This window comes from Lactuca sativa, chromosome 6 (assembly GCF_002870075.4).
Source record: "Lactuca sativa cultivar Salinas chromosome 6, Lsat_Salinas_v11, whole genome shotgun sequence".
In the NCBI taxonomy this organism is placed as follows: Eukaryota; Viridiplantae; Streptophyta; class Magnoliopsida; order Asterales; family Asteraceae; genus Lactuca; species Lactuca sativa.
The window spans coordinates 202,140,291-202,284,469 of record NC_056628.2 but is presented as its reverse complement, the minus strand read 5'-3'; the positions used below and the strand labels follow the sequence as shown (position 1 = coordinate 202,284,469).

The following is a 144,179-nucleotide window of genomic DNA, read 5'->3' as shown; positions in this document are numbered from 1 at the left end:
ACTGGCCTATAATCCAAAAATCCCTCATTGTCCTCCGACTATGCTCGGGGTCCACTACCTGTAACATAAAAGGCTGAGTGGGTCAGGCTTGGAAGCCTGGTGAGCATATAGGGTTTTCAACCCACAATACATAAATTTATTATGTTTAAACATCAATCAATCAACCGAATTATCCCAAACCCCATTATTTTATTTATTTCTTAAGGGTTTACCCTAAGAATCAACTATCACTCCTTCCTAAGGATTCATCCTAAGGAATAGACACAAAGTCACCTCATGACCGGGGTTTATACAATGGGCACTAATTCCATAGCTGCCAAGGTTTATTCAACATGTGCTAAGTCCATAGCTCTCATTTGTCGACAGTATTATTTACATGTATTCTCTCCTGCAATACATGTCGATGGGTTTTTAGAGTACAACAAATGAACATATAGTTCATTACACCTACAGGTTGCGGGCCTGCTAGTGTTCCATAGACTGTCTAGAATAGTCCATGGTTGTCATCCATACTCTACTGAATGACGGGGGCCAACAATTTGGGTAAGTGATTCTCTCAAATTTCACCACTCACCCTCAACTCATGATCAATATTATTGATCATCTCCTTTATCCAACTCACCTTTCATCATACCCACTATTTCATCTATCCATGTTTTACCCAACATTTTTCGTAGATAAAAATACATATATAGTTTAAATTATTTAAAAACATGTATAAATCATTCCTTCAGCACCCATCTCAAATAAATAAACAATATATATTCACACAACACGTATTTTATGTAAAATACTTCATATCTATGTGTAAGGTGAAAGTAACTACACACTCACCTGATTTAATGAAAACCGGACCGCAGTTCGTTTCCTAAAACGATCGTTTCTAATAAAACCGGGAGTTTTATTGAGAAACCGGGCTCTGCAAAGGTCGGGCTTTGAAACCGAAAAGATAAATTTGTCGGGCTTCTCGGGCACTTCGTGGAGTATTCTGGGCTTTGAAATAAGTATCGGGGCTTCGGGGGATGTGAAAATAGCCAAAATAGTGAAAAAGGGGTTAAAAGTGGCAATTTCTAAATTCTAGGCGGGAGGGTTCACACCCTTCTATTTATAGGGGAAGAAGACCGAAGGCTCGGATCCAAACCAAGGAGGGGATGGCACGCGTTTGCGAGGCTCAGACCAGGTGGCTGCTTCGGTGAGGCTCGGACTGGTCAGCTGCGAGCTTCGGATTGGTCAGCAGCCTCGGTCCAATGAGAAGAGTCCACGTATGCGAAGGGGTGTCCGAGGAGCATCCGCGGGGTGTCTCCTGCGAGGCTGTCCGAATGCGAGTGGACCGCGGACTTGGTCCAATCAGAAGACGACACGCGAAGCTCGGTCCTATCAGGAGGTGCCACGTGGAGGCCTCATGCGAGGGATGACGTGTCCGAGGTGACTCAGCGAAATTTCTCGGTTTTGGGGATTTTTCTCGTTTTTCGCGCCAAAACTTCTAAAATCCATAACTTTCGCATACAAGCTCTGTTTTTTTATGTTCTTTATATGCACGCGTAGGTAAAAATTACGCTATACAACTTTCGTTTAGACTCCGTCGGCTAATTTTGACTTTAATTTATTATTATTATTTTTAACAGACCGGGACAGGAAATCCGTTAAAAAATCATAACTTCTTCATCCGACGTCCGTTTTCGTCAGACTTTTTACTATTGTGCTACTAATGACGAGACCTTCAATTCTCATTTAGGTTGTGTCGGCTAAAAATCTCTCGATCTAAAATTCGAGTTTTTAGCTGTCTACTGCTAAGCTGAAACTTCGAAAAAACATAACTTCTTCATACGAAGTCAGATTTTGGCGTTCTTTTTATCGAACTTCTCGGTTTAGCGAATACTACGACTTTCGTTTAGATCACTAAGGCTAAAAAGTAGTTTATCAAAAACTCACTTTTTACGACATTCGGCACCGTGCCGGTTTTGTCGCGAAACTTCGACAGGTCATAACTTCTTCGTTATAACTCGGATTTCGGCATTTTTTATATCCTCGAAATCCTTGTTTCGACCACTACAACTTTATGTAAAGATATCGGGTTTATATCACACGTTAATTTTGACGCTTATTTTTATTCTTAATTAATTAAACCCTAATAATTAAGCATAAAACACATAATTCCTTTTCATTTCTTCAAAATGAGTTACAAAGGTTAACCTAGACTATCACCTCAATATAAATGCCTAGGCTAGAAACACGAGTGTTACAGAAAGTAGGGTAGAAAGTGTAAAAGCAATTAAATTCCAAACACCACAATTAAGAAAAACACTTTTAGAATTATCCAAAAATTATGGAGATCCAAAAAATTAAAAGTGAGACTAAATGTTTAGCTACATATGAACTTGAAAACTATGAGTTTTATTAGGAATGATTATTTGCTATGATGTTTTGTTTGCTATTAACATTGTTAGTAAAAGCTTGCAATCAAATGATATGTGTATCGATGATGCTATAGATCAACTAAATGGACTTTTGTGTTTCTTTGTAGAATATAGAGAAAACGGATTTGAAAAGGCTTTAGATTATGCAAAAGAATTGACTTTAGAAATGAACGTAAAACCTGAATTTCGTGAAAAACGTATCATTCAAAGAAATAGACGATATGATAAAAAAATGTTGCAAATGAAACTATTAAAACTCCTCTTCGGTTATCTAAAACTGATTACTTTTTATATATAGTAGATAAAGTCATTACTTCACTTAAAAATAAATTTGAGCAATTTAATGAGTTCAAAAATATTTTTGGTTTTCTATTTAGTATAGAAAAATTAAAATCATTTGATGAAAATATTTTAAAAGAACATTGTTTAAATCTTGAAAAATCTTTAAAGCATGATGATAGCTTAGATATTGATGGTTTAGATTTATTTCATGAAGTAAAACTTTTAAGATATATTTTACATTTAGAACGTGATACAGTTATTAATATAGTTAATTACATTAAAAAGTTTAGTTTTTTTTTCCAAATGCATATGTTGCCTATAGGATTATGTTAACTATTCCTGTAACCGTTGGCTCTACAAAAATAAGTTTTTCTAAATTAAAACTGTTAAAAAATTATTTAAGATCTACAATGTCACGAGAAAGATTAAATAGATTACTTATTTTGTAAATTGAAAAACAATTAGTTAAAGAACTTGATTATGAAATTTCATTAAAGAATTTGCATCTAAAAATGCTAAAAAAAATTAACTTCATGTCATAAAATATATTCACAAAAAACATATACATAAAAAAAATTAACTCCGCCATTTGTAAACTTTTTAGTTTATTATTGTCGGTCCCAAGCCCGGATAAATGAGGAGGGTTTATAAAATTAAGTATAATAAATGTCAAAAGGCCCCATATTTTTGGTTCGCGTAGAGCCCTCAAACTCGCTGACCCGACCCTGGTCTATATCTCCCTCATGAAGAATCCCACGAAATCACTCAAAGATACCTGAATAATTTTGAAAACAGAGAATTTAATATTTTAAATAATGTCAACAATGACAAATGGAAAGATGCTCATAAATGTCACACCCCAAAACTGGAACGGCGGAAACGTTATGGGGCAGAGGATGTCATGTACAGTATCACAACACGGAATAATAGTAAACAAGTAAACAACATCATCCATTTCATTAATAATGTATCTTAATACAAGTGTGTTCCGTATAGTTTATAAGACACCAAAATATGAATCAAAATAAAAGATGAGTCTTGAATGTGCTCCATCTTCTCAAAAGCTGGCCTCGATACCTATCTACTGATGACCTGAGAATACAAGTTATTTTGAAAGAGTTTATCAGCTTTAAAGCTGGTGAGTTCATAAGTATTTTAGTGTTGTATGAAAATGTCTGTAAGTGTTTGAATGTATAAGTTTGTAGTAAATGTTTGTATCTCCTAGAAAATCCTATATTTCCTTCTAATAGTAGCCTTCTACCAAGGCATCAAAAGTATTGTATGTTTGTTCATTGTAAAAGTGAGTATTCCTCCCAAAGGTGACTATCATTAATAAAATATAGTTTTTACATTACTGTTTATGTGAAATGATCACCAAGTAGATGTAATGGGGAAAATAATGAAGTACTTGTAGTATTGTGTTATAGTAACTACTGCTGCACTAACTACCTTAAACCAATTGTTTAATTAAGGTATAATGTGATATAATTGTAACCGTACTAAGTGACTAGTATAATCATGACGTTGTAATACGTCGAACAGTAATGACATTTGTCGCCCGAAGACCTGCAGATCCCACTGTAGTTAGCAGCAAAGTGTAGGATTGTCAATCCAATATAGATCTATATACAAATTCACGCTCTCCCTCCACGAGATTCTGGATACTAATCGAGCCATGGAAGGTGATGCCATGCCCCAAAACAGTGGTTCACATTTATGCTATAGTATACATGTATATGTATTGTATGTACTAGAGTATTGTATGTTCTCTCTGCTTCTCATCCTAGTATGTTCTTTTGTATAGTGTATAGTGTGTGTGTGTGTGTATTGTATGTACTAGTGTAAGTTCTCTCTGTATATTGTATAGTATGTATTGACTCATGTATGAACTGGATTTTTGTATGTTTCATTGTACAAGAAAGTAGTAAGTAGTACATCTCTAAACTATACCTTTTATAGTTTAATAGAAATGTTGTTTGAATTACTTAGTAAGTTTATACACCTTTGCTACCCAAAGGTGATGGGACTAAGGTTAAACCTTTATATCTATACATATATACATAGTATATAACTAAGGATTAAACGACACTCGGACAAACAACAGGGTACTCTAAGTCCACAACCAAACAACGAACAGGAATTAAAGTGAGTTATACGTCCTAAGTCCTTCAAACCTTACTTATATAACTAAATATGTATTAGACATGATTTTGACAATATATAAGTTTAAAGAATTGAAAGTAAAGATTTGGTAACTAAGATCAAGTTTTATAAAGAGTTTAACATGTAAAAGAGTTTGATAATCATTTTGAAGTAGTTTTGTTGACAAAACAGTTAAAAGTATAGTAAATCCATTTGTTTGGTAGTTATAAATCACATGTGATTGATATTATAACTATAATGATTCAAATTTTATCCCCCCCCATAAAAGCATTTAAAAACATTTAAAAGGTTAATTAATGGGTATGAACTCACCTGTAGTGAGTAGATTGGATGAACAAGTGGTATTGGATCCTAGGTGTCAAGTGAAGACTTGAGCACACACACGGATCCTAGTTAACATATAATGACACATATATGTATCTAATTAGTGATTAAACAACTAATTAAGCAAGTATAGACACCCTATAACATGGAAAATACTTTGATTCAAGTGTTATAAGTACAAAAGGGTTGCATCTAAGGGTTGTAGGGCTTCACCTTGGAGTTTACGACCCAAGAGTAAACTCCCCATGAGTTCACGGCCAATGGTTTGCGGCCCTAACGAGTTTAGGGTCGTAAACTCATGGCAAGTTGTACCATTTTGAAGTTTAAGGTCCTTAACTCACTTTGGAGGTGTTCTAGACTTAGTTTTAAGGCTAAGGAAGGAAATTAGGGCTCATATGCACCCATCAATAGAGTTTACGGCCCAAGGAGATTGCCTTGGCCGTAAACTCCCTTTTGATCTTGATTTTTGCGTTGTTTTCAAGGAGTAAACTAAGTGATTTAGTCATATAACAAGCTAGTGTAAGAGTACTTACAATATAGAAGCTTGTAAGGGTGTTTAAAGTCCAAGAACACTAGTGTGTGTTCTTGGTGAAATGAAGAACACTTGAAGATCTATGAAAATGAAAGGATTTCATGGATGAAATCATGAGTGAATCAAGAAGAAGTGATGTATAACACATAGATGAAGTGATTTACTTACATTTTTGGAAGATTCGGAAGCAAAAGTCTCAAGATCCTTGAGAGAGAATTCCGAGTTCTTGGGTTTGAAGGGTGAAAAGTGATTAAAATGACTAAGGATCATATATATATACTAAGGGGTTTACGGCCACCTTGATTTTACAGCCGTAAACTCTAAGTTTTTGGCCGTAAACTCCTCTTTTGCGGGCTTAGGGCTTGCTTGACAGTTTACAAGTTCAACTGACACTCCCTTTCACTTATTCCTTTGATGTATTTAAGATTAAAAACACCCAAACGGACTCCAAAAGTACTAAAAGTTAGAAGAAGTAAGTTTGACTTTGATTGAATGTAGGGTTTGTACAAGATAGAAATTTCGGGTTGTCACAATAAATGTCGAGATCATTAAATGTTGCTGTAACTTTGATCTTAAAACACCTTGTTTTCCCTTTTTCAGTAAATGACGAATCAAATTTTTTTTCTTTTGATAACAACTATTGTCACTATCTCCTTCTTTTTGTGTATAGACACGCATGATTACACATTTTCTGATATGTTGGAAGTAAAAAAAACTCTTTTTCCGTTGTAACTCTCGATTTCTGCAGTACAAGAACCAAACAAATTACTGTTGTACTGTTCACTCGAATTCATGCTAACATCACATCGATTATTTGTTGTCCCCTTCCTTCTTCACAGCGACAAATCAAATTAGTTGTTGCTTTTAACTTTCTATCCAAGGTTTTCTCTAATCAACAACAAAAGAAACATCTTTTCTGGTTATTCTGATGTGACAACTCAAGATCATTAATTATATTGCAGCCTTTGACATGTTCTTTGACAGCAGGTGAACTCGAATCTTTCTTGTCTTACATATTCTGATCATACAGCTTTTATAAGAATCTTGACCCTTGTGAAATCTAGTAACAATAATAGCCATCCCATCACCATTTAATGCTTATACAAATTGTTGCCTTTTCATTTCAGTAATATAGTATTGCTGTTTCGATTGTAAATTTTATTTGACATCGAAAATATTATCTATCCATTGATAATCAAATGCAAATATTTAATGCGATCTCAAAGCTGCCTTCTTTACTTTGACTTTTAACTTTATGATCATTTTATTCACCAAATGTGATTAACCAAAGAACATGAAGACAAATAATTCCCCATAAATCAATTCAATTTTTTAGGAATCCACTTGAGCTTAATAACATGAGAAAAATGCCTTGAAAATTCATTTCCCTTCAGAAAAACACGAATTGAGTATAGAATCACCATTTTCATGAATCTGAGAATAAGTCGAACTTCTTGGCTCTTTGGTAGGAACTGAAAAATTACAAGCATCACATTGTACCAACCATGAGATTTTTTCTCATTTCTCTGATATCGAAAATTGTTATTATGTCGAATTTGATAACTTTTGACATATATGGATTTGAAATTCGACACCATAGTAACATTTGACGATTTTTTTCTTAGGCACCCAAATTTTATTGACTTTACTCTTCCTCTTCTTCTTTTTTGTCGACTTTTTCAACTTTTTCGACTTTGATGATTCGTAATAAAAAGATACAACATCTTTCTTCACAAGTTCGACATTTCGCTTTTGAATCGCATTCTTTGGAGTTTGATACATTTGAACATCTTGAATTTTGGGCTTTTTGTAAGGCACCATTCCTTTAAATGAATCACAAGGAAATGAACAATCTTTAGTTTGATTTCCAATCGAACCAAACACCTTCACAATTTTTGGAGAATCACTTTTCGATTCACCATTTGAAACACTTGACCCCCCCCCCCCCTCGACAAAAGCATCTAGAGTCACATTTATCTCTGAAATGTGAAGAACATCATGATCATCATCATGAATATCAAGAACACCAAGAACAGTTTTTTTTCTTTTTCTTTTCTTTCCACCTCTAAATTCCGTTGTTTATTTCCCAATCTAAATGATATTTGATAATACGAAATTGCTCCATCAATCTCTTATTATCTCATAAAGATCACAAGATGTGTCATCAAATATGTTTCTATCAACAAAAAGATTATACATCTTAGTAAATAAGGTGCACCAAAAAGTTCCCAATAATGTCCCTTATCAACATTATAAATCGGAGTTGTAACTTTTAATCCAAGTGCTTTAATGGATGATAACAACAAATATGTAGAATCCATTAAATCTTCAACACAAAATCGAAATTTGAAGAGAGAGAGAGAGAGAGAGAGAGAGAGAAAACGAATCTGAAACGAAGTCTAGAGAGCGAAAGTAGTTTTGAACAATGTTATATAGAGGGAAAATCGAATTTGAATGAATCAAAGAATAAAATTCAATTTCTTGAACAAGAATTCCTTCCAAAACAAAATACTCACAACAATTCAAGAATGATGTAAGATTCATGAGATTAAATTGTCATTTAGGATCATTTTATTGAAAAAGTTGTTAAACCTTCAAGATTAGTCGTTGATACCACATGTAGGATCCCATGGAAAATGACATTGTGGAATTAAAAACAATCAACATGAATCAAACGGTAATAGTAAGAACACAAGATGGAAATAATTTTGTGTAAGCGCCATTAATGTCTGGAAGGTAATCAAAGTGTACAAAATAGGAGGGTTAAGAACACTCTCTCTCCCTTACACTTAAGACTACAACACTATTGATAGTAGTGTTCTCATAGACTCCAAAATGTACATTGTGACTAAGCTATCAAGGTACAACTCGAAAATGCACACTGAAATACATAGATATATCGAAAGTCATTCATTTCGATATAGAGAAAATCTATGGCATACATTAAAGAAGCTGGGTCTTCTCAATCATAAATGCTACATCATCATATTCAATATTTCTTTACTCAACAACAACATAAGAAACTTCTTGGATGAAAAAAATTCATTAAGGGTCTAATGGTTGTTCCTTCCCTTCAGGATCCCCTATAGATATTTTGTGACAAAGAGGGTGCCATTGTGTTAGCCAAGGAACCCATGTTACATCAAAAGACCATGCATATTCACCGAAGATTCAACTACATTCCGGATGAAGTTGGATAAGGTGATATATGTATTCACAAAGTTCATACTGATCAAAACATAACAGATCGATTCACAAAGCCCCTTCCACAAGCTAAACATGAAGAGTTATGGGTTGAAAAATGGTTTTAGGTTGTTTACTTGTATTTTAAAAATAAAAAAATTGATTGAAAATTTTGAACATTACAAAAAAACCTAATTATGTCGGTAGTGGATACCGAGTATAAAGTACCCATTCTTGGCTAAATCAAGTCCCAAGTATTGAATTGTTGTAACACTCCAAATCAGGTATTACCTTTGAAGCCCTTGAAATTTTAAATGTTGCATAATAAGTCCCTTAAGTACGCTGGCCGTACTTCATGGGTACGCTTAGCATACTATGCATGGATGATCGTGGAGGGACAACATGTACGCTGGGCATACCAAAGAGTATGCGGGACATAAGTGACGATGTTCAAACCCTAATTTCTGGATTTGAGACCTATATAAGTATCCTTATCTCCTTTGAACTTCACCCTAATCAGCCTCTTTCACCTTCAAACGTCCCTGGAAACCCTAAAATCATTAGAGAGTGTGTTTTGAGATTAAGGAGTGCATTTGTGGCCATTTTAGTGTCTATTCAAGAAGAAGGAGTTGCTAAGCAAGCTTGGAGTGGCATTGGGCTTCAAGAATCAGCATCTAGTTCACCTTGAGAAGCTTCTGGAGGTATATAGCTTTGACCTTGTCATCTTATTCATTAGATCTAGCTAGGGGTTTCTATTTGGTCCCTTTAGTTGGTTTTAGACCTCCTCTTGAGACTTGAGCAACTCCAGAGGCTGAAATGGTTAGATATGAGCTTTGTGAGCATGCTAGATGCATAAAGGTGCTAGCTTGGGAAGTATCTTGACTCCATGCATGAGTTTGAAGCCTTATATGAAGTCCTAATGTGAGGAGTGAAGTTTTTAAGGTCCATATAGCATGCAAGGGCATAAAGTTGCCAACTTTATGCCCTAGGATGTCTTAATGAGCTCATATTTGATATTGGACGTTAGAACACCGAGTATTAAGCACTTAATGGAATAAAGTGATTAATATGTTTGTACGTCGGGCGCAACTTAGATTACGTAGCGCGTACGGCCTAGGGACTCAATATGTTGCGCGTACCAGGGTGGTACACAAGGCGTACACACAATAGATGGACTCGGACTTGTTTTGGGCTTGTAAGCTTTTGGGCCTTAATTAGTCATTGGGCCTGATCACATTTTGGAGTTAGTGGGCCAACCGATTTGTTTTGGGCCATGGATGCCTTGTTGGGACTTATTGGGCCATGAGGCCCATTATTGATTTTGGACATGGACTTTAGGCCCATTATCAAAGGAAGAATTTTTGGGCCATTGTGAAAGGACTTGGGGGTTTGGGGTCTTCAATTGGATAGTGTTCAGTCCTAACCTTGGGTAATGATATGATTGTTCAACACAGGTGGTTGCAGACTGTTAGGAGAGCAACTTTCAGATTCAGCAGACGGAGGTGAATCTTCTCACCATACCAATGGGTCTAAGGCACCAAGGCTGGCCCATTTAATGTTATATGGATTGATAGTTAGTTATGTGATATGTCGCTAGGACATTTGTATGAAAGTCCACGAGGGGTTCCCGTGTCAGTATATTAAGACCATGAGGAGGTTCCCATGACATTCAGTATAAGTCCTTGGAGGGTTTCCACAACTTTTTAGTATGTTTACTTGTTTAGCTTGTATGATATTTTCATGATTAGTGTAGACCATGTGGAGGTTCCCGCGGCATGTAGACAAGACCACGTGGGGGTTCTAGTGGCGGCCGGTAAAGACCATGTGGAGGTTTCCCGTGGCACTTGGTGCAAGACCTTGGGAGGTTTCCACGACATCCCTATTTGTCTATATGCATGACTTATGTGATATATGTAGCTTTATAGCTAATATGATATGTTTTATGTAGATTATACGTGGGGTATGCTTTGGGGGACTCACTAAGCATTAGCTTATAGTTTGCTTATTTGTTTCAGGTACTTCTGAGCCTAATGGCAATGACAAGGCTTGATGGTGCAACATGCACTCTCCGACATTTGTTTTGATGGGACACTCTGATGTTTTGAATAAAATGTTAATTCTATGAATTTTGAAAAAAAGTGGTTAATGTTACTTCACATTTTATGAGAATGCTTGGTTAATTAAAAAAATGAAAATTTTAATTGAAAAAAATTTGGGTCGTTACAATTGTCTCACATGTATAAACTCGGTACAGATTGGTATCAACTACTCATCCTATTACACATTCCTTGAAAATTATTTTCACTGCTTTTTTTATAGAAATGGTTATAACTGTTATACATCTATAATAATACTTAGAACTTAGATTAATAAAAGTTAGTTATCAACGTACAACGAATGAGAAGACAAACGGGCAACAAGTTGTGCCGCTAAGCCTTTTTGTATGGTAAAGCCAATTCTTTTGAAGACTATATCCACAGATCTAGGGGATATAACATTGCTATGCATGATCTGTTGTACTCTACTAAGAAGCTCCACCGCAAGGAAACAAAACGTATTAAATGGAAATGGTATGAACACGTGTTGATTTTCCATGCATGATTTCTCATGTTTTGTTACCTTGCATGTAGCAACTTTTAATGTAGCATGTATCGCTGTGAAACCCCTCGCCCTCAAGTCTACGAGTGGGGATACCCCTGTAAGGTCTACACATGCATGTTTCCCTCCAACCCATCAAAAAATCAAAATGTCATCAGGTCTAAGGGTTGACCTTCCTTCTGCCGGGGCAATCAAGAAATTCACAGGAGCCTCTTTCTTAGCATAAACCCCAACACACTTAAATATGTCGACCAAAACATCCCTAACCACATTGTGCCTGTATTTGAAACTCGATAGTTCTTTGCAACGAACTGCATGCTCTCCAAAAAAGTCCAAACATGCCTTGTGGCACACATGACATATCTCGTCAACTGGGAATTTTGGAATCATGAGTCAATATTTGAGGATGGTACGATACTCCACAGGAGACATATGTTACCTAAGCCCATTTATAGGGATAGCTTAGAAGAAAATCTTTAGCATGTGGTGCATGTAAACATTGGAAAACTACTTTATGCCAAGTCATCATGTTGAAATTCACTTCCATATCTTGGACAATTTTACTAAAAAAGGCACTCGCCAGTGTATCTTGGGATTTAGGGGGGGTGTCCTTAGTAATAAAATGCTAAGGTCAATGTCTGGAAGCTTGTTACAAAGAGAAGCTAAGGCACAAACATAATTAGAATCCATACCATATATGATGTTATCCCATAAGATGTAGTCTTGCAATACCCAAGATTGGGCCCTTGAGGCAACAAAAGCATATGAGGTAGCCTCTACTGCCGAGTGTAAACCCAAACCACCAAACCTAATGCGTATGGAATAAATTCGCCACTGTATGTTGTCAAAGAAAGGACCACCACAAACCACAAAGTCCTCAATCTCCACACGCAACCCATTGTCAAAGAATAACGCCGCATCCTCCATGTGAATGGGTTGTCACGTCCTCAACCCAAAGAAAAGTTTAGCAATACCCATACAATACCAAAGTAGAAGGAGCTCACTCTATGGATCAGACAATTACGGAAGAAGGCACATCAAATTCATAATGTTTTCAGCTCTCTTTATGGTTAAATTGCTAATGAAACTAGCATCTCTACTAACAACTCCCCCGAGAAGTTTCACTCCGAATGGCGGCCTCCCGATGCCAACCGGGAATATCCCCTCACGCAGCTTCCTTATAACATCCCAAAATTCAAGACCAAAAATTTCATTTAGATTAATTAAAAACCTCTAAATAAAATTTTCTCAATCATTTAATAACATTCTCAATAAGACATTTATCAGAGTTTTAAATCCCAAAGATCATCTAGTGCGGAAAACATGGTGTGATACGCTGCGATCGCCCCGAGCTCCTTCCTCGGAAAAACATTAATACCTGAAACAAATAGCTAAAAACCGTAAGCACGAAGCTTAGTGAGTTCCCCAGATACCACATACCATACATATCAACTGATACATACATGCCATACGTAACCATGAGCCATACATAATAAACATATCCATAATTAAGTAAGGTGTTATGTGCCAAACATAGTCTTGCTGTTATGCCACAGGCCGCACGTGGTCTTCCTTGTTAAGCATGGGGCCACTCCCTGGGTCTTACAGATAAGTGCCAAGGGTCACCCCTGGTCTTCCATGCAAGCATCACAAAGATAACTATACATACTACTCTACTAGGCTACTCAGCATACGGTGTTCCAGGAGCCACCTTCTGGTCTTTCATACATAACAACATAAAGTGTGCCAAGAGCCATCTCCTGGTCTTTCATACATATTGCCTAGGGCTAATCCCTGGGTCTTCCTACCATACATAAACAAATATAGTGTGCCAAGAACCACCTCCTGGTCTTTCATACATAATGCCTAGGACTAACCCCCGAGTCTTCCTACCATACATAATAGCATACTGTATGCCAGGAGCCTCCTCCTGGTCTTTCATGCATAATGCCTAGGTCTAACCCCTAGGTCTTCCTACCATACATAAACTAAATGGGCCGATATTGTGGCCATATACCCATAGAAACAGTGAGGAGACTCACCTCACACTGCTGAAGACTTGCTGAACACTTCTGACTGCTAACTGACATTTTTGAACTGCTGACCCTTCGACTTCCCTAACTATCAATACCCAAAACAACATTTAGACCATAATAATCCAAAATTCAACCATGGTCAAACTTGGTAAGTCAACCTCCAGTTGACTTGACTCGCCGAGTTGATCTACCAACTCGTCGAGTCCATACTCCTCCAACCCCATACAACCTCGAATCCACTCTTTGAGTCTAGCAATAGCTTGACGGGTTCTCTTTCAACCATACAATCGGGACCAACTTCATCCGACTCGCCGAGTTCGACCTTGAACTCGTCGAGTTCATCATCCACATATGAATGTGTCTAGGATGTGACTCGTCGAGTTGTATGAACAACTCGTTGAGTCCATCTTCATAACTAAAGAGATTGCCTTAGACTCGTCGAGTTCTTCCTTGAACTCGTTGACTACGATGAACTTCATGACCATTATGGACTCGGGCAGACTGAGTCCCTTTCCAAGCTCACTCATACCCTTAACAGAAGGGTTTTGGGGCAAGAACTGGCCTGACTCGCCGAGTCTCTCTATGTCCAACACTATTTAGACGATTTCAGACAAGCTTAAGGCATCCAAGACCCAGATCTGGCCTTCTAGGGTCGTGATATCACACAAAGCCACTACCATTGCACCCATGCATGGCCCTTTTTGCTCAAAAGGTCAAAACAACTCCTTAAACTTTGCATGGAGAGGTATAATGGCATAAATCTTCCATCTTTATGCCTCTACTACTCTGAACACCTCTAAATCTAGAAGGACCTAGCTTGGGGACGTCCAAATCCCACAAGACATCCTTCTTGGACCATAAACTCCATAAAAAGGGACATAAAGAGATCTATCAATCTAGAAGTCAAGGTGAGAACTTGATTACTAGCAAATGAAGAAGATGAAGCAAAATTTCTGGATCCACAACCTTCTCCTTGGACATCCAACCTCCTTCTTCTTCTTCTAGACTTTAAGGACACTCTAAATCCTTCAATAAAGGCTCACACACTCAAAGAGAACACTAGAGTTTCATGGGAAATGTTCTAGACAACGGAGGCTACAAATGAGGCTGATAGACTGAGAATAAGATGTGTAAATAGGGCACCAACTCCCGATTTAGGATTTTCCCAAAACCTGCCAATTCGCTGAGTCAGTCCTCTGACTCGTCGAGTAGGTCACTTAACCCGCGACCAAAATCGCGTTCCTACTCGTCGAGTCACCCATCTACTCGAAGAGTTACTCCCTTATTTGAGGTTTCCTTTCCTTTTCTAGGCCTCCTGAACTTAGGGTGTTACAACTCTCCCCCACTTAAACTAGACTTCGTCCTCGAAGCCCGCCACAGTTCACTACCTTACAATCCACTTACCACTTACCACTAGTTACACTCTTCGTCCAACCGTTCCAATCCTTGGAAATCTCGTCTTCAGAATAATCCGATCTCTACTACCTTCGAGTACAATACTTTTACCCAACCGGTACTCCCAGTGCACTTACACTGATACACAAGGGGTCCACCCGTTTTCCTTGTATTGCCACCTGCCCTTCCAAGGCATCTTCCTAACAACAACCTTACTAATCTCCTTTGAGGACCAATCCTCTGCTGAAACCACAATCCCGGCCACTCCCGGTGCCGGAATAATCCCATAACGATGCTCCAATACTGAAAACTCCACTCATCGTGAGAATTCAGACAATCCTTCAAGTAGCAAATCCCTCTCTGCTACGTTTAAGGCTCAGACGAGAAAACATCACCGAGCCAAATCATCTACTATGAGATCATTTGATTCTGCAGTGAGCAACTCAGCACCACCCGATCAGATCACGACTTCTTACACCAAATCCCTTACCATCATTCCTACCTGAAGTTCCGCCTATCGGATGAACCGAGACCGCCCTGGTCCCAACTGATCTACCATTACCCGAAATATCGGTCCCCCACCGGTTACTGAATGTAAGAACATTCCCTCGGTCGCTCTCAGCGACTTAAGAAGATACAACGACTACCTGAATTGCTCTATCAACCCAGCCACTCTAGCTCTAGAAAATCTAGGATCCCCGATCCCCTACCTTACCCTAAGGTCTCTACCAGGTATCACCTGTTGCTAAAAGAACACGGGCCTTGCCCACGAGTCTCACCCATCTAAACTTCGGAGCGACCTCTCCCACAGGTCTCACCTATCCAGGGCTATGCAGACCCACTCATCCTCTAATCTCATCTAGCTAAACTTTCCTGATTCTTATCATGCTAGCTCGGAGATACGGGCCCCCGCCCACTCACATCCGAGTGGCTGCTCCACCCTATCTTAAACTATCTGAAAAACACTGCCAGCAAATTATGCATGTGATACATTCGTACTGTCGAATAGGGACCGACGAATGCTACGGGCCACCCCGTAGTCTTACTATACTTGTTCTGCCAACTAGTGAATGCTACGGGCCACCCCCATAGTCTTACAACACTTCTGCGCTACCAACCAATTGATGTTACGGGCCACCCCACAGTCTCACCACACTTCTACGCTATCTGCCAACTAATGCTATGGGCCACCCTACAATCTTACTATACTAATGCTAAAGGCCACACCGCAGTCTAACTATACTAATATACGATTGTTACAGGCCACACCGCAGTCTTACAACTCCCTTACTATATCTGCTAACTAGTGAACGCTACAGGTCACCCCATAGTCTTCTAACACTCCCACACTATCTGCTAACCATTGCTACGGACCACCCCGCAGTCTTACCACACTTCTCATACTATCTGACCACTGGTGAATGCTACGACTATCCGGTAGTCTGACAACACCTTCCACACCAACTGGCTGCTAGTGGATGCTACGACTAACCCATAGTCTTACAACACCTTCCACACTGACTCGACCGCTAATCATGGTCTTTCGCTCACTACTAATCCGTATATACCCATAATTGAGCATACAAGCACAATCTAGTACCCCAAACTGTACTCATGTCCTAACTGAAACTCCCAACTGATTCTTCTGAAACCTTCTATTAGACATCCCGAGAATGCGATCTCACAATTGGCAAGTTTTCCAAACTTCTAATTCACTCTATCCTCAATTCATACAGCCGCCTGGGCCGTCTTTCTCCCTAACAGGAGAGCGAAACTTATCCCAGTTTCAAAACTGCTTCTGCTCCCGTAACATGATTGTTTCTCCCCCACTTAGCTTCGGCTAAGTCTTTACGGCACGCGAAAGTCCAAGGATTTCCATTCCTTCATCCCTTACACAATAGGCATGCTAACTACCATCGCCTTAATCTTGCTAGCAATCTGTCACTAACCCACTCCAAATACCGTACGATTACTGAATACTAGATGAACACTTCCTGCATCCTCGGTACTGATAATCCCCTAAGCTCAAACTGATGTCCTTAAGGTATGAATAACTAATGCTCAGAGCAACCTCTTCAGTGATAGACCACTTCCCTTGATGCTTCCAAAAGTTATCCCAAACACCAAGACTAGAACCACCAAACCCTGATGATGGTGGATGAATACTCCATGGACCCTGCCCATCGACCTCCACGTAACGCTCCTGAACTGTTTTCAGTCGCAACCGAGATAATATTGGACACTTCGAACCCGAAGTGAGAGATGACCTTACACTAGCTACTAATAGTTCCTGGTATGCAATTGGCATATGACAATTCTAAAAATACAATCTGAATACAAGCAGAGAGACAACTCATACATACTATCACCTGAGACTGAGGTAAGAACAATCCTGATACATATAAAATCGAAAATAGCTATCGATACATACCTGAAACATTCCCTGTTGTAATCCAGATCTCCCTCATCTGTCACTACAAGGCCCTACCCTCTCACCCATCTGTAATCCTCAAAGTTGTCGGGGCAGACACACTCCCTGCTCCTCCCCTCATATTCAGGCAGTTAGCCTTCTTGTGGCCCACCTGATTGCAGTGAAAACATATTGGGCTTGCCCCCTGTGGGCAGTCCCTGCTGACGTGACCATCACTGCCACACTTGTAGCAGCCTGAACCCCCGGAACGACAAACTTCCTCATGCAGTTTCCCGCACGTGCTGCACTGACTTCAGCCTTGCCGACCTACTAATTGCTAATCTAAAGACTTGGGTCTCTTCCCGGGACCCTCCAAAGTATACATCTGAACCGACCTCCTCTTCGCAATGTGCTCCAAATCAATCTCCCTTTCCCGTGCCCTAGAAATCATAGAGTCCAAGGTCGGGCATGCCGAGAAGCTAACATGCTCCCGAATACTAGCTCTCAACATGTCATGATAGCGGGTCCTTTGTATCTCCTCATCCCCTGCATACTGAGGCACAAATAAGGCCCTCTCCCAGAACTTGGCGGTAATCTCCGCCACCGACTTCGTCGTCTGTCTCATGTCTAGGAACTCCCTGGCCAGCTGCTGAAGCTCCACAGCCAGCGCAAACTCCTCCCTAAACCTGGTCACAAATTCGGACCAGGTCATAACCTCAATTGTTGAGGCTCCCAAGGAATCACTAACTGACTCCCACCAATCTCTAGCTCTGTCCCTCAAGCATCCTGCAGCAAATCGAACCTTCGACCCCTCGGGACAGAAGCTCGTCAACTGTGCAGACTCAATGTCTGCAATCCATCTCATGGCAACAATGGGGTCCTTCACCCCTTGGAAGTCTGGCGCGCCACTCCCCCTGAAGTCCTTGAAGGACAATGTGCGTGATTCTGATTGGTCGGATGCCATATCACTTCGGAACGCTCTGAGGTGATCCTCCATCAGCTCAATAATCCCTTCCTTGATCGACCCGAAAATCACCGAGGTTGACTCAAGGATACCTCTCGTGATCTCAGACGCGATGAACTCGCGTAGTCCCTCATCCATTGGCTCGGAACATGCACCCGAACCTGATCCTAAACCGGATCCTGATCCTCTTGCTCCATGTCGCGTAATCATCACCATTCTGAAACAAAACACATAATTGTCAGGGTCGTATGTCACCTCAGAAGGTCTCACATACTACAAGTTTCCTGGTTCTATCTCGACGCTCTTTGACTCGAGTACGGATCCTCTGCTTTCAGTAGTACGGGCCCATACTACCTTCCACATCTATCCGTACTTTCTCAAGGATTGCTTCGACTTTACCAAGTCCCTCTACTACTGCTGCTTTCTGCTACTCTCCTTCTAGGCTTACCTTAGGGAAATCTCCAATCCCAAACCCAATCCTTAGCTGTTGAAAGACTCTTCATAATGCCAATTAACCACAACATGAATACCATCACATGTGACGAGGCTTGGATAATCCTTCGAGTAAAAGACTCATCCCTACAACGGTTAGACTAAGACAAGCGTTGTGCAATAGGGTTAAGTCCAGCACTCTAAGATTATTCAACCCTGATCACATGTGACTTAACACATTCATCTTGTAGCTAACTCCCATTACTTAAAGTCCCACAAAGCACAAAGCAAGCAACATTCAGACAAGCGGAAAATCTAACCAAACAATTCGTTCTATCCTCTTATTAGGAATCTACACTAGCATGCAATTCTAGGGCTCATACAATCAGGCATAACCTAAACATGCCATCCTACTACTGGCTGATCAGTTCTAGAATTCAATTCTATAAGTTCACATAAGCATACAAGGTATGTCTCTTAGATCCTTAGCCATAATCTAGCATGCAATTCATATAATCATATCATGTCACATATCAAACATGTATTGGTATTTTGGGAACCACTTACTTGAGCTCGGTCGATTGCACGCATCACACACCTTGTTCTTTTCAAAGTTCTTTTCTCCTTTCAAATACTTTTCAAGTTCCTTTTGAAAATTTTCATATCAAGCCATCAATTTGAGTCCAGACACACCCGAGAGTGTGCCCAAATCCCTCAAACCAAGGCTATGATACCAACATGTAACATCCCAAAATTCAAGACCAAAAATTTCGTTTTGATCAATTAAAAACCGCTAAATAAATTTTTCTCAATCATTTAATAACATTCTCAATAAGACATTTATCAGATTTTTAAATCCCAAAGATAATCTAGTGCGGAAAACATGGTGTGATACGCTGCGATCGCCCAGAGCTCCTTCCTCGGAAAAACATTAATACCTGAAACAAATAGCTAAAAACCGTAAGCACGAAGCTTAGTGAGTTCCCCAGATACCACATACCATACATATCAACTGATCCATACATGCCATATGTAACCATGAGCCATACATAACAAACATATCCATAATCAAGTAAGGTGCTATGTGCCAAACATAGTCTTGCTGTTATGCCACGGGCCGCACGTGGTCTTCCTTGTCAAGCCTGGGCCACTCCCTAGGTCTTACAGACAAGTGCCAAGGGCCACCCCCTGGTCTTCCATGCAATCATCACAAAGATAACTATACATACTACTTTACTAGGCTACTCAGCATACGGTGTGCCAGGAACCACCTCCTGGTCTTTCATACATAACAACATATAGTGTGCCAAGAGCCATCTCCTGGTCTTTCATACATATTGCTTGGGGCTAACCCTTGGGTCTTCCTACCATACATAAACAAATACAGTGTGCCAGGAGCCACCTCCTGGTCTTTCATACATACTGCCTAGGGCTAACCCCTGGGTCTTCCTACCATACATAATAGCATATTGTGTGCCAGGAGCCTCCTCCTGGTCTTTCATGCATAATGCCTAGGGCTAACCCCCGGGTCTTTCTACCATACATAAACTAAATGGGCCGACATTGTGGCCATAGACCCATACAAACAGTGAGGAGACTCACCTCACACTGTTGAAGACTTGCTGAACACTTCTGACTGCTAACTGGCATTTTCTGAACTGCTGACCCTTCGACTTCCCAAACTATCAATACCCAAAACAACATTTAGACCATAATAATCCAAAATTTAACCATGGTCAAACTTGGTCAAAGTCAACCTCCAGTTGACTTGACTCGCCGAGTTGATCTACCAACTCGTCGAGTCCATACTCCTCCAACCCCATACAACCATAAATCCACTCGTCGAGTCTAGCAATAGCTCGACGGGTTCTCTTTCAACCATACGATCGGGACCAACTTCATCCGACTCGCCGACTTCATCATCCACATATGAATGTGTCTAGGATGTGACTCGTCGAGTTATATGAACAACTCGTCGAGTCAATCTTCATAACTAAAGAGATTGCCTTAGACTCGCCGAGTTCTTGAACTCGTCGAGTATGATGAACTTCATGACCATTATGGACTCGGGCCGACTGAGTCCCTTTCCAAGCTCACTCATACCCTTAACAGAAGGGTTTTGGGGCAAGAACTGGCCTGACTCGCCGAGTCTCTCTATGTCCAACACTATTCAGACGATTTCAGACAAGCTTAATGATGGGTTTTGGTCATAAGACATCCTATGTGCTCATATAAACCCTAATGCTTGGATCTAGGTTTCTCTATTATACATGCTTTGAATCCAAGACTATAAACCCTAATTCTAGCATATGGAAATCAATATTAACATATAATTAGGTTTATGATATTACCTTGATTGTTATGTAGCAATAACAATCCCAATTCCTCCTTGAATTGACTTTGGAAGGCTTAGAGTCACAAGTGTCACTCCTCTAATGGTTTACAAACACCATAAGCAAGAGGATGAAGAGGAGAGAGGATGGAGGCTGTCCAAAACGTGTACTAACCCTAGAAAAGAAGTTCCCCACGTTTTTGAGCCTTAAGGGTTCTTTATATAGTGAGGCTATTAGGGTTATCTAACAAGGAAACCCTAATTTGGTTGCTTAAGCCCTAAGCAACCCATAGACTCCTTTAATCAAGCCCTTGGACGATTTCCTTATGGGCTTCCCATAAGAATTCGTCCACCTCTTGATTTAAGACAATACATGGCCCAAATTGCAATTATCTTATAATTACAATTCCAGTCCCTTAAGTTCAATTAATCTCTTTTAGTCACAAAACTAATTACTAATTAATTCTTGACTAATATTAATTAAACAATATGATTTCTCCTTTAATATATTATTCTCATAATATATTAATAAATCATATTTAATCCTTTCTCTCCATAATTCATCCTATCAAGTTGTTTTGGTGAAGGCAACCCAAAAGGACCATGCACTATCGGGTCAAGTACATACCAAAATAGTTATGGACTTAGACACTAATCCAACAGTCTCCCACTTGGATAAGTCTAACAACTATTTTGCGTATGACTTCGGATCCCGATCTGCAATCGTAGCTTTCCAAAGTGTAACGACCGAAATATACAACCAATTTTAAATTTTTCAAAAACAGCTCGATTCCATTAAATCTTTACAAAAAGGTTTTCAATACAAAACATTTAACGTATTCCCAGAATCACATTACTACAAAATCATGAGGAGCGGTATGATCACGCCTTCGCCTTGCCACGGTCTCCTAAAGAACCTGAAAAACATAAAACCACAACTGTAAGCCCGACTTAGTGAGATATCCCCAAAATACCAACCACATACACCATACGCATAACATGCCACAACATATCTGATCACAGAACAGCCATGCACTTCGGGTCTACTGTGTGACTGGTCCGCCGCACCGGCCTACAATCCACCTGGTCCACCCTCTGAGTCTAGCCATAAACCTCGAGTCTACAATGTGATTGGTCCGCCCGTACCGGGCCTTCAATCCACCTGGTCCACTCTCCACATACATCGAGTCTGCAGTGTGATTGGTCCGCCCGCACCGGGCCTTCAATCCACCTGGTCCACTCTCTGAGTCTACAGTATGACTGGTCCGCCCACACTGGGCCTTCAGTCTGCCTGGTCCGCTCTCCGAGCCTCGGCACGTCTGGTCCGCCCTCTTGGGGCCTACAGCCTATCCGGACCGCTCGCTGGGCCTTCGGAACAACCGGTCCGCCCTGGGTATCTTGGCCTACAGCACAAAGCAGGACCCGCCTCAACCCAACTCCAGTCCAAACAACCATGTGCACATATATATACAATCATATAGCAATTCACAGTCAACAAGCAGATCAAACAGATCACATAACATATCATCATCCTATCCAGGATACCGACCTAACAGGTCACTAGCATAGCATCTCCCTATCTCTCAGGATACCGATCTCAATCAGGTCTCAAACATATACCATCCTAGCTCTCAGGATGCAAACATATCACAACAACAACATAACAACAACTACCCGGATCTCAATCCGATAAGGGCCGGCCTTGGTGCCTTAGACCCTATTGATATAGTGAGGATAACTCACCTCGAAACTGCCGGCTGAAAGGATAAGATCCCGCTGCTCCAAGATCCGACACGAACTCCTCCACTGAACACCAACACACTCAACTCAATAAATACCCTTAATTACCAAAATACCCCTGAAAGACAACTGGTCAACCTTTGGACAAGGTCAAAGTCAACCCCTGACTGACTCTACTCGCCGAGTCAACCCGATGACTCGCCGAGTCCCCATACTCAAAACTTCCCTCAATCCGCGACCTAACTCGCCGAGTCACCCCGAGACTCGTCGAGTCCAACAACTATGAGTCCACTCGCCCACAACTCACCGAGTCATCCCTTGACTCGCCGATTCTCAACTCAACCAAAAAATATTGGGACTCTTCGACAAGACTCGCCGAGTCTAAGGCTATCTTCAACCTACTCGCCGAGTTGTTCATACAACTCGCCGAGTTCCAGGCCATCTTCATCCAACTCGCCGAGTTGTTCTTCCAACTCGTCGAGTTCCGGCTCATCTTCAAGCAACTCGTCGAGTCCACCCATGTGACTCGCCGAGTACCACCGGTCTGAATCCATACAGAAGCATTCCAGGCCATGCAATTGATCCAAAACATAGATCTAGCCTCCTACAACCCATCCATCACGTAAAGTGGCAAACTTTACGTGAATCCAAAGAGATCTATGCATTTTGCACATTAGGGCTAAGGTTTGGGACATGATAGCTTCACTACACACTCAAACACAGGGACTTTCAGGCATTCCAACCCTTCTCCATTCCAGATCTGAGGTAGCAACCTCAGATCTAACCTCTAAACTCCAAAACACCAAAAGATAAGCTCCCTACAAACCCTAAAATGATGAATCCAAAAGAGTAACAGCCCAAGGACGAGATATTACCTCAAAAGAACGCCCCAACTACAATGGAACTCGAATCCAAGCAAAGCCCCTTGCTCCAAGCCTCTTCTTCTTCAAGATTTCCTCAACAATTGCTTCTCCAAGCTCCCAAATGCAACTTGATCCACTCACGTACGAAGGTTAGGGTTTCTAGACTTGAGGATGAGTAAAGAGGCTGGGGGAATGGATGTTATGTTCTTTATATAGGGCTCAACCCCGAGAATTAGGGTTTTCTCCACTCAGCGCCTACTCGCCGAGTCCATCTTTTTGACTCGCCGAGTCGACTACTTAACACGCGACCAAGTCGCGACTCTACTCGCCGAGTCCACCCATGGACTCGCCGAGTCGCTCTTTCCCAATTTACTCTTATAGCCCTTCAACTCTACTCTTGATATCTCGGGATGTTACAATTCTCCCCCACTTAAATTAGGCTTCGTCCTCGAAGCCTACGGCAACACAACTCTTAGAAATACTCCTGTCATGCACCACCTGGCATTAATCCAACCAGGTTTCTCAAAACACAACCATAGAACCAGAAACTCGTTTTCTCCTTCCTTACGGTGTCCTGACCACCGTCTCGAGCCGGGCACCGGCTGTACCCTCTGATAATCACTCTCAACAACCGAGAATTACCCATGATGCATCACTGCTCCAAATCTCAACAATCACTCGACCAATATGGGCTAGAAAACCATGAACCATCGGATCCCCGATCCGAATCCCACTCTATCCATTCCATGCTGACGGAAAGACCCATTCTTCAATCTCAGAGCAACTTCCACGGGTTCTCCTCTTGCGATCACATACATATGCTGAACTAGCTCTAGCACCCTCAGGTTGGGAAAACCCGATACACTGATGATATCCTCAAACATCCCCCAGGATGAACCACTAATACATACCCAATACCCTGATCAGAATCACACTGAGAGCCCAAGACTCTCTCCCTGCATCCCTTCCGAGCCTCTTGGCTCTACACCTGCGGAATTCCCTCCGCGACCTCAACAGACATCCCAAACCGGATGAACTTCCATTCCACTGCCGCAAACACGCTGCTCAATAACCATACTCGAAATACTCCAATCATAACTCTGCTCTGCCGCTTTCACTTCCGTGAACTTGCACTCCCTCTCGGAGTTATACACCTCTCTCTTTTCCTTTACCAAGGAATCCACTTGGCCATATTGTCACTCCGACAAGTGTCACGGTGCTCGCCCAACGCTACACCACCCTTTTATAGCGTATCCGCTATCCATCCAACACACATACTCTGACTCTCATCGCAGGGACTCTCAAGCCCATGCACTATCTCAACTAATCAAGATCACTACCCGGGGCCAGACCTTCTAATGCAATCACACAGCAACATACACAATCCATATCCTCGAACCGATCCAACAATACCTGCAGAGTCTTCAGCATGATTGGACCGCCTCACCAGGCCTCCAGCCAATTCGGACCACTCCCAGAACCTTCAGCCAATCTGGACCACTCTCAGTGCCTTCAGTTTGGCTGGACCGTTCTCTGAGCCTTCGGCCTGACTGGTACGCCTACCGGCCTTCAGTCTATCCGGACCGCTCAACTAGCATTCATCATTCCGAGCTATCACTCCCGGAAATCCTCCTATGCGCACTGTTCTAGCCCTTTAAGGGTTCCGAACTCTGTCTCAATCGCACATGCTCGATCCCGGCCTGCTCCCAGGCCCTCCACAATTAAATGCCCTAGGTCTGTATCCCGCCCCGCATGCCCGACACTTGCTCCTATCAGCCTATACTCTGGGCTGACAGAACACTGCTGAATCCCAACAGCTAAGCACCCTCAAATACTCATCGATCTCCCGGAGGATTCTCCAATTCTCCCCCACTTGTAGCACTGATTAACAACCACCGGTCGCCATCACCGACCTCCCAGAACAACTCTGCACAAAGAAAACACTTACACGCGGACTGCTTCCCACAAGCATAAACAACCTTAAAGAGATCTCACCTCAACACCGATTAACCCGCTCGAAAGAAACTCAATCTGCATCTAACCACTCCTCAGAAAGTAGATGCTACCTGGCCTTCAAACCAATGCCATGTTCCCTCTAATAACTCTTATGGATGATAACCAATGAAATTCCCAAAACAATAACCCATACCCAAACCACAACCCTCAAAACGACGAATACCGCATCGAAAACCACACAAAGATACCAGCACATATAAACAATACACCACAATAATCACAAGATAACAAGATATCAAGAAAGAAACATACCCGCAACTGCATCCGGCACTGCTCTGACCTCCTCTACCGCAAGTTGATACGCACGACCCTGAGCCCTTGGGGTCTCTGCTCCACCCTGACCTCCACCTGTAATCCTCAAAGTGGCCGGTGCTGGAGCCTGCACCGGTCCCGCAGCAAACTGTGGACAGTTGACCCTCAAATGTCCAACCTGATGACAATGATAACAAATCCTCAAATCCCGAACCGGCGCTGACTGCCGACAATCCCTCGCATGGTGCCCCTCCTTTCCGCACTTGCGGCATGCACCACCAGACCTACAAACTCCGGTGTGACCCCTCCCACACTTCCCACAAGTGTGGCTTCTCAGATCCCCCATTCTAACATCAACGGTCTTTGACCGTTTTGGCACCGGCTGCGACTGCACCGGAGCCTGCCTCAGCTCACGCAACTGCAACTCAATCTCTAACTCACGCCGCCTAGCGGCCTCCTGCAACTCCAACAAGGTCTCGCACCTCTGGGTAGACATAAACTGTCTGATATCCCTCTTTAGCATGCTCAGATATCGAGACATCTGAGCCTGCTCCGAAGCGAACTCTAGGCAAAACATTGCCCTCTCAGTGAACATCCTAGTGATCTCAGTCACCGACTCCGAACCCTGCTTCAGCTCAAGGAACTCCTGAGCCAATCTCTCCCTCTCAACTTGCGGAACATAAGGAGTGTTGAACATTTCACTGAACTGATCCCATGAAACCGCAGCCCTCTGCGCATCCGAATATGACCCCGTAGTCAATCTCCACCAATCCTTCGCCCCGAGCCTCAACAGGTTCAGAGCACACCTCACCCTCTGATCAGCAGGGCATGGACACGTGAAGAAACACCCCTCCACGTCCGATAACCACCTCATAGCAACAATCGGGTCCTGAACTCCATCGAAGGTGGGAGGCTTCGTATTATCGAAGTCCCGATACTGAAAGCCCCGACCAGCTCCTCCCCCTGTCGCCGCTACAGCCACTGTAGCCGCCGCGGCAGCCGTCTCTGTGAGAGCCGCATAGCGCTCATCAAAATACTCAACCATGGCGGTCTTGATCGACCCAAACAGCTCCGACAACTCATCCCGGAACAAATCAACAATCTCATCACGCAGGATCTCACGAATCCGCGCATCCAACTCGCACGTGCTCATCTGAGCGATAACCTCGGGCGGTACCGATCCGCCCGGAACTCTCTCTCCTGCTCCCGGTCCTGATCCGGATCCACTCTCATCATGCCTCAGAATCTCCATACTGAAAAACACCACACAAAATCTCAAACTCTTCCCACTATCCTGGGATCCAACTCCCTCAACCCAACCCTAGAGATCATGGTTTCCCTGATACGCGTATGGGTCCTGTGCTTTCAGTAGTACCGGCCCATACTACCTTCCACATCTACCCATATTTGTATGAAGTGCTACCACAACACCCCAGAGAAACATGCATAAAAACGCTCAACCCTCACCACTAGAGGAACACTGAAAATCTCCCATAAGGAACCCTAGGCTACAAGCATCACAAATCAGGCAACATTATCATGAAATCGTGAAGATCCCTAGCCTATCACTAGCATGTTGTTCTATCAAAGCTCAAAAAAAAAACAAATAACATGCATGGTATTTTGGGGTTACTTACTGGCTCTGGCTGATCGTACCTCCGCGTCCTCCCTTACTCATTTTGAAAACCATTTTAAATACTCTTTTGAAAACTCTCCTCGATTTGAGACTGGAGTCACACGAATGTTCCTCCAATTCACTCAAACCAAGGCTCTGATACCAACTTGTAACGACCGAAAAATACAACCAATTTTAAATTTTTCAAAAACAGCTCGATTCCATTAAATCTTTACAAAAAGGTTTTCAATACAAAACATTTAACGTATTCCCAGAATCACATTACTACAAAATCATGAGGAGCGGTACGATCACGCCTTCGCCTTGCCACGGTCTCCTAAAGAACCTGAAAAACATAAAACCACAACTGTAAGCCCGACTTAGTGAGATATCCCCAAAATACCAACCATATACACCATACGCATAACATGCCACAACATATCTGATCACAGAACAGCCATGCACTTCGGGTCTACTGTGTGACTGGTCCACCGCACCGGCCTACAGTCCACCTGGTCCACCCTCTGAGTCTAGCCATAAACCTCGAGTCTACAGTGTGATTGGTCCGCCCGCACCGGGCCTTCAATCCACCTGGTCCACTCTCCACATACATCGAGTCTGTAGTGTGAGTGGTCCGCCCGCACCGGGCCTTCAATCCACCTGGTCCACTCTCTGAGTCTACAGTATGACTGGTCCGCCCACACTGGGCCTTCAGTCTGCCTGGTCCGCTCTCCGAGCCTCGGCACGTCTGGTCCGCCCTCTTGGGGCCTACAGCCTATCCGGACCGCTCGCTGGGCCTTCGGAACAACCGGTCCGCCCTGGGTATCTTGGCCTACAGCACAAAGCAGGACCCGCCTCAACCCAACTCCAGTCCAAACAACCATGTGCACATATATATACAATCATATAGCAATTCACAGTCAACAAGCAGATCAAACAGATCACATAACATATCATCATCCTATCCAGGATACCGACCTAACAGGTCACTAGCATAGCATCTCCCTATCTCTCAGGATACCGATCTCAATCAGGTCTCAAACATATACCATCCTAGCTCTCAGGATGCAAACATATCACAACAACAACATAACAACAACTACCCGGATCTCAATCCGATAAGGGCCGGCCTTGGTGCCTTAGACCCTATTGATATAGTGAGGATAACTCACCTCGAAACTGCCGGCTGAAAGGATAAGATCCCGCTGCTCCAAGATCCGACACGAACTCCTCCACTGAACACCAACACACTCAACTCAATAAATACCCTTAATTACCAAAATACCCCTGAAAGACAACTGGTCAACCTTTGGACAAGGTCAAAGTCAACCCCTGACTGACTCTACTCGCCGAGTCAACCCGATGACTCGCCGAGTCCCCATACTCAAAACTTCCCTCAATCCGCGACCTAACTCGCCGAGTCACCCCGAGACTCGTCGAGTCCAACAACTATGAGTCCACTCGCCCACAACTCACCGAGTCATCCCTTGAATCGCCGATTCTCGACTCAACCAAAAAATATTGGGACTCTTCGACAAGACTCGCCGAGTCTAAGGCTATCTTCAACCTACTCGCTGAGTTGTTCATACAACTCGCCGAGTTCCAGGCCATCTTCATCTAACTCGCCGAGTTGTTCTTCCAACTCGTCGAGTTCCGGCTCATCTTCAAGCAACTCGTCGAGTCCACCCATGTGACTCGCCGAGTACCACCGGTCTGAATCCATACAGAAGCATTCCAGGGCGTGCAATTGATCCAAAACATAGATCTAGCCTCCTACAACCCATCCATCACGTAAAGTGGCAAACTTTACGTGAATCCAAAGAGATCTATGCATTTTGCACATTAGGGCTAAGGTTTGGGACATGATAGCTTCACTACACACTCAAACACAGGGACTTTCAGGCATTCCAACCCTTCTCCATTCCAGATCTGAGGTAGCAACCTCAGATCTAACCTCTAAACTCCAAAACACCAAAAGATAAGCTCCCCACAAACCCTAAAATGATGAATCCAAAAGAGTAACAGCCCAAGGACGAGATATTACCTCAAAAGAACGCCCCAACTACAATGGAACTCGAATCCAAGCAAAGCCCCTTGCTCCAAGCCTCTTCTTCTTCAAGATTTCCTCAACAATTGCTTCTCCAAGCTCCCAAATGCAACTTGATCCACTCACGTACGAAGGTTAGGGTTTCTAGACTTGAGGATGAGTAAAGAGGCTGGGGGAATGGATGTTATGTTCTTTATATAGGGCTCAACCCCGAGAATTAGGGTTTTCTCCACTCAGCGCCTACTCGCCGAGTCCATCTTTTTTACTCGCCGAGTCGGCTACTTAACACGCGACCAAGTCGCGACTCTACTCGCCGAGTCCACCCATGGACTCGCCGAGTCGCTCTTTCCCAATTTACTCTTATAGCCCTTCAACTCTACTCTTGATATCTCGGGATGTTACACAAAGCCGCTGTCAACTCTGATCATATCAGATACGCGTGTCCTTAGATAAGGGATCATATATTCCTCCGTTCTAGATATCATATGAGATATGATTTCAAATCATTCTCTTTGTACTACTTCTCGATTTCTGATTTATGACGACTGACTAATTGAACAAATCAAATTAGCCCTAGCCCGGCCGAGCATTTACGTTTGTCATCACTAAACCATTGAGGGGCCCAAAGATATCGCCTTTATCCTACTTTGAATAAAAGGAATGGATAAACTTTGATACAATGCTTGCTTGCACTCACGCACCGAATCACACACAACAATATGTTTTATAACACCAAGTTACTAGTGTGTTTACATATTATCAATGTGCAACCGATTCGCAAGATACAACTCACACATCTTGGTTTCAAGAATATAAGATGTTATCATCTCACCAATCACTCGTGATACAATTCATGGAGTGATCCAAGTGAGCATGGGTTTAATCCAATGCTCAAATCATATTCATAAGCACTCATGAACGTTGCAACAAACATTTGCTTATGTCTAATGCTCTTTAGACAATCCACACACCAATTCACGATAGTCTTCATTCATATCTACTTCCAACATATGAACAACTGTGGCCCGTTCGAATAATTCGATTATTCTTAATAAACTCGATTATTCTGGAAGTCAAAACATGCAAATGTGAAACACAAGAATAATACTAATCCCATATGGCCTCAAACATTTGAGTATAAATAAAACGCCTTTTATTTATCACCATATTGATTACTCATTATTTGTCGTTTCGGGTAATCAACTTCTTACTTGAATTCCAACACTTGTCCCATGCTCCTAGCATGCACACAATGTTTACCTGTGGTTCTTACTTTGTGAAATAGATCACATTGAACACATTTCCAATCCTTCTCATTTCACAACTCCAAATCCGTTTTTCATAAGTTAAAGAATATCAAATTCTTGTTACTTATAGAATATGCTAGATTCTAACATTCTATGCAACTATCCTTTCGTAATGTCACTGCACCAAAGTCACAAAGGCTATTGCCAATGATATTACAAAGTCCTCTATCGGAGATTGTTACAAGACAATTCCTTAGATATGATGTCTCTTACTCAAAGTACATTCCTTTGAACATCCTTTTGCATAAAAGTTTCTAATCTAGACATAGATTTTCAATATTCAATTCCCAATATGGACACGCTTCCATATTTTCCATATGACAACTCATTCTTAATAGAATCTTTTCTATTCATAATAATGTCGATATGGTCCATCCAATACCATGCTTCCAACTACTCACAAGCGACCAATCCTCGTCGAACTTTGGATTGTCCTTTGATAGTTGTTTAATTATTTTAGTCAAAACCGATTCTAGTCCTTTTTCCCTCTAACTGCGCTAGACATTTGGAAAATTTTAGAATGGTCAAACATTAAAGCATTTGCAATCGATCCTATACCCGAAGCGTATGGGACACGACGTATAATGTTTTATTTGCTATGTTCTCAAAATTCGAATTGTGAAGAGGAATGCCGTAATCATAATCGAAATTTTAAGAACACACTATGTACCTTTGACTAAGTTTATTAACATTTCTCAACCTAATCCTTTAGATTTGAAATGAAGCATAATATTCTCTCCCTTAATTATAGCAAAACAACCTTTCAACTCTTACAACTTTGCAAAGTATGACTCTTGTTTTCTATAATTAATATTGCTAACCTTGCAATACTTTCCTTAATAATCATACAATCATAACTTTTATGCTCCCACTATCATGATGATTATTATAAAACATAACACTTATGCTCCCACTAGCTTCGACATATATTTATGAACATCTTAACTTTCAGAAAAGCAATACCTATTGAATTTCTTAAGTCCATGTTTCTAATACTTAATGCTTTGATAATCTTTTATCAAGGCCTCTTAAACTTATACACCTTTGCCTTAGATAGTTCATATGTGTGTCTAAACAATTAAGACTAATTGCCAAACCTCACAATTCAATTATGGAAAGGGATACCGTAACCATAATCGAATTTAAGAATGCAATTTTACAATCACTATCTTCTTAAAATCTTTCTTAGTGAAAGCATTTCCTCACAATCATTTTCATGAAGGAGGAAATCTTATGACACTTAGATTTGAGCGGCGTATGTGTTCCTATCCATGTGAATTTGTTAAAAACAAACTTTACGACAAATTCAAACTCATATGGACCGAACTTTCTTAATCTTGATTTCTTGCCTTATGGTAACACAGCTGCCCACCATGTCTTCCAAGTAGTTAAGCATCTCACCCTTTCCTATCAATGTACCTTTCATTGATTAAGGTGCTTTGCCTTTTATGCGTTCAAAATGAGAACTCATAGAACTCACATGCATAATTAACTCGATTGGATTGGCACAGAAACAAAATAATGTCAACACGATAGGTTGTAAACCTCAGCTCGTGTGCTAGTGATGATCGTTAAGGTCTATTTGATTTGTTCTTGAAACCTTTCAAGACCAATAAGACTCCCACTGACTCCTTGACATATAAGATTCTTTTGTCAATAATCATTTCTTGACAACAAATATTCAAGAGTTAGTGTAGCTTTTATCAAAACACTTCATAAATTGGTCCTAGTCGGTCTTTGTCTTATTCAAGACATCACAACTTTCCACATTTGATGAATGTTATAAACCTTTAATACTTTTCACTCATTGTCACAATCTTAACTTTAAGACTTGTTATTGGACGAAGTATGATTGACTTTTTGATTTAACCATTTCTTCAATTCTTGATTCCTCTTCTTAGACATACAATTGTACTAAGACTCACTTAGAGGATCAATTGAGATATGGTTCTTAATCATTAAGACCTATCATAAAGCATAATAGTTACTCTCCCTTCTTCTTAGAATGGAGAAACTTTTATCTTTCTGCCTACTTGATTGTTCTTATTCGTTCTGCTTATTGATTTAAACATTTTCAATCAATTCATAATCACACTCAATCTTGTAAGTATAATCATATTTACTAAACCTTTAGCAAATCATGACGAATATCATTGTTACTCTTATGGTGGACTTGATCAACACACAACTTTGTGTACTCGATCTCCTAGTCCTTCACTTGACACTTTGTCAATAAATTAGTCTAATTATCAAATATGAGATTTCTCATTCATCGTGCAACCAAGTTGCGTGATTCCAAATTTCTGTCCAATTGAAACTTGGGCGATGAGAAACTCTCCCTATTTGGTAAATTCTCGACTTTCCATAAATAACATAATAAGAACCAAATCCATTATTGCTAATATTAGAAACATTCAAACATCAATTTTTCATATACGCCATTGCAAGGATAAACAAATAATATAAAATCAAAATTTATTTTATTGCGGAAAAATTTGTCCTTACAATGCAATTCATTGAAAAACTGTGCTAATACATCAATCTTAGCAATCTAATTCTAACTCTAAGTAGTAGCTCAAGAATCTAATCTTCGAGAAATGCGATCGAAATCCATTCCTTCACGGTTAGATTTTGCTCACTTCTTCCCTTAAGCTTCCTTTCTTTTCTTCGATCCTACAAAACATCAATTGTAATCTTATCACATTATGTATTAAGAATCTAGAATAGAAGCTTAAAAGAGTTAGTCAATGGATTTTACCTAAAGCAAAGCCATACAGATTGACTCTCCCATCTCTTAGATCTCTTAGGTAAATAGGGCAACTTCGTCTCCAATGCCCCTTCTCTTGGCAATAAAAGCAAATTGACTCTTTTGGAACAACACATGGAACTACTTCAGACATCGCCTTTCTCTTATGATCAACCTTTTCGATCATTGCATGTCTTTCATTGCCATTGTCTATATCCATAGAGGTCTTGAAGGCAGATTCACCAATCAACTTTTCTTTTTCTATTACGCCAAACCATTACTGATTCAGCAGCAATAAGCATATAGGTGAGATCTATAAGGGTCACGTCGTAGTTCATCATATAGTACTCTCTTACGAACTCACTATATGAGTTGGGAAGTGACTGAAGAACCCAATCAACAGCCATTTCCTCACAGACAACGGATCCCAACATTCTCAGTCTATCAATGTGCGACTTCATCCCTAGGACGTGTGCACACACCGACTTTCCTTCTTTATGTTTACTTGCCAAAAGGGCTTGAGTGATCTTGAACTTTTCAAGCCTTTGAACTTGTGGGTTAGGGAGAATAATTGGAGGAGGAGGGGGAAGTGAAGCATAATTTCTTGTTCCTCGATCGAATCGTGGAATATCATCTTCATGTGGAAAGCTTGTTCCATGGGATTTGGGAAGACCATAGTTGTCGAACTTTGACATCTACAAAACGGGAGAAAAACGAATTCAAGTTAGTTGATAGATTGAGTCCTTAGTAAATCACCCAAATGAAATACTAAGGCTAGGACCCAACACAATATTCTACAACTCGGGAGAGGGATGTCGTAACCCTAATTGCAGAATATTTGAAGGTAAGTGAATGACGATTCACTAATTTCCACCATGAAAAACGAAAAAGAAATTTAAGTTTTAAATATATGAAAACTCCTATATCCTTTGAGATTCATTGAACTTTCAATGGCATGTTTAAATCTCGATATGCCCCTCTAGTTTGTGACTGGGATGTCGAGGATCACAAAGCGGGTGTGAATAACCATGCAAACTTACATGGTGCCCTCACATGTTACAGTCACCTATTCGATGTGCCGGTAAACCACACACGCTCCACCAAACTATGACAAACATTGAGTCACCCTTTGCTACCTTTGCTTAGAACCATTTAGTGTGTCGGTAAACCACACACGCTCCACTAACGTCTTCGCAAGGGCACAAAGTGTAATTTCATGGAATTGCATCAATTCACTTTTGCCTAAGTAACTAAGATTGGGAATTTTATGAAAACATTTAGTTACTTTTATACTTCATTATACTTATAATGGAAGGTTTTGTCCTATCCTACCCGTTTGGCTAACGACCCTCCACTAGTCAAGAGTGCGGTGGGTAAGAGTGGATACCCATTCAATCGCCATTTTATAGGCAATTTCCTTAAACACCCCTTATAGACCAACTTCGTGAATGAGGCCTACTAACGGTAAGACTGACTTTTACTCATACATATATAATGTTATACCTTTAATGTTATATATATAGTATAGGGTGTATTTTATACTTTTAAAATACTAGGCGGTCTAATTTAACAATTATACTTTTAATTCAATTAAATTGTAAACCTAAACTTTTATGGATTTATTAAACTTCTTTTAATTATACACCTTAATTAATTAATAAAACCATAAGGGTGTGATTTGAATTTTTTCAAAACGTACTAGAGTTTTAGAATTTAACATTCCTAATTAAACTTTTATTCAACTTTTAAATTCCAAAACTTGAGGGCAAGTTTTGAAACATTTCAAAACATTAGGGTTTAGAATTTAAATATACATCAAAATTAAACTATTTAATCAAAATTTAAATTCCAAAACTTGAGGGCAAGTTTTGAAACTTTTTTCAAAAACATTAGGGTTTTAACTATTTAAATTTCAAAACAACAAAACTTTTGGGGTTCAAATTTAAACTATAAAACCTAAAGGGCAAAATATGAAACTTTTCATAACAACAAGGATCAAATAACAAATAATTCAAATTAACATTTAATCACATAATTATCCATATTTGATTTATTTAATGATTTCTTGCAAAACAATTTATCAATTTACTCAAAATAATTAATCAATTATCTTATAAGGAAACAATTATCTTATTAATTGATAAATATCTTCAATTAGATCAAAAATATAGTCAGATATATCATATAATCGGATCCATCTGACGAGTTAACTCGGCGAGTTCAGCCATGGACTCGGCGAGTCCAGCCTCCAGAAACCCAAAAAACGAATTTTCCAGTTATACAATGCATCAATACAATTGAAACCAAGCTAGGCTCTGATACCACTGATGGGTTTTGGTCATAAGACATCCTATGTGCTCATACAAACCCTAATGCTTGGATCTAGGTTTCTCTATTGTACATGCTTTGAATCCAAGACTATAAACCCTAATTCTAGCATATGGAAATCAATATTAACATATAATTAGGTTTATGATATTACCTTGATTGTTATGTAGCAATAACAATCCCAATTCCTCCTTGAATTGACTTTGGAAGGCTTAGAGTCACAAGTGTCACTCCTCTAATGGTTTACAAACACCATAAGCAAGAGGATGAAGAGGAGAGAGGATGGAGGCTGCCCAAAACGTGTACTAACCCTAGAAAAGAAGTTCCCCACGTTTTTGAGCCTTAAAGGTTCTTTATATAGTGAGGCTATTAGGGTTATCTAACAAGGAAACCCTAATTTGGTTGCTTAAGCCCTAAGCAACCCATAGACTCCTTTAATCAAGCCCTTGGACGATTTCCTTATGGGCTTCCCATAAGAATTCGTCCACCTCTTGATTTAAGACAATCCATGGCCCAAATTGCAATTATCTTATAATTAAAATTCCAGTCCCTTAAGTTCAATTAATCTCTTTTAGTCACAAAACTAATTACTAATTAATTCTTGACTAATATTAATTAAACAATATGATTTCTCCTTCAATATATTATTCTCATAATATATTAATAAATCATATTTAATCCTTTCTCTCCATAATTCATCCTATCAAGTTGCTTTGGTGAAGGCAACCCAAAAGGACCATGCACCATCGGGTCAAGTACATACCAAAATAGTTATGGACTTAGACACTAATCCAACACTTAAGGCATCCAAGACCTAGATCTGGCTTCCTAGGGTCGTAATATCACACAAAACCACTACCTTTGCACCCATGCATGACCCTTTTTGCTCAAAAGGCCCAAACAACTCCTTAAACTTTGCATGGAGAGGTATAATGGCATAAAGCTTCCATATTTATGCCTCTACTACTCTGAACACCTCTAAATCTAGAAGGATCTAGCTTGGGGACGTCCAAATCCCACAAGACATCCTTCTTGGACCATAAACTCCATAAAAAGGAACATAAAGAGATCTATAAAACTAGAAGTCAAGGTGAGAACTTGATTACCAAAAAACAAAGAAGATGAAGCAAACTTCCTGGATCTACAACCTTCTCCTTGGACCTCCAACCTCATTCTTCTTCTTCTTCTTCTAGACTTCAAGAACACTTTAAATCCTTCAATAAAGGCTCACACACTCAAAGAGAACACCAAGGTTTCGTGGGACATGTTCTGGACAATGGAGGCTACAAATGAGGTTGATAGAATGAGAATAAGATGCTTAAATAGGGCACCAACTCCTGATTTAGGGTTTTCCCAAAACCTGGCTAACTTGTCGAGTCAGTCCTCTGACTCGTCGAGTAGGTCACTTAACCCGTGACCAAAATCGCGCTCCTACTCGTCGAGTCACCCATCTACTCGACGAGTCACTCCCTTATCTGAGGTTTCCTTTCCTTTTTAGGCCTCCTGAATTCAGGGTGTTACGTTCCTACCATCACATGAGAGCCAAAAGAGCTTGGTTTTCTTGATATTCAACTGAAGGCCTAATTTTGGGTCAATAACCTTAATGATGTCTAGCGTTTTGGCTACCTCCTCCAAATCTCCAATAAATATGGCATCATCAATGTACAATGCATGTAGAAGGAGTTTGTAATTGTCTCTAATATTATGCAAAAGCGGATGCAACACAAAGGCAAAAAGAAGTGGTCCCAAGGGGTCTCCTTGATCAACTCCGGTAGTAGACCAAATATGCATGTCTCCTAGATTTGTTGCTCTACCCACAAGAATATAGAATGACACCTCAAAATAATGCGGATCTATAACTGTTTTTATTTTTTCAAAATATCTATGTTTAGGTAAAAAAGTAAAAAAAAAAAAAAAAAAAACTCTTGACGAAGAGGAGTAACCGCAAAGCAAATAGTTGAGGGGTTGAGGGACAGAATTTAAAAAAGGCGATGATATTATGTATTTCTACTTTCTCACCTCAAGAAATCTCTTGTTTCCATTTGAGTCTCAAGATTTGTTTAAAACGCATCCTTTCTCTCTTTCTCTCTCTTCCTCTCTTTGCTTTCTCTCACCGAAGGCTTCGTCTTTGTTTCTCTCTCCTCCGCCCTCTGCCTAAGCGTTTTCTTTCTCTCTTTTCCCAAAAGAAAAATAAACATTCGGCTACAATAGTAGAAGAAGAGCTCCCATCATCACTCTAATTGATTCCCCAACTTATCTTTCTGTTTTGATTTTTCTTACATAATATTTGAACTCCAATTCTTCTTCTGTCGATATTTTATCCAAATTCTTCCTCTTCCGGATCCACATTTAAGATTTCTTGCGCCACTTTCACTCAACCCGCAAAAATCTCATCGTTCATAGCGAAAAAACGAGGTAATTCTTTTCATTAAATCTTGTATAATTTATCAGCGTGATAAGGGTTATTGCATGTTTAATTAGATCTCAATTGGGTTTTGTTTGTTCGTTTTATTGTATTATCCGCAGGAAAATTGGATAATTTGAAGTTGGTGGCGGTGTATTAATCTGGAGTGAAATGCTAGGGTATGGTGGATTGTCAGGGTTTTACAACCTATTTTGGGTTTCTTGTGATTACCCATCTGGTTAACCTATTGAAACTGTGAGTTTTCCCTCTACTCCTTTGTTTCTTCCCATAGAGTTCCATATTCTTTGATGTTTTTTAGGGCTCGATCGTTTAATTGACCGAGTATCTAGTTTCCTGACGTGGGCCCCGTAATTTAAATATCTGTTATATGCGAGATTCTGCCTTTTGCTGTTCAAAAGTTTGCTTCTTAACTAGAATTGTTTATGGCATCGAGGTGCATGAAAAAGTCTTTCTACTGTTGACATTAGACACATAGGAGAGGGATTGATCTGCTATATGATATAAAAGGATATATTAAGCTGATAGTTTTACTGTGGTGTTTTCTAATCTAAGAAAATAAAATTTTGATATTATGAAGCATCCCCTAAAAAGATGTTATGAAGTGATGTTACATTGTTACCAATAGGACAAAATTTGCATTTTCATGTCCCACCCCAAAAAGGTGGGACATGGATTCTCATGTCTGTGTAAAAGACATATATGCCCTCATCATCCTCACAATCGAAAGTAGCCCTAGAAATCCAGTTGGAATGCATTGGATTCACTCTCGATCCCACATCTATGCAAAAGACATGAATACCCTCCAAAACAAAACAAAATTCTTGATTTGCATTAAGCATATATATAGTGTTGTTATACATAAGATTAACATGTTTTGCATATTTTTAAGGATTGAAAAGAGGATATGGCTCTTCACAAGAATGTTCCTCCCAATGAACCAGCTAGTGGGAGTTTAAAGTCGTTGACTTTTTCTGGAAAGGTGAAGGAGAGAGGTCAACTTGTTGAGATGGATAATAAAAGAGGAAATGAAGGTGAAGCAGATATTGACCTTCGAGAGGTTTATTTTTTGATTATGCATTTCTTGTCAGCTGGGCCATGTCATCGGACATATGGTCAGTTTTGGAATGAGCTTCTTGAGCATCAGTTGTTGCCTAGAAGATATCATGCTTGGTATTCAAGAACTGGTGCTACAAGTGGAGATGAAGATGATGATGGCAAGTCTTTCCCTTTGAGCTACAATAAGTTGGTGGAAAGGTATCCTATCCATCTTCTATTTCTTTTAATTCAACTTCATTTTGTATATTAAGTCATCGGGCTAAAACCTAGAAAAAATAATGTACTTCCATTTGTTTGTTTATGATTTGGGTTTCCTTCTATTATACCAAAGTATAGCTATTTTTTGCATTTAACTCTTCAATCATCATCAGCTATAATTGCATACAATAGTTCTTTTCAAACATTATTGTGATGGGTGATCCGAGTCTTGTTTAATTTGTGTTTGGTTAGGTATCCTCACATAGAGAAGGATCACTTAGTGAAGCTGTTGAAGCAACTGTTAAGTGGTGCAGCTTCATCATCATCATCATCATCACAGGGCATCATTGTAAATACTCCATTGAATGCTGCTGCTGTCCCTACTCTTTTGGGCACTGGCTCCTTTTCACTTTTGAATGGTATTATCTGACCAAATATGATCACAAAAAACTATAAATTTAAACCTTTTTTATTTTTTTTGTTTTTCAAGATTCTCCTATCTGGATATTTGATTGATAGTGAAAGAAACAATGAATGATTATTCAGGTGATGTGAAGAATAAGGAAGTGAAACGGGGCCCACCAGGGTTCATGAGGTGGCCTCATATGCAAGCGGATCAAGTGCGTGGGCTTGGGCTGAGGGAAATTGGTGGAGGCTTTGCAAGGCATCACCGGGCCCCATCCATCAGGGCAGCTTCTTATGCCATTGTCAAGCCATCCACCATGGTTCAAAAGATGGAGAATCTTAAGAAGCTTAGAGGCCATAGAAATGCTGTCTATTGTGGTAACTCAGCTTTTCAAAATCTTTATATATTTTGTAAAGTCAGTTATGAGTTTTATGTGTGATGTTTTATTTTTTTTCAGCAATATTTGATCGATTAGGGAGATATGTGATTACTGGTTCGGATGATCGGCTTGTAAAAATCTGGTCAATGGAAACTGCATATTGCTTAGCCAGTTGTCGTGGACACGAAGTGAGTAGTACTTAAAATTCCTTTTTTAACCCTTAATTTTAATAATTAGAAGTTGATTTATCATTTTTATGTTTCAAAATCAAATAGGGTGACATTACAGACCTTGCTGTGAGCTTCAACAATGCACTGGTTGCTTCTGCTTCAAATGACTGCATTATTCGAGTTGTAAGATCTCATTAAAAGTATATATATATTCATAATTTCATTTTGGTTTAGTTAACTTTTTTTTTTTTTTTTTTTTTTTGACAGTGGAGGCTAGCAGATGGGCTTCCGATTTCAGTCTTACGAGGTCACACAGGGGCAGTTACAGCAATTGCCTTTAGTCCTAGGCTGGGCTCCGTTTATCAGCTATTGTCGTAAGTTTATTCTCAAAAATTACATATTTACCCTTGTTTTGTTAGACTTAGATACGACAAAAAAAAAAGGATTATCAAAATTCAAAAGGTGGAGTAAAATTACTTCTTTGCCCATATTTCATAACATTAATCAGATGTCAAAGAAACCCATAAAGATTCACATCCAAACAAACACCCCTTAGTTACTGACTGATTCCCCTATGATTTGAACAGAATGGATATTATCTGTAGCTTTATATGATGTTATTCTATTTTGATTTTGAATTTTGATTTTTTGTTTAGGTCGTCTGATGATGGATCATGTAGGATTTGGGATGCTAGGCATTCTCAATTCAGTCCAAGAATATACATTCCTAAGCCTCCTGAACCTCAACCTGGTTAGTAAATATTTATTTTTTATGATTAAATATTTATAAATGAGTTATGTATGTATGTATACCTTTGTTTTGGTAGGGAAAAGCAATGGCCCATCAACATCAAATTTTGTTCCTCAAAGTCATCAGATATTTTGCTGTGCATTCAATGCTAGTGGAACTGTTTTTGTCACTGGAAGCTCAGACACTTTTGCAAGGGTATAATCGGGATTTTCAACTTCCTTTGTTGACTTAGATTCTGTTTGTTTATGTTGTTTTCATTTTGTGCATTTTGTTTGTAGGTTTGGAATGCGTGTAAACCTAGCAATGATGATCCGGAGCAACCCAATCATGAGATGGATATTTTAGCTGGGCATGAAAATGATGTTAATTATGTACAATTTAGGTACAAATAAAATTTTCTAAACTTTTTTTTTTTTTTTTTTTTTTTTTTTTTTTTTCATGGCTAAAAAAGTACAAATCCTTCTGTCTTTTGATGCAGTGGCTGTGCTGTGGCTTCTAGATTTTCTCTATCTGATGCTTCTAAAGAAGAAAACCTTCCGAAATTCAAGAATACATGGTACTCTTTTATTTTTTCTTTATAAAAATTGGGTTAAATACAAGAAAATAGCAATGTATGTGTATTGCTTTGTTTATTACAGAATTCTACTTACCTAAGTATAACAATATCATCCAAATAGAATGTAATATTCAGTGCTATATTTGGATAGAATATATCAAGTAGTATGTCCTAACAAGGAAAAAGTTTATTGATTTGTTTATTATAGCATTCTACTTGACCCAATTATTGCAATTTCATCCAAATAAATGGAAGTGATTTGCCATTTCTTCCATTTAGCTCTAAAAGATTTATCCCATTCCACACACTTTTGTTTGAGTATTCTTCAGGTTTACCCATGACAACATTGTGACTTGTTCCCGAGATGGAAGTGCAATTATTTGGGTTCCAAAATCACGTAGATCTCATGTGAGTGTGTGCTATTTTAAGCCTTCCAATTTTTTTTTTTTATACCTTGTCATTTATGTGTTAAATTAAATGAAAGTACATTGGCATTTGTTGGAATTGTAGGGAAGAGTTGGAAGGTGGACACGAGCGTATCACCTGAAAGTTCCTCCACCACCAATGCCACCACAACCACCACGAGGAGGTCCCCGGCAAAGGATTCTGCCGACACCACGTGGTGTTAATATGATTGTCTGGAGCCTTGACAACCGTTTTGTCCTTGCTGCCATCATGGGTAGGTTTAATGTATCTTAAAAGTTTCACCTTTGCTTTTTCCCAACAAACTGTTTTTTTTTTTTTTTCCTTTAATATATAAAATATGCAAACAATGTTTTACCCTTTTCCATATTTTAACCAATTACCAGTAAAACATTGCATTTTATGATCCTAATGAAACTCTGGTTCATATTTTTGCATAAAAAACCGCTTTTTTTTGCATAGGTTGGGAAAAAATTAAATCTTGTTACATAAATGCACATTTAACCTTTAAAAAAGGGAAAATGCTAGAAATCCAGTTGAGTATTGTAAGCTTTCCATGGAAGCCATTTCATAATATTTAACTTTCTTGAACTATTCAGTATTAAGACAACTATTTGATCTCCTTTACAGAAAAGCCTGTAAAGAGGCATAAAATATAAGGTTTCTATCATTTACCCAAATATTAAATGGCTTTTATGAAAGTTCTACAGTTCTCAAATAATTTGGCTCTAATAAAAAACATTTTTTTTTCATATTGGTTCTCTTACAAAATAGTAAAAACCATCTTTCTTAACATTTTGCTCAATTAGCTTCTATTCTAAGGTGGATCTATCTAGTATTTTTATTTCTTTGTATGCTGCATAATTCCTTGCTGAAGTTGTAAATTTTATGGAATAAAGAAGTCCCACTCCCACCCAAATGAGTTGTTGTTCATTTCTAATGGATGCAGATTGCAGAATATGTGTCTGGAATGCTGTTGATGGTAGCTTAGTCCATTCTTTAACTGGTCACAGTGAATCTGTAAGTCCTTTGCACTTTGGAGTCAGCTTTATGAAAACATGGTAATATTATTGAAGGGTAGTATCGTAAAATAATAGAATAAATCAATAAATATAAACTGTAGTGCTTAAATGGGAACATAAATAAGGTGTAATGAGTTTTTTTTTTGCCTAAAAAGGTGTAACATTTGATACTGATAACATAAGTCCCTTAAAAAGAAACATACATACATATATATATATATATATATATATATATATATATATATATATATATATATATATATATATTGTATAGAGAAACATATAAAAAGGGGCATAAAGTATGTTACTTTTCACGCAAGAAGTATTCCTAATTCAATAAGATAAACGTGTCTAATTGTTTTGTAATGATTGTGATATTAATTGTAGACTTATGTTTTGGATGTTCATCCTTTTAATCCACGAATAGCTATGAGTGCTGGATATGATGGAAAAACAATAGTGTGGGATGTGAGTACTTACTTACATCTTTAAAACTTTATTTATTTTTCATTTGATCTGTTTTACTAAATGATTTCATTTTGCTTATAAATTATTTATATATAGATTTGGGAAGGATTGCCTATTCGTATATTTGAAATCGGACGCTTCAAGCTAGTTGATGGAAAATTCTCTCCGTAAGTTGACAGCATAATCTGTGTCATGCATTCAGACATTTTTATAAAAGTGTACTTTGAAAAATCGACCCAATTATAATTTATAGCAATGTCATCCAAATCCAAAGCAATTTCCATTTGTTTTTTCAAAAAAAAAATGAAAGTTGGGTGGATAAGATTTTCCAAAGTACAATGCCTTAATAAAAAGAAAGTTGAAAGTACATTGCTATTTCTTGCATTTAGCCCTAAAATAATGATCTATCTATATAAACGACTTAGCTGTTGTTTTCTTGTGAATTATTATTGTATATCACCAGGGATGGGACATCCATTATACTGTCTGATGAGGTTGGTCAGTTATATATATTAAGCACTGGCCAAGGAGAGGCACAAAATGATGCAAAGTATGATCAGGTATAAATAAATATTTTTTTTTATATAAAATATAAATAAAAAGTCAGTTTTTATACTGACACTATATGAGGGTGGCAACCAGTTTTTTCTTGGAGATTACAGGCCACTTGTCCAAGACGCACATGGAAATGTTCTTGACCAAGTTAGTTTTCTTTTTTAGAAATACTTAATTCTTTTCTTTAATAAAACCATGTAACTATCAAAAACCTTATAAAAACCACCCAACTTTCTAATTCTGTTATAAAAACCCTCCATCTCCATCTCCATCTCCATCTCCATCTCCATCTTCATCTTCATCTGCATCTGCATCTGCATGTTACATGTTTTTTTGGTCAAAATCATTAATTTTGACAAGTAGAATGGAATTGGTAGAACTACTTTTGAACTCCACATGCTAAGTTAGGACAAGTATATGGTATGCTTTGAAAAGTATTCAATGTAAACTTTTTTTTTGAAAATAATATTCAATGTATGGTTAATTCTAAAAAATTACATAGTTATTCAAGATAATAATGTAACCAACCGTGGGTTTTATAAATTTGTTGTTTTTGGATCTTAAATCTTTTATGCTTTTTGGTCCTAATATCCAGGAAACACAACTTGCTCCCTATCGAAGGAATATGCAAGATCTCCTTTGTGATTCAGGTTTGTTCAAAAGAGATTTGAATTGGTTATAATTTTATCTGCAACTTGTCAAATTGGTCAAATGGTTTGAAAGTCAACCAAATTTTATTCAAGTTTGTACAACGGTGGCTTTATTTAAAAGTTACTAATAAGTTAGATGATTAATGCAAGAAATGAAATTTCTAAAATTTGAGAGTTACCCTTTTTCCATTTCTAACATTTAATAATTTCTAAAATTCAAATTTTGTTTTTAGGCATGATTCCATACCCGGAGCCTTACCAAAGCACATACCAACAAAGGCGGTTAGGAGCTCTAGGGTTTGAATGGAGGCCATCCTCTGTGAGGTTTGCTGTAGGAACCGACATCAGTCTTGACCAAGAGTACCAGGTCCCACCAATTGCTGACCTGGATATCTTAATGGACCCACTTCCAGAATTTCTTGATGCCATGGATTGGGAACCAGAGATAGAAGTACAAAGTGATGAAAATGATTCTGAGTATAATGTGACCGAGGAGTATCGGTCAGGAGGAGAACAAGGAAGTTTGAGTTCAAATGCTTCGGGCAGCTTGGAATGCAGTGGTGGAGATACAGAGGATCAAAGCGACACTACTAGTATCCGTAGGTCTAAAAAGAAAAAGATCAAGGCAGAAGTAAGTCTCCATCTCACTTCCACATAGTAGCATAGCATCCTTTTCCTGACATTTTTTTGCACTTTTTTCAGGTTGAGTTCATGACATCTTCAGGGAGACGTGTGAAAAGGAGGAATTTAGATGGTGAAGAGACTGCAATCAGAAACAATCGAAGCAGAAAGTCAAGATTCGGTCAAAAAGCTTCTAAAAAGAAGTCGTCTCAGTCCAAATCTTCAAGGCCAAGAAGGGTAGCTGCCCGAAATGCCCTAAGTTTTCTTTCCCGAATAAGCGGAAAAGCCTCCGAGGGAGAAGAAGAAGATGAAGAAGAGGAAGAAGAAGAAGAAGGCGGCGATTCATACGAAAGCTATTCAAGTCAGCAAGAAACCGAAGCCGGAAGTGAAGAAACTGAAATGTCGTTCGAAAATGACCAAAACGGACATTCAAAAGGTAAAGAAATCGCATCCGAAGACACGGGTATTCCCCAAGAAAGTCCGGAACCGCGTATTCCGACTGGAAAAAGACGATTGGTGTTCAAACTTCCGAGAAAGCGGTTGGTTTTAGAGAACAAGATAGATGATGTTGCGGGCCCGTCTTCGATAGATGAATTGAGTAAGGATTTTATAGGAAATGGCGAATTTGAAAGTAATGAAAACGGTTTATCGATGCAAAACATGAATCATTTAAGCCTTCTTGAAGGATATAAAGATGGAGATATTAAATGGGGAGGGGCAAAATCCCGTTCATCAAAACGTTCAAGAATCTCTGAACCAATTGCTAAATCATCGCCATGCCCCGAGGGCAATTTCGTCAATGAAGAACCGACATTCGAAAACAAGGAGGAGTTCACGGTTCCCACAAGTCCTTTCGATGTCCAAATTGAAAAGGGCAAAATGGTCAAGTCCGAGCAGGATAATGAGACCCATATCCTGATGCCGACAAAGTTTAGAATAAAGTCAAGTGTGCTTTTAAAAGACCAAGATTCTCCAACAAAACTAACGATTAGATCATCGGTACAAGAATCAAGAAACGGAGGAGAAGGTACAATGTTGTCTGACGACTCAACCTCGGATCTTCCGGAAACAAAGTTAACAAATTCAGAGGATATTCAAGAGACCCAAAAGCCCGATTCGCGGGATAAGATGTTTAAAGAAGTTTACAGACGGTCAAAGTCAACCAGGACAAGGGCAAATTCGTCAATTAACGGTGAAGCAAGTACATCTAACACAGACAATCAAAACGAAAGAATCGAGCCCCGAATCCATGGGACACGTAGGAATGTGAATTTGAGGGTTGTAGATGATGTGGATGTTTCTGAAGACACTTCAAGTAAAGAAAAGTATTCCACGGATGGAGGTGATGAGGGTAGGTTGAATTCAAGACATACCGTTGGATTAAGATCGACACGAACGAGAAGAAGCGTTGATTATAATCGGAAAAATAGGTCACCAGAGAAAAAGAAAACACATCAGTTAACAAGAAGCTCATGGTTGATGCTTTCGACTCATGAGGAGGGGTCCCGCTATATTCCTCAGCTTGGGGATGAAGTAGTATACTTCAGACAGGGTCATAAAGAATACATTGAGGGTAGCAATTCAAGAGAGATGGTTCCATGGAGATCACTGAAGGGAAACATAAGAGACGTGGAGTTTTGTAAAGTCAAAGATCTGGAATACTCAACACGTCCTGGATCCGGTGAAGGCTGCTGCAAAATGACCCTGCAGTTTGAGGACCAGTCTTCCAATGTTGCTGGAAAATCCTTCAAGCTGACTCTTCCGGAAGTTACCGGATTCCCTGACTTTCTAGTTGAAAGAAGCAGGTATGATGCTGCAATGGAGAGGGACTGGAGGTGTCGCGACAAATGCCAGGTGTGGTGGAAAAACGAAGGGGACGAAAACACTGGGGAGTGGTGGAATGGGAGGATTGTGGGGGTGAAGGCTAAAGATGCTGAGTTTCCTGATAGTCCATGGGAGAGGTTTTCTGTTCAGTATAAAGGCGACACTGAAATCCTTCTGCATAGTCCTTGGGAGCTTTATGATGCTGCTGCTAATGTGTTGGAGGAGCCACGTATTGATGATCATGTTAGAAATAAGCTTATCCGTGCTTTGGCTAAACTCGAACAATCAGGAAACAAATCTTCTGAGGTGTGTGCTGAGGGCATTTTCGTCTTTTGAATTCCTACTAACAATAATGTTAGACTGATTGGGTTTTTTCAACCTATTGCAGGATCATTATGGTGTTCAGAAATTGAGACAAGTATCTCAGTCATCAACATTTATCAACAGGTATGTTATGTATATATCTTTTCTAGTACACAAAAACAAGTCAAGTTGGTTAGGAAATGTTACAATTTGAAATTTGAATTTGTTGGTAGGTTTCCGGTGCCTTTGACACTTGATGTAATCCAATCGAGACTAGAGAACAATTACTACAGAAGATTTGCAGCAATGAAACATGATGTGGAGGTGTTGTTAGAGAACGCCGAGATTTACTTTGGGAGAAATAAAGATAACTCAATGAAGATGAGACGTTTATCAGACTGGTTTACAAGGACACTTTCGTCTTTGTAGCTTTCAATTTTCTTTTCTTTTTTTTTTTTTTTTAAAAAGCACAGTTTTGTAGGGGGAAAAAAGCCAGAGTGTTGCGAAATTGGTTGGTGGTTTTTACTTGTAGATAAATTATCATGACTTGTGAACCTCTAGGTTTTTTTTTTTCTAAAGGGCATTTGGCATTTGGCATTATGAAGATTGCTTTGGTTTCTTGGATTTTAGTAGTAGGAGATGATAATTGTATAGACCATAGACAGACAAACAAACAGACAGATTCTTAAAGCAATCTAACAGAAAGTCGAAACATTTCAGTCCATGTTACGGTTGTCATTGCTTTGCTTTGTGTGTTTAATTATTATTATTATTATTATACATATGACCATTTCATCCTTTGTATATTTTAGTAAACAGAAAAAGCGAAGAATATTTAGATTCTTATTAGTTATATAATTTTTGCTTTGATAAAATCAGATCTCACGGATTTAATTATCAGTAGAGCTTGTCTTCAAGTGATTTTTATTTTATATTATTATTATTATTATTATGGGGTGGAGGGGTTGAAGAGCATTTTTGATCTGTATTTAGATGGTTTTTTAATACGTCGAAAGAATAATCTTATTTGCAAAAATAGATCTTATTAGAGGCTTATATAATATTCTTGGTAATATGTCTATCATTATATTATGAAAAAGCTCCATGTATAGAAGTAAATTGAAAAAACACATCAACAATAGCTTGTTTGACTTTGAAAAGTTTATTTGATTCAATAAGGTGGTATTGTGGATGATGTTAGTTTGTGTTATGTTCACCATTGTTGCTTTTTGGTTGATAGGTATTTATAATGGGTGGTTATGGTTCTTGTATTGACAACTGCTACTGTTAGAGTGTTAGTGTACGATTTGGCAATTGTTATGATACAGCATAGCATGGTTATTCTTTGGTGGTTAGTGTATGTGTATTGCCAATTAGATTGAACATAGAAGATAAACAAACATATTCCAACTCCTAACAACCAAAACATTGAATAGTGAATATAAAAGATGAAACAATAATGCAAGGTAAGGTCCATTTTCATACTTACAAACCGTTGCCAATGCAGTGCAATGTTCATATTAATACTACTAAATAATACACCATTAATGGTGGTCATGCTTATGGTTACTTAGTATTATTGTCAACAATACACATTGGTTTGTTGATTATACAATCCGAATATGATGTATGTATGTATGTTCCCATCACAAACAAAATGCAAACATTACACAAAATACAGTTAGATAGATGAACAAAATCCAACTTCCAACCTTCACCAATACAAAATATTAAGGGAGCTTCTAACCAGAAGAACACAACCCAACTTACTTATAACCTTCAATCTATCTTCTTTCTAGGCTCACCACTTATCAACTAACCTCCTTTAGGTTCTTCTTAGACCTTAACCGACTAGACTAGACTGGGAACATTACCAACTATAAATGTTGCTATTATTTTTGAGGAAATACAGTTACATTTTTACTATTACTATTATTATACATAAAAAGTATACAGCATATTGCAATGTTTAAGTTTTAATGCGCATCATATGATTTAGCTGAAAAAACCCCAAAAATAAACGTTGTTTAGTGATTTTTGTCTATAGTGCACTCACATTTCATTTTCCTCACACAATCTGGTTAAAGTGATTCAAACTCTACTAAAGCAAGTTATGATTAAAACAAACTAACTTTAACTTTTCGACACCATTTCATAGATGAAGTGATTCAAACTCACATTCCTCCTAATCATACATTAGTCATCATTAGGATTAGGATCACACTTAAAAATGTCACAAATTTTCATCCACATTTTCCAATCAATCATAAGTTTGGTTTGTTCCAAAAAAACCTTTAAAATTCATACTGATTTCTTGTCTCTCAATCCCTCCACCTATGGCCACAGTTGGGATTGCAGCACACGAAAAACAATGTCATACCTTCTTCCCCTCTTGCAGTTGCCTGACATATAAATAATAAACAAAAAAACACTATTAGCTATTTGTAAATAGTTTTTCTCTATCAAGATTTAAGTTATGCTCACATTAAGTCTTTCTATTGAATCAAAAAGAAACAACACCTTAGTAAGAAAGGAAGCATAGCATAGAGCATATACTGTGTGAGTTTAAAAAAAAAAAAAGAAAAAAAGTGTTTGTTAATGTTAATACCTGGAAGAAAACAGCCTCTCCATGACCACATTGAGCACATCTAACTGCTTTAGTGCGGGGAAGAGTTGGATCAGCAGCAACATCCTGCAAGACTTGAGTTCTCTCCCCAACTGTATGGTGTACCTCATTTCTGTACACACAGTTGTTATCTGCAACCTCCTGTTTTTAATTTTTAATTAGTGATCTGAATGAACTTTCAAGAGATTAGAAAGGGGCATCCTTGCCACTTTTGTGTTTATCTTGTACTAGTCACACAGTTTAATGTCTTGGGGTTTCATAACTCGCTATAAGTTTTGATTATGCAAAGGAAACAGTTTCAGCTCGAAAATTCAACGTCTTTCTGAAACGCCTTTCAAGACTGATACACATTTTTAGGGTTTCTAACAAAAAGCTTTTTTCGACTTGTTTAAGTTACAAAAGATACAACGTTTACGACATACGCGAAAAATATTAGGGTTTGCAAAAGGTAGTTGCATGTCACCTGATGATCGCAGTTGCGGCAAGCATAGAGGAGGATCTTTTGGTCTTTATCTTCTCTAGGGTAGAGAATGTTGTTGCTGCGAGTTCAAATTGTTAAAAAAACAAACTCAGACATTTACACAAACAGTTGGTGCTCATGTGTGGGAACGAATATTGCGACTTGACTTTAGGATCAATGACAAAATGATCATAGAAGAACTATAGTTACCATTCTCGGCAAAACTTCATGGTACTCATCTTGGCTAGATTTGTGGTAAAAAGAGGTGATCTTCGAAATTTATCTCCTCTCGCTCTGAAGCAGCACCTGGTTGAAGTTGGGGTGAGTGAATGATTTCAAAATGGGAACCGGAGAATGAGACGATGTAATTTGGGGAACCGGTGAATTTCGAAATACAATTTTATTTTATTTTATTTTTTTCTAAAAGAATAATGTAACTGGTGATGTGTTTTGGGTTTTAACCCATATTTTAGCAACTCTAAATAAGATAAACAAATTCAGCCGAATTTAATACCAAACAAAAACACTAAAAACTAGTCTAAACAACCTCATAAAATTTCAATAGATTCAACATATTAAGCAACACATAATAGATAAAACTTTAACATAAAAGATTAAACAAATTTCAACAGAAAACCAACTTCATCAGATTAAACAAGTTTCAATAAAGTAAACAAAATCCAAATTTCAAATTCATCATTCATGGCTTGTATAAAATCATAATGAGCAAACATAACAATACAATACAAATCAAATTTCAGCATAAGTTGTAAGTTGCAAATAGATTTCAGCTTCATAGGTTGTAAGTTGCAAACAAAAATCACTCAAATCAGATTTCTGATTCAGGGGTTCAAGAGAGAGGTCGAGAGCCTGAGAAGGCGAGGACTTACTAATGCGTCGGGATTCGAGAGCCTGGCCGATCTTCCTTATGAAATTGAGAGAAGATAGGTTAGGTTAGCGATTCTTTGTGCCGTCTTCACGGATCGACTGGCGGTAGGTTAGCGATTTAAGTGCATGCGGCGTGCTTGAAAGGTTGAGAGAGTGAAAAAAAGAGGAGCGTTGTTCCTCCAAAATACCACATACCAAACGTACAATAAACATATATTGGGCCCCGCCCGGTTTCGGACCCCGTCCGACATTGAGTTGAGCTCGGTAAAATGGGCCGCACCCAATCATATAATAACATATATCAAAATAACACTTACACATGCAATAATCACAGAGATACATAGCATATAGATATCCATCAGGTCCCGCCCGCCATCGGGCCTAAGCCCGGAATACATAATAACACAAGCACATGCAAGAGTCACAAAGACAACTAGCATACTAACAACATAATATAAACATGGGCCGACCTTGGTGCCTTAGACCCGCTAAACCCGATAAGGAAACTCACCTTGAATACAGAAAGGTGGTTGAATGGATCCCGACTCCGAATATTGACTCAACTCAACCCCTGAACATAAAAGATTTCCTTAAGGTGGTTGACTTTGGTCAACGACCAAAGTCAAAGTCAAAGTCAACAATCCGAGTTGACTCAACCCGCCGAGTTCATCCATGAACTTGCCGAGTTTATCTATCAGTCTGCAGAGTCGGGGGAAATCGGTCCAACTCGCCGAGTTCCTCCATCAACTCATCGAGTTCACCAAAAATTCAACATCTTAATACATTAAGCCGTCCTTAATGAAACTAAGAGCTTCATGACTTAGATCTTAACTGAAATAGCCTCAAGAAGGGTAAAGTTTCCATCTTTACCCCTAAGAACCACCAAAATGGGTTTAAAACCCAAACCTAGGCTTAAAAAGGGTAAGGACTTAATCATTAAGCACTAAATCACCAAAGGCTTAACCCCAAACTATAAATCTGGCCCTAAGAGCTTAAATACCACATAAAGTTTCCAACTTTACCTTCAAGTATACAAAGAAGAAGCTCAAATGCTCAAAAGAAGCTATAAGATGGACTCAATGAATGCATGGAGCCCTTAAGACCATAAAGTTGGCACCTTTATGCCAAAATAGCTCAAGAGGACCATAGATATGGAAGAATAGCACTTGGGACGTCCTTCAACCCCATCAACCACCTAAACAAGGCTAAAAGCATCAAAACTAACCCAAAAAGAGATCTAATCAAATATTGAGCAAGGTTAGAACTTTTTACCCGAAATATGCTGGAAATGATGCAAAGAATCAAGATCTTGAAGGTTCTTACTTGAATTACCACCTTGCACCAAGCTTCTCTTTCTTACAAGGTCTTCAAACACACCAAAACACACTCACAAAGAGCTCACAACACTCAAAAAAGGCTTTATGTAGCACCTGGTTCCTGGTACGTAAATCTTATTTGAGTATTTTCCATTTTTTTTGCCTTGGACTCGACGAGTCATAGGTCCGAATCGTCGAGTAGAGACGGGACCCCGGGACGCGTTTAAGTTGGTGACTCGACGAGTCCATATTCCGGACTCGACGAGTCGCCGCTGTTGGATGAAACCCTAAGTTTCAGGGGTTTGCACCCTATTTAAACAACATATCCACCCCAAGCCAGCCCCCATTCCCCCCCCCCCCCCCCCCCAGAGCTTCCAACCCTCGTTCTAAGTTGTTCATTGAGAGTTTGAAGCAATTGTTGTGTGTTCTTGAAGGTTTTGAGGCAAAAGGGAAGTAGATCAAGAGGAAGGGAAGGAATCCAAGCATCTTTGTGCTCTCTCAGCAGTTCCTTTGAGGTATAACCCGTTTTCCCCCTGTTTCTATGCTTATTACTTCATTTAAGTCATTCTTGAGCCAATCCCCAAGCTTGTAAGTGCAATATAAGTCGTAATAGGTTGATTGGCCTTTAGATCTAGGCAAGATTGAGCTCCAGGAGCTCAGATCTGTTACCTTTATGGACCCATGTTGCTTGTTCACCCTAGATCTACCCTTTTGAGGCATTTTGAGCCCTAAATCCCTCATTGGTGAGTATCTACACGTAAAGTTACGTGTCATTCATGCTCTAGGAACCCAAATCTGTAAATGGCATGGACTGGAATCGAGCAAAATCGCGTATATAGTGATTGCATGGCGACGACTCGGCGATTCGTTCATCAGACTCGGTGAGTCTGCTCGCGAGTCTTCGAGTTGTCCCCTTTTCGTAGAGTCGAGTGTGAGCAGTGAGTCACGGGGTGTGACTCAATGAGTTGGAAGCTGAACTCATCCATGGAGGAACTCGGCGAGTCAATGCCCTGACTCGGCGAGTTCAAGGCAATCTCCTTAGATCAAGAACAGACTCGGCGAGTTGTTCATACAACTCGATGAGTCGCAGCATAAGTGTTCATCGGATGAAGATGAACTCGACGAGTTGTTCATACAACTCGGCGAGTAGGATGAAGGACTTGAATATCAGCTTAGAAGGAGAACTCGTCGAGTCATCGCCTAACTCGACGAGTAGAAACGGGATTCGGGACAATCGTCTGGGTAGGGACTCGGCGAGTTGGAGAGCCAACTCGGCGAGTCGGGTCAACTGAAAGTTGAATCTGACTTTGACTTAGGGCATGATCAGGGGTAAAATGGTCATTTTACCCAAAGGACAATTAGCAGTGTTTGATTGATTATGTTGTGGGATTTGCAGCCGGAGGATTTCCGGAGCAGCAGCAGTAGCAGTAGACAGTCAGTTCCCGATCAGATCAGCAACTACTTTGAGGTGAGTTTGTAACGACCCAATTTTCACGACCAAAAATTTTGTTTTAAAAACATTACTTTAGCAAATATTAATAACTAAAAACATTGTCTGATCAAATCATAACACAAAGTGAACCATGTCTAAAAGCCAATTCATACATTCAATCAAAATATCAGAGTACAAATCCCAGTGAAGCTCGTAAATGCGGAAACCGGAGAGTGTGTGTGTAACATGCTGCTACCGCGCCGGCTCCTTTCCCCTAGCTGAGGAGGTACCTGAAACCAAAACTGAAAACTGTAAGCACAAAGCTTAGTGAGTTCCCCCATCGTACCACATACCATACAAACACGTAACATACATACTACTAGGCTATTCTGGGGTGCCTGACTACCCGGTACGGCCGTTCTGGGGTGCCGTCCTACCCGTGTCAAGCCATTCTGGGGTGCTGACTACCCATGTCAAGCCATTCTGGGGTGCTGACTACCCATGTCCAGCCATTCTGGGGTGCTGACTACCCGTCGGTCCTAACAACCGACCACAGGGACTAGTCCCCTCATACTACCTTTATCGCATATAACATAACAAGCCAGCATGCAAACATATCATCATATACTGTCAGATGTATCTGGGGTGTCTGACTACCCTTCGGTCCTAACAACCGAACTCGACTACTATCACATACAACATATCATGCTAGCATATAACATATTAGGTAGTAGTAAACCTAGATGATATCACAAAGACAATCATCTATCATACGTCTCCTACTGGTGGGTCGGCGTTGTGGCCTTAGACCCACCGCTACTGGAAGGTAACTCACCTCGAAGTAGCTGCTGATCTGATCGGAAACTGACTGCCTACTACTGCTGCTGCTGCTGCTCCGGAAATCCTCCGGCTGTAATTCCCACAACATACTCAATCAAACACTGCTCACTGACCTTTGGGTAAAATGACCATTTTACCCCTGACCATGCCCTAAGTCAAAGTCAGAGTCAACTTTCAGTTGACCCGACTCGCCGAGTTGGCTTTCCAACTCGTCGAGTCCCTATCCAAACGACTGCCCTGAATCCCGATCCTACCCGTCGAGTTAGGCGACGACTCGACGGGTTCACCTTCTTAACCAATATTCAAGTCCTTTATCCTACTCGCCGAGTTGTATGAACAACTCGTCGAGTTCATCTTCATCCGATGAACACTTATGCTAAGACTCGCCGAGTTGTATGAACAACTCGTCGAGTCCATCTTCATCCGAAGAACACTTATGCCGCGACTCGCCGAGCTGTATGAACAACTCGCCGAGTCTGTTTTTGATCTAAGGAGATTGCCTTGAACTCGCCGAGTCAGGGCATTGACTCGCCGAGTACCTCCATAGATGAGTTTAGCTTCCGACTCACTGAGTCACACCCCGTGACTCACTGCTCACTCGACACTACGAAAAGGGGACAAACTCGGAGACTCGCGAACAGACTCGCCGAGTCATATGAACGACTCGCCGAGTCGTTGCCATGCACCCACTAAATACATAGATTTGCTCGATTCCAGTCCATGCCATTCACAGATCTGGACTTCTAGAACACAAATCACACGTAAAGTTTCCAACTTTACGTGTGGATATTCACCAATATGGATTTTAGGGCTCAAAATGTCTCAAAAGGGTAGATCTAGGGTGAACAAGAAACATGGGGCCATAAAGCTAACAGATCTGAGCTCCTGGAGCTCAATCTTGCCTAGATCTAAGGGCCAATCAGCTTATTACGAAATAATTTGCACATACAAACTTGGGGTTTGGCTCAAGAATGATTCACATGAAGTAATAAGCATAGAAACAGGGGAAAAACGGATTATACCTCAAAGGAACTGCTGAAAGAGTGCAAAGATGCCTGGATTCCTTTCCTTCCTCTTGCTCTACTTCCCCTTCTTCCTCAAAACCTTCAAGAACACACACAATAGCCTCAAACTCTCAAGGAACAAGCTTAGAACGTGGGTTGGGAGCTCTGGGGAGAGAATGGGGGCTGGCCTGGGCGGATAAGTCCTTTAAATAGGGTGCAAACCCCTGAAACTTAGGGTTTCATCCAACAACTGTGACTCGCCGAGTCCAGGATATCGACTCGCCGAGTCGCCAACTTAAACGTGTCCCGGGTCCCGCATCCACTCGGCGAGTCGGACCTATGACTCGCCGAGTCCAAGGCTAAAAGAAAGGAAATACTCAAATAACATTTACGTACCAGGAACCGGGTGCTACAGAGTTACCTTCCAGTAGCGGTGGGTCTACGGCCACAATGCCGGCCCACCAGTAGGAGTCGTATGTTAGATGATTGTCTTTGTGATATCATCTAGGTTTGCTACTACCTGATATGTTATATGATAGCATGATATGTTATATGAGATAGAAGTAGAGATCGGTTGATAGGACCGAAGGGTAGTTCAGACACCCCAGAAATGTCCGACAGTACGTGATGATATGTTTACATGCTGGCTTGTTATGTTATATGCGATAGAGGTAGTAGGAGGGGACTAGTCCCCAAGGATCGGTTGTTAGGACCGATGGGTAGTCAGCACCCCAGAATGGCTTGACACGGGTAGTCAGCACCCCAGAATGGCTTGACACGGGTAGGACGGCACCCCAGAATGGCCGCACGGGTAGTCGACACCCCAGAATGGCCGTACCGGGTAGTCAGGCACCCCGGATAGCCTGGCAGTATGTTATGTTATGAGATTATATGGTATGTGGTACAGTGGGGGAACTCACTAAGCTTCGTGCTTACGATTTTCAGTTTTGGCTTCAGGTACCTCCTCAGCTAGGGGAAAGGAGCCGGCACGGTAGTAGCATGTCACACACACACTCTCTTGTTTCCGCAGTTACGAGTTTATTCTGGGATTGATACTCTGATATTTTGATTAACCGAATGTTGTGGTTTTTAATTTGGTTTTCGATGTGAAGTAGTTCAACTAAACAATGTTTTAATTGTTAATGTTTTCTATGTAATGTTTTATAAACGAAATTTTTGGACGTGAAATTTTGGGTCGTTACACTTTAGGGTTTTGAGATTAGGGTTAGGGACTATGGAGGCTAGAAATGAGGCCAACACCTGGGACTTAAGGTGTTTAAATAGGGTGCGAAACCCTAATATTATGGTTTCCCCCTGAGCGGCCAACTTGCCAAGTTGAGGCACCTCAACTCGTTGAGTTGCCTCATAAAACCCCGCGGTCAAGACAATTTCTACTCGACAAGTTGAGGCTTCCAACTCGCCGAGTTCTCCAAGGAGAATATAACAATTGCAAAGATAAATTCATACCGAGAACTAGGCGTAACAAAACCACATCTTGTATCAATGATGCATGAATTTCAAATATTAGTGTTGCTGATTTCAATAGAGTACATACTAGATGTAGAGCTAGACACCTTGCCTTTAGCTTCTCTCACTTCTTGTAGGTACTCGTGGCAACTTCTCATATAATGTCCCTTTTGGCCACAATGAAAGCACACAACTTCTTTCAGATCACTGACAGGAGGAGCATCAAAGTTGACTTGTCCCTTTGACTCACCACTAGACTCTTCAATGTGGGATTTCCCTTTCCACATGTGTTGAGAATAAGCCTTCCTTTTCTTCCCTTTTCCTTGTTGAATATTCATGACTGGGGCACTTGCATAACTGTTTGAATGAGACTTTTTCATTCCAACTTCAACAATTTGCAATAGACTATGGAGCTGAATTAATGTGGTTTCAGTATTGTTCAAATGATAAGTTAAGATAAAATGATCATAACTACTTGGCAAGGAGTTGAGAACCATATCAATGGCATGATCCTTGTCGAAATTCACATTAAGCTTCTTTACTCTCTCCATGTGTCTCTGCATCTTTTACACATAAACACACATAGACTCTCCTTCTTTTAATTGACATGCCATTAGGGTCTTGACGACTTCATAACACTCTTCCCTTGCTTTCTTGTGGAACATTTGAGCAAGATCCAAGTTCATTGAATAGGGCTAATAGTCCTTATAGGACTTCTGTAGATCAGGTGCCATGGTTGCAATCATAATGCAAGCAACCTTCGTGACATCGTCAGTGTGTTGTTTATGTTCAACTATTTCCTCAGGAGTATCAGTTGCTTCATCAATTTTAGGAATAAGATTTGTGAGAACATAGTCTTTGTTCTCATAGCAAAGTTTCATCTTAAATTACACATCCAATCTATGTAGTTTGGACCAGTAAGCTTGTCTTTTGACAAAATTGACAACATAGTGAAATTATGAGTGGGTGGAGGAGGAGGAGGAAGATCACCATTCCTAGGAATCTAAAATAAGAGATAAAGATTTTAGTTAGTTGATTCAATCCTTAATATTTTAACCCAATTTAATATCTAAGGCTAAGATTCAAAAATACAATTTGAAATAATAAGAAGGATGTCGTAATCAAATTGCGAATTTATTAGGTAAAGCACTTCACCAATTCCACTCTATATGAAATTCCTAGATCTTTTGAGATTCATTGAACTATTCAATGACATGTTTAATCTCAGATTATGCTCTTAGATTTGTGACTGGGATGTTGAGAATCACAAATAATGTGAATAATCATGCGAACCTACTTGACACCCTCAATGTCGTTTATGATCTCACGTTGACGTGTCGGTTAACCACAAAAGCTCCATCAACAACCATAAACTTTGAGTTTGTTCCATAATTTCGTCTTTGTAGTCTCAAATTAGTGTGTTGGTTAACCACACATACTCCACTAATGACATAAAAAAAGAAACAATATGCATTTTCATGGATTAGAAAACAATTTCACAATTTCCCAAAGTAACTAGAGTAGGATTGTGTAGAATGCTCTAGTACTTATACATTATACTTTTAATGTGATTATTGTCATATCAAAACCTTTTGGCTAACGACCATACATCACAAAAAGAAGCGATGGGTGAAAGGCAAACCCATTCAACGATCAATTTATATGTCATTTCCTTATATCTCTCTTATAGTGCGGCTTCGTGAATGAGGCATATTCTTGATTTGATTGACTTTATGTGTGTGTGTGTGCGGGTATATTTTAAAACCTTTAAAAAAATAGAAAGTTTAAATTTAATTATCTTAATTAACCTTTAATTAATTAATCTTTTAAACCAATTGAGATTTAATATTTATCTTTTAGTTAAACAATTAATTAATTGTATTAAATCTTTTAAGGGTTAATCCATTATCTTTCCTATCTTATAATTAAATAATATTAGTTTCATTTTATTACTTCCTTCATTTTTGAATTGGGGTTTCATGATTATAGCTAGTCTTAAAGTTCAGATTTTAATCAGATAAAACAACAATTAATGACTAATATATATCCTAGAGTTCGGAAAAGGCAAGTAAATCATGAAACCCTACTACATCTTAACACGTGTCACACCCTATGATTGACAGGTTTCTTCAGGTATCGATTTCCAATTTCATAATATGCACTCATAACATAAAATCCTAGGTTCTGACACCACTGATGAGTTTTCTAGGTTACAAAAAAAAAGATTTTCACAAAGGATTTTAATCATAAACACTTATGAGTACACGCAACCTAGAACACTATGACATTTTAGCTATTTATAGCAACATACTTTATGAAACAACGTCTAACCTATTAAAATCAAAATTTACTAGGGTTAGAATCATACGTTTAACAAAAAAATGATGCAAGAAACTCTCTTGTAGATCTCCTTGGAAAGACTAGCTCTACTAATGTGGTAGCCTCTAATGTGACACACCCAAAACTCTAGGATCGATATTTATGAGAAAGGGAAAGGAAGAAATCCGATTCTTGGTTTTGTAGGGGTAAATGATCAGTTTTTCAAAGGGTTATGACCCTTTATATAGTTGCTAGATAACTCTGAAACCCTAAATTCGAATATTAAAATAATAGTATTTTAATCTGATTCAAATAAAGTTTCCTTATTTGATTCAGGAGGCTTCTAGAACTCTTTTGGACACTCCTTGAAACCGTCCATAGCAAAGAAGAATCTAGAATTGCCTTCCTTGCACAACTATTGAACAATTGAAAATTTTAACCCTTACACCCTTTAATTAATCTAATTAACACAAAATTAATTCCAATTAATTCTTTATTTATCAGAAACTATTTCTAACTAATATATTAATCATATAATATATTAATAAACCATTTATCTCTCTCTCTCTCTCTCTCTCTCTCTCTCTCTTTCATAATATAAATCCAAACCATTTTCTGGTTTTAAGGGAAACTCAAAAAAGACTTTACTTTGATTCACTAAGATGATGCCAATTTAATTAAGACTTTAGACAAATCCATCATAAATAACATTTGGAGTCGATTGAAGTGTAGAGTCTTCATAAGCTAGCGACGAAGATGTGTTTTTCATGGATATTGTAGACGAAGAGGTGATTGATTGGATGATGCCAACCGGCTAAAATGAGGAAATTGATGAACAAGTAGAGCTGCAGAAGTTAATGGATGACGAAATACAGGAGTTGAGTGAACAATACAAAAAGTCAGAAATCAACACAACAAGCCAAAAGTGCACTACTGCCCGCATTATTGTACATGTCATTTTGGAATGTCAAGTTTTCAAATTTACTAAGCCTAAATTTGAAACTCTAGAACTGAGGGAAGACCAAGATTCAAAAGATGAATATGAGAAGTTTGTCAACAACGAAATGGAAATTGAAAAGGCAGTTGAAGATGCGAAAGAGGACATGAATATGAAGGATAAAGAGAGTACGGGTGCAGTTGGAACTAGTCAAGGAGTAAAAGGAAAATATGAAGAGGTAAAAGTTCAAAGAAAAGGAAAACATGAAAAAAGAGTTTCAACTTAAAAGAAATGATTGAATTGAAGCTGAACAAGGAAGTATCCCTCTCAACCCACCACGTAGACCGGAAGGAGTCCAACTAACGAATCCTCAAAAAGAAGCGTTTCTGGGAGGCATTCCGTGGTTTGGTTTATCACTTTACTTTTATGTTTTCTCTTTATTTTTAATTTTTTGTATTTCTATTGGTATTTATCTCATTTATATTTTTTTGGTTAATTTTTCAGCCTGATCATTTGTGCAGTAAAAATACTCACCACAACGTGGTAATCCCATTACTGAACCCTAAAAACACATTCACTTTTTACCATTCCTCCAAAAAAAACACCACGGAGCTGCGCATCTCCGAATCCTAAAGATCTTGCTTTCAAGTTTCCATTTTTCTTGTGTTAATGTTTAATCAACTTCGAAGGTACAATGACATGTAGAGGAGCTCGTAACCAGCAACATAGGAGAAACAAGATGACCCAAATGCGCCTCCATTGCACCCATTTTACCGATTCTGAATAAATATATCTGAACAATTGACACAATACAATAACCTTTTTGGATGGCTACAAAGGAAATAAATTTTGGTTTCACCAACAAATGAATGGGCACAGTTGACTGGAATGGGAATCATAGATCGAGTAAGACCTTATCCTTAGAAGATTTTTGTTGGAGACGGGTTTACATTTTCATGCAAAGGGTGGTGGAACCTATTTCACATCTGTGAACCGTTGTACAAGGAGTTGTGTATTGAGTTCTTTTCGACAATTATCTTTGATGAGAATTACGAAGATGTCATAAACCGGAGAGCGTTTTCATTCCGGCTTAGGGGCAAATCCATCAGTGTAGCATCGAGGAGCTTGGAGTCCGAATTGATATTTATAGTAATGATATTGAATTAAATACTCTCGTATACAATTTAACTAAAACTTATGATTTAAAGTTTTTGGGACCAAATTCCGCACTCATAATTTCAAAATAATGTAAAGGTTTAAAAATGAATTTTAAAGGATAACCTAATTTATACTAGAAAGTATGATAGGTATTTCAATTCATGTCACCCTTCACGAAAGGATGAGGCTATTTGGATTCGAGGAGTTGGGAGGGTCTTAAGCATTTAACCCAACACATAAACAGTGGGGGATAATAACCTTAAGGATAGTTATATAATCAAGTCTTTGTTTTTAGTTTTTCGAAATTCATTTTTTCTGCTTTCTATACCTATGTTTCAAAAAAAATTATTCTTCAACAACATAAACATACCCATTTCTTTCTCAAAATGGATACACACTAAAGGTGTTCATTATCCTACTTGTGAATAGATTTTTTCTGTATAAAATCAATGTGTCTGACTCAGCGCCATATATGACCTATAAAAGAATTTTAAATAAGTTTTAAGCAAGTATTTGATTACTTACTAGTCTGTTCTATTTTTAGAACCTCCTGTAATCTTTATTTGATTATTGAAATTATATTGAAAAAGAATCATGTGTGTTTAGTTTACAAAGATAACGTTCCATTCATTTTCAATCAATTCACTAAAATACAGTTATGTGCTTCATTCAATCTCGGACCAACAGGTTCATAATATTGGTTTTGATAAGGTTTATTTTGAGAATATTGGATTCACATTAGGTAAAAACAGAAGAAATTTGTTGCACTTTCTTTTTCACTAAAAGAAAATAATCTAAAAATAGTGACCAAATACTCATCGCAAAATTCCATTCTAAAAATGAAGTATCAATGATGGAAATGCATATTGTAACATTATTTGAGGTTACGATTTAATCACCATATTAGCTGTGAAATAAAGTAAAAAACGAGATGCTTTCTATTAGAAGAAAACAAATGACAATACATGGAGGGATCTAAAATTCTTCCAACACAAAATATGGATTTTAAAAAGGTCGAAACTCAATACCTTGCACAATGATCTCTGGCATATTGAAATCACAATGTCTGAGGCCTCTCCAGTTCATATCTATGTTAATCAGTGGGTCACAATCAAGGCATAAAGAAGCGAATTTGGTTGCAACATAATCTTCCCCGTCACGTGTGAGGTCGGACACACACGGAAGACAAGGTAGGCACGTAGATATCCTGAAAAGAATAATATATCTACTGTTTAAACAAAATAAAACTATAAATAGATTATTCTTTTTTTTTTTTTGAAAAAAATCTTCTAGCTAGCGGACTAATCATTCGGAAAAAATCATACCGTGGAAGAAAATTTGGGACCCACTTTTCATTATCACCAGCATCAACAAATGTAATAAATTCTCCTAACTTCACCTCCCACCAACCATCACTCCTCCTTCTTGGATATGCTATCATGTTGGTTTTGTTCATTGTGCTATGAGATTCTTTATAACTATCCAGTTCTCCTATTACATGGCTCTGAGGTGTACTCAAATACACAATATTTTGCTGATTATACCATCGTTTGTTTTCATTGCGTGGTTTTCTGGACATGCGTTGTGTAATTCCCACAATAATTGGATTCTCCACATGTCCTTGTATCTTATAAACGAGGTAACACGAATAACTAGTATTTGTTGACAAAAAAGAATCTATGATCTTCAATGATATGCGGGATGTATATGAAGGTGAAGATTTTAATATCAATACATATCTGAATCTGTATTGGACAACAACGATTAGTGTATGCCGTATAAGATATTGAGATTTTCTAATATGTGCCCTAAGGGCACATATAAGAAGCATTAATTGATGATATATATTACCATAATTAATTATAAAATACATTAATTATAAGAAATATTAATGCATTAATAATTTCCATAATAAATGTATTTCGAATTTAATTATGGTAATATTTTTCATAATTAATATTTTTTATGTGTGCCCTTAAAGCACATATTAGAAAATCCCTAAGATATTACAATCTACTTATCACTAATATTTAAACAATGTGATCCACCTATTTGTTCGGTTCATTATAATTTGTTAACTATAACGCTATTTAATTAGTATATACTTAAATGAACCAATTTTATATATCCTCTTTAATAAATGAAAATCTTTTTGCTACATGTCATACTTACATTGATTTTTGCCATATGTCATTTCGTGGTTAATTTCAATTAAATTTTCTCCACATGACATTTTATGTTTTTTTTTTCATTTTATTAAATCCACATAATATTAAATGTAATCCTCTCTAATAAATGAAAATCTTTTTGCTACATGTCATACTTACATTGATTTTTGCCACATGTCATTTTGTGGTTAATTTCAATTAAATTTTCTCCACATGACATTTTATGTTTTTGTTTTTTCATTTTATTAAATCCACATAATATTAAATGTAATAATTGTAATAATTGACTTTCCTTCTAATTCCATCCTTTCTAAATTAAAGCTTCATTAGTTTCCTTTGTTTATTTATCTATTTTTTTTAATTCACAAGAAAAAAACACTTTAATTTTAATAATTTAATATTTTTCTAACTTTTTATTATAAATTTAAATTTTTTCAAATGTTTAGAATTTTTGTATTTAATTTTTTTAAATGAAGCCATGTAATACATGGGTCTTACACCTATTATACTCTTTTAAATAATGCAATCCAGTGAGGAAAAATCATTTAGTTTAGTTCAAATGAGAGAGAGAGAGAGAGAGAGAGAGAGAGAGAGAGAGAGAGAGAGAGAGAACCGTGATTTAAATAGATATTTAAGTTTGAGCTCGTCTGATGAGGAAGATTGAATCAACTCTGGTGATAACATACAACATTTCTTTCCATTTGAATCGTTTATCCAAAACCACTGCAAATAAATATTTTTAAGCATTTTATTAGTCATTACAACAATGTATTTGATAGTTTGATAATTACATATCTTATGTTTTCACTTGTTTTGGCATCACATCACCTTAACGTTTATATATATGAAATGTAAGTAAGCTAAAAGGTGAAGGATCAGAGGTAAATTTTGTGAAGGTTACCAAGTTAAAATTAGAGACTCACCACATCAATATCTTTAGAACCTGTCACTTTAATGTAAACACCCTTGGAAAGAACGGAGTATGCATGCCATTTGGTTTTGATAGGAACATGATTTTGAGGGTTTTCCCCAATCTTTCTACGTGCACCATCTAGGAGTTGTTGGTAGTCGGTTGGTAATAAATTTTCCCATGTTGGAGGATTCATAACATCTTGTTTGCTGATTTTTTTACCATCAAACTGTAAAGAACATATATAGTAAAGTGTAAAAGTAATATCCATAGCCAAAATGTATTTAAAAATATCACAATGAATGGGTAGAATAAAATTTATGTTCTAACGTACCTTCTTTTCTGGCAAAAACAGGATACCTTCAACAACCACTTCATCTTTTCGTGAATAAGAATCCACGTAAATTTGTTCTAGAAAAATTTTGATTTCAACATCTCTTCTTTTACAATTGGTTCGAAAGAGTTCGATCATCACCCATCCATTTTCCATATAATCTCGAATATATGAAATGTAAGATTTTTTTTGGTTGTTCAGTTTGTACTTTAGACCCGCAAGTTTCGGTGATTCAAATAAATGGGATACTTGTTTGCATACGAGGTAAGCTGCATATATGACATTGGATGATAAAAAATTTGTCTTGACCTCCACTTGCATATCAACCTTGGAGACATTCAAAATCTTTGCTACCTTCCCGAATCTACATGTAGACCATATACATACAACTACATTAGTTCCTTCATGAATATATAAATAAGTCATTCTATCGTTTCATGGTGAACTCATTAAATAATATATGGAATTTGTGCATATGTGACTAGATAAAGTTTTATACAAAAATGAGAAATAACCGAGATTCAAGGTAAGAGATGGCTTTAAATTTGCTTGGATCTGGATTCATGAACTTCATTGCAGATATCATTTCTTGATTCTTTCCATTACCATCTATAGAAAACCACTGCAAAAGAAAAGAAATCATTAATATATCCATGTCGGAGTAAATCAAGCTTTGTGGTAATAGATCTTATAAAACCATGTCGGAGTAAATCAAGCTAGGATTTAGATAACCACAAACCCATAAAACTAAATTGGAAAAGATACATTGATGTTGATAGGAAGAAATGTGTCCATTGTTGGGCGTGACATGCCCTCTACGATTGATACCGGGGAAACCATAAATTTCCCCACAAATTCTCTCACTTGTCATGCAAGAAACAAATCTGATAGATTTTGAAATTTGGATATTCCATCTTTATTTAAATACTAGGTGTAAGACCCGTATGTTATACAGGTTTGATAAAACAAAGAATTCAATATGCAAGTTTAAACAAAATTTTATTTAAATTTGAAATTTTAGATTTGAAATTTGAATTTAAAAGGAAACATATTAAATACTATATGAATACTAATATTGTAATTGATTGGTTATTTTCAATTAAGGCAATTATTAATTGTGGTGTAAATATGACGTGTTAATTAAAAAAATAGAAAAAAAAATGAGAAAATGACAAATGGAAAAAAACAATTATTTACCAAGAAATGACATGTGTCCAAGTTAATAAGAGAGTGACATGTGGCAAAATTATTTTCATTTATTAGGGAGGATTATTTAGATAGTGATTTAAATTTTAATATTTAATTTATTTATATATTGTTTATAACTTTAATTAATAAATTATAATATTGAAATTAAATTAATGTTAACTACAACTTGGGTCCTCGTATGTTCAATTAAAATAATTAAAGACACCTAAATTTAAATTTTATAAATTTCTTATATATATATATATATATATATATATATATATATATATATATATATATATATATATATATATATATATATATATAAAAGAGAGGTTTAAGGTAGTCACTCTCATTCGTAATGAGATCGGTTTTTAAAAGCTCAAAGCTTACCACCCTCACATCCTCTTTACATTTTGAGAGTGAAGTTACCGAAAGGGTTTGATTCAATAAGTGTTCAAGTTAAAGTATTAACTTAAAAATATAAAACAAATCCCATTTTATTAAAAAATATGAATCTTATGTTAACCATGAAATATGCGCATTTTTCTTTAATATGTTAATGGACCTCGTGTGGTTAACGACACATCAATCTGAGAGTATAGTTGAGAATTGTTGCTATGTGGTCGCCTGGATGCATGTGTGGTTACCCATGTGCGAGCTCCTTCCAATGATCACTCCCGGCAACACACTGCATGAAGTTGGCAAATCTAGGTTAGAAAGCCAAGTGTTGGACCCCAATATTGCTCTCATATGCCTAAGTTAGAAGTCATATCTAAGGCATGGATGTTGAACTTGCTAGAATTACGAAGAGTTAAGGCTTACCTCCTTTGGGTTGGACATGGCCTTGCTTTATAATCAAGGCTCATACTGGTTCATGATCCCTTCTTTTGGGTTTTTCATTGGTCCTTAGGCCGCAAGGGTAAAGCTCTTTTTTATTAAAATAATCTTCCATTTTCTGTGTTTCCTTGGGACGCTTCATAAGGTGTGTACTAGAGTAGGGTGATTCATGTCCTACGTGCTTAGTATCATTCATGCACTATTTAACCGGGTCGGGTACATTGGTTGGCCTAGTGCTATATGGGTTGAAACCCATACCCCATTAAACCCCCGACCTAATTTTTATAAAGCATCACTGCTTTATAATAATTTGGCTAAAATAGTTATTGCCTTTCCAATTCCTTCAAGTTTTAGTGATTGCATGATGTATTTTCTCACACGACTAAATCTCCATGGGGCCCATAGGCACTTGATCGTTTTTGTAGCAGTTGGCTTTCCCACTTCTCTTCTCATAAATGATTGTCAGATCTTTAACAACTTTGATTCTTCCTTCCTTTTTTTTATTATTCTCTTTGGTCTTTATCTTCCTTGATACCTCGTTTCTTTTGTAAGGAAATGTCTCGATAAGTTATGTTCATTCTTCCCTTAACCGCGAATGCCTTAAACAAGTTTCGGCTAAGTATCATCTTGTTAAAGGGGATGGTGTTGCTCTTCCTGGTCCAGATGTTGTGATCGATCGTCCTCCTCTGGGTAAAGTTTGTTTTTATCTCTATTATTTTGAGGTTGGTCTTCATGTGCCTCCCTCCCCGTTCTATGGATCGATTATTGAAGCGTATAATATTCATACTTGTTAATTAAAACCTAATTCCATTTCGAATGTTATATGCTTTGAGTTGCTTTTTCATGCGTCTTTGGTTATACCCACAATTTCTTTATTCGAGTACTTTTTTAGTATTTGTAGTAATAGGGCCTGGTATTATTTTCGGCCTATGGGATGGAGTTTTATTGAGGGTCTTCCGGATTCCATAAAAATTGGAAAAATGAGTTTATCTAGTTGAATACTTCTTGCTTCCCTTATCGGAATGAATTTCATCTTCATTGTACGATTGATGATCAAAAGCCTGACAATACTAGTGATTTGGGCCAAGATATAGATAAGATTTCTCGTTTCAATGTGATGATGAAGAAGTTTCCTGAAGCCGTGTTGGGTTAGGTTGGCATCATTCTATACTGGTTCCACCTTGTAGTTGTTCTCACTTTGTTCGTCCATGGTCCATGTATTTTTCTTTCACAAATATTACTCCCCTTGCTTTCCTTATGTGTACTCATCTTATTTGAATTTTTTTAGATGGAGATCGGTTGCCATTCCTTTTGTCTGACTTTGTAGAGGGTAAGATTGTGGCACGTGATCTTGGCTCTGTTGACTTTGACCTTCCTATTATCGATGATAGTTTTACTTATAGCGGTAGTACCGGTAGTAACACACAAGAGGAGGAGGACTCTGAATTGTCAATTAGGGTTCATGACTCCTACAATGATACGATTGGTAATCATACTCCACATGTTTTAACTGGTCTTGTGGCTGTTTTCGATGATGATGGGAGTGGAGAGCAACCGTTAATTCGTCGTAAGAAAGGGAGGGATTCTGTTGCATCAACCGCTTTAGCGGTAATTTTAGAGTTCTCAATAGGTCTCGTTCCTTAGATCTTGGGGCTTTTTCTTCATTTGCTAGTAGCCTTGGTGTTGGTGTTCCTGCTACATATATTGCTCAATTGAACGCTAACAGTCCCCCTTATGATACTAATACTCCTCATCTGCTAGTCCTATTTATGCTCCGTCTTGGAATATAAGTGAGAGCAAAGTTTAATGTAGCCTAAGGTTGTTGTTTCCTTTTTTGAAAATTTTGCCTCCCTTGGCACCCACTCAAACGTTAGCCAAGATCGTAGAGAGCATATCCGAGATAAATTCAAGATTAAACTTGTTGAGAACATGGTTCTAGGTTAGGAAGTTATCTCATGGCTCGAAGAAAATGAGGCCTTGCATCTTGAAAATCATGGCCTTCATGATGAATTTAAGACGATATATGAACTTGTAAAACTGCTTGTGGTTCTTTCTGGTGGTGCTTCCCACAACGTGAAATCGTTCCGTGACCAGTATGTGAAGCTTGTGGATAGGTTTGATAAGTTAAAGAAGGTCTCTCCTAGTGTTGATATGTTTTCTCAAGCGGAGATGGACATGGTAAGGTGTGAACTATCTGTTATGCAAAATGAATGACAAGGTTGTTTTGGAGAATAAGCTGGCTTGTTATCAGGATGAAGTTTCGACGTTGAAGGCTATGGTGACATCCCTTAAATTAGAAAAAGTTGGTTTGGTGGACAGAAAAGCTATGCTTGTAACGTATGGTTCCTTTTATCTCGAATAATATGAGGATTGCAAAAAAAGGAGAAGAATGTAGATGATAGAAAGATAAGAACTTATATCCTATATTTGTGGTATTCTCAATCAATATGTATGTGAGTGTGTGTGTATATATATATATATATATATATATATATATATATATATATATATATATATATATGTTTATTATAGAATGATATTGCTAATGACCACACTTGATAGCTAGTTAGTACTAATAAATTATTTATTTATAGTAATTTGATTATTAAAAAATATAATCAATACTTTTATTTAATGGGAAAAACAATATTTAATGAAAATAATATTTTACCAACATATTAGGAATTATTGTTTATAGAAAATAATAATAAAAGAAAACAAAAAATATCTAAATATCATATGGTATGAATATAAATGGAGTGTACAATGTTTTGGGCGCTCAAAGTAACCATTTAGTTAAGATAGAACTATGTTATCGGTTAAGTATGAAGAACTCCAAATTTTGTCTTCTTGTCCAGAAGGCTGAAATACATAGGGATGGAGTGAGATTGCTTTTGCATTTGTTTAATACTTCATCCCATGCGTGTAAGAAAGTTCCATTCTCTCATTGTTATATGTCTAACATTTGTATATAAATACATGAATACAAAAAAGGAATTAGATAAGAAATGGTTGCCTTTTTACTCGCTCTATTTTTCTTCTTTTTGATAAAAATTGTCGAGAGCAATTTAGATCTCCGCTATTGTCTTTGTCTTGCATTTTGGTGTAAGATACAAGTGATTTTATGTTGGTTCTCTTAAAGGTTTATTTTGTATAAATCTTAAAGCTTAAGAACAACATATATACAAGTGAAGACTAACATCTTTGGTGGCTTACTCTTGCTTAGTGGATATCACTAGAGAGATTCTACTTTGGAGCTTGTTGTCATCTTCATCAACTTCCTAATTGCCAAAAGGAACCAAAGTCATCAAAGGTTGTGAAATTTTCTTTCCTCTAAGAAAGTTCAAGGAGTTTGAATTTCGAAAAACAAAAGATAAGCCATATATATATATATATATATATATATATATATATATATATATATATATATATATATATATATATATATATGTTCACTTTTAACTGTAGAGTTCTTATGGGATCTGTTGCCCTCGCGACTTTAAAACACGTTTTGACAAGGAAGGTATCCCCACCCTTATAAGAAAATGTTTTGTGCTCCTTCCAAGCCGATGTGGGATCAGGTGAAGGTTGCCACCCACCTTCACCTCCCCCCCCATTATAGGGTTCGACCTCTCTGTCAAACACATCGACCCATGCCCCGACTCTAGTACCATTTGTAACATCCACCTGGAATGTATCACAATATTACTTGCTTTGGGCTCTCGTTATGAGGACTTCCCAGGAGGCCACCAATCTCGGTACTACTCTCGCCCAAGCACGCTTAACTATAGAGTTCTTATGGGATATGCTTCCCTTACTGCTTTAAAATGCATTAAGACTGGGAAGGTATCAACATCCCTCATAAGGAATATTTAGTTATCCTTTTTAGCTGATTTGGGATCAAATGCAACCCACCTTCACTCCATTTACAGGGTTTGATGTCCTCGCCGGGGACATCCGATAAAATTGGAACGATACAGAGAAGATTAGCATGGACCCTGTGCAAGGATGACATGCATAAATCAAGAAATGGTCTAATTTTTTTTAAGGTGGGTTGCATCTGATCTCACATCGGCTGGAAAGAATAACTAAATATTCCTTATGAGGGATGTTGATACCTTCCTTGTCACAACACATTTTAAAGTCGTAAGGGTATCAGATCCCATAAGAAATCTACAATTAAGTGTTCCTGGGTGAGAGCAATTCAGGGATGAGTGACCCCTAGGAAGTTTTTGTGTTGGGAGCCCAAAGAAGAAAATATTGTGATACGTGCTAGATGGGGATGTTACAATAAAGACGATCATTTTCAGTCGAAAATCGTGATTTTACTGAATTTTGAAGTATTAGCTTGGAAGTGTACCAAGTTATACACCATGGTGGATTTAACAATAAACTTGGAGTATATTGCAACTGGTCAGATTGCAAAGGAAGTTATGTGACTATATCAAATTTATTAGTGACATCATTGTTGAGGTTCAATCATTGATGGTCCTTTTAAATGTTCTTTGTGATTTAAAGGGTGAACTTACCTCGAGTATGGATCCCAACGTCAAACAAGCTCACATGGCGTATATTATGTAAGTACAACCATATCTAATAGTTGTTCGGATGTGCAGACATCATAGTCAATAGAGTTATATCAAAAGAAATACTTGTCGATCCATTCGCTAAGTTAACAAGTCTGACAGTAAGACTTGGTGATGAGGTATTTGATTTGCAAATGATTTGACTTGAACCCACTTCAAATAGTTTGTTTTAAATTTGAGAACTTAAGCAATATAAAGTCTTAATCTGATTTGGCGATTATTAAGTAGAGATCTTAATATATGATGGAGATCAGTCATTTCAATTAATTTATCAGTGTGTTCTCATTTTGCATGTTTAGAACACACTTCCTGAATATTAATTTATTCAAAACTCCACAACCGGTCATACTCTTAGGAGTGAGTATTGAGTTAAGGTTGTCATGAAGTGTTAGTAGATTGTCTATAGTGATTAGACATAGCATGGAGATTGGGACTAATATTCATGAGTTTTTAATGGAGATTTATGTATTGGAACAACCCGCACTTGGAAAGTTATTTCATGGATATAGCTACGAGTAATTCAAAGATGATAATATTTTTTTATTCTTAAAACGAAGAGACGTTGAGTTCTTTGCATATAAGTTGGTTGTACATTGGTCCTTCTCTAACGTTATTCGTAATTGGTGGTTATAACGAGTAAGTGCATGCATGATTTGATAAGTAGACAAAAATAAAATATAGTCAAAGTTTATTTGTTTCTTCTTCCTTAATAGGAGAAGCGATATCTAAGGGTGAGCAAAACCGAACCTGAAAACCCAAAAACCAACAAAAATCGACGAAACCGAAAACGAAAAACCAAAACCAAAACCTAACCGTCGTTTGGGTTTTAATTTCTTAAAACTGTAAAATTTGGTTTGGTTTCGGTTTCGGAAATATTAAAAACCGAAAAAACTGAACCGAATCGAATTTTATAAAATATAATCTATGTTCTGTGTGTGTGTATATATATATATATATATATATATATATATATATATATATATATATATATATATATATATATATATATATATCTTTGGATTTAAAATCATATACAATAGGTTTGTCTGATGGTAAGTGCTTTGATGTAGAAGATTACGTGTGTCATAAGTCTCTAGTTCGAATCCCTTGCCAACATTTATCTTGTCTTTTATTTGGAAAGTCATAGAATGTGTCCCACATCGCATGTGTATAAAAACAATAATCCTCTTCTTCTCTTATATAATGTACCAAAGAACCCATATCGGTTGATGAAGAGAACATTCACCTTTTTCATCATCTATATATGAAAGTTTCCAAGTCTCACCAAGTGTGTTTGTAACTTGGTTTGGGTTTGGGTTTCAAACCAAAACCAACCCATTAAAAACCTAAAACCGAGAATCCGAACACAACGGTTTAGGTATTGGATTCCGTTTTAAAATTTTAAAAACCGATAATATTGATTAGGTTTTGGGTTTGGATTTAGGTCAAAACCGACCCAAGCTGACTCATGCTCACCCCTAGCGATATCATTGAGGCTCTCGATGATTTCATTTTGATATCTAATGTGTCTGGCTAGGTCCGGACTAAATTGACGTGTTCAATTGGCAGTCTGATTTAATCATCAGAAATCGGAAAATCGAGAAACATAATGTTGAAATGTTAGGTTGATTCATAATCCATGACTCATTTCACAATGGTATGTTGTAGAAACAGAGGGATAATTGATCACTTACTAAGGGTTGATTCTTGATGTGATCAGAGTTTGACAGTTGTTGTGGAAGGCACACTTTGTTGGTTTTTAGAAGAATATTTGACCAATAGTACTTTGATGACTTGTTCAAGTGGGAGACGGTTGGAAATAGGTGTCCAATGTCATAACTAATTGGTATAACTTTATGAACAATAACAAATTTCTTTTAGGGTTTCCCTCAAGAGCTAAAATTAGCTACAAAAGGATTTAGGGGGGGGGGATAATTTCTTAATTTATTACTAGTTAATAAATTAATTAAAAACTAGTTATAATCAATTTAAATTAACTGGAATTAATTAAAATTAATTTGGATTTATTTAAAGGTACATAGACTGAGTGTTAATTGTTCAATACTTGAGCAAGAGGAACATTCTAGAATCACTAATGGGGTGGACGGTTTTGGAGAGGATTTAGAAACCTTCTAGAATCGAGCCTAATGGATGATAGAGAAAGGATTTGAATATGGATTAAATCTTATTATTTAATTGATTCAAATTAGGTTTGTCTACAAGTTACCTCAACTATAAGTGGGCCTTTTGAACCTTCATAATTTCGTTTCTAATCTTCCCTGCACTCTAAGAATCTAATTTTCTCAATTTCTCTCTCCTCTCTACTTGTTTTCTACGGTTTTAGACTTTTGGGTGTGATCCTTTAGAGACATTCTACTGTGGGTGCTAGTCCTTCTAAGAAGCCACCAAGAGTTCAAGATCTTCAAGGGAATCAAGAGTAAATACGATTTTACTTTTAATGTTAGTAATTCTATCTCTCTTGGTAGTTGAATTCATAGTTTTGAAATTATGTTGTTGTAATAGTAAAACCTAGATCTATGGTGCATGTACACTTAGGGTTATTTATAAATGCTTCCACTACCTAAAATTCATGTACAGATGCATAGAAAACCCAACAAGTTTATTATTTAGGACTTTGGAACTATAGAAAAGGATCTCTATGGTAAATTCACAACTCCTTCCCTTGATGAAATCAATACTAAGCTAGAGAATATTGGAGGGATGAGATATGGAGCCACTATTGAACTTGAGATAGATATTGTATTTAGAAGCCTAATAGAAAATAAGAGTTTATTTAGGTTGAATCAGAATCACCTGTATACGGATTCAAATATTAATGACCATGAATTCCACCACTCAATCAAAACATTGCTCGAAAAATCTTAATTAGTCTATCATTTATGAACTTTTATGGCTGCTGATAATAAGAAAACTACGAAAGAAGGTGATGGATTTCCTTGATAACCACTAGAAGAGAAATTGTGGTTTTGATCACTTAGGTGATATCACTAGAACAAGAAAGAAATGACCAGCAAAATCTACGAACAACAAATCATCTTTCCCAATAGAGATCCATCTGCAACATTCTTTATTATTGAAGTTTAGGAGGTGTAGCAGACAGTTAATCAAGTAGTGCGTCCTGTATTTGTACTTTTTTAAATACTATATATGGAGTGTATGTATTAAAGGTTCGTATATGATATTTACACACATGTGCTCGAAAATTCTTGTTCTTATATTTTATATACTTATGTTTATTCTATATTTACATTCCAAACTACTATGTCATTTTGTATTTAAGGACCATAAACTAATCCTATCATATTGTATATTGAAGAATTGCATGCGACACAAACATAGACAACTCTTTATAGGAGTCGAGAGTTGGAAAGAAAAATTAGTCTGGATTTTAGTAAGGTTTTTAATTAAGCCATATATTTTTTTTATTGTAGTACTTAATAATTTTAGCATAATTCGTGTTATATTTTATATTAATTTTATTTACTCTTAAAATAAAATAAATGTGTTTGTATGAGTGCTCATATGTTTTCTCATCATAATTAAACTATGAGAAATAATAATTATTTATTTTAAATATATAAATATGAAAATAGAGAGTAAATTACCACTTTGCTTTCATCAACAAGGATTCCAGTAGAGAGATGTGAGTATAATTCCTCTTTGGTACTATATGTTGGAAGGGCATTTGTCATCATATGTATGGCTTTTATGATCGCATAGTCTGCCTGTAATTAAACAAGTGTCATGTAAGTAAATGTTCAGTTGGTTAGTGTGGTATGATTTGGAATCCTTAAAGAAATTTAAAAAATCAAATACGTAAATTAAGGAATCGATGCATGGTTTAAATATTTTGTCCCTTGTGTTTTATCAATAAATGAACGAAAGATGAAAATATCAATATAATTGAGGCTTTTTGTATGTAAATATTGTATATATTAACATAAGCCCAATTAGCCCATTGGCATAGGATTTTCCTATATACTTGTATCTTCTCATTGTAATTATATCATTTAATTAGTATACTTTAACATCAATTTTTTTCTTGTTTACATGGTATCAAAGCAAGGTTTAACATTAAATAATATATTATTTTGAGCACTTGTGAGTGTCAAAATCACTCTTCATCCTACATAATCATTGTTGAAGTGAGTATTGTTCACAATGGAATCATTGTTCATGGGTTACTATCTTTTTTTTTTTTTTTTTTTTTTTTTTTTTTTTTTTTTTTTTGATTAAGGCACCCAATATGTGCATTGCTTTCTTCCGTTTTTATTATGAGTTATGATTTAGGAGCCACATGAGTGCGTTGTTTTGTGAGTTTTCTGGTCTAGGAACCCTATGAGTCTTCTCTTTAATCGATATTACATATTTTCTACCGATGTTATTTGGACACAATAAGCACACAGTTTTATATTGTTTATTCTGAGTTATGATTTGGGCACCATATAAGTGCATTATTTTATGAGTTTTATAATTTGGGCACCACATGAGTGTCTTCTTTCTTCTACCAACATTAGATATTTTTTCCTACTTCGCTTGGAGTTCTAACTTGATATCCGAAGAGATCAGAAAATGACTAAATGTGGTAAAAAATATTTGTGTTTTTGGTCATATTACTATTACGATATCTACATAAGAGTATACTCAACTTTCAAGATATAAAAATTCATGTGTTGACTCAACCACTTTTTTCGAAGCATGTAACCTTAGTAAGTGCCTATTATCTTCTTCCTCCAAATGGGGTCATTTTTTCAAGTGCTTCAGATCACACGACAAGCAACCATAATTCTATGATTTTAAAAACTATAGAACTTGATGTCATGTCACAATTGTAAATAGATATACCCCTCGATTTCTGATGTTCAGGCAACATCCACTTCAATTTCATTATCTTTAGTTTTGAGTTACCAAAATTCCCGTTCAATTTGGTATATATCGGTAAAATTACACGTGCTTTGAAATGTAGTGTCACAACTTTTTCCTGATTATATATATATATATATATATATATATATATATATATATATATATATATATATATATATATATATATATATATATATATATATATATATATATATATATATATATATCATCCTTGAATGTAAGTTATCTTTATTATCATTAACTTACAATAAGTTTAATATACATCATGATGTCAATTATCTATCTGTATTCGATTTAGTAAAAACGATATGTAATATGTTTAATATCATTAATATCTATTGAAATTTATTTATTTTTTGTTGTTTTAGAACGACAATCATTGGAATTAGTAATTATCAATGATTTGAAGATTTATAGTTAACAACAAGTAAGTATATATATATATATATATATATATATATATATATATATATATATATATATATATATATATATATATATATATATATATATATGTTTTGTATTAATATATACTGAAAAATGATTTTATTCTATTTTATCATATATTTTATGGCAATTTTGTTTGTAGATATTTTTTGGGATTGCAATTATGTTATATGAATAATATGAATAATGATATAAAAGTTGTGACGTTATTGTCGAGTCAGTAGTTAAATATTAAATACATTCTATATTTCACAAAAAATATTAAAATATTATAAAAATAGATACTTAGAGTTAACAAAAAATGAAATTTGGTTATCATTAAATAATATTAACTTTTAAAAAACCATCTCTAATAAATGAAATTTTTTTTGCCACATGTCACTCTCATTGATTTTGCTACATGTCACTTTGTGGTTATATTCAATTAAATTTTTTCCACATGACATTTTCCGGTTTTTTTTTTCATTTTTATCAAATTTCACATAATATTTAAATGTAACAATTATAATAAATGTAATAAAAATACATATCAACTTCATTAATTGACTTTCCTTTTAATTTTAAAAGTTATAAATTAAAACATCATTAGTTTCTTTTGTTTATTTATCTAAATTATTTGTTTAAATTAAAAAAAAAACATATTAATTCTAATAATTCAATAGTTTTCTAATTTTCTAATAAATTCAAACTTTTAAATATTTAGAATTTCATATTTAATTTTTTTTATATATACCCATATAATACATAAATTTTACAACTATTAATATAACATATAATCTTACCGACAAAACTGAAAGTTATGATGATATTTTATTCTAAGAAGCTTGTAATCTAAATTCCAACATGTTATTACTTTTTTATAATCCAATTTCCAGCATTGTTTTTAGTTTTAACTTCAAAAAACTATTTATTATATTTATCGGTTAGTTATTTATATTTTTTTTATAATTATATATAAGTTATTTAGACTATTTCGGATTTTAAAATATAAAACTAAAGGAAAAACATCATAAATGGTCCCTGTGGTTACCCAAAATCTGAAGTTTAGTCCCCGTGGTTTAAAAACCTCATAGATGGTCCTTGTGTTTTCAAAACTTTTGACGATTGGTCCTTATTGCTAACTCCGTTAACTTTTGTCCGTTAATTGAGGGGCATTTTCGTCATTTAACACCACAGGGACCATTTATGATCTTTCCACTTATTATTATTATTATTTTTTTAATGAAATAATTTGCAAATCGTAAAGATCCCCAAATCCACCACTGGCACCTTAAACTTCGTCGTCTCATTCAATTCCTCAAACGTCACCACCAAATTCCCAAGCCTCACCACAAATTCAATCAATAGTGAAGTAAACGTCACCAAAGAAAGAACACTTGCACTCTTATACGTATCCCCTTCATCTTGTATCACCATTCTTTCCGGTTTAAACAAGAATTTCAGAGTCAGCGATTTTCTGAAAACCATTTGTACCCGCGAATGGCAGATTTGTAGCTCCAGGACTCCTCGATGTTCCCAAATCGAGTCGAGCTTCGCTGAACGAATGGTACCCGTAGTATTTGTATGGGTCGTCGTCGTCGGTTTTTGAGATGTCTTGTATGTCTTGAAATTCGATTGGGGGTTTTCCGATTTCACAACTGTTTGCATCGACGAGAAGGTAGGATTTTCGATCGAATTGTGTTTGTAGGTATTTCGCATCTGTTTCTGGTTTTCCAAATGTGATCGAGAAATCGAAGCTATGGGATGTGGTTGAAGAGCAACCAAAGCTCTTGCGCTTCCTTCAATGGCGATTTAAACGAAGAAATTGAGATTCTCTACCTCCATTTCAACTTCTGGGTATTTACTCGGCTTAACTTCATTTTTCTCAATTTAATTTCTGTGTTATTTTGTGGATTTTAACTATTCGAGCTAACTTCAAGCACGAACAACGATTGATCGGTAACTATCTATGGTTTTTTATTGTTATAGTTGCTTGATTTGAATCCACTTACTTTGATTTTCTGGAAGAAGGGTTTATTGCATTTGCATTCGATCAATTTTGGTTTGACCTGGAAGGTTGGAATGAGATTATGTGTTGACTAGATCATTGAACCTGGTTTTGTTCGTCATAAGCAGTTTTAAAGTTCATTTATTTCTTGATTTTGTTATAATGTATAGCTTAAAGTAGCGTTTGTAAAAGGGTTAATGATGGATTTAAAATTGCATACACAACTTCACCCTAATGAAGTTGATGATAAGATGATGAAGTTAAACATGGTAGGGAGATGTTTAAGTTTGTGTGTATGTGATTGAGTTTCGATACAAAGAGAGACCATTTGCATATTATTTCATTTTTTTTTTCTTTTTTTTTTAATGAGTGAAAACATCATAAATGGTCTTTGTGATAGTGAAATGACGAAAATGCCCTTCAGTTAACGGACAAATTTAACGGAGTTAGCAATAAGGGCCAATCGTCAAAAGTTTTGAAAACACAAGGACCATCTATGAGGTTTTTAAACCACGGGGACTAAATGTAACGCCTGTGTTTCTGGGCCTGTCATTAATGTTGATATAATAGTCTAGGTTAACCTTTGTAACTCGTTTTGAAATAATAAGAGTGTATTATTTGAGTATTATGTGTTTTGTGCTTAATTGCTTAATTATGTGGTTTGATTAATTAAGAATAAAAATAAGCGTCAAAATTTAAGTGTAAAATAAACTTAATATCTTTGGATAATGTTGTAGTAGTTGAAACGAGGTTTCCGAATATATATATAGAACGCCCAAATTTGACTTCGTATGTGGAAGTTATGATTTATCGAAGTTTCGGCTTAGCGGTATGCAGCCTGAAATACTCGATTTGAGATCGAGCGGTTTTTAGCCGAAGCAATCTAAACGAGGATCGAAGGTCTCGTTGTTGGTATCGAAGTGATAAAAAGTTAGGCGAGAACGGACGTCAAACGAAGAAGTTATGAATTTATAACGAAGTTTTTCTGTCGCGGCCTATTAAAAATAAATAATAAAAATAAAGTTAAAATTAGCCGACGGGGTCTAAACGAAAATTGTAGAGCATAGTCTCACCTTCGCGTGGATATAAAGAACGTCAAAAATGGAGTTCATATGAAGAAGATATGAATTTCCGAAGTTTATTAAATAATTTGTATTTAATTTTAATTGGAAAATCCGGCATTATCCGAAGGGGAGTCAGCGATCCGATCCGAAGTACGCCCCGTGTACTCGTGTACGCCCCGCGTACACCGAGGATGTCGACATTCGCACTCGAGTCTTCGGATGACGCATGCAGTGACGTTTCGGAAGCAGTACGCCCCGCGTACTCCGAGACTCCAGCCTCCTATAAATAGGATGCGAGGGCAGCCGGTTCTTTTGTTCATTTTCTCTCTTCTCTCTCCCGTTTTGCCTCGATTTGCGTGCCAGAAATACCCCGAAGCCCCGGTATTATTCTCAAGCCCCGAAGCAAGTCCCGAGATCCCGAAGATCCCGAGAAGTGCGGTTCCCGAGCCAAAGCTCTGCCCGCGAGAAGTTTGATTTTTGTAGAGATCTTCCAAATCTGCTGAGGATTACTACTTCTGCAAGTCGTAGTGTTGTCCGATCATCTTCTGATCAAGTGAGTTATACTACCTTTCATAAACACGATAATAATACAAGTATGGTTTGAGTGTATTAAGTATATTGTTGTTTATGTGTATAATTTTGTTTTTATAAGTGTGAATGTATATTCATTCTCTTCTATCTCATAGATCTGATTTACTTTCTATGAAATACGTGTTATGTGTGTGTGCCTCATATGTTATGTGGAATATGTATTGAATGAAAATGCTATACAAGTTTTAAACTATGTATAAAAATATATATTTTTATCTATTAATATGTTGGGTAGAACATGGGTAGATAGTTGGTGTGAAATAAACAGATGAGAGGCCTCGATGTTGTTGTTGTTGTTGTTGATCTAGTTATTCAGCGGAGTATGGATAACGACCACTGACTCTTTCTAGACAGTCCAGTGGAACGCTAGCAGGTTCATAACCTGTAGGTGTTGTGAATGATGTGTTCACCGGTGTACTCTATCCCCCCTCATAGTTGCCTTTAGGATATCTATTGTTGAGGAAAACCCTTAGCAATAATGTCTGTCCCGATGAAAATCTTAGATTAGGTCCCTTGAGATAGGTGTTATTTTAGGGACGTAAAGTGAGGATAACGGGAATGGGTAATCGGGATAGTGATTGGTTGGTGAAATTAAATATAAATTATTTATTGTGGGTTGAAAACCCTATATGCTCACCAGGCTCCCAAGCCTGACCCACTCAGTTTTAATTGTATTACAGGTAGTGGCGCGAGGGCATAAGATGGTTGAATCATCAAGTTGTTTTGTTTACAAGTCTGTATATGTATATATTTGTTGAATGACTTGTAATGTTATCGTTTATGCTTTATGGTCTGTATCGGAACATGACATCCCGAGTTTTAATTATATAATGAAAATGCATCTCTTGATGAAATGCTTTGATAAATATTATTTTATCATGTTTTGTTTTGGGAACAAATTCTGCAACTCTTTCAAATCAAAAGGATTTACTCTGAAATTATTTAAAAGCATAAATGAAAATCGGTCTATTATGGCCGAGATTTTGGGGATGTCACACTAAACTTCAGATTTTGGGTAACCACAGGGACCATTTATGATGTTTTTTCAAAACTAAAAAACTAAACCAAAAAATGACATATTGTAATCCATTTTAATCTTTCAGTTTAAATGTAAGTGGAATAGAGGTAACATTTAGGGGTTTATGTTTTTAGATGGAAAACGAAAAAAATCAAATTTTGTTGGAATAAGAAATGAAAAGATAAGACTTTAGAAGTGAATCGGTTTTTTAAAAAAGATAAATAAATATTTAAAATAATTTTTTAATAATAAATTCATTAAAAACATATTCATTGTTATTATAAAAATGTGAAATATATAAAAAAGTAAATTAATTTTATTAAATACTTTATTTTATATTTCCATTATATGTTGTAATTTATTCTAGATTTTTGTATTAAAATTATTAAATTTTCTATTTACATTTCATTCTTTTTCATTTAAAAAAAATTCAAAAATTATATATGTTAATTTAATAGGAGTATTATTTTAATAATACAACTCAGCTTCTAATTAGTATGTATTTATGGATTGAACTTTAAAATCATTACATTATCTTATTTTTACACGTATAACTCTCATGAAAAAACGGATTCACAAGCTTAGAAGTGTTTATTGTTATGTTTTCTGTTTTAATTTAACTTTTAAGATAATTAATGTAAATTATATTTTTAATGTTTTACTGTTTATATATAATTGACTTTAAAATTATGATTATGTTATTTTGTTTGAGTTTTGAATGAAAAAATATTATTGATACAAATATCTATTGTAATTACCGGTTTTTATTTAGTTTTTCATATTTTTATTAGATCTTGAAGTTTTAATGTATCTGTTTATATATAGATGAGAAATTAAATATCCTTTTAACATTTAATGTTTTAATGATATTTTTATATACTAATAGATAGGAAGATTTGTACAATTCTATTTTTGGTCAACGAGTATACACCTAATTTTATTAAAATAAAATAATAAAAATTGTTCTTAGTACCAAGAAATTCACTTTGAAACTAATACTTCAATACTGTTGGAACTTTGTTAAATGGAAAACACTCTCTTTGGGACTTGTCCCACATTGGAAGAAAGAGGAAACTTATACTCCCTTAAAAAGCCTCTTACTAGTTGTTTACTAATTAGATCAAAAGCTTGACTAGAGGGATTGGATTGGATTTGGTGATTGGGATAGTCAAATTGGTCTTGAAAGCTTATATTAATATATATATTTAATGGTCAAAAATTGACCTTGGGGCTTTTGGGGTCTCATTGACTAGTTACAATATATATATATATATATATATATATATATATATATATATATATATATATTAAAAATCTGTTAAATTCGTTTTAACTGTTTTGACAGTTATTTTCGGTTAGCAGTTTTGGAGGGAAAAACCAGTCAATCTATATGTATAAATAGATCACCAAAGACCAGATTTCGGGTTCAGAAAAATACACACAGATTCCTCATATAATTTCGTACTCCAAATACAATGAAGGGAACATAGAGAATTTCGTCAGAATCAAGAGATGTTCTTGGTTGATTGTTGTATTCTCTAGACAGATCTCTACTAGGGAAATTTCTGTCTTAGGACACTGCAATTTGCAGGCCTCAATCTACATAATTTCGTTTTTTTTTTTTGTGTTTCTGTTGTAAACATATACCATCAAGTATGTTTTCTGTAAACTGATTCTTGTATATTTCATATAGATATTTCAATTTCGTTTGTTTTATTTCTATTAATCTTGTTGATTGTATACTTCTGTCATAACAAATACTACTTTTTGGATAGTTGTAAGGAAAAAAGTGTATTCGTTTTAGTTATTTAACATATAGATAACACCAATAAACATCAAAATGCGAACTTACTTGCAAGTTCAATATCTCCCCAAGTTTCTGTACCACCAAACAAATTACAAAAATGTGTGAGTTGAGTTCATTGTAGTTAATTTTGCATATATAGATCGACCTTTAACAAGGGAATTATAAAGAGATAAAAACTTACATGCAATTCCAATGTTTCCGCAAGTTTCTGTATCATTAGGCAAATTTTCATAAAAGTGTATGAGTTTACGGATGTTTATTTCTCATGCATTAACATAAACTAATTACATGTTATAACTTTCAGCAAATATGAACTCACATGTAATTCCAAAGCTTCCTCAGACTTCTATACGACATAAAGAATTTTAGAAAAGTGTTTGAATTCATTCGAGTTGATTTGTAGAGTATAGACACAATGGGATGGAGCCTGTTAATTTTCAAAAATAACTTTTGTCTTACTTTCAACATGGATACTTCTGCAAATTCCTATACCAGCAAATGTAAAAGTGTTCAAAAAGTGTATTAATTAGTAATTTATATAAAGATGGATAAATATCTTAATTTTCAATAAATTCCAACTTAATTACCTGCTCTTGCAACATCTCCACAAGCTTCTGTACCACCAAACGAAATTTTCAGAAAACATGTGAACTGATCACTCTAATTATATATATATATATATATATATATATATATATATATATATATATATATATATATATATGCAAGGATAGACACAAAGTAACCTCTTAATTAGTTTAAATAAATTTGTACATACTTGCAATCCTAATGCTTCTTCAAGTTCCTGTACCACAAAAACAAATTTAATTTGAAGATGTGTATTAATTCATTCATTGTAATTTAATTCAGCATAAGAGGAACCCCTTAACATTCGATTGAACTTACTTGCAATTCACATGCTTTCTCAAATTCCTGCACCAACAAATAAGTTTTCAAAAAAGTCATATGAGTTTATTCTAGTTAATTTGGAAAATATAGAGTTGTGTATATAACATACCTGCAATTCTATAGCTTCCAAAACTTCCTATATATAGCAGGAAACAGAATTTCAAAAAAGCGTACAAGTCATATGTTCAATTCATGCAAGTTGATCATTATTATGAGACCTCTTAATTTTGAAAAAATTGAATCTTACTTGCAATACCAATGCTTCCACAAATTCCTGTAACACCGGATATATATGTGATGAGAAATATGTACTACAGTATAAGTTAATTTAGCATACATAGACACAAATTAAGGAGCTAGCCTACTAATTGTCAATATATGAACTTCAACTTACTTGCAATTCAAAAGCTTCCTCAAGTTCCTGTATATATCACCAAACAAATTTTCAGAGAAGTGAAAAGAAAAGAATCGATCATAATTAAAACATTCAACATATATATATATATTTGAATTGAACTTACATGTAGTTCCAATGCTTTCAAAAGTTTCCATAACACCAAATCCATTGAAGGTCGTGCTTCCTGAACATCATTCAAGCATCGATAAGCAATATCCGAAAACTCTTTCACGGATTTTGAATCAGCCTTCAAATTAAGATCAATAATCTCATTTAATTTTCCATGTTCGTAGTAGTGTCTAGCCAGTGGAACATGAAGTCGTTTTTCACCAGCTATATCCATAAAGAACAACCTCCCACATAACGCTTCAAACAACACAACGCCAAACGAATAAACATCTGACTTTTTTGTTAATATCCCAGTATTTATGTATACAGGATCACAGTAACCAAGCGTCCCACCAGCATTGGTGATGAGGTAAGTGTCCATTTCATTCGCACGACCTATTTTGGAAAGTCCGAAATCCGCAATCATAGCTTTCCAGTTGTGACCTAAAAGAATATTTGCACACTTTATATCCCTGTGGATAACTCTATGATGTGCTCCAACATGGTGATGAAGAAAATCCAAACCACGAGCTGCATCGATGCATATATTCATCCGTTGCCTCCATGTCAGTTGACACACTCTAGATCTATTCTTTAAATGTTTGTCGAAGCTTCCATACTCTGCGTACTCATATACAAGGATCTTTTCGTTGGCTTCCTCACAATAACCAACAAGGGAAACTACGTTTAGATGCTTATAACGAGACAGCAGGTTGATCTCTGTTAAGAACTCTTTGAGCCCTTGACCAGAAAGGCTAACTATTGGTAGGCGTTTCACAGCGACAGAGGTGAGATTACCAGAAAGTGAGAGTTTTCCTTTATAAACAGGGCCATATCCGCCCTCCCCGATGATGGTTGTGAAGTTTTTGGTGGCTATTTCAATATCTTGAAAGGGTATTCTAAGAATAAGATGATCTAACTCCTTTTTGATCAAAAACATACTTTTTGTATATATCACGAAAAGTAAAAAGTGAAAAGCGATGATATATATGCTGAGGAAGGAATTGAAGCTGCTATTTATCCGGCAAAAATAAAAGTTAAGAATTCACCTCCCCAATTTGTTGACTCCATCCATGTATGCAAACAAACACACAGACCCAAAAGTTTAGAAATCAACGTTCCTCCACGAATTCGTGATATTTTTCTCGCTCCCAAGTATAATTTAATATCTAGAAGGAAAGCAAACAGATCATGCTGAGTCATTTCCGAACGAGATCTAATTAATTAGACCTCCAAATCGCCAAAATCTCTACTTGAACATCTTTAGAGAGGCAAAGATTAGTTTGCTGAAAAAGCTACCACCAGAGGTCGATGAGATGTGCAATATGCATATTAATTGACATACATACACCAACCGACGATGTCCTTGTCTACGTCTATCTGTTGAACTAATTAAACGAAAGAGGGAGAAAGATCTAGAGGTGAGCAGTGACGTCGTCTGGAGATATTGAGAACCGAACAGGGGACGCAGCTAGCTGAGATAGACGGATGTGGTGGCTAACGGCGGAAACAGTGGGGGTCGGCGAAGTTAATTTTATCAGGTCTCAGAAGTAATAATACCATGCATCATATCTTTCGATCGCAACGCGGGTCAACTGCGACAGACTTTGTTTAATATTCAGAGTAATCTATCCATTACCTAATGCTGGCAGGTAGGCAGCTCATACCATTACTATTCGGTTGAAATAAATAAAAATAAAAATAATAAAACAGATACAACCCATTTATTTCATCGGTGGTGCCAACGTTGTGGGATTTTAATTATTCAGTTTTAAATAATTGAACAAAGCTATCAAAATGTCTAATCACTAATATATATTATTTAAAATTTAAAATTTAAATTTTTTATTACTTCTACTAATATATAATAGATTTTTTTTTCAATAATATATCTTCATCTTCATCTTCATGCTTAATAAAACACTCCTAAACCAGCCACGTGTCATCTTATAAGCATTTTCTTATGACACGTGTCATTCCACTATCATTCTGCTCTCTCTTTTTTCCGTCCAATGATTTTGATCAACCGTCCACATTCAATTCCTAAATATTAGAATTGCTGTTATAATATTCAAAAATCAACCTAATTTAGCTGAACTCAATTTTAAAATCGACAATCAATATTCAAAAGTAAAAAAGTAAGTAGCAAAAAATCAGGAACCTAATCTTTTCTAAATTTGAATCTGATACCCTATACATTCTGTTGAATTCATATAATGGTTTTTTCATATCGATTGTTACTTAGTTAAGAAATTACTACTTATTTCTTCTTTTAGGTACTCAAGCTGCTTCCTAGGAAGATCGATGTTGCTGACTGCAGTAAAACTCAATGGAATCACATCTAAATCAGCTATATATATATATATATATATATATATATATATATATATATATATATATATATATATATATATATATATATATATATATATATATATATATATATATATATATATATATATATATATATATATATATATATATATATAAATCAAACATATTTCCTTTAGGGCAATTAGTGTAGTTGAGCATCGTTTGAAATCTACAACTATCTCCATATTATCTTTGCTTTCGTTTTCCAATACACCCCCGATTCCTTCGCTACTCCCATCGATTTACATTTACTCTTGCCTCGTCTCTATGAAAACCCTAGAAATTTGTTGAACCACCACCTTACCTCCACTACTACACCCGACCACCGACTATGCTAATCTAAACCAATACCCAAAACACGGTAGCCAAACCACCATGTCTCTTCCACCATCATATGACTTCAATCACTACCCGATTTTCTGTTGTATTCTGTGCCACTTCCTTCTCAGTCTCTCTAACTTCTGACTTGCTTTCCTTCTGATGCATCTAACGGTTACTGAAAAAGATAGAACATAAGCAACAAATCAACGGGTTTGAAGATAAGGTGTATATGTTTCTAACTCCTAATGGCCTTTTGGATTGTGATTCATTCTTTTGTTTCTTTTTTTTTTTCAAAATTTTCCAAAGAAAAAGAGTGGGTGATAAAGATAGTATAACTAAGAGGAATTTGAGCGGGAATGAGTTATGTTTCTTAGAAACATAAACATGTGTCTTGGATCTCAAAGGAACTATAATTTTAGTTTTATAAGTAGTATTTAAGGAAGTTCTTCAATTAAATAGTGGGTAAGAAACGTGGAAAGCACACCAGGTGCTTGTGAAAATGTCTCATATGTAGTAATGTCATGGTGAAGACATGGTACTTAAATTGCATGCAGTTCTTTGTATCCAGGTTTGTCTGCTTTGTTTTGCTAATCCCAAACCTAACTGTGGCTAAGGGTTCATTTTAGGGATTTTACTTTTAAAGTGTATTTTATGCCCAAGGGACAATAAAATGCAGGTTACATTACCATGCTTTAAAAGACAAGCAAATGAAAGTAGTCATGCAATTATTTATTTTTCATTCGGTATTAAAGTTTATTACAATGGTTTCATGGCAAAACATGAAAGTAGGATGTTGAAATTAGCAAGTTAACGAAAGTATATTGCTATTTTGCATTTGTATTTTCATGAAAGATAGGCAGAAATTTGATTTCCACATATACACTTATGATTTCGAGATTACTGATGTCTTTGTTTTTTAGATTTTTTTTCAACCACATTCATTAGTTAGCATGCAAATTGTTTTTATGTTGTATAATGTATTTTGAAGCTTTAATAATTAACATGAGGCTTTTGTTTAACTGCATATTGTTTTAGTAAGTGTGCAAAATTATAGTTTTTTGGTCATTGATTAGCCCGCTTTTATATGATGTTGCGAAGAATTTTAGATTTTTTTGGTCATCAGCTTTTGTTTAGTTTGAATGAAATGTGGAATAGTAGGAACTAAAACCTCAGAGGATTTTTTTTTTTTTCTGGTGAGATCACCATGTAATAAGACGATAACATTAGAGAAACAGATAAGACTTAACTTCATCTCATTTAGAACCAATATTGAATATTTGATAATTTTGTTTTGTATTTTCAAACTTGATTTCTTTGAATGATGGTATGTCTCTTTTAAATGTGCAGGTGCAAAGAAACTCAAGTAAGTTACTTGGTATGTTTTTTTCTATAAGTTCCATTTTAGTTTGAACAATTAATCTATAAATATATGATATAAGGGAATTTTATAAAATAGTTACCTCAAAATTTGTTTTACGTTTAAGTGTCTAAATTTAATATGACAATTAGGAATTAATGTAACTTCTTTTGATTTCCTTATTTATTAGAACCGGTTGATTATAATATAATTGTTTGTTTTATAACAAACCTAAACATGACACATTTGAAATGAAAACTTTATAATGACAATTGTCAAACTTATTCTCACCAATCCAACTGAAGGACCCAAACAGATGATTAAGATTCAAATGAGACTAAGATTCAAATTTATGCTATTTAAAAAAATGAGTTTTTTGGTTCAATTTTTTTTTGGAAATTTGTTTTTTTTTTAAAGTTTGAAATTGGGTTTTCTTATTTTTGGCTTTATACAATTTTAAAATTTTAATTTTCTATTCCTGTTGTAGTTTAGCAGATTATTGGAAATGGGGGTATTAGAAGTCGCTTGGAGATTTTTTTTTTCTTTTTACGGTTTTAGCAATGTACTTTGGATCTACATTGGTGTTTTTGATAAAACTTGGGCTTTCATCTTAAATAAAGATTTTTTTTAGAAAGTTGTATTTAGAAATGATGAAAGTTGGAATCTTTGAAAATTGGTTTTGTATGGTTTTACCAATGTACTTTGCTAATTTCATTTGTAGAAAATAGTAGAAAAAATTGGGTTTTTTTAATAGTTGAATATCATCATGGGTCTCAAGTCTCAAGTGCAAAACAAAATTCTATTTCGATGTCATTTATTGTGTTATATTTTCTAAAATGGTTTTTTTTTCTAAGATTTCGACATGGAGTGGAAAATTAAAAAAAAAAAATTCTTGTATAACATTCTACTTTCTGGAAATTATCATTTATAGCATCACACTTTGTAAAACGGCCTCTTTTTGAGGATTTTCTACAAAGAGTGGAAAATAATAAGCAAAATTTTCTTTTATAGTATTTTAATTTCTGAAAAACTATCATTTATAACATTCTACATCTTAAAATTATATTGTTTTTTGTGAATATTTCGAACATAGATTGGAAAATAAATAAATAAAAACATTTCTTTATATGACATTCTACTTTTTGGAAATGTCATTTATGTGGTGGAAAATAAATAAAAACATATTTTGTTTATAATAATTTTAAATGTACCAACCGTGGTTTACACGGATTATAACCTAGTGTTTATATATATATATATATATATATATATATATATATATATATATATATATATATATATATGATCCGATGAGGACTTTTTTTTTGGTGAAGAACTTTCAAAACCATTTTTTTTAAATGTTTTCATTTAGGGAATTTTATAGACATCAAACATAAATATTATATTAAGAAAACATTTTCATTCCGTAATTTACAACTAGTTGTCATCTGTTGTAGAACAGCTGTCGGACCATCGTTGGATTAACACCAAGTTCAATGACATTTTCAACTTGTATTAACAGTTTAGTAGAACAAACATTGTAACTTTCATTTTTTTGGTAATATTTTTAACATATAAAATTTCGTTTTTGCACCCAAATATACAAAATTTTAATAAAAAAATAAAACTATGCCTTGACAAATTCATTTTTTTTTCTAAGTTGTAGATTTATTTAAAAAAAAATGTGTCGTGTATAACATATATTTACAGTTTAGAATATCATATTCACATTCTAATAAAGATATTAATTCATTAATACATAGTTTAATATTTTCGTACATACATTCATTCATATTTTAACATAAAATTTGTATAAAATATACAGCTTAATAAAGTTCGTTTTAGTTTAATAGATAAAATTCACAACATAACATAATACAATATATTCTACACTACTTTACATATTTAAAGAAGTCAAACTCAAACTAACACACGCCACCACCAACCACATGTGCCGCCGTCACAATCATCATTCATTCCAAATCAGATCTGTATATATAAAATCATTAAATGACAGCTTAAATATTATATTCATAATTTAATAAACAAAACAATTTACTTATTTAGAATTTAATACAAATTAATTATAAAAAGTAATACATTCTTAAATATGTATAAAACACAAAAAATAAATATATTCACAAGAAAATTATTACAAAACATTCATATATAAATCATTTATATATATTTTAATACTAATTTCATTCAAAATTCACAACTTAATAAGGTCAGTTAATAATTTAATTAGAAAATTAATAGCTTAATGCATTCAATTCATAGTTTAAAACACAAAATCATAGTTTAATACACAAAATTCATAACTTAATACAGTCAATTCACAATTTAAAACACACAAATCACATCTTAATATACAAAGTTCATAACTTAATACTATAAATCTCAGTTGAATACACAAAAAGTATGCATTCACAACCATATTATCAACTTAACACTTTTAATACAATTAATTCATAGTTTAAACTAACCCAAAATTTACAACTTAATACAATAAACGAACAATTTAATTCACAAATTTCACATCTTATATAGTCAATTCACAGTTTAAACAGAAAATTCACATCTTAATAGCAGTTAACACTAAGATTATAAAATAAATAACAAATGAGAGATTAAAACATTAAATTCACACCTTAACAGAAGAAAAAAACGATCAAAAAAATGTATGGTAGAGATCTATAATAGATGTAAGTAGAAAATAAATATAAAACATGCATTCAGAGCTTAAAACTTATAAAAAATCATATATTCACAACTTAAACTTGTAAAAAAACCATGTATTCAAAACATAAAACTAATATTTTCTTGTTCATAGCATTTAAAACTAACATTAACATGACTAAAAAATTAATAAAAAATTTAAACATCACAATTCATAACTTAGAAAACCTAGATTCACATTATTTGAGAAAACATTAGTTGTAACGACGTAAATTTTCAAAACAATTTTTCATTTTTAAATCATATTTTCAATCACCAAAAACAATATCCAACAACTGTATCCAGTATCATCATAATAAACAAATCCCATAATCTCGAAAGATCCCAACTACATAAATCCTCTTAGTGTGTACAGATCATGTCGACGCCTTCCCACGACCCTCACTACTACCTGAAACACCCAACACAACAACTGTAAGCATAAATGCTTAGTGACTTCCCCAAAATACCACATATAACACATACGCCTTCCCATGCCATAACTCTGTGGGACCTTCCGGTCCAAGTGTCTCAGGGGACTTCCATCCCAAATCCCGGTAGACCTTTCGGTCCCACCCGTATCGACCTTCCGGTCCGTAACCTCCCGACCTTCCGGTCCATGTCCTCTTGACCTTCCGGTCCATATCATCTTGACCTTCTGGTCCTTTTCATACATAGCATACATAACACATATCAACATATATAGCACGTATAAGACCTTTTGGTCACACATAGGTACCCTTCCAGGTACAGTATAGTGAGAAGACTCACCTCGGCTATCTCGGATAATCTCGCACACGTATCAACTGATCTAGCCTTCGCCTAAAAACATAGACAATTATCTCAAATCAATAACGGCTCTCCAGGCTAGACTAGTCTTTTCCATGAGCCCAAAGAAGGCTAAAAGACCATTTTACCCTTCAAATGGTCCACAAGTTCGATCGTTGACCAAACCCTAAAAGTCAACAAAAGTCAACGGTCAAACTTTGACCAGACTCGTCGAGTGCACTCGTGCGACTCGGCGTGTCCCTGCATGTCCTCTTCGCCCATGGTCCTCACTCGACTCGCTAAGTCAACCCTATACTCAACGGGTCATCACAGGTCGCGAATCGCGGGGCAACCCGACTCGACTCGTCGAGTCCCTTATGGGCTCGACGAGTTTCTCCCTTGAAAACACTCAAACGATCCTTTGAGGTCAGATCTGCTTCACCAACCAGTAGATCTATACTCATATCACTCAAAAGTGACATAAAGGTTCAAACTTTACGTTCATGCAATGCTTATAAAGCCAAAAATGGAGAAATAACTTTAAAAATGGGGTTCAACTCTCAAGGCTCACATGAAACCTCATAAAGCTGGAAGCTTGGGACCTTTTGGACCTCTCAAGGTCCAGATCTATCATCTATACCCAAAGGGACCTCAAATGCTTCACTATCCAACTCCAAATGGCACAAAGGAAATCTTAGATTCAAGGAATCTATCAAATACACGAAATGGGAAGAAACTTGTACCTCAAAACATGAATCTCAGCGTGAACAACATAGATCCAAGCTCCACAATCGATCTAGCTTGGATATATCCCCACTCCTTCTTGCAAGATCATACCAAAGGATGAAGAATTAGCCTCCAAAATGCTCTCTAAGCTCTCTTTGCTCTCTAGGGTTTTCACAGGGGAGTAATGGCCACAAATGACAACCATAAAGGCCTTTAAATAGGGCTCAGGCCCTGATATTTAGGGTTTCACTTAATAGTGCGGACTCGCCGAGTCCACTCATCAACTCGTCAAGTCCGGTTATTAATCTGGACAAAATTCACGATCCTGCTCGGCGAGTCTGAGCGCCTACTCGCCAAGTCCCTCCCTAAAACTTAAGATATATACTTAAAATAAGATACCTGGGAATCCGGATGTTACAATTCTCCCCCACTAGAAACAGACTTCGCCCCCGAACTCTCATTCTACAAACAGCTCTGGATGAAGCTTCCGCATCTCCGCCTCCGGCTCCCAGGTCAGCTCAGATCCTTTTCGATGCTACCACTGAATCAGAGCCAATGACACTTCCTTGTTTCTCAAAACCTTGATCTTCCGATCTACCACCTCGACTGGCCTCTCAACATAATTCAGGCTCGCATCCACCTGAATATCCTCCAATGGTACCACCGCTGACTCGTCGGCTATAGACTTCCTCAGCTGAGACACGTGGAAGGTATCATGTATCTGACTCAACTCTGCAGGTAGCTCTAACCGATAATCTACCCTGCCCACTCGTGCTGTCACCCAGAACGACCCAATATACCGGGGCCCCAGCTTGCCTCTCTTCCTGAATCGAATCGCTCCTTTCCAAGGAGACACTTTCAGGAGTACGAAGTCTCCGACCTGAAACCGGATCGTCGCCTATCCGCGTAACTCTTCTGACGACTATGAGTTGTCAACAACCTCTGCCTGACCTGTTGTATCTGCTTTGTTGTCTGAAGCGCTATCTTAGTGCTACCCATCACTCGCTGCCCTACCTCTCCCCAACAGATGGGAGTCCGACACCTCCTCCCATACTTCAACTTGAAGGGAGGCATACCAATGCTCGAATGGTGATTGTTGTTATAGGTAAACTCAGCCAACGACAAATACGTGTCCCAACTCCCTCCGAAGTCCAACACACAGGCCCGAAGCATGTCCTCGAGCGTCTGAATCGTTCGCTCTCTTTGTCCGTCCGTCTGAGGGTGGTAAGCGGTACTGAAATGCAGCCTCGTGCCTAATTCCTCGTGGAACTTCTTCCAGAACCTGGAAGTGAAACGTACATCCCGATTTGATACAATCGAGATCAGCACTCCATGCCGTGATACCACCTCCCTCACATACAACTCTGCCAGCCTCTCAGCAGAAAAGCTCTCACTAATAGCAAGAAAGTGAGCGCTCTTCGTCAGCCGGTCAACGATCACCCAAATCGCGTCGACACCCCTCATGGTCCTTGGCAACTTGGTGATGAAATCCATAGAAATATGTTCCCACTTCCATTGGGGAACCTCAAGTGGCTGCAACATGCCATGCGGACACTGGTGCTCGGCCTTAACCCTGCTACAGGTTTAGCACCTCTCAACAAACCATGCTACATCCCTCATCATATAGGGCCACCAATAATCTTTCTTCAGATCCAAATACATCTTAGTGGCCCCGGGATGGATCGAAAATCTCGATCTATGCGCCTCCTACATCAAAGTGGTGCGTGCCCCGCTTGCATACGACACCCAAATCCGACCCTGAAAGGTCATAAGCCCGCGACTATCGGTAATGAACTCCGATACCTGCCCAATCACCCGTTCCCTCTTATAGTTCTCCGGTTTCATGGCCTCTGCCTGGGCCTCCCGAATGGCGTCCAACACCGGAGTCATCACTGTCAATCGCATACAAATGTCTCGAATCGAGGCGCTCTCTGCCCTACGGCTCAGGGCATCAGCTACGACATTAGCCTTGCCTGGGTGGTACAGGATCTCACAATCGTAATCCTTTACCACGTCTAACCATCTCCTCTGGCGCATATTCAGATTGGGCTGGTCCATCAAATACTTTAAACTCTTGCGGTCCGTGTAAATGGTACACCGAACCCCATACAAATAGTGACGCCAGATCTTGGGGGCGAACACTACTGCCCCCAACTCCAAATCGTGGGTAGGATACCTCGTCTCATGAGGCTTCAGCTGCCTCGATGCATACGCTATCACATGCCCCCTCTGCATAAGTACTGCACCCAACCCCAATATCGATGCGTCACAATACACCACAAAATCCTCCATCCATTCCGGGAGGGCTAGCACCGGGGCTTCGCACAATCTCTGGCAAAGTGTCTCAAACGAGGTCTACTGCTCCAGACCCCATGAAAAAGCAGCACCCTTCCGGGTCAACCTGGTGAGAGGCACGACGATCTTGGAGAAATCTTTGATAAATCTCTGATAATAGCTGGCCAATCCTAGAAAACTCCTGATCTCGGTGGGTGATCTCGGCACCTCCCACCTCATAACCGCCTCAATCTTGGCCGGATCGACCAAAATCCTATTCTGGTTAACGAGGTGTCCCAAGAATTGGACCTCTCGTAACCAAAAATCACACTTGGAGAATTTGGCATAAAGCCTCTTTGACCTCAATACCCTATGAATCTCTCTCAGATGCTCCTCGTGCTGCTCTCTAGATCTTGAATACACCAAAATATCATCAATGAACACAATCACCGACCGATCCAGCATCGGCCTGCACACCCTGTTCATGAGATCCATGAACGCTGCCGGTGCATTGGTGAGCCCAAAAGGCATCACCACGAACTCGTAATGCCCATAACGAGTTCTGAACGCCGTCTTCTGGATATTCTCATCCTGCTTTCTCATCTGATGATATCCCGACCTCAGATCAATCTTGGAGAACCGAGACGCTCCTTGCAACTGATCGAACAAATCGTTGATCCTCGGTAAAGGATAACGGTTCTTGACCGTCAACTTGTTCAACTCCCGGTAATCAATGCACATCCGGTGTGAACCATCATTTTTCTTGACAAAAAGGACCGACGCTCCCCATGGTAAGCTACTCGGTCTAATAAACCCATTCCCCAACAGCTCCTGAAGCTGCGAGGATAACTCCTGCATCTTCGACGGCGCAAGGCGATATGGCGCCTTGGCGATAGGCGCTGCCCCCGGAACCAGATCGATACGGAACTCTACCTGCCTCTCGGGAGGCACACCCGGTAACTCCTCGGGAAAAACATCCGGGTACTCGCGCACTATTGGAACCTCATCAATCGAACTTGGCCTCCCAGCGGCCACTTGTGTGTCCATCACATAGGCTAAAAACCCGCTGCAGCCCTGCTGTAAACTCTACCTCGCCCTGGTAGCCGAACAAAATGCTGACCCACATCGGGTACCCTCGCCGTACACCGTAAGTACTCCCCCACTGGGGTCTCGTATCGTCACCAACTGTCACTCGCAGTCTATAACATTCCCAAATCGGCTCAACCAATCCATACCCACTATGACACACACGTCCCCCATTGCAATCGGGAGCAGATCTATCGAGAACTCCACACCGAAGATCTCAAGTACACATCCTCGAATCACATCCGTAGCATACACTACTCGCTTGTCAGCTATAGAAACTTGCAGAGGTCGACTCAAAGCCTCTCGTCGGATACTAATGTGCTGACTAAACGCTAAGGAAATAAATGACCGACTCGCACCCGAGTCAAATAACACCAAAGCAGGTACAGAATTCACAAGAAAAGTACCTACGCATATCATGATATAGGCACAACACCTTAAACTCAACATAAATAAATGAAAGAATACATACCAGCCACGACATCGGGCGCTACACGGACCTCCTCCGCTGTCAACTGGAAGGCTCTCCCACGAGCCTTCGGTGCCTCGGCCTTCACCGGTCGAACCTCAATAGCTCGCACGGCGGCAATGGCAGATCCCTATTGTGCTCCCTGTGATGTCCCTTGCAGCTGCGGACACTTGGCCTTCCGGTGGTCCGTCTGATCGCAATGAAAACAAACCATGAATCCCTTGGGGCAATCCTTGGCTATATGCCCCTCCTTTCCATATTTGTAGCAAGTACCTGATCGACAGACCCCCTCATGACCCTTGCCGCACTTTCCACAAGTGCGTCCCTTCTGGCCTCCAGATCTCGAATCGGCGGGCTTTGCCCGCTTGGTTGCCGGTTGAGACTGTGCCAGCCGTCGATCCATCCCCCGAGACTCGGCCTCCCCCTTGGCCTGAGTCTCCAACTCAATCTCCCTCTTCCGGGCATTTGCCTGGAGCTCAGAAAATGTCTGGTAAGTCGAGTTTGATACGAACTCCCGAATATCCCTCCTCAAAATGCCCAAATACCGGCTCATGCGTGTCTGCTCAGTAGACACCTGCTCAGGGCAGAACATCGCCCTCTTATGAAACTTCCTGGTAACCATAGTAACATAATCAGTACCCTTCTTAAGGGTCAAGAACTCCTGAGCCAACCGTTCCCTCTCCACTGGGGGAACATACTCGTCTCTGAACATGTTGGTGAACCTCTCCCAGGTCACCTCTGAAATCTCTGCAAGAGTGAACCTCGCCGTCACGAACTTCCACCAGTCCTTCGCTCCCAAGCAAAGCTGGTTCAACGTGAATCGTACCCTCAGATGCTCCGGACATGAACACGTATAGAAGCATCCCTTGATGTCAGAAATCCATCTCATCACAGCGATCGGGTCTTGTGTCCCATCAAACTCCGGTGGCTTCGTGTTGCTGAACTCCCGAAACAACAACGAGTCACCTCCCTGAGGCATGGTAGCAGCCACAGCTGCAGCAGCCGCAACCTCAGTCACTACCGCGTACCGCTCATCAAAAGTCTCGATCAACGTGGTCTTGATAGACCCGAACATCTCTGGTATCTCAGCTCGGATGGCCGCAACCACCTCCTCATGAATCAACCTGCGGATCTCCTCATCGCTAACACCACTGCTCTCAGGTGTGTGGCGTGTCCCAACCATGATGTCTCTCTGAAATACAACATAAAATATCAGAGATTCGCTCGAGCATACTCGCACTCGATAACACAACCCTACTTGTTCCCCTAGTACCCTAAGGATTCTTACTTGGACTGCGTACTGATACGGTGTCTTCGGTAGTACGGGCCCTTATACTACAATCCACACCGCATCAATATTCACCCCAAGTCCTCCTCCTTGGATCTTAGTTCAAAAGTACTTTATATATCGCTGGCACAGGCTACCCTTCGGTAGACCTCTCATAATCTCCCTACTGCTACCTACTCACTCTCAAGCATCTAATAGCAGCAGAAATCTTCCTAGGCCAAGGCATCACAAATTAGGCCACTCTAGTCCTAATATGAATACCTAGCCTACTCTAGCATGCATATCATATCATAACATATCTCATAACACATAATGTAAGGGTATTTTGGGAAATCAACGTTCGGGCGCTGGCTGATCGTACACACTGCTCCTTTCTATTTTTCTCAAAATCTTCTACTCTTTTGGAAAAATTGTTTATTTTATGAAAAACTTTCTCAAACCCTCAGCTTGAGTTCAGATACACCCGAAGATGCACCCGAATCCCTCAAACCAAGGCTCTGATACCAACTTGTAACGACGTAAATTTTCAAAACAAATTTTCATTTTTAAATCATATTTTCAATCACCAAAAACAATATCCAACAACTGTATCCAATATCCTCATAATAAACAAATCCCATAATCTCAAAATATCTCAACTACATAAATCCTCTCAGTGTGTACGGATCATGACGGCGCCTTCCCACGGTCCTCACTAGTACCTGAAACACCCAACACAACAACTGTAAGCATAAATGCTTAGTGACTTCCCCAAAATACCACATATAACACATACGCCTTCCCATGCCATAACTCTGTGGGACCTTCCGGTCCAAGTGTCTCAGGGGACTTCCATCCCAAATCCCGGTAGACCTTTCGGTCCCACCCGTATCGACCTTCCGGTCCGTAACCTCCCGACCTTCCGGTCCATGTCCTCTTGACCTTCCGGTCCATATCATCTTGACCTTCTGGTCCTTTTCATACATAGCATACATAACACATATCAACATATATAGCACGTATAAGACCTTTTGGTCACACATAGGTACCCTTCCAGGTACAGTATAGTGAGAAGACTCACCTCGGCTATCTCGGATAATCTCGCACACGTATCAACTGATCTAGCCTTCGCCTAAAAACATAGACAATTATCTCAAATCAATAACGGCTCTCCAGGCTAGACTAGTCTTTTCCATGAGCCCAAAGAAGGCTAAAAGACCATTTTACCCTTCAAATGGTCCACAAGTTCGATCGTTGACCAAACCCTAAAAGTCAACAAAAGTCAACGGTCAAACTTTGACCAGACTCGTCGAGTGCACTCGTGCGACTCGGCGTGTCCCTGCATGTCCTCTTCGCCCATGGTCCTCACTCGACTCGCTAAGTCAACCCTATACTCAACGGGTCATCACAGGTCGCGAATCGCGGGGCAACCCGACTCGACTCGTCGAGTCCCTTATGGGCTCGACGAGTTTCTCCCTTGAAAACACTCAAACGATCCTTTGAGGTCAGATCTGCTTCACCAACCAGTAGATCTATACTCATATCACTCAAAAGTGACATAAAGGTTCAAACTTTACGTTCATGCAATGCTTATAAAGCCAAAAATGGAGAAATAACTTTAAAAATGGGGTTCAACTCTCAAGGCTCACATGAAACCTCATAAAGCTGGAAGCTTGGGACCTTTTGGACCTCTCAAGGTCCAGATCTATCATCTATACCCAAAGGGACCTCAAATGCTTCACTATCCAACTCCAAATGGCACAAAGGAAATCTTAGATTCAAGGAATCTATCAAATACACGAAATGGGAAGAAACTTGTACCTCAAAACATGAATCTCAGCGTGAACAACATAGATCCAAGCTCCACAATCGATCTAGCTTGGATATATCCCCACTCCTTCTTGCAAGATCATACCAAAGGATGAAGAATTAGCCTCCAAAATGCTCTCTAAGCTCTCTTTGCTCTCTAGGGTTTTCACAGGGGAGTAATGGCCACAAATGGCGGCCATAAGGGCCTTTAAATAGGGTCCAGGCCCTGAGATTTAGGGTTTCACTTAACAGCACGGAATCACCGAGTCCACTCATCGACTCGTCGAGTCCGATCATTAATTCGGATAGAATTCACGATCCTGCTCGGCGAGTCTGAGCGCCTACTCGCCGATTCCCTCCCTAAAACTTAAGATATATAATTAAAATAAGATACCTGGGAATACGGATGTTATATTAGCATTATAACACATTCTAAATTCAATTCACAAAATAACAACTACAAAACCTAAGCTATGAACAAAAATTATATGCAAGTATCATAACAAATAAGAGCCCAAAGTTGGATTCATGTATTAATAACATTAGATTCACAACTTAATAGTAGTTAAAACTAATATTAAGAAAAGTAAACAACAAAAAAGAGATTAAAACATTAAATTCACAGCTTAACAAGAGGAAAAACAATCAACACAAAAATTGACATACCTGATGCAGATCTGGTGGTGTTTCACCAGAGATCGGAGAGAAATAGATGGAGACAAGTTGGCGGTGTTTCACCAAATCTAAGATTTGAAGAAAATGAAACCAGATCCTATTGGAGCTTGTAGACCTGGACATTGTTGTTGACAAAAATCGCAGATCTGGACATTTTTGGTAGCGAAAACCATAGATCTGGACATTTTTGGTAGCGAAAACCATAGATCTGGACCAGACAAATTCTAATCTTGTAGTGGAGGAAACAAAGATGATAGATCTAGTGTGAGTAAGATCTACTGCGACGTAGACGGTAATGTTTCACTTGAGATGTAACCTGAAACACATCATATTTGCATATGATCTAGTAGTTTTTCACCAAATATCAGAGAGGATGAGAAGGAGGGAGAGAAATAGTAGGAGCCGGCAGATCTGATGATGTTTCACTAGAGATCGGAGGATGGCGACAACAACGGTGGTGATCGTTAACGATAGTGGTGGATCCTCGTTGCTTGTCGGCACTTGTAGATATGGAACAGAAAATCATAGATCTAGTGGCGATAATCGTGGATCTGAAGCTGAAAATGTAGATCTGGAATCGTTTGGTGCATACAAATCAGATGGAAGTGGTTAACCAATGGTAGGAGGCGGCAGCAGTGGTGGTGCGGTGACGACATGTCGACGGTACATCAATGGTGCGGTAGTGGTTGGTGGTAGGTGGTGGTAAGGTTGGTGTGTTCTTCAAGTTTGGTGAGAGAGTTTGAAAGAGTTTGAGGGCTTGAGTGTTTGACATCTGATACATAACAATGAGTTTTAAGTTTAATTTGTCAAAATTACCATCAAGCCCTTATTGTTTTTTTCCATTTATCAAAACATAAAAATAATCAAATAATTAGAATCAACTAAAATACTTTTAATAATAACCTAAAAAAAATGGTTCTTACAGTTATTAACTTTTAATGGTTCTCATTTGAACTTATATATATATATATATATATATATATATATATATATATATATATATATATATATGTGTGTGTGTGTGTGTGTGTGTGTGTGGGAAAAGTGAATATACCCTTAAGGGTATATAAGCTTAGGTACCCAAACTTACTATAATACGCCGTTTTGTTTGATATATTTGATATATTCATTATATATATATATATATATATATATATATATATATATATATATATATATATATATATATATATATATATATATATATATATGGGTATGTTCAAATGAGAACATTTGAAAACATTTTTAATTAGACTAATACAAAACCCCCCACCCCACTATGACGTCTCTCAACCTCTTTTTAACTTGCACCACCTATTAAGACAACATGACCATTACTAGAGTCACTGTCCATCGTCAGAATCGTCGGACCAGCGCCTGAATCAGCTAACTGTTTCCTCTCCCTTTTCTCCTGATCTAGCGGTTCCCTCCATCTCCACTCATATTCTCGTCGGAAATAAGCTTTCTCCGCCTTTCCTCTTCCTGAAACGCCGCCCTAAGCCTCCTCCTTGAATCAGTCGTGAAACCACCTTGTCAGCAACCACCTCACTCTCTTTTCTTCTCTCATCTTGTTTCATCAGCCACCAGATTTGATTTCACCAGATCTGAAACATAAGGCCATAAAATCAACTCGTCGGAAAACCAAGTCATCGGAAACCGCCCCCTCTCTTATCCTCATCAATCTCGTTTCACTAGTCACCAAATTTGTGTGTTGGAATGAAAATGGGATCATGATACACTGATACTTCACATAGAGGTGGAGTTTTTTTGTGTTGCACACCAACTGTTTGATGAAAGTCTTTTTAGAATTTTTTATTAAGTAGGGGCTGATTTGACAATGACAAAAAGCTTTGCAAGGACCTGTTTAAAAAAGTGTGTGATTTTGGATGAATTACATTTTGCTTGCCAAAGAGTGGTCGGTGGCATCACAAATCTATGTAGGTATCTTTTATTCTTTTTGTTATTCATTTTGCATCAACTAGACTTGAACCAATGCTACTTTCTCTAAAAAAAATATTTGGTGATGGATCAATACTAGAAGATAAAAATATATTAGTTTCTTTGTTGTTCCATCTTATAGAAGTTTCTCTAATTGCTAAGGAGGAGGAACTAATCTACTAAACAACTTATGTTCACAAAATAAAGAATGTCTATAAATATGCATGCATTAAGGCCCTTAGGTTAAATTGAATTTCATATCTCCATAGCCTAATAAGTAAACAACAATCATATAAAAAGTGATAAAATTTAGGCTTAACCATTAAGTTCTTAATAGAACACCAAAAGTGATTTAAAAGCTATTATGATCAATTTTTCCAAATCTGTCCTCCAACTTCTAAAATTCATGCCAGTCAATAAGAACACCTAAAACTCATGAGACTTATTATTTTGGAATCTTAGTGTGTCTAGTTTCTTCAAACTCTGAGTCACATTTCGAAATTCCAACGCCTTAAGGGGTAAAATTGGCAATCTTCTTAGGTTGGTCCATGTTGTCATAGATTTCATGCATATAAATTCATTAGAACTCCAAATGCCAAAATTCCAAATCCTATAGTTAGATATGGATGTATAGTTTCCTACATATAAAGGGAATGATGTAATTCTTAGTAGATTGGTACAGTTTATTCCAAAAGTGTTGAGTGGTCCAGAAAGTGACAACTTAAAGTTACTAACTTGTAAATTTAATATAATATCAAACAAAATTCATTAGAACGAGATATTTATATTTCTAAAAAGATAAAAGGGGGAACTTTACCAATATTATTTTATCGAAATTTAAGAATGGTTTGAAAGGTAAGAAAACGGATCCCAAAAAGAGCACTATATTCAAAGAGAAAATAAGAAAATATATACATAAATTTTATAAGATTAATACAACAAAGCACAAGCTAAATAATGTTATAATTGCTGTGTAGGTTCTTGAAAAGGAAAGGATCCATCTTCTCACGCTATCTGATTTTCAAGTTCAAGGAGGTGATTTACACTAAGTCTCCTATTATGTGTACGTAATCACATATGATTTATGTGGCTAAAATTCATTTTCGCATTCTTAATTCAATAATCGTTTTTTTCCACTTTAATCATATGTGATTATATTTTTCTTATCACATATGATTTTATTTGGAAAAAATGAATATTGTCTATATAAATCATATGTGATTAGATAAAGACAATCACATGTTCATGTATTTTATCACATGTAATTATATGTATAATCATATGTGATTAAGTACATGAGCACAACTATTGAATCGAGAAAGAAAAATGAATCTTGTCCACCTCAAATCATATGTGATTATATACATATAATCACATCTGATTATATACACAAAAACAATTATTCATCGAAACCGCAAAAATAAATATTGTCTTCGTAAATCATATCCGATTAAATACATATAAACACATGGGATTATATGTATCAAATCATATATGATTTGTGTGGATACAATTCATTGTCACATTCTCGATTCAGTAATTGTTCTTTGTCCATTGTAATCATTTGTGATTAAATACATATAATCACATTTAAGTATATGTACCTAATCACATTTGATTTATATGGACAAAAAATAATGATGCCATAAATCATATGTGATTAGATACATATAATCACATATGATTATATACACGAGAACAACTATTGAATCGAGAACACAAAGATAAATATTGTCCACAATTATCATATGTGATTAAATGCATATAATCACATGTGATTTTATGTATCTAATCACATATAATTTATGTGGAAAATATTCATTTTCGCGTTCTCGGTTCATTTGTTATTATTGTGTATTTAATTATATGAGATTATATGTATCTAATCAGATATGAATTATATGGACAATATTTGTTTTCACATTCTTGTTCAACAGTAGTTCTTGTACATTTAGTCACATATGATTTCTGTACACAAGATTCATTTTCGCGTTTTTGGTTCAATAGTTTTTCTTTTTCCACATTAATCATATGTGATTAAATACATACACTCACATATGATTAAATACATAAGAAAAAATATTGAATCAAAAATGCAAAAATGAATATTATCAATATAAGTTATATGTGATTTGATACATATAATCACACGTGATTAAGTACATGAGTACATCTATTGAATTGAGAAATAAATAATGAATCTTGTCTGCATAAATCATATGTTATTAGGTATATATAATCACATGTGATTATATGTATTTAATCACATATAATTTATGTGAAAAATATTCATTTTTGTGTTTTTAATTCAATATATAGTTGGTCTTGTGTATTTAATCACATACGATTTATATGAAAAATATTTGTTTTCACGTTCTTGTTTCAATAAATCATATGTGATGATATATATATATATATATATATATATATATATATATATATATATATATATATATATATATATATATAATGATCCAAAAATCAGGGGTAAAAAATTCATTTTTAATATAGCCAAAACATTGATACCATTTATTTCAAACATTCCAAAACATCGTTAAGTAAAACATCTATCAGAGTTCATCCCAAAATCATTTATTGCGGAAATCATAGGTGTGTGCACTACGATCAATCCGAGTCATTCATTTCCAAATCGATGATACCTGAAACAATAAACAAAATTGTAAGCACGGAGCTTAGTGAGTTTCCCAGAGCATACCCTACATAATCCACATAACCGCATAAACCAAATTAATTATCAAATTCTAGGATCCAAGTTGCAAAACAAATAAATGGTTAGGTATCCTTTATCCCATAATTCAACTCGGTAGATATCGATTATCAATTATATCTTGCTATATAATCACAAAAGATTTTCGATCAAATCATCCAACTTGAATAACTTTTTTAATTGACCTATAACTTGGTTATAGAAATATTGAAGACACCCCGACCATCAAAAGACAACACTAAGCGGTTAGGTATCCTTTATCTCACTAGGGCATACAAGAGATGTGCGAGTGTTTTTCAAAAGGATTGCATAGATTTGACGTTTGTAAAATAAGGGTCTTTATATGTTTATAATTCTAGCTTAAAAACATATGATATCATGGTTATTACATGCATATAATAAACCGTGGGATCAATTTTCAAAAGAAAATTACTTTTAAAGGTTCTATATAAAAAGCTAGTTTTTATATAACTTGACGTAATTCAATATTAATAACCAGTATTAAGTTTGAGTGCATTTGAATCTTTTATATCTTTAATAAAACTTAATTTTATTACTTATATATTTGGAGTTTCTATAAGTTACAAAAATCACCATTTTAAACTTATAATGAAGTATTTCAAAATTTGTGATTATTAACGAGTTTATAAAAACGGGTTTTATTTTAAAATTTATAACTTGTTACGTCTTATGTCTAATTTTGAAAACCCAAACTCCATGTGATGTTTATTTTGTCCAAAATTAATTTAGTATGTGAAAAACTAATTTTATCAACCACACAAAATAATGCATAAATTAAACAACACAAATGTGCATGAAAAGATATAGGCATAAACATAGCCAACTAATGACATTTTGTGAGCCAACACAAAAATGTCAAGTCCATTCCTAAATGGACATTTAAAGGGACCAAAAAACTTCTTGTAATGTTGTTGTAGAAGCTCCCACTTGATTAAACACCCATTGCTTGCAAAAGATATGAAAAACTTCTTGAAGGCTAAAATTCAGCAACTGTCGTTAAAAGTCCAACATCCCTTTGTAAACAGCATAAGCGACACTTTTCAGAAAATGTCACTGAAAATTCTGCACACCTTTTAGACTTGAAAATTGCTCTTTTGTCTTCAGAAAATGGTCCAACTTGATTTCTTGTTACATTTTTGTATAAATAAATTAATTCTAAAAACTAATCTATTACTTTACAAAAATAACCACGAAAAACTAATCTATTTAATTATTGCACACCATATGAATAAATAAATTATTACAACCATTTTATAACAAAAATAACCAACACAACAACATAACAACACATTGGTCATTGGCTAGTTTATGCACATCATATACCTCAATATACACATCAAACAACCTTTGTTTTTCTAAGACAACTTTAAATGACAAAAGATGCATGAAACTTCATAAAATGAAAAAGTTGTCATAGAAAATATGTATGAACTTATTTTTATACAAAAACAAGTTGTCCATATTCTCCAAAAACTAAGATTTCCAAAAATCAAAAATTCTAACCAAATTTGCAAGGTGGCTCTAATACCGATTGTTGGGTTTTATTTTAAAAATATAATAATAAACTAGAAAAATATGGCAACGGAAGACTTTAATTTTGAAATAACATAAAAATTTTATACCCACCAATGATCTTCTTACAATTTATAGAAAGATTAAAACACCAACCAAAGAAGAGGTGAATAAATAACGACCTTTGTAGTTCTTTGGGTCCTCTTGGGAGGGCTTAGAAGTTGATAAAGAATGTTTAACCTTTGAGACACCAACAATGATTCAACTTGATGTAGAATGCTAGTTCTTTGTGTAAAAGTCTTAAGTTTTGAACCAACACCAAGTATGGTTCAAAGAGAGCAAAATGCAAGCATCAAATCTTCAAGTGTTTAAAGCAAGAGAAGAGAAAATGAGAGGGAAGAATGCTCTCGACCATTAGCAAGAAGAATGGGGCAAAGCTTTCAAGAATACAAGCCTCATTATATAGTGTCTTAAAGTGAAGTCTTTAACCGTTAGGTCCTTCAACTTTAGACAAACATGTCCCCATGTCATAAGCATGTCCAAGCATGCTTCTAAAGCGTGATTTCTTTTGAATAAATTAAGTGAAAGCTCATGCTCCTCCTTTGTCACCAACTTTCGGCCAAGGTGTTGAAAAAGAGATGATTAAGTTTAAATTTTATAAACTCAAAGTTTATAAAATATAAACTTTGTCTTTATGAAAAAAGACAAGGATTCAACTAGTGCAAAAGTTTATACATGACTTATAAATCATACAATATGATATATTATGTTACTTGGTAATGAAAATTATTATTTCCTAAAAATAAATAATTTCCATTTTAATTATAAGAGTTTTATTGATTATTTATTAAAATCAATTTATAATAAATAATCAGTTGTATCAAGTTGTTGTTAATGTGACCCATTAGTATCATATATTATTTAGAAATATCACTTTAATATGACTCTTGAGCACACTAGACTTTCAATTTGGCTCATCATAAATTCCAAGGTCATGTTGGTGTGATTCACCCCACGGGCCAAATTGTCTTGAAATTGCCTCATGGACAAGTTGTATGGGTCCATAGGTGTAATATCCGGATTCCCAGGTATTCTATGTTATTCATTTATTTTGAGTTAGAGAGAAGGACTTGACGAGTCGACGCCTAGACTCGTCGAGTAGGACCACGATTTGCTGACTGGATTAATGAATGGACTCGACGAGTCGGCAGGGTGACTCGACGAGTCGGCAGGGTGACTCGACGAGTCGGCAGGGTGACTCGACGAGTCCGTGTTGGCGGCAGAAACCCTAAATCTTTGGGCATGTGCCCTATTTAAGGGTCCTTATAGCACTCAATTGCGGCTACCAGTCCAGAGAGAAACCCTAGAGAGCTTGACCGAGTTGAGAGAGAGAGAGAGAGAGAGCCTTTTCGATCCTTGTTAGTGTGATTGTGCAAAGAAGAAGGTGTTCCCAGCAAAAGGAGGTCAAGGGGATTGCTATTCTGTAGGTTTCCAGCTTGGATCTACAACTTTGAGGTAGTAAATCGATCCCTTCTTCTGTTTAATATGAGATCCTTGAATTTAGGGTTTTCTATACCCTTTTATTGGCTTGAAATGATGAGTATATTGTCCCTTTAAGTGTTATACTCTGGATCTGGACCTTTAGAGGTCCATAGAGCCTTATCCAACCTGCTTTATGTTGTTCTATGGAAGTAATGATCTTAGGTTGCCTTTTTAGAGATGATTTCACCAAAGGGAGCCCTATGTGTGTTGCATGAATGTAAAGGTCGGACCTTTACATGATTATTGTGTATGGAAGGGGCAGATCTATAGGTTAGAGAAGCAGATCTGACCTTAGAAGGTCATTTGAGTGTTGCCATGGGAGCAACTCGCCGAGTTCATAAGTGGACTCGATGAGTCAAGTCGGGGTTGCCCCGTGATTCATGATAGGAGTAACCCGTCGAGTGAAGGGATGACTCGACGTGCCAAGTGAGACTAGAAGGATTCATAGGATCCGCATGGAGTCGCCGAGTCGCCCAATTGCACTCGACAAGTCGGGTCAAAGTTTGACCGTTGACTTCAGTTAACCTTAGGGTTTTGGTTAAGCTGATTCAAGAGAGTTCAAGGAGGGGTAGAATGGCCTTCTACCCAATCTTTAGAGATGAGACTATGAGAGGGTATTGATCATGAATGTTATTCGGATGATAGGAGGAGGCTAGGTTGGGACGTCAAGCACGAGAGTTTATTCGACTTCATTCGAGGTGAGTTTTCTCACTATACATTACCTAGAGTGGTATCAATGTGTAGACCGGAGGGTCTTGTGTGCTATGTGTATGTATGAGATTATGTGCGTCTTATATGTATTCTATGTGTTGTATAGACTGGACCGGAGGGTCTAGACCGGACCGAAGGGTCCAACGAGCTATGACCGGACCAGAGGGTCCAACGAGCTACGGGACTGGAGGGTCCCGCTGAGACACATCGACCGGAGGGTCGTACTGTAGCCTCGAGTGGCGTATGTGTTGTATGTGGTATTTTGGGGAACTCACGAAGCATTCATGCTTACCGTGTTGTGTGTTATGTGTTTCAGGTACCAGTGAGGATCGTGGGAAGGCGCCGGCATGATCTGTACACACTTGTGGAGTTTTTATGCATTGTGATCTTGGGATTTGTTTTATGGAGTGGTCATGTGATACATTGAGATTTGATAATATTATGAATGAAATTATATTTTTAAAGTGAAAAATTGTTTGGCAAATTTACGTTGTTACAATAGGCATTTCATCTTCAACGGATATCACCGGTGGCTCCTCAAGCACGGGTGCGAGCCGAGGCCGAACTCTTCTTCCCAGTTCCTATGGTACCAAAACTTCATCATCATCAGGGATAGAAAAAGTATCCCCTCTGTTGTCTTCCACAATCCACACCCTCTTGTAAAAATGTGTGGTAAATGGGCGCGTGTGCATCATTGTTAGAAAACTTTTGGCCCCATCCTTAAATATCCCGTATGACTTTTCCAACTTTGTCACAAACATGCCCCCATAAATTCGTGATGCCTTCCTATCCTTCACCCCTCTCTTCGCCAAATATTTTGCCAAGCAGTATGGTATATTACAAAAAGTGTTGGGTGTGATGTTGCTTTACAAGAAAAATAAATCAAGGTTTGGAACCGTGTCATCGTCTTTTTTCATATTGATGGAGCATGCAATGAATCGGTGAAGGAGTCGGTGGACCGGTGACCAGATACTACCCTCTTGTGTCGCCGATGGAATATACACCCCGTTTGCAATCGTTGTCCACCAATTTACTCCATTAACCCCATCTGGAAACTCCCTATGACAATGTTCCAGAAATGTACCAAAATCTTCCGTCATGGCCTCCGACCTATTGTAGAGACCCATCCTCCATGCTAATTCAACAATGCTACATTCCCTATATGCTCCTCCCAAACAAAAAGTCAAGTTGTGCGTATCAAAAGGATCATCACCCCCCTAATTGAACTGTGGCTTAAAACTCCAGACATAGTTCTATGTAAACCGACTCCTATATTTGAAACAACCTCCTCCATGCAGTACATGTGACCCTCACCCCATCATTCATAAACACCTTTGTCGAATATGGGTTTATGGCTTCAACTAACCCAACCTGCTCTAACCATGTACATTCCACTTCGTTAGCAATATAGAACTCTTTTTTCTTTTAACTTCTCTAATTTGATTCTCCATTCTGTCAAAGTTCTTTAAGAGACAACTTGTGGGAAGTTGTACCAAGGAAAATCCCCTTGGTCCCTAGGAACTTGTTGGCCTCTTCCACATCTCCTCATTTTTTCTGCACAACAAACAACATGGGAGACAAACCAATACCAAATAAAGTTAAAAATAAAATTTTAAGCAAATTTGGGCACTCTGAAAAATAAACTCACCGAGTTGTATGAACAACTCGACGTGTTCGATGAACATTTCGAGAAAACAGTTATGAATCGAACCCTTATGACCAATCCAACTTCAAACAACTTCAGTGGTTTGTTTAGGGTATTATAACATGCTTTTAATCATAATAAAAACCGGTTTAAACAACCTAATTTAACCAAATTGAAACCCTAGAATTTATGCCAAGTTCAAAAATCGGGTTTTTCATCCAAATTAAACACCAAACTCATAAAAATCTTAACTTTAACATGTTGAGGGACTAAAAATGTTACCTTTGCTGGAGAAAATCGAGTACAACCGTACGGAGTAGAAAAACAGTTGTTCTTGAGAGAGAACTCGGTGGGTTCTGGGTGTGGCTGGTAAAAACGATCAATTTTTCCTTTTTAGGGTTAAAACCCCTTTCACTGAGTTTAAAAACTTATATATTTTTAAAAGTTCAACACGCTGAGCTGGGGAACCCAAACTCGCCGTGTTGAAACGGATTCCTGGGCAAAATCGCGAAAAATCGCCCAAACACGGTGAGTAACTCATACATGCCGAGTTTGGGGTTCAGAACAAAAAAAAATCTATAGTTTTTCAAAGTTTTTTACCACACTAACAACCACGCCGTTCTACTTTCGCCTTACTCTGTGTAACTCTTGCCATTGAGTTCGGCAAATCCCAGGTTACTGATTGCTTTTTGTACACGAGTCAGTAAATGTTTGTTGTACCCTCCCGGGTACACTATTAGTACTTAATGGAGATTTAAGTATTGGAACAACTCGTACTTAGATTTCGCTTCATGGATAAAGTTACAAGTACTTCTAAGATGATAATATCTCTTATGCTTCAAACCGAGATACATGAGGCTTTTTTGCTTTACGAATCTTTTATCCATAGGTATGCTCCAACGCTATCCGTAAATGGTAGTAATAAAGGGTATATACATGTGTGACAAGGTGAGTAGAAGAAAACTATGTAGTCAAAGTTTATTTTTTCCTTTTACCTTAACATGAAAAATGATATCTATAGGCCCCTCGATGATTTAGTGTTAACATCTAAAGTGCTTTGCCGAGCCGTGACTGAAACTGATGTGTTTAATTTAGTAATTAGAAGTAGTCGTCACAAATCTTTATTAGGAAACATAATCATGAACTTTGTGACCGACCCTTATCCATGTCTTAGGTTCATACATATATCTTGTAAAACAAATGAATAGTTGATCACTTATCTAAGGGTTGAATCTTGATTAGATCAAAGTTCAGCAGTTGCATTGCATGACATTCTCTTTGTTGATTGTTGAAGAAGTAATGGACTTAATATAATTAATGACTTATCCAAATGGGAGACTATTGGAAAGAGTGTCCAATATCATTAACTATTGATAACATTTTGTAACACCGAAATTTTTAAAACAAATTTTTCGTTTAAAATCGTTTATCTCTTTAACACTTTTCATAAAAATCTCCCTTTTTGTTTAAATTACAATACATGACTCTTTTGTTCAATCAATTAATAGGCCAGGATCCTCAAAACCAATGCTTCTTATGGTGTGTACAATCGAGCCGGTGCCGTCACGTGATCCTGAGAAAACCTGAAACATATAACACAAACAATGTAAGCACGAAGCTTAGTAATTTCCCCAAAATACCACTATATCACATATTAGCCACTCAAGGCTATAACTCTGTTGACCCTCTGGTCAGTGTGTCTCAGTGGGACCCTCCAGTCCCAACTCTCTGTGGACCCTCTGGCCCTAACTCTATGTACCCAAAGGTCCTAACTCTGATAACTCTGAATCATGCATATCACATACCACAATAAATCCCATAAAATAAATACCATACAAATACACTGGCACATAACTCTAAACCTAACTCTGTGGACTCTCTGGTCCTAGCTCTGTGGACCTTCCGGTCCTAACTCTGATATACACACATCATAAATCACATAGAAATAATACAGTGCCACATATCGCATAGATAGCATACAATAACTCTGTCACATAACTCTGTTACCACTCTAGGTAAAGTATAGTGAGAAGACTCACCTCAAATGTCTCGGTAAATCTTTGACTCGGTAGAAATATGGTCTAGCCTCTGCCTAATCACACAAAGTAAATACTCTCATAAATATAACTCTCGAGACTACACTCAACCCTCTCTTGGCACCCTCAGAAGGGTAAAAGACCATTTTACCCTTCTCTTGACACGAAGACCCCATTGTTGACCAAACCCTCAAGTCAACGGTCAAACTTCGACCCGACTCGCCGAGTGCACTTGGGCGACTCAGCGAGTTTACGCGTGTCCACTATCCCTCTAGTCTCGCATGACACGTCGAGTCTTTCCCCTGCTCGATGGGTTACACCTGGCATGAATCGCGAGGCCACCCCGACTCAACTCACCGAGTCCCATTATGAACTCGGCGAGTTTCGCCTTGAGCCCCAATCCTCTATTTCCCTCTGACTCACCGAGTCATTCCCCCAACTTGGGAAGTTGCTCACTGAGTGAACTATGGGAAAACCGTAGCCCTACTCGTCGAGTCTGTTCTTGAGACTCGGCGAGTTCATGCCATGATCAAGCTCAAATGATCTCCTGAGGTCAGATCCGTTCCTCTAAATCATAGATTTGGCCTTCGTAAGCAATATAAACACGTAAAGTCTGGATCTTGATGCCCATGCAAAGACCCAATGGCTCTATTTGAAGAAATGGCCTCAATATGTCACCCTAAGCTCAAATTACCCAAAGTCACCCCCATAAAGATCAAGGAGTTAAGGTCTCTGGACTACTTTGGATCCATATCCGAAGCCTCAACACAAGAAGGGACCAATTGCACCATCATTCACACTCTAAATGGGCTAGAAACCCTAACTCTCAAGGATTAACACCCAAAAATGAAGAATGATCGAATATATACCTCAATATGAAGTCCTTAGGCTCTAAAATCCACATAATAGCACCCTCTTCAGCTCCCTCTTGCCTTGGTCACCTTCTTCTTGTAAAAACACCCACACAAGGATCAAAAATGGCCTCTTCTTCCTCACAAACGCTCTAGATCGCTTAGGGTTTCACTCAGGGGTCTGATAGCCGCAATTGGTGGCTATAAGCCCCTTTAAATAGGTCTCAATCCCCGACAATTAGGGCTTCATTAAACAACGCAGACTCGCCGAGTCCAGTACTCGACTCGCCGAGTCCGGTCATTAACCCGGTTGGAAATCGCGACTCTACTCGGTGAGTCTAAGCATCAACTCGCCGAATCCCTCCAAAATAAAGAATAAATAATGTACCTGGGAATCCGGATGTTACAATTCTCCCCCACTAGAATCATACTTCGTCCTCGAAGTCTTACTCTGAAAACAGCTCTGGATACTGCTCACGCATCTCTCGCTCCGGCTCCCAAGTTAGCTCGGACCCTTTCCGATGTTGCCACTGGACCTGCACCAGGGGCACTTCCTTGTTCATCAGAACCTTGATCTTCCAATTCATAATCGCCACCGGTCTCTCAGCATAGTTCAGGCTCGCGTCCACCTAAATATCCTCTAATGGTACCACTACCGACGCGTCGGCAATACACTTCCTCAACTGAGACACGTGGAAGGTATCATGAATCCGACTCAACTCCGCAGGTAGCTCCAAACGGTATGCTACCCTGCCCACCCTGGTGGTCACCCTGAAAGGACCAATATACCGGGGTCCCAACTTACCCCTCTTTTTAAACCGGATCACTCCTTTCCAAGGAGATACCTTCAGGAGTACGAAGTCACCGACCTGGAACTCAAGCTCTGACCGTCGTCTATCCACATAACTCTTCTAACGGCTCTGGGCCGTCAGTAACCTCTGTCTGACCTGCTGAATCTGCTCGGTTGTCTGAAGCACAATCTTTGTACTAACTATTGCACGTTGCCCTACCTCTCCCCAGCAAATGGGAGTCCGACACCTCCTCCCATACAACAGCTCAAAGGGTGGCATACCGATGCTCGAATGATGGCTGTTGTTATAGGAAAACTCAGCCAAGGGTAAGTACGTGTCGCAACTCCCTCCAAAACCCAATACACATGCCCGAAGCATGTCCTTGAGCGTCTGAATCGTTCGCTCGCTCTGCCCGTCAGTCTGTGGGTGGTAGGCGGTATTAAAAATGCAACCTCGTGCCCAACTCCTCATGGAATTTCTTCCAGAATCTGGAAGTGAAACGTACATCTCGATTTGAGACAATCGAGATCGGTACTCCGAGCCGCGATACCACCTCCCTCACGTACAACCCTGCCAGGCTCTCCGTAGAAGAGCTCCCACTGACTTCCTCTTCGCATCAACTATCTCGGCCCTATGACACACAAGTCACAAAATTCTCAAATGAAACTACAATCCAACCAAAAATCAACTTAGCCCAGACAGAGACGGAGACCCCAGTCCCGCCCCTGGTTCAACCACCAGGCTCCAAAAACTCAATATTAGGGCTACTCAAGCCTAAAACTCTTCTGCATCATACACTGATCGGAGAACACTCCATCATCACACTCTCATGCCGTCTAGTGAGTACTATGGCTCCCCGCAACATCACGACAGCCTCTGACTAGTGAGTACTACGGCTCCCCGTAGCACCACAACACCAACTGACTAGTGAGTACTACGGCTCCCCGTAGTACCACGACTCCCTCTCTCTGACTTGTGAGTACTACGGCTCCCCGTAGCATCACAACACCCTCTGACTAGTGGATACTACAGCTTCCCGTAGCTTCAACCCATACTCTCATTCTCATTACAACGCCACACTACGTCCACTAACTCATACTCCGTAGACTATCATAGATAGTTACACACACTTGTCCCACATATGCATCACATACTCTGGTGGCAACCGCTATAGCAAAATACCTACCCCTGCCGAGATCCACTTTCTTAAATACTCCCTCTTGATGTCAATACTCGAAGGGCTCCCACTGGAACCGTAGATACATGATACACCACTAATTGTCTCAAACTCAAGATTCTAAATAACTCCGAAATCGGGACATTATATTCGGGTACCACGGAACACCATTACAGAACATCACGATGTCCTGTCTCAACCACTGATCTGCTACTCCCAGCACCATACAGATACAACAATACATTTCCTCTAAACCCCATAAATAATTCTTCACTATATCCAATGCGCAACTTCAGTGTATCCAAACACTCAATTGGAATACAAAGAAAGCGCTAACGCTTCAGAGCACGCTGATGATCCTCCAAAACCCTTTCCCCTACTGCTCAAAATCCAAGCAAGAATACACATACCGGCCCGGGAGTTGGCTGCTCGATAATCTTCTATCCACCCCAAAAAGGGGCATATACAATCCATACTTCGACCCATAAGTTCTCAACTGCCCATACCATCATTACGAGTCTTCCACTTGAAACGGCCCTGACCACTACCAGATTCCTGACCATTGGCCACCTACCGTGCAGACACCCATCCTTTTCTCAGACATATACCACATGCATTATCTCGCTCTGCACCTGTCCTTGATCACCAATGACCCTGGTCTCATGAATTCGAGCCGCAGGTTTCTGTATCCAACCCCTAATTGCTCTTGCACAAGTCTCTGGTTCCCTCAATAAAATACCCGGTTCTCCCCCACTTAGGGTTCGAACCATCACCAATTGACGCATTAACACTCTACCCCACAGACGATTTCCTCCGGAAACATCGCACCTACGCTTGGAAGGTGCCACACAACGCCTAATAATCTCCCCACGCAGAGATCAAGAAACCTCAAATACCCTAAATCTCTGAAGAAATCCTCAGGAACTTCTCATCACGACTGCCTCTAGCCATTCGAAATCTCATACCATCCCAATACTGAACATCCCGACTGTCCAGTACTATCACTGACTCTTAGACTGAAACAATAAATCATCATACTCCTCATCCTCAACTTCTCAACCCCCGATCCAACACGTGAATCATCACAAGAATAGGGACTCCACTACCATACTTAATACCCATCATAGACAGAAGAGCCACCGCTCTGATATACTCGACTGGATTACCCGCTGATACCGCTACCACACGCCCTACTATACTCAATTAGGGTGCAATGTGGTCCTTGACCATCTCAGTCCCCACTGACTACCTGCTCATGGTAGATCGTTTTCTCGCGGCAGACATGCTGCTTGATACTCTGGTGGAAAAAAATCGCCATCAATGTCAACTCGTAGGGTTTACTCCTAAACCCAAAACTGAAATCTCACGCCTCTCCTACTTCCCACAGGAAACATAAATAGTACCCATCAGGCCACAGAAGGTGACATCTCCTCCATCGGCTGATTGCTCACTCAGACCGCAATCCCCCATAAATGCCTTCTCTACTAATCCCTAAGTCTTCTGACTACATCTGACATCTTACCAAAATACTTTGAAATGCTCTCGACCTCCCTCTCAAGGGATGCCTCTTCGAACTCAATCATGGCCCTCAGGCCTAAAACCCCATTGCGTCCAAATTCCACCAATCAATCCTGACCGGACAACCGGAGAATCACAAGCATCATTTGCTAAGAACCATGGTACTCAGCCCATGACATCTCTTCTCAATCTGCTACAATATATGGTACTTGAACCATAACATCACTCCTCAATCTGCTCCGATGCATGGTACTCAAACCATAACATCACTCCTCAATCTGCTCCGATGCATGGTACTCGAAACATAACATCACTCTTCAATCTGCTCCGATGCATGGTACACGAACCATAACATCACTCCTCAATCTGCTCCAATGTATGGTACTCAAACCATAACATCACTCCTCAATCTACTCCTTAGAACCTTCAGAATACTCCTTGTATCGAGTATGGGTCCTCTACTTTCGGTAGTACGGGCCCATACTACCTGCCACATCTACCCATACTTTCCACACGGACCATCCCAGAGCTCCTAAGTAGTTGCTCAACCTTCTCGTTCCCTAATTTCGTCATGTGTGCTCGCTCCTCAGCGAAATGCTCTACTCTACCAGCGTACTCATCTGGCTAAGGTTACCCCCTTGGCCCTTCCTTGGTTTTCCCACTTCTCCGCCATCAGCCGCTGAAGAGCTCCTAATGATGCCAACCATCTACCTCCTGAATATCGTCATATTCACATGGTAGATGACTCCCATCATCGAGAGTTCCACAAAGCACGAAGCAAGCAACATTCGGGCATCGAAGAATACATAGAACTCACTCTGAGTGATAACTCCGCTTGCTCTGCTCATTCTCAAAAGTACCACCAAACTCTGCAACTCTACCCCTCGCGGGTTTTAACTATTCTTTTGATAAGCACCACAATACTCATCTAGGCATCTCTCCTAGATTACTCCTCTACTCAAATCCCCCAAAAGGATTCCAACTGAATACTCTCACTCATCACATTCTCAGAAGCACATCACATATAACAGCAACTCGTAGGCTAATGCATCACAAATCAGACCACTCTAGTCCTAAGATATGAAATACCTATCCTGTCTCTAGCATGCATAATATCTCATAAAATGTATCATAAATATCTCATAATACAAAAGTAAGGGTATTTTGGGAAATCACCGTTCGGGCTCTGGCTGATTGTACACACTGCTCTTTCTTGCTTTCTCTTTGAACTCTTATTCACTTTTAGAAAATCATTTCTTTGAAAACTCTTCTTACTTCCTCAGTTTGAGTCCAGATTACCCAAAGGTGCATCCGAATCCCTCAAACCAAGGCTCTGATACCAACTTGTAACACCTAATTTTTAAAACAAAATTTTCGTTTAAAATCGTTTATCTCTTTAACACTTTTCATAAAAATCTCCCTTTTTGTTTAAATTACAATACATGACTCTTTTGTTCAATCAATTAATATGCCAAGATCCTCAAAACCAACGCTTCTTCTGGTGTGTACAATCGAGCCGGTGTCGTCCCGTGATCTTGAGAAAACCTGAAACATATAACACAAACACTGTAAGCACGAAGCTTAGTGAGTTCCCCAAAATACCACTCTATCACATATTAGCCACTCAAGGCTCTAACTCTGTTGACCCTCTGGTCAGTGTGTCTCAGTGGGACCCTCCAGTCCCAACTCTCTGTGGACCCTCTGGCCCTAACTCTATGGACCCAAAGGTCCTAACTCTGATAACTCTGAATCATGCATATCACATACCACAATAAATCCCATAAAATAAATAGCATACAAATACACTGGCACATAACTCTAAACCTAACTCTATGGACCCTCTAGTCCTAGCTCTGTGGACCTTCCGGTCCTAACTCTGATATACACACAACATAAATCACATAGAAATAATGCAGTGCCACACATCGCATAGATAGCATACAATAACTCTGTCACATAACTTTGTTACCACTCTAGGTAAAGTATAGTGAGAAGACTCACCTCAAATGTCTCGGTAAATCTTTGACTCGGTAGAAATATGGTCTAGCCTCCGCCTAATCACATAAAGTAAATACTCTCATAAATATAACTCTCGAGACTAGACTCAACCCTCTCTTGGCACCCTCAGAAGGGTAAAAGACCATTTTACCCCTCTCTTGACACGAAGACCCCATTGTTGACCAAACCCTCAAGTCAACGGTCAAACTTTGACCCGACTCGCCGAGTGCACTTGGGCGACTCGGCGAGTCTACGCGTGTCCACTATCCCTCTAGTCTCGCATGACATGTCGAGTCTTTCCCCTGCTCGACGGGTAACACCTGGCATGAATCGCAGGGCCACCCCGACTCAACTCGTCGGGTCCTATTATGAACTCGGCGAGTTTCGCCTTGAGCTCCAGTCCTCTATTTCCTTCTGACTCACCGAGTCATTCCCCCAACTCGGCAAGTTACTCACTGAGTGAACTATGGGAAAACCCTAGCCTTACTTGTCAAGTCTGTTCTTGGGACTCGGCGAGTTCATGCCATGATCAAGCTCAAATGACCTCCTGAGGACAGATCCGTTCCTCTAACCCATGGATCTGGCCTCCTTAAGCAATATAAACACGTAAAGTCTGGATCTTGATGCCCATGGAAAGACCCAATGGCTCTATTTGAAGCAATGGCCTCAATATGTCACCCTAAGCTCAAATTACCCAAAGTCACCCCATAAAGATCAAGGAGTTAAGGTCTTTGGACCTCTTTGGATCTAGATCCGAAGCCTCAACACAAGAAGGGACCAATTGCACCATCATTCACACTCTAAATGGGCTAGAAACCCTAACTCTCAAGGATTAACACCCAAAACTGAAGAAGGATCGAATATATACCTCAATATGAAGTCCTTAGGCTCTGAAATCCACAGAATAGCACCCTCTTCAGCTCCCTCTTGCCTTGGTCACCTGCTTCTTGCAAAAACACCCACACAAGGGTCAAAAATGGCCTCTTCTTCCTCACAAATGCTCTAGATCGCTTAGGGTTTCACTCAGGGGTCTGATAGTCGCAATTGGTGGCTATAAGCCCCTTTAAATAGGTCTCAATCCCCGAGAATTAGAGCTTCATTAAACAGCGCGGACTTGCCGAGTCCGGTCATTAACCCGGATGGAAATCGCGACTCTACTCGGCGAGTCTAAGCATCAACTCGCCGAGTCCCTCCAAAATAAAGAATAAATAATGTACCTGGGAATCCGGATGTTACACATTTCTAATAATAACAAAATCTTTTTGGGTTGCCTTCATGACTCAATTGAGCATAAAAGAATTTAGGAGAAATTAATTTATTAATTTCTTGTGGCTTAATAAATTAATTAGAAACTATTTTGGAATTAATTAGGAGTTAATTAATTCAAGGATTTGAATATTGGTAAATTAAAAGTTAGTTGATTGGAATATTCTAGAATCCCTACATGATAAGGATGTGGAAGAATTTTAGGCTATCCCACATAGGTTTGGAGATGCTTTGGGGCTAAGCAACTATAGCCTAGAAATAGAACGCTAGGGATCAAACCATTTTGCTCATTCCAAGGCTTGAAAATTTTGTCCTCGTCCCCTCTTCTTTATTTGAGGTGATTTATTTTATTAGCCCCTCTAGGGTAGTAGAAGTTTTGATCTAGCCTCTCTCCTAGTTTTCTTTGTTCTTCTCTTTGGTGTTCTTGGATGTGAACCAAAATAGGGATTATGGTTTGCGTCTTTTCATCCAAACAAGGTGGAAATAACAAGCTCTCAAGAAAGGACATCATTGACTACAAAAAGATGTATGTTTTTTCTATTTTTTCTTTAGCCGATTACTCTACCCTTTAGTTAGCAACCCAAATAAAAAAATGGGTACTTAGATACAATCAAAATAAAACAAAATGATGAAATAAAGTGCAAAATCAATATATATATATATATATATATATATATATATATATATATATATATATATATATATATATATATATATATATATAATCTATTTGGAACATAAAAATGACTAAATCATATAAAAAATAAAACAAAAAATCCGATAAAAAAAAGAAATAAAGAAATGGAAAAAAAAAATGCTAGATCATCCCTTATTTCTTTGTTATCCACCTTTTTCAATAAAAAATGTGGGTATCAAAGCTAATCTAAAAAACCCATAATTTAAATCAGCGAAGGTAAAAAAATCTATGTTGCATGAACACATAGGAAACCTATCAAAAACCACATTTGGCTTGAAGCCTTTGAGTAGAGGATTTGGTCACCTTAATTAGATATACATTGCTAAAAGCATAGTTTGTAAGGAAGAACCTTAATTCCTCCAGACTAGAAAACCTTTGTCTAAGATGTGGTTTCATCGTCTTCCAATGAACAGATAGGTCATGTCCTCCTTCATTTCCCTTTAATTACCAGACACACTTTCTTCTTTACAGGCTTGCTCATCATTATTATGTCTCTCCTTGTAAACACGGACATGGCAAAAATCATAAAGGAATGCATCAAAAGGAACCTTTAGATGTTGAGAACTTGTTTGTTCATCAATATCATAGTCCTCTAATTCATCATCAACCACAAATGCTTTTCTCTTAGTTCACTCGATGTTCCTGACTATAATACTTATCCCTACCACTGTAGTAAACGAGAAAAAACCGAAGGAAAAAAAATTCTTGTTTCAATAATGAATACATTGTAAAACCCAAACTCTTAAAATGAGTACCTTTGATTTATGGGTATATCATAAGGTTTGAAATTGAGCTTTTTGTATGAGATTTCATATTTTAAGCGTTAAGCTTCAATTGTGGGACAATGTAAAATGAGTTATAGAGGTTATAAGGGTTAAAGGGGAAATCAATTAAGCTCTTAAGAATTAAATGCATTATGCATGATTATTGGGCTTTTAACGTATTTTGAGTGAAAAATCAAATAGACTTATTTGGCAAAAAAAAAATATACAAATATGCTTTTTCCTCAAGAGTAAACGGTTTTTGTGAAGTCTCCGACTAAGACACAGTGTTGTGAGTAAACAATAACTCATTCATAATTCTAAAAGTATATTACTGTATCATACAAAGAAAAGAAAGAAAACTTCAAACCATGCATGCATGCACTTGTTCCAATCAACAATATAGCAAAATACTGAAAACCAATGGTTTTTTACTTTTAACCCCCATCCAGAATCTAAATGCTTCATCAACCTGAATTTGCTGGACTTTGAAAACCTCTCTTGAATGCTTTCAATGCTTTCTGCTATGCCTTTTGCCCTTCCTCCGACTTCTACTGTCATCGGAATCCGATTCTGATTCCGACTCCGACTCTGATTCCGACTCCGACGAATCGGAACTACTATGCCGACGGTGTTTCCTTTTCCTCGGCTCTTTCGCTTTCTTCTTCTTGTCCTTCTTACTTCTCCTCCTCCTATCGTCCCCGGAATCGGAATCCGAACTATCACTCGAATCGCTCCCTTCAGAAGACCCCGACTCCGTACCCGATTCCGACTCACTAAACACTGAAGCCTCACTATCACTACCACTCCCCGATCCTGATTCCGATTCCGATTCCGACCTCGACCCATGCTTCCTTTTCTTACTCTTATCTCCACTCTTACTCTTCTTCTTCTTAACATTCCCATCCCCTTTCTCCTCTCTCCCAACCTCTGGATTATCCAAATCATACGAAACCGGGGCCCGCATTCTCAACTTGGGGTTTTTCAATTGTTGTGTTCTAGAAGGTCGAGAAATGTAAACACGTTCGTTTTTGCATTCATAAGTCCAATGCCCTGGTTGGAAACACTTTTGGCAATTTGTAGCAGTTGGTGTTGAGGTTTTGAGGTCTTTTCTTTCACCAAGTCTTACTTGTTTTTCGGTACTCATGAGATACATTTGTCTCTTTGCTTCTTTCCTTTCTTGCCATCTGCTTGGACCTTCTTCTTTCTGCCCGTAGGCGTTCACATTTCGGGCGGCGGCAGCGGCGGCTCGTTCCGCCTGAGAACGGCTGAGGCCCTTGGCGGCCGAGAGTGTTGCCGCCTTGATTCTCTCAGCGGCATCCTGTGTGCCGCCTTTTTCTTCTTTCCCAGACATGGTGGTTGTGTGGTGAACTGAGAAGGTGTAGATGAAGATAACAAGGAACCCTGGAAGCTGAAAAAAGATTGTAATATTATTGTTAGAAAAAATAGATATTAATAGAAGCAAAAGCTTTGTTTTAGCCTTTTCTATGTCCCTAGAAACTTTAATAGAAGCGAATATCCTCTCTATTGGTAGAAAATTTAGCAGTCTACAGAAAGCCTAAATTGGGGCATAATATCATGGATTAAGAGATTCTAAAGAACCATTGTAATACAATAAGTGTGCCCAAGAAAAGAGATATATTGATAGGAATTAGTGTTCACATATGTCAGAGACATCATTGTGTAGACAACATCAATCAGAATGACAATATATATATATATCTATATATATATATATATATATATATATATATATATATATATATATATATATATATAGGTCTGAATTAAAGATGAAGATTGTAAATAGAAGTTTGAGACAAGATGCTAATGAGTAATTAGCCACACAAATTGCGAAAAACGAAGAGCAAATTAAACAAAAATACTCTAAATGGCTAAGTGATTCCTCTCGTAAAGTTCCAGCAAAGTTCAGACATAATTAGTCGTAATTATTCACATCACATAGCTCATTAACACGCAGAACCATTTTATCTAAAATGAAAGCCAAATGCTGGTCTAATATAACACCTAAAATCATCTGAGAACTCAAACACTAACCTATTCCAAATATTCATTAACTCGTTAAAACCCTAGAAACGTTACGCATCTTTATGTAACATCAAAAGCAGATCCAACAACCTCCAGATATAAACACAGTAACATGATGGACATACGCAGATTCTTTAATCATATCGATTCAGAGATGGAACGAGAGATGCATACCTTCGATAAGCGAGAGGAAATCTGCACAGACAGAAAGTGAAGTAACGCAATTGGGTTTTTTTATTTGGAAACCCTATTTTAAAGTTGACCGTTGCGTCCTTGCCCCTCATGCACTTGGCCGGGTATGGGTCATTTAAAGACGGTCAGACGGATCTTGAAATGGATTGGATGTTATAGGTCGAATCGTGGTTGTGATCTGTTGTCATCGTAAATTGATCCCGATTTTATTTGGATTTTTTTGTAGGATCGTGACAGGATCGTATTATCTAATGTTTTAAAAAATCGGTTTGAACCGGCCTGTCGAACCGGTTGGACCGGGAATCGGAGAAAGAAACAGTTCAACTATCACCGGTTTTACGTTGATTTCTGAACCCGATTGAACCGACCAGTTTTTAGAAAAATCCAGTTGAACCAGTCAAAATAAACCAGTTGAACCGGTTAAACCGAATAAAAACATCCGGAAAAAAATCATTTGCATAATAAACTTTGGTAATTTTTTTCAAATCTATTTTGTTTTCTCTAAATAAAAACATATGGTGAATATTATAAAGTTTTTTGATGTGTTCTCTATTCATAAAAAACTATATTTTGTTTCGGTACTATACTTTATTTTCTTTTTGACGTATATGGATTGATGTAAACAGTAAAACTTTTGGTTGTGTGTTATTTTAATGTATTTGAATTGATTTACAACTTAATTTTATGTATATTTTTAATGTTTGAACTTATAAACGTCAAATCACGATTTATATATGTATGTATGTGTATAAAAATAGAAAAAAACAATAAAAATTATAGAAACCGATTTATCGGACGGTCGAACCGGGAACCAGTCACCATACCGGTTAAACTAAAAAACCGGTTTTTAAAACATTGGTATTATCATATCATCAGATTGTTTATATATATATATATATATATATATATATATATATATATATATATATATATATATATATATATATATATATATATATATATATATATATATAGGATTCTATAGGCGCCTAGTTGAAAACAATTTTACTCAAAGTAATATTGTAAGGTTCTAGAAACATGATCTTAACTAGTGATCAAGCAATCTAACAATCAATTAAGATGAGAATTAAGTAGAAAAAGAATGAATCAAAGCTTGCACACGTTTGTATTCAGAAAACGTGTGGTACAACTCTGATAATGACCGTAAACTCTATGGGTCATCAACAACCACTAACAGACACAGACTGATCCTATATATAGGGAAGAAAACATGACCATAAACAGGTTTACGGCCGTAAACACACTCTTGGCCGTAAACACACTGTTAGCCGTAAACACACCAAAAACACTTCTATTACAAGACTCAAAGTACAAATGACCTATACATCTAAAAGCCTAGCCCAAACCATAACATGGACCTTTCAATCTCCCCCTTGGTTTGGGGCTAGCTGAAACTCAGTCTTTTTCAATTATAAGCACGTCAGACCCTCCCATTGCCCTTTGCCACATCTCCTTTGCTATAATTTCAGCAACCATTGTTGTGTACTCTTTTGCAGTAGGCTCGAAAATATCTTCAACTACCTTGATCTGATGTAAGGCCAACTGATGAATATCCCACTTGCCAAATTGAAGTAGGTCCTTTTTGTCGTATAGGCGAAAGCAACCATCTTGGAATTTTATGATAGTAGTCGCAATTGTTTCATCATAGACCCAGTAATGCATTTTAGCGAGAGATCCATCATTAAAGTTCTGCAGCACTGGAATCTGCCTGACATGATTGGTTGGTGGCCACATAACAGTCTGAAAAAGGCTTATTTGTCTTGGGATCCAGTACATTAGGGAAGCTCTTAATAAAAGACTCAGCAATCTTCATACTAGAGAATCCTTTCTTTACTTGATCCTCCATGAACATCTTGAAATGATTTGCCTTTGGATCTCCAGAAGGATTTGCAAATGGAGCGCTTGCTAGTTCTGAAAGATTAACCCTAGTCCAGGAACTGAAATCATGGAAGTCTTTGTAGTACTCCACATTTTTGCTTTTGCGTCTCACCAACCACATGTTTAGCCTGTCATGAAAGCCCTATGAGACAATTCCTGTCCTATCACCATACCTGTGTCCAAATTTCTTCTTTTCAAGACCAATAACGGTGATTTTGGGTTGATTTCCAGGAGCATTCTAATCAGAGGATTTCTTGAAAAGAAGTTGCTTTTTCTTGTCAGAAGCTGCTAACTTGGCACGCTTGAGTGCAACAATGTTTGGTGCTTGAGCTGGTTCCTTGTTGAAGCGTTCAACAATCGTAGCTCTTCTTTGAGTGGGTGGGTTAACAGGGGGTATTGAACTTGTTGATTAGTAGACTAGCCAGCTTTGAAATGTTGAACAGAAGACTTGAATTTGTCGCCAAATTCTTCTGTCAGCTTCTTCTTAAGATCAAAATAACTTGCAGTCAAGGCTCCTAAATGGGTTTGTAGATCCGAAATTTGCTGAGGTTTTAGGGTTTTATCCGCATCAAGATCTGCAACCTGAATTTTAAGTTGGACCTCTTCAGCTTCAAGATCAGCCACCCGGATATCAAGCTCAATATTCTTCTGATTAAGCACGTTGATTTCCTTTTAAAGTTCAATTATGGTGGGATCATCCTCTTTTGGCCTTCCTCAATAAAAATTCCCTTAGCTTGGGAGGAAGGCACTGAGCTTTGTTCGTGGGCCAAATGTAGAGCAAGCCTCTCAGAGGCAACATTCATGATAGGGCCTAAGAGGAGATGATCCCGAAGGAACTGAGGAACCACCAGCTTCATAAAATGTGCTCGGTCCTACATTGGATGGAATAGGAGAAGTAGCAACAGAAGTACCCCTATCTTTTATAGGTCCGCGAGTCGTATCATTATTCTTGAATTTCAGGACGAAATTCCCTCTAACGGGGGGATGATGTGACAACCCGGAACTACCACCTTGTATACCTAGTCAACTTAACTAATGTTAAACCCATATCCATTGTTTTCTAACACTGTTTAAGGGTTCATTTAAGCATTCTAAGCTTGAGCATAGCCAAGGTTGAGGTTAGGAAAGAGTCAGCAAGCCATAGGGTGAAAAAATCAGGCCATACATCCCTTTTGGAGGAGTGTGCGGCCGCACACATGGGTGTACGACCGTACACACCCCTCATGGTCGCACACCCACTCTTATATAATAAGTAGACCCTTTCTTTTCGAATCGCCCAAGGTGAGTTCATACCCCTACATTTTCCGAGTTTTTCATGTTTTTAGGGGGAATACAAGCAAAAGTACAAGGAAACTTGTGCTCAAAGTATATTATTTTGTTTAAAATAATTATATTTTCAGAATGCTTTTAACATGAAAAAACAATTTTTACCAAACGATTAAGAAATCAACTCGTAGAAACACTTTTCAAAAATAGGGTAATGAACTTGTGAATCATGAAAGGATTTATGCAAATCATAAACATGATTTTCAGTATTATTACTTGTAAATTATTATTCTAAGTTGGAGACACGTCCTTGGTAACACTCCTACAGAATCAGAGTGTAGGACTAGCACTTGTAACCAGAATCTCTTGTAAGGAGAGTGTGACTGTTGTGTATAGATCTATACAGGACTGACAACCCCGCACCTTGTTTCTAGCTACAGCCGGACCGACAGGTCTACGGGTGACAAAGTCATAAAGGATACCGGCCGTTGCGGGCCAGATCTAGTCAGTTATGGGTATAAAACTCACAACCTAGATAACAGAGATTTTCTTTTGTAATAATGAATCAAGTGATCTAACCTCAAACTAATAACCTATATGATTACTAGAGGGTATTAATAATACCTGCCAGATTTAGTTCACCACGTGCTTATTAGTTTTATTTATGTAAAAAGGCTAATATACCTCACTGGGAGTAACCATGGTTTTTCGAGAAAAATACATTTAACGATATAAGTATGTGTAACAACGTAAATTTTCAAACAATTTTTCATTTTTAAAACATAATTGCATTCATAACAAAATCCATTGTATCACATATTATCTCAAAAAACAACCCCGGAATCTCAAGTACATAAATCTTCATCAGTGTGTATAGATCATGCCGGCGCCTTCCCGCGATCCTCGCTAGTACCTGAGACACAATCACATAACACGGTAACATAAATGCTTAGTGAGTTTCCCCAAAACACCACATACAACACATACGCCACTCAAGGCCATAGCTCTATGGGACCTTCCGATCCATGTGTCTTAAGGGACTTTCGTCCCAACCCTGGTAGACCTTCCGGTCCTACCCATAATGACCTTCCGGTCCTCCTCATCGAGCTTCCGGTCCGTCTCATCTTGACCTTCCGGTCCATACCCTGTTGACCTTCAGGTCCATATCATGATGACCTTCCGGTCCATTCCATGCTACTCATAAAATAACATAACACATACATATCACATATCAACATATCTCACATAGTCTGCATAGCATATAAGACCTTCCGGTCATACATAATTACCACTCTAGGTAAAGTATAGTGAGAAGACTCACCTCGTATGAAGTCGGATAAACTCTCGACCTAGCCTCCTCCTATCAACAGGATAACATCTCTAATCAAAATCCTTTCATGTTCTCATCTCTAAAAATATGGGTAGAAGACCATTCTACCCCTCTCTAACCTCTCTTGAATCAGCTTGACCAAAACCCCAAGGTCAACTGAAGTCAACTCTAGTCAACGGTCAAACTTTGACCAGACTCGTCGAGTGCACATGGGTGACTCGGCGAGTCCAAGCGTGTCCTCAGGATCCTTCTAAAGCCTCACTCGACTCGTTGTGTGAACCTTCCACTCGACAGGTTACCACTGATCATGAATCGCGGGGCAACCCGATCCGACTCGTCGAGTTCCCTTATGGACTCGACGAGTTTCTTCCATGGCAACACTCATTCGACCTTCTGATGTCAGATCTGTTTCTCTAATTTATAGATCTGGCCTTCTAGCACCCAAAAATCGCGTAAAGGTCTGAAATTGAGGCTCATGCATGGTGTATTTTGCTCTATACATCATTATGACTCCATTGAAGCTTCATAGCTTCAAAGCTCCAAGGTTACTCCTTCATGGCCGCCTACTTTCAGGTTTTTTGGACCTCACAAGGTCCAGATCTACAAAATAACTCGAAAAAGGGTTTGGATGCACCCAAAACCCCATTAATAAGGTGATACAAGCCCTAACTTAACCACCAAGGGAAATCTACTTAAACACAAGGGAGACAAGAGCTTGTACCAGATCTGAAGCTTGAAATGAAGATGAAACTTATCCACCAACTCTCCTCTGAGATCCTTGCAACACCCTTGACCTTCTTCTCAAAGAAATGACCTCCAATTAGCCTCTCTCTCTCTCTTTCCTCTTTAGCTCACAAATAACTCTAGGGTTTCTCTCAAGGGACGAAGACACTGATGGGAAGGGGCCAAAGAGGTTGTAAGTGCCTTTAAATAGCCCAGGCCCGAGAGAATTAGGGTTTCTGTTAACAACGCTCACTCGGCGAGTCTGCTTGCCAACTCGTCGAGTCCATTCATTTTCCACGTCACCAAGCCGCGATCCTACTCGACGAGTTAAGGCGACAACTCGTCGAGTTACTCTTCATAACTTCGAAATTAAATACTCATTTTATCATACATAGAAATCCGGATGTTACAATTCTCTTCCACTTAAATTAGATTTCACCCTCGAAATTGCTCCTCCACATACCGATTGAATCCAATAACCAAATGGCACCATCGATAGGATCTCATGCCACACAACTTCCATCCTCTCTGGACACCTGGATCCCAACAGGGATTCCAATCCTGGAGGAAAAACAACCCTTCAGATTCTCTCCAGACATAATCCAACAATCGGCTACCGATCCCTCATACCAAACATAGCAACCATCCGAATCACGGCCCAAGAAACAGAAGGGTTCACGTCCAACCAGGGCTCATCCACTGAACTGCTATCGGAACCCAACCGAACAAAGAATTCTCAACTCTCTGCCCTCAAACCCAAAAGAATAATTGTGCTCGCTCTGAAGTGTCCTCAGACATCTAAAAATCATAAGCCTCAGCTCCATTCCTCGTATCCTTTTTTAACACTGAGTACCGGGTCTGATCTCAACCCAACATTTAAACCTCCAAGGTTATCCGTTGCATTATCCCAACCGTCTCCATGGTTTCCTTCTTACTATAACCACATCAGCCCAATGTGACACACAAGTAACGAAGTTCGTTGAACCCTAAGCGAATGCTACCTTCCCAACTGAAGATCGACTCAACCCCGACCTCTATCCTATGTTACTCATAGTTCCATGCAACTTGCGGTACCTCCTGTACCTGAGTACTGACCCACACAGGTCTAAGACATCAGATGACAAACAATACCCCTCAACATAGAACCCACCTCAGAATCCAGAATCTCATCTCGCCTATCCAACGCACCACCAGAGCCAACATCACGCTCCAGAGTTTGGTCCGACCCAGAGTTGGAACCACTCGTCCCAACGAAGCACTCAGCTAAAAACTCATTTCCCGCAATCCATGCGTACCTCACTTATCCCATTCTTTCGGATTGCGATGACCACACCTTACTCAGAACATAATGATTCCCTATCATTGAGGAGACCCTGGTCTCACCCCTAGTTCGACCACCAGGTTCCCAAAAACTCATAAATTAGGGCCACCCAATGCCTAAAACTCTTTTGCGCCATGCTCTGATCAAAGAGTACTTTATCATAACAACTTCTCGCTACCTAGTGTGTACTACGTCTTCCCGTAGCATCACATCAACCTCTCACTGACTAGTGAGTACTACGGCTTCCTGTAGTATCACCACAACCTCTCACAGACTGGTGAGTACTACGGCTTCCTGTAGTATCACCACAACCTATCACTGACTGGTGAGTACTACGGCTTCCCGCAGTATCACCACACCTATGACTAGTGAGCACTACAGCTTCCCGTAGCATCACAACAATCCTCTGACTAGTGAGTACTACGGCTTCCTGTAGCATCACAACAACCTCTGACTAGTGAGTACTATGACTTATCGTAGTATCACAACAACCTCTAACTAGTGAGTACTATGGCTTCCCGTAGCATCACAACAACCTCTGACTAGTGAGTACCACGGCTTCCCGTAGTATCACAACAACCTCTAACTAGTGAGTACTACGGCTTCTCGTAGCATCACAACATCCTCTGACTAGTTAGTACTATGGCTTCCCGTAGTATCACAACAACCTCTGACCGACTCACACATTCCGTGGATCAATCATAGATAGGTGCATGCACTTACCCAAATTATGCATCACTATATCTGGCGACAATCGTCATAACAAAACACCCTACCCTGCTGCAATCCATATTCTTGGACAATCTCACTTGTTGTCATTAACTGAAAGGGCTCCCACTGGAATCATCGATGCTTGACCCACCACTTGCCGTCTCCACTCAAGACTCAAAATTATCCGAAATCCATATAGAACCTCACGACGTCTCGTCTCATCCACTGATCTTCCAGTTCCACAACCTGAAATTGGTTATCTTATCAACTTCTGCCCTTCCCAAGCTAAATAACAACCCCATCATTGAACCACAATTTCTCAACCACCGAACTTACCCTACGACCCAACCATCTCAAATTCACCATTATGACCTCGAAGAATTTTCGTTCACCCCAAGGTCTCCGACCAACGGCCACTTGCCGTGGAGGCACTCACCCTTTTCAAACATAACACATTCATTATCTCGCCCTGCACCTCGTCTCAATCACCAATAACCCTGGGCTCATGAATTCGCACCGCCGGTCTCTATATCCAGATCTCTAACCATTCTCGATCGAATCTCTGATCCCCTCAATAAAATACCCGGTTATCACCCACTTAGGGTTCGAACCATCCCCAATCGGTGCACCAGCAATCTATCCCACAGACTGTTTCTACTAGTAACATCGCATATACTCTTGGAAGGTGCTATGCAACGCTCGATGATCTCCCGAGAGAGATCGAGCAACTCCAAATTCCCCGAAACTTAGATGAAATCCTCAGAACTTCCCACCATGACTGCCTTTAGTCATTCAGAATCTCACACCATTCCATCACCGGACCTCCCAACTGTCCATTATTAACCCTAACTCTTAGTCTGGAAGTAATGATTTATCGTACTCCTCATCATCAACTCCTAAACCAACGCTCCATCAAGTCACTTATGATAAGAGCAGAAACCATATTTCCACTCTTAATACCCCATCAAACACAATAAGGGCCACCACCCTGATATACTCCTCTTGATCGTTCGACGCTGCAGCTAACACATGCCCTACCATACCCAATTAGGGTGTATCCTGGTGCTTGACCATCTCAGTCCCCACTGACGACCTGTTCAAGCTATATCTTTACCTCGCGGCAGACCTACTGCCATATACTTTGGTTGAAGATCACCATCCATGCAACCCCACAGGGCTCACCCCCAAACTCAAAAACCGAAATCTCAACACCTCTTATGTCTCCCATAGGAAACGGAAATAGCACCACTCGGGTCACAAAAAGTGACCTCTCCACTATTGGCAGGTCGCCCAGCCCAGACCGTATTCTCCCATAACGCACCATCCTTACTCATCCCTGAGTCTTGCGAATCCAACTGGCATATCACCCACAATCCCTCAGAGCTCACTCGATTTCCCCTTTCAAGGGATGCTCCACTAAAACTTGTTCATCATGGCCTTCTAGTCCCATACTCATTCACCTCTGATGTCAGTCTAGACAATCCCCATGGAATAACAGGTGAAAACTAGAAACACTAACCGCCACATGTCATGATACTCAAACCGTGTGGCCACCTCTCGATCTGCTATGAATCATGGTACCTCTACCATGTTATCTCCTATTAATCTTCTACGAATCATGGTACTCGAACCACGTTCCCTCTTTTCAATCCACCACAAATCATGGCACTCGAACCATGACATCACCTCTCGACCTTCTACAACTCATGGTACTCGAACCATGACATCACTTCTTAGTCAGCTACTTATCATGGTACTCGAACCATGATATCACTTTTCAATCTACCACTTATCATGGTACTCGAACCATGACATCCCTTCTCAATCCGCTACTTATCATGGTACTCGAACCATGACATCACTTCTCAATCTGCTACTTATCATGGTACTCGAACCATTTCATCACTTCTCAATCCGCTACTTATCGTGGTACTCGAACCATGAGATCACTTCTCAATCTGCTACTTATCATGGTACTCGAACCATGTCATCACTTCTCAATCCGCTACTTATCATGGTACTTGAACCATGACATCACTTCTCAATTCGCTACTTTAGAATCCTCCGGATTAGCCTTCCGAATCGCCGCTATCATCTCGTCATGAATCATACGGCGAATCTCATCATTGCTAACACCGCTGCTCTCCGGTGTGTGTGGTGAACCAACCATGATGTCTCCCAACATAAAATAAATCAGAGACCCGCTCGAGTATACTTGCACTCGATCACTCAGCGCTACTTGTTCCTTATCACCCCAAGGATTCTTACTTGGACTGCTCACTGATCCGGTGCTTCCAGTAGTACGGGCCCTATACAACCTTCCACACCGCATCAACATTCATTCCAAGTCCTCCTCCTAGGATCCCAAATCACAAGTACTCTACATCTCGCTAATCATAGACTACCCATTGGTAGACATCTCATAATCTCCTTACTGCTACCCACTCACTCTCGAAGCATCTCATAGCAATAACAATCTCCTAGGCTAAGGCATCACAAATCAGGCCACTTTAGTCCTAATATGAATACCTAGCCTATGCTAGCATGCATAACATATCATATCATATCATATCTCATAACACACGATGTAAGGGTATTTTGGGAAATCACCGTTCGGGTGCTGGCTGATCGTACACACTGCTCCTTTCTACTTTTCTCAAAGTCCTTTACTCTTTTCGAAAAACTATTCCTTTTTATGAAAAACTTTCTCAAATCCTCAGTTTGAGTTCACATACACCCGAAGGTGCATCCAAATCCCTCAAACGAAGGCTCTGATACCAACTTGTAACAACGTAAATTTTCAAACAATTTTTCATTTTTAAAACATAAGTGCATTCATAACAAAATCCATTGTATCACATATTATCTCAAAAAAACAACCCCAGAATCACAAGTACATAAATCTTCATCAGTGTGTATAGATCATGGCGACACCTTCCCACGATCCTCGCTAGTACCTGAGACACATATCACATAACACGGTAAGCATAAATGCTTAGTGAGTTTCCGCAAAATACCACATACAACGCATACGCCACTCAAGGCCATAGCTCTATGGGACCTTCCGATCCATGTGTCTCAGGGAACTTCCGTCCCAACCCTGGTAGACCTTCCGGTCCTACCCATAATAACCTTCCGGTCCTCCTCATCGAGCTTCCGGTCCGTCTCATCTTGACCTTCCGGTCCATACCCTGTTGACCTTCCGGTCCATATCATGATGACCTTCCGGTCCATTCCATGCTACTCATAAAATAACATAACACATACATATCACATATCAACATATCTCACATAGTCTGCATAGCATATAAGACCTTCCGGTCACACATAATTACCACTCTAGGTAAAGTATAGTGAGAAGACTCACCTCGTATGAAGTCGGATAAACTCTCGTGCTCGAATATCCCGACCTAGCCTCCTCCTATCAACAGGATAACATCTCTAATCAAAATCCTTTCATGTTCTCATCTCTAAAAATATGGGTAGAAGACCATTCTACTCCTCTCTGACCTCTCTTGAATCAGCTTGACCAAAACCCTAAGGTCAACTGAAGTCAACTCTAGTCAACGGTCAAACTTTGACCAGACTCGTCGAGTGCACATGGGTGACTCGGCGAGTCCAAGCGTGTCCTCAGGATCCTTATAAAGCCTCAATCGACTCGTCGTGTGAACCTTCCACTCGACGGGTTACCACTGGTCATGAATCGTGGGGCAACCCGATCCGACTCGTCGTGTTCCCTTATGCACTCGACAAGTTTCTTCCATAGCAACACTCATTTGACCTTCTGAGGTCAGATCTGTTTCTCTAATTTATAGATTTGGCCTTCTAGCACCCAAAAATCGCGTAAAGGTCTGAACTTGAGGCTCATGCATGGTGTATTTTGCTCTATACATCATTATGACTCCATTGAAGCTTCATAGCTTCAAAGCTCCAAGGTTACTCCTTCATGGCCGCCTACTTTCAGGTTCTCTGGACCTCACAAGGTCCAGATCTACAAAATAACTCGAAAAAGGGGATGCACCTAAAACCCCATCAATAAGGTGATACAAGCCCTAACTTAACCACCAAGGGAAATCTACTTAAATACATGGGAGACAAGAGCTTGTACCAGATCTGAAGCTTGAAATGAAGATGAAACTTATCCACCAACTCTCCTCTGAGATCCTTGCAACACCCTTGACCTTCTTCTCAAAGAAATGACCTCCAATTAGCCTCTCTCTCCTCTTTAGCTCACAAATAACTCTAGGGTTTCTCTCAAGGGACGAAGACACTGATGGGAAGGGGCCAAAGAGGCTGTAAGTGCCTTTAAATAGCCCAGGCCCGAGAGAATTAGGGTTTCTGTTAACAGCGCTCACTCGGCGAGGCTGCTTGCCAACTCGTCGAGTCCATTCATTTTCCACGTCACCAAGCCGCGATCCTACTTGACGAGTTAAGGCGACAACTCGTCAAGTTACTCTTCATAACTTTGAAATTAAATACTAATTTTATCATACCTGGAAATCCGGATGTTACAATTCTCTTCCACTTAAATTAGATTTCGCCCTCGAAATTGCTCCTCCACATACCGATTGAATCCAATAACTAAATGGCACCATCGATAGGATCTCATGCCACACAACTTCCATCCTCTCTGGACACCTGGATCCCAACAGGGATTCCCAATCCTGGAGGAAAAACAACCCTTCAGATTCTCTTCAGACATAATCCAACAATCGGCTACCGATCCCACATACCAAACATAGCAACCATCCAAATCATGGCCCAAGAAACAGAAGGGTTCACGTCCGACCAGGGCTCATCCACTGAACTGCTATCGGAACCCAACCGAACAAAGAATTCTCAACTCTCTACCCTCAAACCCAAAAGAATAATTGTGCTCGCTCTGAAGTGTCCTCAGACATCTAAAAATCATAAGCCTCAGCTCCATTCCTTGTATCCTTTTTTAACACTGAGTACCGGGTCTGATCTCAACCCAACATTTGAACCTCCAGGGTTATCCGTTGCATTATCCCAACCGTCTCCATGGTTTCCTTCTTACTATAACCACATCAGCCCAATGTGACACACAAGTAACGAAGTTCGTTGAACCCTAAGCGAATGCTACCTTCCCAACTGAAGATCGACTCAACCCCGACCTCTGTCGTATGTTACTCATAGTTCCATGCAACTTGCGGTACCTCCCGTACCTGAGTACTGACCCACACAGGTCTAAGACATCAGATGACAAACAATACCCCTCAACATAGAACCCACCTCAGAATCCAGAATCTCATCTCGCCTATCCAACGCACCACCAGAGCCAACATCACGCTCCAGAGTTTGGTCCGACCCAAAGTTGGAACCACTCGTCCCAACGAAGCACTCAGCTAAAAACTCATTTCCCGCAATCCATGCGTACCTCACTTATCCCATTCTTTCGGATTGTGATGACCACACCTTACTCAGAACATAATGATTCCCTATCATTGAGGAGACCCTGGTCTCACCCCTGGTTCGACCACCAGGTTCTCAAAAACTCATAAATTAGGGCCACCCAATGCCTAAAACTCTTTTGCGCCATGCTCTGATCAAAGAGTACTTTATCATAACAACTTCTCGCTACCTAGTGTGTACTACGTCTTCCCGTAACATCACTTCAACCTCTCACTGAATGGTGAGTACTACGGCTTCCTGTAGTATCACCACAACCTCTCACTGACTGGTGAGTACTACGGCTTCCTGTAGTATCACCACAACCTATCACTGACTGGTGACTACTACGGCTTCCTGCAGTATCACCACACCTCTGACTAGTGAGTACTACAGCTTCCCGTAGCATCACAACAATCCTCTGACTAGTGAGTACTACGGCTTCCTGTAGCATCACAACATCCTCTGACTAGTGAGTACTATGACTTACCGTAGTATCACAACAACCTCTGACTAGTGATTACTACGACTTCCATTAGCATCACAACAACCTCTGACTAGTGAGTACTACGGCTTCCCGTAGTATCACAACAACCTCTGTGTAATGACCGAAAAATTTCAACAAATTTTAACTTTTCAAAAACAACCCATTTTATTAATATTATTACAAAAAGGTTTTCAATACAATTATTATAAGAGTCTTCCCAGAATCACATCATAAAACATAATCATGAGGAGCGGTACGATCACGCCTTCACCTTGCCACGGTCTCCTGATGAACCTGAAAAACATTAAACCATAATTCTAAGCCCGAAAGCTTAGTGAGATACCCCCAAAATACCAACCACATATACCATACACGCATAGCATGCCATATCATATCCGATCACAGAACAGCCATGCACTTCGGGTCTACTGTGTGACTGGTCCGCCGCACCGGCCAACAGTCCACCCGGTCCACCCTCCGAGTCTAGCCATATACATCGAGTCTGCAGTGTGATTGGTCTGCCCGCTCCGGGCCTTCAATCCACCTGGTCTACTCTCTGAGTCTACAGTATGACTGGTCCGCCCACACCGGGCCTTCAGTCGGCCTAGTCCAGTCTCCGAGCCTCGACACGTCTGGTTCGCCCTCTTGGGGCCTACATCATATCCGGACCGCTCGATGGGCCTTCGGGAAAACCGGTCCGCCCTGAGTATCTTGGCCTACATCACAAAGCAGGACCCGCCTCAACCCAACCCCAGTCCAACAAGCATGTGCACATAAACATACAATCATATAACAATTCACCGTCAACAAGCCGATCTAGCAGATCACATAACATATCATCATCCTAACCAGGATACCGACCTAACCGGTCACTAGCATAACATCATCCTAATAACAGGATACCGACCTTAACCAGGTCTCTAACATATACCATCCTAGCTACCAGGATGCAAACATATCAAAGCAATAACATAACAACAATACCCGGATCTCAATCCGATAAAGGGCCGGCCTTGGTGCCTTAGACCCTGTTGATATAGTGAGGATAACTCACCTTGCCACTGCCGAAACTCTGAACTAAAGAAGCAGATTCTCGAATCACCGACTCACCGAAAATCCTAAACTAGCCAACATAACACAAATAATCATTAGGCTAAGCACAATACCCTTCCAAGGATAAATTGACCAATTTACCCTTAACTCATTCCGGCCCAACATTGGATAATCTCTCATGCCCACTAATGGCCTAAAGAATAAAAGTCTGAAGCAAAGCCCACTATTGGCCCAATTTACTAAATTGGGCCCACCTCACCAAATGGCCTAGACCCATGGTCCAATATAATTAATGGGTCCACAATACTCCATCCATAATGTCCAGTCACGGCCCAAAATCCATCAGCCCAATAACAGCCCAATCCCTAAGGCCCAAAATGAAAAACCCAACAGAGGGAGTACGGTGGGCGTACACGCTGATTCGCGATTGGGGATCGAGGCACTGACCCGCTACGCGGGGCGTAACTTCGCTGCTCATTAAGTCCTCATAACTTCTTAATGGATTAAGCTCTTAAGCCCAAACTTCAGATCCTTAGGCCAAATATGCCTAAGATTCATAAAGTCTCAAACTTTATCACTTGGGACGTCCATAAAGCTCTTAATCCAAGGTCTTAATCCATTAAGACCTACTTATCTCACACATGGAGCAACCACAACCCTTGGGACCTCATTTTTCTCACTCAAGACCTCTCCAAAGGTCTGAAAGGACAGATAATCTCGATCAACTCAAAACATGCATCAAGATGAGGACTTTTGGGACAAGAATGATGTCAAAACTTCACAACACTTAGATCTATGCAATATAAATGACAAGAAAGAAGCTTTATACCTCAGATAGGCTCCAAAGGATGATATCTTTCCAGATCTATAAGCTCCAGCCACTCAACTCCTTCTTTGACAACTTCCTCTTTCTTCTTCTAGCCTCTCCTTTGCCAAAATAAGCTTTCCAAGGACAAACACACACAACAATGGAGGTGGAACCGCTATCAAGGGTTTCTGAGGTTAAGAGAGAGCTTATGGAGGCTAGGGTATGAACCAACATGTTCCTTATATAGTGGATGACCCTAATATTAGGGTTTTAGAACTCTGAGAGTACGCTGGGCGTACTCGACCCTACACCCACGTCCATTTATACACTTACGTTGGGCGTAACCCAGCCTACCCTGGGCGTACTCGGCGTGTCCCAACTTTCATATTTGGCCCTCTCTTCCACTTTTCCCACAAAAGGACCAAAATACCCTTCCTCTTAAATCCCGGGGACTCACAAATAAGTACTTTTAGGAACGGGGCGTTACACTCTGACTAGTGAGTACTACGACTTCCCGTAGTATCACAACAACCTCTGACTAGTGAGTACTACGACTTCCCGTAGCATCACAAAAACCTCTGGCTAGTGAGTACTATGGCTTCCCGTAGTATCATAACAACCTCTGACTAACTCACACATTCTGTGGATCAATCATAGATAGGTGCATGCACTTACCCAAATTATGCATCACTATATCTGGCGACAATCGTCATAACAAAACACCCTTCCCTGCTGCAATCCATATTCTTGGACAATCTCACTTGCTGTCATTAACTGAAAGGGATCCCACTAGAATCATCAATGCTTGACCCACCACTTGCCGTCTCCACTCAAGACTCAAAATTATCCGAAATCCAATGTAATAAATTCGGATACCTCGATACACCACATAGAACCTCACGACGTCTCGTCTCATCCACTGATCTTCCTGTTCCACAACCTGAAATTGGTTGTCTAATCAACTTCTGCGCATCCCAAGCTAAATAACAACCCCATCATTGAACCACAATTTCTCAACCGCCGAACTCACCCTACGAGCCAACCATCTCAAATTCAGCATTATGACCTCGAAGAATTTCCGTTCACCCCAAGGTCTTCGACCAACCACCAGTTGTCGTGGAGGCACTCACCCTTTTCAAACATAACACATTCATTATCTCGCTCTGCACCTCGTCTCAATCACCAATAACCCTGGGCTCATTAATTCGCACCGCCGGTCTCTATATCCAGATCTCTAACCATTCTCGATCAAATCTCTGATCCCCTCAATAAAATACCCGGTTCTCCCTCACTTTGGGTTCGAACCATCCCCAATCGATGCACCAACAATCTATCCCACAGACTGTTTCCACCAGTAACATCACACCTACTCCTGGAAGGTGCTATGCAACGCTCGACGATCTCCCGAGAGAGATCGAGCAACTCCAAATTCCCTGAAACTCAGATGAAATTCTCAGAACTTCCCACCATGACTACCTCTAGTCATTCAGAATCTCACACCATTCCATCACCGGACCTCCCAACTGTCCATTATTAACCCTAACTCTTAGTCTGGAAGTAATGATTTATCGTACTCCTCATCATCAACTCCTAAACCAACGCTCCATCATGTCACTTATGATAAGAGCAGAAACCATATTTCCACTCTTAATACCCCATCAAACACAATAAGGGCCACCACCTTGATATACTCCTCTTGATTGTTCGACGCTGCAGCTAACACATGCCCTACCATACCCAATTAGGGTGTATCCTGGTGCTTGACCATCTCAGTCCCCACTGACGACCTGTTCAAGCTATATATTTACCTCGCGGCAGACCTACTGCCGTATACTTTGATTGAAGATCACCATCCATGCAACCCCACAGGGCTCACCCCCAAACTCAAAAACCGAAATCTCAACACCTCTTATGTCTCCCATAGGAAACGGAAATAGCACCACTCGGGTCACAAAAAGTGACCTCTCCACTATCGGCAGGTCGCCCAGCCCAGACCGTATTCTCCCATAACGCACCATCCTTACTCATCCCTGAGTCTTGCGACTCCAACTGGCATATCACCCACAATCCCTCAGAGCTCACTCGATTTCCCCTTTCAAGGGATGCTCCACTAAAACTTGTTCATCATGGCCTTCTAGCCCCATACTCATTCACCTCTGATGTCAGTCTAGACAATCCCCACGGATTAACAGGTGAAAACTAGAAACACTAACCGCCACATGTCATGATACTCAAACCGTGTGGCCACCTCTCGATCTGCTATGAATCATGGTACCTCTACCATGTTATCTCCTATTAATCTTCTACGAATCATAGTACTCGAACCACGTTCCCTCTTCTCAATCCACCTCAAATCATGGCACTCGAACCATGACATCACCTCTCGACCTTCTACAACTCATGGTACTCGAACCATGACGTCACTTCTTAGTCCGCTACTTATCATGGTACTCGAACCATGATATCACTTCTCAATCTGCCACTTATCATGGTACTCGAACCATGACATCACTTCTCAATCCGCTACTTATCATGGTACTCGAACCAAGACATCACTTCTCAATCTGCTACTTATCATGGTACTCGAACCATGTCATCACTTCTCGATCCACTACTTATCGTGGTACTCGAACCAAGACATCACTTCTCAATCTGCTACTTATCATGGTACTCGAACCATGTCATCACTTCTCGATTCCCTACTTATCGTGGTACTCAAACCATGACATCACTTCTCAATCTGCTTCTTATCATGCTACTCAAACCATGTCATCACTTCTCAATCCGCTACTTATCATGGTACTTGAACCATGACATCACTTCTCAATCCGCTACTTTAGAATCCTACGGATTAGCCTTCCGGATCGCCGTGGTCATCTCGTCATGAATCATACGGCGAATCTCATCATCGCTAACACCGCTGCTCTCCGGTGTGTGTGGTGAACCAACCATGATGTCTCCCAACATAAAATAAATCAGAGACCCGCTCGAGTATACTTGCACTCGATCACTCAGCGCTACTTGTTCCTTAGCACCCCAAGGATTCTTACTTGGACTGCTCACTGATCCGGTGCTTCCAGTAGTATGGGCCCTATACAACCTTCCACACCGCATTAACATTCATTCCAAGTCCTCCTCCTAGGATCCCAGATCACAAGTACTCTACATCTCGCTAAGCATAGACTACCCATTGGTAGACATCTCATAATCTCCTTACTGCTACCCACTCACTCTCGAAGCATCTCATAGCAATAACAATCTCCTAGGCTAAGGCATCACAAATCAAACCACTCTAGTCCTAATATGAATACCTAGCCTATGCTAGCATGCGTAACATATCATATCATATCATATCTCATAACACACGATGTAAGGGTATTTTGAGAAATCACCGTTCGGGTACTGGCTGATCGTACACACTGCTCCTTTCTACTTTTCTCAAAGTCCTTTACTCTTTTAGAAAAATTATTCCTCTTTATGAAAAACTTTCTCAAATCCTCAGTTTGAGTTCAGATACGCCCGAAGGTGCATCCAAATCCCTCAAACCAAGGCTCTGATACCAACTTGTAACCACGTAAATTTTCAAACAATTTTTCATTTTTAAAACATAATTTCATTCATAACAAAATCCATTGTATCACATATTATCTCAAAAACAACCCCAGAATCTCAAGTACATAAATCTTCATCAGTGCGTATAGATCATGTCGGCACCTTCCCGCGATCCTCACTAGTACTTGAGACACATATCACATAACACAGTAAGTATATATGCTTAGTGAGTTTCCCCAAAATACCAAATACAACACATACGCCACTTAAGGCCATAGCTCTTAGGGACCTTCCAATCCATGTGTCTCAGGGGACTTCCGTCTCAACCCTGGTAGACCTTCCGGTCCTACCCATAATGACCTTTCGGTCCTCCTCAACGAGCTTCCGGTCCGTCTCATCTTGACCTTCCGGTTCATACCCTATTAACCTTCTGGTCCATATCATGATGACCTTCCGGTCCATTCCATGCTACTCATAAAATAACATAACACATACATATCACATATCAACATATCTCACATAGTCTGCATAGCATATAAGACCTTCCGGTCACACATAATTACCACTCTAGGTAAAGTATAGTGAGAAGACTCACCTCGTATGAAGTCGGATAAACACTCGTGCTCGAATATCCCGACCTAGCCTCCTCCTATCAACAGGATAACATCTCTAATCAAAATCCTCTCATGTTCTCATCTCTAAAAATATGGGTAGAAGACCATTCTACCCCTCTCTGACCTCTCTTGAATCAGCTTGACCAAAACCCCAAGGTCAACTGAAGTCAACTCTAGTCAACGGTCAAACTTTGACCAGACTCGTCGAGTGCACATGGGTGACTCGGCGAGT

The 144,179-nt window shown here is 38.4% G+C and overlaps 4 protein-coding genes, 1 long non-coding RNA gene and 1 other non-coding gene across 9 annotated transcripts; 3 read left to right on the top strand and 3 right to left on the bottom strand.

The window, feature by feature from the left end:
* Positions 1-38,032: 38,032 nt before the first annotated feature.
* Positions 38,033-48,513, top strand: LOC111914161 (uncharacterized). The gene is made up of 24 exons (XM_023909913.3): positions 38,033-38,397; positions 38,509-38,641; positions 39,297-39,661; positions 39,914-40,080; positions 40,208-40,444; positions 40,525-40,634; positions 40,722-40,799; positions 40,884-40,990; positions 41,273-41,367; positions 41,444-41,562; positions 41,646-41,749; positions 41,846-41,923; positions 42,253-42,331; positions 42,434-42,602; positions 43,296-43,366; positions 43,756-43,836; positions 43,933-44,003; positions 44,300-44,396; positions 44,479-44,538; positions 44,987-45,041; positions 45,275-45,672; positions 45,744-47,792; positions 47,875-47,933; positions 48,023-48,513. Exons 3-24 carry the CDS (start codon positions 39,312-39,314, stop codon positions 48,216-48,218), a joined length of 4,830 nt encoding a protein of 1,609 aa, XP_023765681.1. The 5' UTR covers positions 38,033-38,397; positions 38,509-38,641; positions 39,297-39,311; the 3' UTR covers positions 48,219-48,513.
* Positions 48,514-49,917: 1,404 nt separating this feature from the next.
* On the bottom strand, positions 49,918-51,243 carry LOC111914160 (DNA-directed RNA polymerases II, IV and V subunit 9A). The gene is made up of 4 exons (XM_023909912.3): positions 51,086-51,243; positions 50,879-50,954; positions 50,398-50,556; positions 49,918-50,191 (listed from the first exon to the last, which is right to left on the bottom strand). The coding sequence occupies exons 1-4, from the start codon at positions 51,112-51,114 to the stop codon at positions 50,111-50,113; spliced, it is 345 nt and encodes a 114-aa protein (XP_023765680.1). The 5' UTR covers positions 51,115-51,243; the 3' UTR covers positions 49,918-50,110.
* An 11,808-nt stretch (positions 51,244-63,051) lies between these two features.
* On the bottom strand, positions 63,052-87,183 carry LOC111914158 (uncharacterized). Of its 4 annotated transcripts, none has more exons than XM_023909906.3 (18): positions 85,515-87,183; positions 85,388-85,414; positions 85,241-85,267; positions 85,103-85,129; positions 84,991-85,017; positions 84,863-84,889; positions 84,672-84,698; positions 84,544-84,570; positions 84,404-84,430; positions 84,266-84,292; positions 84,130-84,156; positions 75,889-76,008; positions 66,164-66,270; positions 65,649-66,012; positions 65,328-65,543; positions 65,018-65,127; positions 63,562-63,981; positions 63,052-63,443 (listed from the first exon to the last, which is right to left on the bottom strand). In XM_023909906.3, the coding sequence occupies exons 1-18, from the start codon at positions 86,436-86,438 to the stop codon at positions 63,242-63,244; spliced, it is 2,733 nt and encodes a 910-aa protein (XP_023765674.1). In that variant the 5' UTR covers positions 86,439-87,183; the 3' UTR covers positions 63,052-63,241. The 4 variants fall into 4 exon arrangements, with proteins under 4 accessions (XP_023765674.1, XP_023765675.1, XP_023765678.1 ...); XM_023909907.3 differs by having other exon boundaries at positions 84,404-84,427; XM_023909910.3 differs by lacking the exon at positions 75,889-76,008.
* LOC111914221 (U6 spliceosomal RNA) lies at positions 71,617-71,720 on the top strand. The gene has a single exon (XR_002857723.1). It is a non-coding gene; the product is annotated as a U6 spliceosomal RNA (small nuclear RNA).
* Positions 87,184-88,016: 833 nt separating the features above from the next.
* LOC122194768 (uncharacterized) lies at positions 88,017-121,702 on the top strand. Its single transcript, XR_008224914.1, has 3 exons — positions 88,017-89,567; positions 104,257-104,314; positions 110,110-121,702. It is a non-coding gene; the product is annotated as an uncharacterized LOC122194768 (long non-coding RNA).
* Positions 121,703-122,823: 1,121 nt separating this feature from the next.
* On the bottom strand, positions 122,824-124,884 carry LOC111914157 (uncharacterized). Its single transcript, XM_023909905.3, has 2 exons — positions 124,757-124,884; positions 122,824-123,944 (listed from the first exon to the last, which is right to left on the bottom strand). The coding sequence occupies exon 2, from the start codon at positions 123,885-123,887 to the stop codon at positions 123,045-123,047; it is 843 nt and encodes a 280-aa protein (XP_023765673.1). The 5' UTR covers positions 123,888-123,944; positions 124,757-124,884; the 3' UTR covers positions 122,824-123,044.
* Between the last annotated feature and the right edge of the window lie 19,295 nt (positions 124,885-144,179).

Excerpts from the sequence above, each read along its gene's own strand:
- LOC111914161 (XM_023909913.3), top strand. The coding sequence starts at position 39,312 with ATGGCTCTTCACAAGAATGTTCCTCCCAATGAACCAGCTAGTGGGAGT. Across the intron at positions 45,042-45,274 it reads AGATCTCCTTTGTGATTCAG|GCATGATTCCATACCCGGAG; the intron begins GTTTGTTCAAAA and ends TTTTGTTTTTAG. Across the intron at positions 47,793-47,874 it reads CAGGAAACAAATCTTCTGAG|GATCATTATGGTGTTCAGAA; the intron begins GTGTGTGCTGAG and ends AACCTATTGCAG.
- LOC111914160 (XM_023909912.3), bottom strand. The coding sequence starts at position 51,114 with ATGAGTACCATGAAGTTTTGCCGAGAATG. Across the intron at positions 50,955-51,085 it reads ATGAAGTTTTGCCGAGAATG|CAACAACATTCTCTACCCTA; the intron begins GTAACTATAGTT and ends TTGAACTCGCAG. Across the intron at positions 50,192-50,397 it reads GAGAGGCTGTTTTCTTCCAG|GCAACTGCAAGAGGGGAAGA; the intron begins GTATTAACATTA and ends TTTATATGTCAG.
- LOC111914158 (XM_023909906.3), bottom strand. The coding sequence starts at position 86,438 with ATGTTTTTGATCAAAAAGGAGTTAGATCATCTTATTCTTAGAATACCC. Across the intron at positions 84,571-84,671 it reads TGGAGATGTTGCAAGAGCAG|GAATTTGCAGAAGTATCCAT; the intron begins GTAATTAAGTTG and ends TTGCTGGTATAG. Across the intron at positions 84,293-84,403 it reads AGGAAGCTTTGGAATTACAT|AAACTTGCGGAAACATTGGA; the intron begins GTGAGTTCATAT and ends CTAATGATACAG.
- LOC111914157 (XM_023909905.3), bottom strand. The coding sequence starts at position 123,887 with ATGTCTGGGAAAGAAGAAAAAGGCGGCACACAGGATGCCGCTGAGAGA.